This window comes from Accipiter gentilis, chromosome 4 (genome assembly GCF_929443795.1).
Source record: "Accipiter gentilis chromosome 4, bAccGen1.1, whole genome shotgun sequence".
NCBI lineage: Eukaryota > Metazoa > Chordata > Aves > Accipitriformes > Accipitridae > Astur > Astur gentilis.
In genome coordinates, this window is record NC_064883.1 from 42,688,763 (window position 1) to 42,832,941 (window position 144,179).

At 41.8% G+C, this 144,179-nt stretch overlaps 1 protein-coding gene across 6 annotated transcripts; it reads right to left on the reverse strand.

Annotated features, from left to right (window-relative positions):
* Positions 1 to 7,990: 7,990 nt before the first annotated feature.
* On the reverse strand, positions 7,991 to 93,881 carry CTDSPL (CTD small phosphatase like). 6 transcript variants are annotated; one of them, XR_007505766.1, is made up of 10 exons: positions 93,652 to 93,865; positions 44,765 to 44,919; positions 37,477 to 37,509; positions 33,931 to 33,984; positions 30,701 to 30,802; positions 25,651 to 25,707; positions 18,282 to 18,374; positions 16,454 to 16,639; positions 10,160 to 14,539; positions 7,991 to 9,113 (listed from the first exon to the last, which is right to left on the reverse strand). XR_007505766.1 is itself a non-coding variant. In XM_049797992.1 (9 exons), exons 1-9 carry the CDS (start codon positions 93,725 to 93,727, stop codon positions 14,414 to 14,416), a joined length of 882 nt encoding a protein of 293 aa, XP_049653949.1. In that variant the 5' UTR covers positions 93,728 to 93,865; the 3' UTR covers positions 7,991 to 14,413. The 6 variants fall into 6 exon arrangements, 5 of the variants coding, with proteins under 5 accessions (XP_049653949.1, XP_049653950.1, XP_049653951.1 ...); XM_049797992.1 differs by having other exon boundaries at positions 7,991 to 14,539; XM_049797996.1 differs by lacking the exons at positions 7,991 to 9,113; positions 10,160 to 14,539 and adding an exon at positions 18,119 to 18,144 and having other exon boundaries at positions 16,494 to 16,639; positions 93,652 to 93,881.
* Between the last annotated feature and the right edge of the window lie 50,298 nt (positions 93,882 to 144,179).

A 144,179-nucleotide genomic window follows, 5' to 3' on the forward strand; every position in this document is an offset into this window, starting at 1 on the left:
TCTATGGAGCTTTGAGCATGACTAAAGCAATTGTTGCTCAAATTTCCTGTAAGCAATACGCTTCGGATCAGGCTGGGGGAGCTGAAGGATGAGCAAAGCTACGTTACATACCCTGGACAGGCAACTGATGGAGGCAAACATCACCCGGAGCAGGTAACTGCAGGGAAAACACCGACCTCGAGAGAATATGACTTTTTGACTATTGCCACCCAGCGACTGGGGCTGACCTGCAATGAGGGAGACTTCTCCCACGACCATTTTTCCCAGCAAGAAGCATCTGACGTTATTTTTCCCTGATCTTGCACGTTTTCCAACTCAGACAGCGAGCATTTTGTTGAAGTGCTTTGAAGTTGCTTACAGAGCTGAAGGCAGCTCCGGTACCTGACAGCTTGTACTTCCCATCCTCCCACTTACCTTAGCCTGATAAAGCCATTCTCCCGTCCTACCTTGCCACTGTGCATTTTTAAATAGAGCATCAGGATGCGCTCTGAACAGACATTTTGGAAAACAGGACTGTGCCTTCATAAAATTTCCAGGCTTGGAGTGGGACCATTTAGAAATCAGCATCTCTCTCCACTTCTTTTCCTTGAATAGCGGTTTAGGCCAGCTGCAACTTCAAGTTGAATGTTCAGAGGCCAAACAGAGCTCACCTGTCCTGTAGCAGCCTTTGTTTTCCCATCTCTGTGTTTCTTTCATTACAGCAGCGCAGCTTATTTATAACAGACCTTAGGCCAGCTCTCGAGGCTGTTAGCAGATAAAATTAATTAGGCTGTAGTTGCTGTTCATTTAAGGAAAAAATGGGAAATAAGAATCACAGAACTGTTTTGAACTTCCAAAACGCTATTAAGAAATTTGACATTTTTTCATTGCTCTACAGCTGGCCGTAAAACAGGAGAGGTGAGCAGAAGGTCTGTAGGAATGGACAAGTTTGTGGTTTGTTTTGGTAAAAGACTAGCATTTAAAAAAGCAACTCAGAGCACTTTCACCCAGCTCTTATCACGGTCACGATGGAAGAACCAGCTGTCCAGAGCATGGAGTAGAGCGGTGGGAGGACACAGCACAGAAAATCCTGCTCCACGTCACACCTTTCCTGGCAGGGTTTTCTCAGCGGTGCCGTGGCAGGCAGGATCTCTTCTCCTACAGTGAAATCTCCGATGTCCCAGAATGAAGTTAGAAGTCTCTGGGAGCAAATATGAATCCCCCCTCCACCAAAATGACCTGCTACTGCTCACCACGCACTTACTAATCCTCTCCTTTTGCAGGAGAGATGCTTCCCTATAGCAAATTTCACCTTAACTATCATACTACGTCAAGACGATTTTATAAGCTATAGCTGATGCTCAACCATGACTTGAATTTACTCCAGACGTTACTCTGCGATTGCCAGCTTCTGCCGAAAATAATTTGTCAAGAACAAGCTCCTACCATGAGGCAAGGGACGGGAGGTTTGTAAAGCCTGGTGGACGGGCTACCTCGAGGTGATGTGCTGCGTCCGGAGTCGATACCTGTGGGGAACCAGAGACAGGAGATGGTTTGTGGTTTTATACCAGGATGCAAAGCATTTATTTTGATCAGTGAAACCAAGTTGTTCTAGCGCTCGGCTGTTACATCAGCACAGCCTGGGTGACTCAGATCCAAACCAAAGCTGATGCAACGGCAGGATATAGAGACACAAGCAAGCTTAAGCTTTTAAGAATGCTCTTCCCACTTCAGTCCTTCACCTTTACCAAGGCATAGGCCTCTGCATTGGATGTGGTTTCTTGTAGCCAATCTGGCCCCCCCACCACAGCAAACATCAGGGGGGGCTGGAGAGATGTGCCGCAGAGCCGAGAGGGTGATGGTCTCCCATGGAGATGGAGAAGGGTTGCCTACGGTTGGAGGTGTCCTTCCTTCCCCAGCCAGGGTTAGGTGGTTTGGGCTGCAAGTCTGTATGGACCAGTAAATCAAACATGCCTCAGTCCAGTAAAGACTGACAGCATTTCATCACCAACAGCCTGTGAGTACCCGGGTGGTGAGCTTGTGGGGAGGGGACAATGTTGTGAGCCACGGAGTGGGACAGAGAGGACCCAGATCCAACGTCCAAGCTCTGCCACAGGTCACTTACTTGGTCTGGGGTGGCCTCTCCTCTTCCCTCCTACACCTCCACTTCCCATCTGTAAAATGGGTACGTTGCCCCTCAATGGAGCGCTCCCCCTTCTACTACCATGTTTCTTACAAGGCTGCTGAGGAACATGAAACGGTGACTACTTTCTTCTACTCTGAAGGCAGAGACCCATAAACCACTCTGGTTTCTTGTTCTACCGTCTGTCTTGGCAGCTAACCTGTGTTTCACTTCCCTCTGGGTTAAGTTTCATCAGATCCTGAACCGCTTCATTTGCTGGAGCCCTTCTCTACATTTATCAAACCACTCGTCTCGCTGGAGGATGAGCTGCTATTCTCTTTGATTACGGAGGTTCATAATGATCCAATTCCTGCTTCGCTATTATCGTGCAATAGTTCTTGGGGTATATCTGCTCTAGAGCTGAAAAAGATATTAGGGAAGGGAGCCCGCTATTACGACTAAGTGGTCGCTGTGCTTCAACAATTTTGTATCCACGATGGAGCTCATACCCATTTTGGTTGCGAGATCCCTAAAAATGGGTGAGAACACACAAACCCAGTGCCTGTGCAATCCAGCCTTTCAGAGAGCACATCAAATTCATTATTTTAAAAACGTACCACGAAAGCATCAGAGCTGACAACCTGGTTACAAAGAAGATATTAAAAAAGAACTTGACTTTCTGTAAAGTTAAAATTTAGAAAATCTAAAGCAGCCAGAAAAACTGATTCCCTTTGCTGCCTGTAGCTAACTCGCTGCAGGCAGTTGAAAGGCGTTTCTCCCCCAGCTCCCAAAGTATGGATTTTCAGGAGAGTCAGGGTGATATACAATCAAATGAGATGAGGCTGCAGTCTTTACAGAAGATGTAAGAAAACATATTATTTGTAGTTTGTTTTTGTTTTTTACCCCTCAGATGATGGGAACTCAGATAATTTCCTTCCTTCCATTGGTGTGGAGCTGAGGAGTGCCTGTGCCCCAACAGCATCCAAGCAACAGAAACGATTCAAGGAGAAACAGGATCTCAGGGAGATCAGAGCCACTTTTAACATCAAGTCATTAACTGGAGCTGACCTTTTCCCTGGCACAGGTATATATCACTGTAAAGGTTGGGAGATGCCTCTCAAGGAATTTTTCTCCTTTTAATTTAAATTCTCCATATTGGCTGGGTTACATTAACCGAGTTGCACCTTTATTCTGCATCTCGTGGGGAACGCGTATTTGCAGATAATCTGATTTTTGCAGCACAGAGAACGTCTTTGTTTTGCTAACAGAGGCGCGGGCGTTCCTTGCAGTAGGGTCCCATTAGCTCCAGCACCCCCAGGGCCCTGCGCAGCTGGAGGCTGCCCACGATGGGCAAAGCTGTCACCTAGAAAAGTCAGGAATTTGGCCCAGGCATGGATCCCAGCCTGGGATTTAACTTTCAAGGCAGCCTCCCCCCCACCACAGGAAAGCAAGAAAACCTGTGGTGCTTATTTAAATCCACAAGAACGACCTTTTTCACTCTTTGCAAGGGCAGCTTATATTAATAAACACACTGATTTGAGGCTGGAGCTGTGCCTTGTCGAAATATTTGGATGGCTGGAAGAGGATGAATGAACCTTCAGGTTAAACACAAGCAATTCACCCCATGGTGCATCATGTTCCCGGTGAAGCCAGATGGGGTTTGCTTCTCCCATACGTGTCTGGAAACACCCATCAGCATCTCTTGGCCCCATGTTGTCTCATTGGTGAACGGTCATCTTTCCTTCTAGTAACGCTGTTTCTCTACTCAAATGGCAGTATGTGCAAAATAAAAATATTCTAACTGAATGAGAAGAGCGGTTTTGCTCCCCAGAATTAATGAGGAGCAGGATTACAAGGGGTTTAGTGACCTCCAGTCCAGATGTTTTGCAGTTGGAGAAGTAAAACAACTAACGCTCAGGGAAATCTGTTCATTCCTCTAAAAGCAGGGGCAAAAGAGGGGGGAACAACTGAGCCAGAAGTGTGTCCAAGATAAGCTGGAGGGTTCGTAGCAAAGCTGGGGGCGATACCCTGGTTGGATGAATCCTCAGCAGCTGCTGGAGCGGCTGAGCCCTCCTCCTCCACCAGGACAGGTGGCCACCCCATTCCTGGGGACAGCCTGCCAGGAGGTGGAAGAAGACACGTGGGAGTCGTAGAATCAAAGAACAGCCCAGGTTGGAAGGGATGTCGAAAGATCATCTGGTCCAAACTTTCACAGGAAGGGGAGCCTAGATGACGTTATCTAGCACCTCGTCCAAACTCATCTTGAAAACCTCCAGCGATGGGGACTCCACCGTGTCCCCGGGGGAGGTTGTTCCAGTGATTGTTCTCACTGTAAAAAATTTCTTTTGTCAAGATAAAACCTCTCCCCGTGCAACTTGTACCCATTGTCCCTAGTCTTCTCCATGACTTCTTGCAAAGAGAGAGCCTCCGTCCTCTTTGTAGACACCTTTTAAGTACTGGAATGCCGTGATGAGGTCCCCTTGAGCCTTCTCTTCTCCAGGGAGGAAAGACTTAACTCCTTCAGTCTTCCCTCAGAGGGCAGGTTCTCCAGGTGGGAAGCAGCACGCAACTGAATGCACGACGAGAGCAGAAAGCCAGGGAGATGGGCTGCAATGGAGGCTTATGGGTTGCAAACCCAACCTTCTTGCAGCAAACAAGAGCGTGTGCTGGGCACATGAAACCAGACAATGTGCTAACTGCTGGCAGAAAAAGACCTGGGGGTGCTGGTCGACAGCCGGCTGAACATGACCAGCAGTGTGCCCAGGTGGCCAAGAAGGCCAACGGCATCCTGGCCTGTATCAGAAACAGTGTGGCCAGCAGGAGCAGGGAGGTGGTTGTTCCCCTGTACTGGGCACTGGTGAGGCTGCACCTCGAGTCCCGTGTTCAGTTTTGGGCCCCTCACTACAGGAAAGACATTGAGGTGCTGGAGCGTGTCCAGAGAAGGGCAACCAAGTTGGTGAGGGGCCTGGAGCACAAGTCTTATGAGGAGCGGCTGAGGGAACTGGGGCTGTTTAGTCTGGAGACGAGGAGGCTGAGGGGAGACCTGATCGCTCTACAACTACCTGAAAGGAGGTTGTAGTGAGGTGGGGGTCAGTCTCCTCCCAAGTAACAAGCGATAGGACAAGAGGACATGGCCTCAAGTTGCACCAGGAGAGGTTTAGGTTAGATATTAGGAAAAAAATTCTTTACTGAAAGGGTTGTCAAGCACTGGAACAGGCTGCCCAGGGAAGCAGTGGTGTCACCATCCCTGGAGATACTCAAAAAGCGAGTAGACAAGGCACTTCAGGACATGGTTTAGTGGCTGTGGTGGCGTTGGGTTGATGGTCGGACTCGAAGATCTTAGAGACCTTTTCCAAACTTAACAATGTGATTTGATTTCAGGGGGAGACGCAGCCCTCCAAGCGTGTTTTCCACCCCCCAGCAGACGCTGCCTTTCTGGCCTGGGCGCCATCCCCCCTCGCCCCCGCGCTGGCTCCGGTCTCGGCCGCACCGCGGGCACCGCGCACGGCTCAGCGCGCTCGCGCCGGCGGGGAATCGGAACAGGCGCGGGAGCGATGCCTCGTTACACACCTGCCAGCTTGGCACCCGACTTATTTCTTTTTTTTCCCCCCTGCCTCCTGGAGACTTAACATTTGTCCACGGTTCTCATGATGTACATCAGCCAAATCCCAAACAATTTAAAATGTTGTTGCTTAAAAAAAAAAAAAAAAAAAAAAAAAAGAAAAAGAAGAAGAAAAAGGTTAGCAGCAAAGCTTTTGGAAGAAACAAGGTTTACCACACTAGGGCAAGGTGTAACAACTATTTCAGAGATACCAATTTCTCTATTTTTTTATGTGCTTATCATACGATTCTGCATTTTCATGGAAGAAAAAAAATAATCAGTAACTAAAATTATCGTGAGTACTTACCTGCCCTGCATTCAGCGGTGAAGACACCCGTTCCTTTTGCAAAGGAAACTCAGCATTCATTGGGCAAATGAAGAAATTTCCTCTGAAATACTAAGAGATATTTTTAACTGAAGGAAGACGTTATCCGTGGACCTGCGGAGCACAACCCTGGCAGGAGATTCAGATAGCAAAGTTCTGATGATGCTTTTACTCGAGATAATGTCTTTTAAATTTCCTTTACGGCGCCTTTAAAAGCCAATGCTGCACAGCTGCACCATCTCGTGGTGTGACCAAGCCCTGCATGGCCCGAGCCTTTAAAACCCTCTCCATTTTCATAAAACTTTGATCACAGATGTATAAAAGCCAAGTACACCCACTGCCAGACCATGCCACAGCTTGGCCCACCACAGTTCAGTGCCACAAAGTCACCCCAGACCTCCGCCAGCTCCCATCCTTTCTGCCTACTCATCCTCTTCTCCGGGATGCAGGAGTCCAACCGTTTTCCAACTGCAACCATCATCATTCCAAATATTTGCCTGTATCCCTCCAGTTATTATTTCAAGATCTGTTCAGCAGATTAAGGGATCAGGCCAGTGAACTACTATTCATCTGAACCTGCCTTAAATTAATTACTAAGGTGTGTTACAGAGGGTTCAGACGACATCAAGGCTCCACGCGCTATTTAGAGAAAACGTTGAAAGGAAAATTAAGGGTCAGAGAGCTACCTGGCCCCGTGATGCAGAGCCAAGGGCAGGAACCTGGACGCGCTCAGTCTTACCCCTACTCTTACACAGCACGTGGCCCCACTAAGCTAGAAATGGGCTCAGGTCTCAACAAAAATCTTCCTCTCTTCTCACAAACGCATTTGCTCATGAAGGAACAAAATGGCACAAGACACCAGACATTATGCCCCAAAACTTCAGGTGCATAAAAACGCGTATGAATTTTACACGTATCTATGGTTCTCAGCCTCTCATAGTATGGCACGTAGTAACCAGGTGATTAGTTAGAGAGTAGGAAAAAAAATCTGAAAAACATTTATAAGATGATTTTCCTATTAAAACACACACACAAAACTACGTCAGGCTTTCCTATTTCTGCGGGCTAACCTGCTAGCGCGTGCTTAACTTACACCAAACTTCTTTAGCGTGATACTTAGATGCTACTGCCTGAAGACCCAACTCCGAGACTTGTGCCAGTCAAACGGCAGCTTCACACGGTCACCTTGAACCAATTCAAGTAAAAGGCAGCTCCCCCAGTTGCCTCCAGTTTGCTTGGAGCATAAACGTTGTTTGAGCATAGCCTGGTCGTCACTGGTTAAACCCAAGACCAGCGTCAGGTCACCTGCTCAAAATCACCACTGATGGATGCACTCACGACAGGCACTGCCAAGTGCAACAGAGACAGACGCCGCTGCAGTCTGGAAGAAAATGCGGCGACGTGCCTCCTGATCCGCTCTCAGGTTCCCGTTTATCCGTGCAAACCAAGGGCAGCCGGGTGGGGAATCAACCGTCTGCTTCAGGGGGTGCCCTGAACGCAACGTAAGGGATGCTGCACGCAGGAACTAAACCAGGGTCGTATGGGAAACCCCACCAGTCCACACCATCTGTTTTCTCCCACCACCTTATTCCTCTCCCAGAATCCAGAATCTTGCTCCTTTCTCATCTCCAGCTTGTGTACAGGCTTCAGCGGCTTTGGAAGCAGCAAGATTGTTTAATTCAAATCTCAGCAGGTTAACAGAAAAAGAGTGGGAACTGAACCTACCTGCCAAATATGCTGCTAGAGGAAGAAGCCCTTGCTGCTTAGCAGTCATGGCTTTAATCTTTATTAAAGACCAGCAAGTCAAAGAGTTGGGACAGGAATGGAATGAGGAGAACCTTTTGGCCTGATTCTATAAAGTCTTTGCTTCCCCCCCCAGTATTTCCCCCAAGGAGAAAGGCATGCAAAGGGAGAGGGGGAGTTCTGGGGGCAGACCTCAACTATATGCATTATCAGACATGAAGAGGATGAAAAAAATAACACCGATAGTTTATTGTCAAACTGAATCAAAGCATGAAAAAGAAACCCCCCACAAAGTTACACTGTAAAGAAGTTTGGTTTTCATCACAAAAGCTCGTTAAAATCCAACAAAGAAAACAACCCATTGTCAAGCCAGTAACTTCGACAACCCTCAGACGCTTCCGAGTGCAACATTTACTGAAAAGCTGGGAATTCAGAGGTGGTGTACGCTGCATTGGTATGAACAAAACGATCAACCCTCATTATCTAGAAGAACGGTGGTTCTCAGAGGGGGTGACATGTTTCTGGCTTAACGGTGACTCCTCTGTTCGCCTTCAAGTAGCAACAGCCTTGTCCTAGCTGGAGTCCAGCCCGAGACGATGGCTGAGGCTGACGGGGGCCAGCTGCGTTTCATTTCTTTGTCCAGCATTTTCCTGCAATTTACATCCCAATCAAATGTGTCTACATCACTAAATTAAAAGGCGGTTGCAAAATTAAACGATGCCAGTTGCACAGAGAAGACCGGTGGGACGTACGACTGCAGCACAGGGTCCAGCAAAGTCCAGGGGATACAGCTCAGCTGACACAGCCATCACCTCAAAAATTCAGTTTGCTGCTGATTTAACCAATGACCAAATCTAACCTTTTAAAATTGCTCTTTGGGAAGGTGTCTAGTTGCAGATGCAGACTTACTTTACTGAATCAAATCGATCTCTATTAAGTCCAAGATGTTAGTGTATGTCCTGTGCTTCAGAAAAGCTGATTAACGAGGCATTAGGCAATTACAGGACAACCTGCTCCTCAGCACAGCTCCCTTTGAAACAGCACTTGAGAAGCCTTTAAATAAAACACGCCTGGAAGCTTTACAAGTTTGAGTTTGCCAACCTGTCCAAACCGATATATTACCCAAAGATCATTTATTTTCCAGTAGCTCCAGCAGAACCAACAGAGGAGTCCAGGAGAACTTTGCCTGGTCTCCTGCCAGCAGAGCTGGGTTGGTAGGAAGTCTGGGTGGCGAAGGTCGCTTGCCAGGAAAACTGCTGGAGACTGCAGGATCCCCTGGAGCTGCAGCCCACCTGGAAGAGCCCTTTCCCATCTTGCAGGGAATTCCAGAGCAGTTGGCTTTCCTTCTGAGTCAGAACACAATAAAAAGGGGGGGAAAAAAAAATAATATTGGAAGGCGTATACGTATAGAGACTATCGTATATTCAGTTTTGCAGACACTTGGTTTCAATCAGTCAGGATAGAACAACAGTATTGTTCTCAACACTGTAAGTAAGCTGTTTTATTAATTTGAAATACTTGTTTTACCGAGTGAAAGAAAGGCATCTTTATCCTAAGTAGCAGCTAAGAAGACTGGTAAAACTAAAAAAAAACCAACAAAACCAAACAGCAAACCCCAACAAAACGAACCACCACCAAAAAACAACCTTAAAAAAAAAAAATCAAAAAAACCAACCTACCAGTACAAATTAAAGGCAGTCTAGGTCATTCCAACTGATCACAGGAATAACTAAAAAATATTTTTAATTGCAACTAATGTGCTATCTTGAGCCAGGTGCTTATTCTAACAGGCCTGAGGTTTTCTGCTCACAAAGCACTAATAATATGTGCCTTTTCCTAGAAAGGAAGGCTCTGCCTAAGTCTTACTGTGTCAGATAAAAAGTCCCAAAATAGACTTTCCAACCAAATAAGTGTTTTATTCAGATATTCATTTGGATATGGCAGTGATGTTAAGAACAGCTATTCAAGCAGCTGAAGTAAGCCCTTCAAAAGAAGTCACACAGCTTTGAGACTTGAACAAATTATTGTATGATCTCATCCAAGAGATCTAAATAGCTGGAACATCTGCCAGAGTCACCACCAATTTACTTAGCAGAGTTCATCAGTAGTTCATCAGCTCTGTTTGCACAAGCAGGTGCCAGGGCAGTCAATAAGGAGTCCTATACATGACTTAAAAAGAGGAGACGGGGAGGAGGGTGGAAGAGAGAAGGGTGATTTTACTATCTAACACGGAAGTGCATTAGCAGGAGTAAAATCCCTGTCAAGTAAGGGCAGTGACTATTACTGAAGGAGAAGTGCAGAAATTCTTTTTCCCAGAGAAGTATTACATGCACAAGTAACTATATGGTTAAAATTTTTTATTTGTGACAGTAAAGAAACCATTCAATACCTGATTGACAACACTTCTCTCTCCTGAAAACACTCATATGGTTATCTGTAGTGTTTCTCAAGTATCGCTGGATTGTTCATTGCATTAAAGTGTAAACAGCTCCATTATTAGAAAAAAAAAAAGAAAAAAGAAAGAAACATTGCCATTGCTTACTCCTCTGTTACGAAGTTCCCAACAGATCTTTAACAAGAAAGTCAGCTGGATTTTTACAATATAAAGTGAAACAGAAAACCGACAGCTGGTTTTGCATAGTTAGCCCAGAGATTTTCAAGCAATTGCCCCACGCAAGTCTCACCTGCCCTGCTCGCCCCACAAAGGCAAAACATCACAGCACCTTGGAAATCAGAGGCACAAACTTGTTTCTGTTTTACAAATAGGGCTGTGCGGTACTGTGTTTTATTAGTTTAAAAAGAATCTGTAAAACATAGGATTATGTGTTTGTAAATTATATAGCTACAGATTTTTTTACACTGAAATTTCAAAAGCTGCAACATCAGTACACACCAGTGTCATTTAGATACTTTATTGTCCCCAACCAGTCTAATCAAAATCATGCTGTGATAAAGTGATTGCATACACTGATAACCAAATCTCTCCAGGTGTTGAGTTTCTTCCATGTATAACTTTGCTGTTTAAAAAAGATTAAAGGGCAAAACAAATAGACAAATTATTCTTCCAAAGCTACCTAAATGAACACAGCAATATTGTACATTTGCTACGATCTTCCATTCAAAACCTGCCACGCTTCCTGGTGGTTAACAAGTATTCTGCGCACAGCCCTAGTTTACAAATGGCAATTTAATCGGAACACTTCAGTTGAATTTCAAGAATCTAAGGCATTCTGCCTTACAGCTTAATTTAAAAATACCTATACAGGCAAAAAACCTTTTTTAACCCGACATAAAAAGGACAACAGAACTTCAGGCCAGGCAGCATTTCTTTAGCTGAACAGAATGACCAACGGGAGAAGACTTTTTAATACTTCTATAATATCCAGAAATAGAATTGAAAACCAGGGTTTATAACAGCCCTGGTGACCTGCATGCATTAACTGCACTTCAAAATATGCAAGAGATTTAGGAAACAAGTATTTTTTCCTATTTTAACTTTTAAAATCTTGTATTTAAAATACAATCTAATACCCGTATTGCAAATTTTACAAACATTCCACTCATTATCTGACTTTATGGACAGAACTATATTGCTTTGTTAAAATCTAGAAACTCTAAATATATAGCGTATGTATATTCACGCAAACTTAACACTTGAAATTTCAAGTACAATGATAGTGTCAAAATAAACAACTACGACAGTTTGATCCCTTTGGCCAAATCTGAATACCCAGGGAAGTCCAAACCTGACTGCAGAGTGCTCCAAGTTTTATTTCAATGGGAATGAATTAAAAACATTTTTTTTTTCATCAGAAGTTACAGAAAATACTTTTAAGATACTAGCAAAGATCAAAAATGTTGCTAAGTTTTTCACCTTTGTATTATCACCAAGTGTCACTTTAATGCTGTACTAAGTTAAAATATTTTTTTCTTTCTTTTTTTAAAATTTGTGGATTTCAGGAGCCAAAATAAACAACACAGAACATGTATGGTTGTACGGAACATCATCAGAACCATTCTTCCAGAAGCTGGTGCAGAAGTTCAGTTGTCCATTATATGCGGATTTTAAAACAATACAAGACACTTTAATAATCAACATTCATTCACAGACTTAAGGCAACTGGTTCATGAAATCGCTGCTTTCATAAATGCAAACTAATGACATGGTTTGTCTCACGTACAACAGGTCACAACCGTTAAATGGCAATGTCTCGGTGGGGTTATTTATTGTCTAATTGAGAGATTGTTTGGTCTAATGCTAGTGAGAAAGTCTTTGAATTTTTTCAGCCATTCCTATCATACCTGCACAACTAACTACAACCTGAATACTTCCCTGCAAACTGTATTTGAAGCCTAGAAGCTACAAACACAGTTGAAAATACTGCTCAGAGAACAACTTTTTGGCAGCTTACAGTTTCATTACTCTGAAGTCAAATACAAAATTAAACAATCTTAAACTGAAAGTAAACGTTAATGGACTAACCAGAATCCATACGTCCTTTTTTTTTCATTTTTTAAACAACATAGGTTGTTGTTTTGTTTTTTTTTTTTTTTTTTTTAAATTTGACAGTTTTGTCTTTTGTTGTGGCACAGAATTATACAGTACTAAGGTAATGCCAACCGGTAAGAAAACAAAACGGTGATGCCGTACAGACTCATGAGCGTCATGGGACTGCCTTCAACATCCCTCGCTACGAGACAGAGCAAGCAGCTGGAGCACAGCCGCACTGCAAGGGGGCAAGTCATCTTTCAGTTTTATACTGCACCTACGACAATCTACTCACTGCCTGTGTAGGCTGGCCTGCCCTTCTATGAATGAATTTGTTAAGCTGCTTCACCAATGCGTTAGACAAGGATGACAATCCAGGTCTATTGCAATTATTTTTTCGAAGTCGTCAAGACTTTTTGAGAAAAACAGAAAAGGCAAAGGGGATCTACTATTCAGGATTTAGCACTAGGCTAATTAGAAGCACCAACAACTCCATTTAGTTTTCTCTGATGACAGCCAAACATAGCTGTGATTTTTACGTTTGTAGACTTAACGGTGTGGGTAATAATGAAAAGGTGACACTGGAAAGGGGGAAAAAAACCCCAAACCCTGTGCCTTGTTCTTCAAAGGCTTAAAATATTTAAAAGTTATTTGTTTGAAAGGGCACCTATGACACTACAGAAGATGATAAGCAGGTTCTCAGATTCAGAGATGAGACTTACTCAACTCCAAACCTGGAGGACCAATTTTAGTCTAGGCTAGTACCTTCTGCCCTTCCAGCAAGACTTGATAAAGGTCCTAATCTGTACATTACACCCTGGGGAAGAAGTAATACAAATCAGACAGGTGGGAAAAATACCTTTTTCATTTTTATACACCAAAGAAAGGAGAGGGCTTCATCCCAATTGAAGAAAAATAATTAAAAAAAATAAAGTCCTTTACAGGTCACCTTTAACTGAGTTCTCTGGTGTATCAAGATACCATAGGATTAATACCTAGGGGTGGGCTATGAAGCCTCCATTTTATTTATTGCCCAAGTTTGCAGCTTACAGAACATGTTTCATAGCACAGGCACAGTGGCAAAAACAGTATAACAGCCGATGGTCAACTCCATTTGGTGAGTATACAGTAGCAGCAATGAAAAGAAAAAAAGTACTCCAAACAGCTCAATACAGATCCAGCTTACCCAGATGGGTTTTTTAAAGAAAAGAATCTTAAACTAATAAATAGATCTCCTCCCCCTTCTCCCAAGATAATGGTTTTCCAAAAAACAAGAGGCATGGCAGTTGTGCGTAAGCAGAGACAATAGAACTTCATCTGTCTAGAACAAAAGGTGCTTTAGATCTATTAGCCACCTTATTTTCTCAATTCCATCATTCCGTAATACTCAAACAACTGCAGATATGTTCAAAACTGTGCCCAAAATTGTATCAGTGAAACAACCATGTAATTAACCCAAATCACCCCTCCCACAAACGCTTAAACCTTCTGAGCATGACAAAATGTAATACAACTTAATGTCATTGTGGAGACAGGAACCCAGCATCTTTGTTTCAACTTTTTCCTTTGTTATATATTACAGTGCTCTATAAAATTTTTCCTTTTTCCTTTTAAAGCATTTAGACAATACAAGACTAAAAGATGTCTGGAAATACGTCTTATACAAAAATGAATTTTTATCTTAAAATAACATTCAAAAAGGCACTTCATTCTGTAAGAAAAAATTCAGAGTCAGGTCAACTGCTCTAAGCAGGGGGGTAAAATTGTCTGCATAGTGGGAGGGGAAGAAAGGGAGAGAAATTCAACTGCTGAAATACAAGCTTCTTTTTTGGCATGTTTTAAGAAAAGCTGATCCAGTAAAAGATGTCCATTTATGAAATTCATTAAAAGAGTCCCATTTAAAATAGCTTCTTTTTTTTTTTTTCTTTTTTCCTTTAAAAAAGTAGTCTGAACACATGACCTTAGGAGTCAGGCTTCTGAAGGCTTAATAGCATCACTCATGATTGTCCTTTGTGTCCAATGTAACAGGAAGATCAAGAGTAGCACTTCTGACAGGGGTGACCTCCCCAAAGCTTACATTTGAAAGAGCTGAAAAAGATGGAGACAGCCTCTAGCAACTGCAATCTAGTAGCAGAAGTCAGTCAAAGTTAAGGGCTACCTGTTGCAGAGTTTATGAAGCATACTGTAAACTTCTTCCTCTTTGCTTAGTCCTTCAAAGAAAGGAATAAGATCTAGCAGCTCTGTGTCTGTCATGTCATCAAACCAGGACTGCACAGGCACCTGAAACAAAGCAACCGACAAATACTAAGACGACTTCATGATGTTAAGAACAGTTTTGCTTATGTAAATGTCATGTAATACTCACTGCCATCACAGTAAGGCAAATTGCTAGTTGTTAGCATTCAAGCAGAGTACCACGTTCAAGTCCGCATTTTCTATTATGCAACATCCCAAATCCAACTATAAAACATTTGACATGCAGCTGACCTTCTCCTACAGGTAAACCTACATGACCAACACTGGGCAGCTCAATTTGCTCTGCCTCCTTGATATTCAGAATAGACTGGAAGAAACATACAGGTTATGAAGATGTACTGACACTTTATTTATGGGCAGGTCCTATTTTCCCCTCTAAGTATTATCAGTGTGAGTCACTAAACAAAGGCATGCAGCAACAACCCTTTCTGGCATGAGGTTGCGGAGCAAATATTTAAACAGTGAGTACAGAACAGTTCTCTGATTAAAATATAAGACCTTGAGATCAGGTTCAGAAAATAATGCATATAATAACATAATAACACTTCTTAAATATGTGGGCTGGGTTTAGGGAAGGAGTTTTGTGTATCTTCACTATGGAAGTATTCTGAGGTCTTTTAAAGACTATCTTGGATCTTGTTACAAGCTCTGGTTTCTGCAGAGACTCGAATATCAGTTAGCTAGCAGCACTTTTCTATACATGATTAAACCACTCTGACAAGGCCCTTAATTTCATCTCCCAAATTTCTACAGCTCATTATTTTCTTGGCACTGAATTCCGAGATACCAAATGATGATCTGGATCAGGTTTTTAATTTTAACCATGAACATAAATTAGAGCTACAGCTCCTGGTTATTATAAATAGCAACTTTAAACCATGTGTGGCACCAACCAGAAAAATGTTTTCACCCAATCAGTTAGAGCATTGCAGCATTGAGATGTGAATTTAAAAGCTGAATGCTGCAAGATAAATGGCTCATATAAAAAAAAACAACCCACAAACCTAAACATGCTATCCTGGAGAGGGGCAGGACCATGCAAAACAGCTTCCCTAATAAAAATTTCCTACGTTAATTTTAACAGCTCACAAAAAAGGGAGCCTAAAAACATCAAAGAAAACATTGCACAGCCTGATTGTTTAAAAGTCAGTAGATCTAAGGGGAGTTCCAGCTTGCTATCCTGGCAGCTACAAAACGGATGCGAGCACCTGTACTGATTGCAGCAACGGATGGAGCAATTCCATCATAGCTACTGGAGCCAACACAAAACACACAGTCAAAACGCGCATTGCTCCTAATTATTCTCCCTTGAAGTACTGTTGCCTGGCTTTTATCCTTATTCCTAAAACCTGGTGAACTTGTTGACCAACATTTCTAATTGTGAAGTGAGTTATCACAAAAATACTTAAAAGGAGAAGCATAACAACACAATAGGATCTTGATTTTTTTCTTCCCCTTAGCCACGAATACAGAACTCAGATAGTAACCAGTAAAGCATTAATTATCTTGTCTAATAAAATATTTTCATTCACACAATGAAAAAAGATGGAGTACCAAAAACAGTTCAAATAAACCACCCTTTCTGTAATCACCACTCCAAAGAACAGAAACTGTGCTGGAGGGCAGCTTTGGTTTTTAGAGCTAGGTTAGTTATGCAGGTTCTACACCACTTGGTATTTCTCAAAACTGATGGACTTCGTGCCAAAAGCTAAAACTGAAAGCAGATGAATGGTCATGACTACGACATGTTGTCGAGATCAGTTTGCCCTAGTCCTTCACCATTTGGCAGTGAATACCCAAACCTACCCGCAGTCTAAGAAAACGCAGAAACTAATGCTAGATAGCGTTCTGAAAGGCTGTTTTCTGAAAGAGAAAGTCTGGACAAGGACCAGAAAAATAAAGTTACACTTGAGTACTTTGAATACTAAGAATACTTACTGCATTTTCAGGATGGAAGATGTAAGATGCAGGAGAATTATCTACTATAATAACTTTACTCAGCTCACGTCCCAGTCGACTCAGATCCTTCACATAATTTCCTCGGTGGAAAACACAGGATTCTCTAAAGAGCCTTGCCCTGAACACACCCCAGCGATCCAGTAAGTCAGCTACTGGGTCTGCGTACTTAAAAATACAAGTCAGAAACATCAAGTTAGCAATGTGCAGATAAGGCTACTTCACAGAACTATAGAAAGAAGGGCCCAAAATAATTTCAGATAAAATGCCCTTTCTTCATTTTCTTCCCTGCTCCTTGTTAATTAACTTACACGCCTGCAAACCTGAAGTAATTAATAGATAACACAAAAGTAGGATGGTTATCTTTCTAAGGAAGGCTAACTTGCACTCTAATGTTTTCTGTGATTTATTGATTACGTTTTATTCTTAGGGCCAACCTACAGTTACCCTAGGAGTTACCTAGGAGTTGATGGATCCAGGAATCTCACCTAACATTACCATAAAACCAGCCACTGCTAACAGAAAATCTATATGAAGCCATTTCCACAGCTGATTCATTTCCATGTGCCTCTGAAGATAAACTGCAATAAACACATCTGAGCTCAATGTAGTTTTTTCAAATGATGCCCTTGGAGTGACTGGGTCAGTAAGAATCTTAAGATTACCAAACTGCATAATTGGGCCATAAAAGATCAGGCAAAGATGTTATTAGGAAAAATACCCATGTACAATACTGGGAAATTCTTATTTTATATATAAGATGATACTTGAAGTGAGGCACAGCTTAGAATCCAACAATTGATATAAACTGTCCAAGGAAAAGTATCCAAATAAACTAGAACATGAAATAACCATGTACCTGAAAATGGTAGCTGTAATTTATTTTTGCAGGATAGGAGTTGCCATTTTCCTATATTTTAAACTGAGAAATGAAACTGATGTTGAAATCAATCATCCTTTGACTATGAAAACTGCCAGACCTCTAAGCGCAGTATGAAATTGTTCCATTATTTAGGATTTTCACAATATGACTGAATAGAACTTGGTAAACAGAGCACGGGGAAGAATCCTCTGATAAGAGGACACTAGTGCAGACCAAACAGGGTCCTGTCCCCTTCCACCGTCTCTACCCTAGGTTGGAGTAAAAGCTTACTATGCTAGAGTATTATTTAGAAATAATCAGTGTAATTTTACAAACAAGACACCACAAATACAGTACATTGAAAGAAATGAAGAATTTAAGATGTCTACTACTGTAATGTCTACCACAAAACTACCTAGGAGGTACTACTACTACTGGAGACCAGAGGGCACAAAATATTCCTGTTGACGTTTCAAGCTTTACAAAATGTCTAATTTTCTAACTCCAGATTGCAACTGCACCTTGACAGAACAAAAACGTGTTCCCCATTTTCAGATGCAGTAAATTTCTGAATCGCTGGCTGATCATGTTGGTAGTGTTAAATACAGTGTATTTTATTTCATGCCCTGCTTTAATATACAGCTTTACTTGCACGCTATTTGTTCTAATTTCTCACTATAACCATGGTAACTTGTAAGCCTTTCATATTGGCATTATGAGCAATGCATGGAGGCTACATTATGAGACAAGCCCATATGTGATGGTGTTACCATGGAAACACTTACCCACACACTAGCAGACAAAGTACACACTGTCAGACAAAGAAGCAGAAAAGAAGGGGAAAAATTAAGATAGTACCAACTGTGGAAATAATTATCCATAGAAAACCCAACCAAAAGTCCACTAACCAGCACTGTAAGGGCTAACGAGATGAAGAGAGGAACAAACCTTGGCTAGACTGGCTGTGAAGAGTACACATTCAAAAAGCTCTCCCATCCTCTGAAGAAACTCATCCACATGTGGTCGTTTCAATACATATACCTGGAATGATAATGACTATTTAGGTTTAAATGGTATTTAAGGTAACAGGGAAGGAAAAAAAAAAAAACCAACCCCAAACGCTCCTGTAATCCTAATGCTTGAAGAAATAAAAGTTAACATGGAAACAGTTCAAACGAAATACTGAAGGGAGAAAAAAAGTATACAAGATAAAAGTAGACATCTAATAATGAGAAATTTGAATGCATGGGCTGCCAAGACCCATGCTGATTATGCAATTGCAAATACTGTGCATCATCTGGAGAGATGCTTCTTGAAAAATCTCATTAAAGGCAAAGAGAGACAGTAGGGTTTCTCAAGAAGTGAGGATTCAGATCTCTTGACCAAAATGATTTTGGTGCTGGTGTCTTCAGTCCTGAAGAGCTCCACAGAAGGAATAAATCTGATGAAACCTCTATGATGACAGGAATTGCACAACAGGAAACTGTTTTCTTCCTGTGGCTAATTCTTTCATTTTTTAAATTCCAGGCGCTAAGTACCAGATCTTACTACGGACAGTTATCAGTCATCTGGATCTGCAGACAGCTTTCACCAAAAATCTTCATAGCACCATGCAAAACGTCTAGCAAATGCTGCTTTCAAAATCTGGTGGCAAAGTCTACAGGAGCTTCTACCGTGACCTTGCATAAAGATGGCAAATACTCAGGATCTCTCTCCTCTTGAGCAGCTTGGTTTCAGCAATGCTATATTGCCTGCTTGCACTGACAACCATACAGGCAAGCTTGGCTGCCTACTGTCAACAACCTGATTAATAGGCATTAGAGCCTCCTTGCCTCTCTTTTCAGAGCGAGGAAGATGATTTGCATTCACAGAAAATACCGAGATAAGATAACTGCTGCTCAGAAAGCTTACAAGTAGTTCATAAGATACTGTGAAGCTGAAGAGGGGAGTCTGCTTGAAAAATATTTTTCTATCTTGTTTGCACTTAGATTAAAAGTTTGAGAGTAAACACTGGCAGCACTTTATCTTCTTCATTTGGCAAATAATCCTTAATTCTGGTAAAATTCAAGCGGAACAGTCTGGCACGTAACTGAATCCAGGAAGAAATGCAAGACTGATGCAATTTCAGGAATTTCTTTGGTATATAGAACTAGATTAATTGTATGTATTTTTCTAGATTCATATTAATAAGGAAGTAAAAAACATAAGGCACCCAGAGAAAAAGCCTGAAGGAGAAAAATACGGAAATGGCAGCTTGAACTGAAGTGTAACAATGAAAGCCTTTAGCAAAAGAAGAAAAAAAGTTGCATAATAGGGACTTGAAATTGAAAACCTAAATCTGAAAGCAAAGTTTTATTAAAAACATGTATGATGAAGCTGTACCTTAATGACCAAAGCAGAAATGTTAATTACTTTTCCACTTCAGCTCATAGCATGAATACATGATCTGCTTTAAGTTATTTCTATGAAGTTTAACTAAAATATCTCTGGCCCCTCAAATTCAAGCAATACATTCAAACTTTAATACAGATAACAATTTGTAACCCAGATTTATTTATTTATTTATTTTTAAACAACCACAGCAGCACTTAACCAATCAATTAAATAAATGTGACATTTTATGAATTAAAGAGAGTTCACAGATGTACTTCAACACCACTCTGTTTCCACAAAACTACAGCAAAACTTCCCGTATTACACTAGGCATAAACCAAGTAATTGCCTCTCCTACAAAAATGCAGTTAGTTTTTCACTTAAATCTTACTACGTGAAGTTGTTCCGTAGTATTTCCTTTCCAAATTATATCTTCAAATTTTTAAAGACGCAGGTCAAAAGACAGTTGCAGTCTCTCTGCGCCTGGGTATGCAGAAAGAGACTATCCCACTTGCCAGTTATAAGAGGAAAGACAGCAGGATGCAAGTGACTCCTTAACTCTACAGTTCATAAGAATTTTTTAATTCTTTAGCCTTAAATTATACTCCTACACTTATTTTTGAGGGCACAAAAGGGACACCCCAAAGTCTTAAATTCATTCTTGGATAATCAGTGATGGAATCTAGTATTAGTTTCCCTTTTAAAACCTAGTGTTTTCAGCCACAGCAAAGGAAGTCTCCTCTTCGCTCTCAATCCCTATCTACGCCTGTGTCGGTCAAGTATTTCCACTTGGAATGTAATTACAAACTCCAAGCCAAGGATATGAACTTTGCTGCTTGCAACATAACCCACCTCCTCCATAAAGAGAGCGTACAGTAAATCAACCCAGTAGCTACAGACAGAGAGCTGCTTAACCACAGGCTTGCGGACAGGAGTGGGCTTATAAAAGCAAGTATTTGCAATATGTGCTCTTTTGGCAATTCATAGGTGTCCTAATACTGCAACTAGTCAGTATTAGCTGTAAGTACACAGTGGTTTAAGTTGTATTGTCTCCCTTCTGCAGTTTAGATCTCCTGATCCACCACAGAGCACCCTCAACCTCCTCTACTTGAGTTGCTTTTGCTGTTTTACCTTCAATCTTACCTATTGGGCTCTGGCCAACAGATTTGCTTCTCACATTAAATGCCTTCTTAATAATAAATGTGATCTCTTAGGATGAGGTCTCACCATATTTTCCCCTTAATTCTCCCCCTCTCTAAAAAGCCCAAACTCCTTCACCTGTTTTTGTGGGTGTTGGTTTTTTTTTTCTTTTTTTTTCTTTTTTTTAAACAACACTTTTTTTTTTTTTTTTGCAGAACAACAGATCTTAATACACTGGATGGTTATTCTCCTTGAAGTTTTTTTGAGAAGTCCTACTTAGATCCTGGAAGCAACTGCAAGCGCACTGGTATCCTGGGCTACAAAATCTCTTTGGTTTACTTCACATAAAAAGCTTTCTTCAGCTGACAGTGCAGCTCTTTTCTCCTCTTCCTCCTCATTTGGAATTTTTTCCCCTTTACTTTGTTAGCGGCTGGACTTGAATCTCAATGCTGCATGGTTATTTGTGGCTTGGCTTTTTCCTCCGTTGCCTGATGTCTTCAGTTTAAGTCTCTAGACTGACTGGCTCCTGGCATTTTTCTGAGATTTATATACAGTCTTCAGGGCATTAGAAAAAAGCCCAAACCCTCCAGTTTTTCTTTATTGTATGCTTGCTAATTTCTTATCACAGTAAGATTTTAGAGCAATACAGTCTTTTTTTTAAAAAAATGAACCCTACTTTTAAAATGTTATGGCACAAATCAGGCACTAGACATGTTTTCACAGGATTCTGTACTTAAAGCTGCTAATGGCAGAACCCAAGTAATTATCTTTAATTGTTTTCAAGCATTTGGTATTTCCACACACATTTTCTATACCTCAAAGCAGTCTTAACCTAAAAAGACTCAGTATTTGTAAACCAAAAGAGAAACCCAGCTCAATTTTAATCAATTAAATATGACACAAAGAATTGCCTTTCAAAATCAGCTTTACAATAACGAAATCTTCAAGGAATGACAAATAAATCTGCCCATGACAACTCAAGCTCCTGTAATCTCCTGTTTTGTGGACTGGGTGCATCTTCTTAACAGCGAGCAGAAAATAACATATGTCCTCGAGCCTCCGTCTTTCTGGTTCACACAGTTGTGGTTGCCTCCCAGTGCAAGTAACCAAGAATAGGCCAGCTAGAATGGATACAGCCTATCCTGGATTACTTGAACCAGGCCACAGCCTTCTGTAAGAAAATCAATGAATTTTGTCCTTTATAAGCAAAGAACTTTATTACTCGAACAGTGTTCTCCCCCACCAATAACAATCATTTTGTACACTGCATTCAAATATACATGAAAAACATTTCTTTAGCTTTCAACAACTAAAAATAAGCAATTGTTCATTGAATTAAAAAGCCCCCACAAAACAAAACACTTAAAAACCCCTAGTTTTACTCCCTTAAGCAAATCACATTCGAGAATGAAATTCCAAGTAACACCAAATCAAACTTCCTAGCAGCCGCCTTACTCTTTGACACCGACAGCAATGCACAAAGGCACTGCGAGTCTATTTGGATAAAAGACAAAGGACTGCCACACTCCAAAAATCTTCACTTAGTGGGGATTAAAGCTACATTTAACACATGGTTTCTAATCTGGGGGTTGCGATCGCTCTGCGCTTGTTAAATGGGAAGCACACTCCAAAACAGTGGACATGTTCTTGCAGAAGTTACGTCAAGGGTACTGAACAGGTTGAACATCTTTCTCCAGCCACTATTTTCACCCTCAAAAAGCTTCCTCTAAAAAGCCCTCTCACTTGCAACACATTTCGCTGGACATCCCACAGTTTCTCACTTATAATTTGGTAGAGTAGGGGACCAGCTCTGATTTCCTTTTATTCAGAGAATGAGAGCGAAATGAGAGAACTGGCCAGAAGAGTGTCAGCTTGCATCAGAACTGCCCTTTTGTATCTGTGCCATCATTTCCAACACAAAGCGTGGGATTCATCTCCTGTAACTTTAGCTGCCCTGTAGACAGGCACAGTCTCTGCAGGCATTGAAAGACCCGTAACAGAAAGAAAGAGAGGTACCTGCACACATGAGTTATTTCCTTGTAAAATAAAATGACGAATCCTTTCTAAAGACAAGGTTAATTAAGCTAGAGAAAGAAAGATGGGAGAGGGTCAAGGGATGTTCAGAAAAAGCTATTTTTTAATCTAAGGAAGCTGGTTTATCCAAGCACCCTTTCAGATGATGATTTGAATTGTCCTCCCTATAGAAGAACAAGAGTCTTTCTGACCTTTGGATTATAAATGACATAAGGGAAAATGCACCTTCCCAAACTAAAGACAGCCTTTTTTGAATACCTCTGTTGCACAACAAAAAAATCACAACATTTACCATGACCAAAACTTGTTAGATAAGTCAGTTTTCAAGCGTACAGCAACTGAATTTGCCACAATTTGTATTTTTGGTATATAAGATCTGAAGTATCTTGTATAATTTCAAATTTCTTTCTGAATAGGCACTTCTGACATGGCGTTCTCCATTTGTTTTCCATGGGGCTCTGTCTAAGGCACAGTTCAAGTACAAAAAGAACTTGAACAGACAATCTCCCGCTTGATAAGATATCATGCTTACTGGTAAAGCAGGTAGGGATATGCACTACAGACAGTATGGTTCCACAACATTTCACATATCCTGTGATATTTTAAACAGGTGGAAGTATTTCCCAATGCCAATGATCAATCTTTGAGTATATAAACTGCTTAAGAAAATGGACAAACATTATACAGATGACAAATTTTGACAGATAACAAAAATTGTTGTTATTGGTTTGTTTATGCTCTAAGTGAATAAAAAATTACAGGTGTGAAGTGGGAACTGGTTGTCAAAGCTCTACAGTCTGTGTTAATGCACACTGGACCAAGCCAGAACATCCACTTTTATCCTTAAGATTATCGCAGTTTACAAATAAATAAATATATATTGCTGGATGACAGTACATTACTTTGCCTGCAGAGGTATTACAAACACAGGAATCCAAGACTTTGCCTATTCTGCATACCATATACATTACCTTTATTTCAAGGATCACAAATTCCTTACAATTAACTTCATTTCTACCATGCAGATGGGACTGAGATACAAAGGGATTAAGCAATTTCCTTGAAAATTATTGAGGAAGTCTCCAGCAAACCACAGAGACTAACTTCATTTGACCTCCTCTGTCAAAAGCATCCTTCCTCCTGTTCATGTTTAGGGTATGGACAAATCCACTCCCTTTGACGAGTTTTGGTTTTCTTTTTCCCATACGCAGTCACCTTGAGTGCCTAACTGCATTACGTTTGGTGAAGAATCTGAAAGTTTGCAGCAAGGAACGGAAAAGCAACAGGCTTTGAAGTGCTTCAGTGTAAACCCCAGTCTTTTATTGGGTTTTGTTTCAAAATGTAAATATATAATCTTGACAAGCTAAGTGATCACAATCCTAAGCCACTCAAAATTGTCAGGTAACCTATTTTATTCCTTTTCAAAAGCATTCTAGAAAGTTTTATGAGAGAAAATGTCTATGTTACAGCAACAAACAAAACTAAAGCTCACATCAAATGAGGACCAAAAATACCACAATACAAACCTCCCAAAGCATCACTTATGTGATGAGCATTCAGCTCTGGTGAACGTTACAGGTTTAAATACCGTAGTTATTGAATTTTTCTACATAAAACAGGCACAGTATAAAAACTGTCAAAGCTACTATCACTTTAAAACAGATTTAAGTCCACTGACTGATATTTAGTAATTATTTTAAGAGTAACAAGTACATGGATGGTTTTCATAACAGGAAATCTAACAGAACTATGAACTAACTTTATGATCTATCAATTGTTCCAAGATCAAAATATGGACGTGTTTGTCCAAGTAAAAATAATCCATATAAAAGACAACATTTCAAAAACTGAAGTGTTTAAAATCTCCATTAAATCTTATCCAGGAAATATTTGCTACTCAGTAACTGCATTGTCTTTAACTTACAACATGCAACAGAAGATGTTTCAAACAATTTGCAAGATTCATATATCAGAAAGGCTCAACTTCACATTAACCAGTATAACCTGTCTCCAGCAAGAACTTTAATGTCTGTCTGAAGAGGAAAATTTACGGCACTGTAATTTACTTCATTCGATGTTTTCAGAAATGACTACTGATTAAAGACACCAAGCTAAGATACATGAAGGGGACTGATTTTCAAATTATGGGTATTTTGCATTTACTGAAAACCATTTCTCAGAGTCTTAACTAAAGTTCTTAAAGAATAAGACATAAATTAGTCTCCCTGCAATTTTGTCCAGACCTTTTGAAGATGCTTAAGTGTATTAAAAGGTCCTATCAGAGGAACTTAAACTACTTGTAGGAAGAAAAGGAGACAGAACTTAAACACAGATTGTCGCAAAAGCTGAAGAAATGTTCTTCCTTAATACTTTTATAAAGCTTTGTCCATACAAACTACCAACAGACATTAAAGCCAACTTATGTCCTATTTGTCTGTGGAGGGAATAAGAAATGCAGTATTGAAGTAGTTTTTTCTGGGCCTAGGAATGTTTGAAAACATTTTAAAATTGACAGAGTCAAGTACTGAAGTCCTGAGAGAGATATTCTGGAGAACCTAAAAAGTTAAAATTGAGACTTAGTAGTTAGAAACTACATACCTGATCAAACAGGGATGCCTGTCTGGATGATATATTCCAGAGTACACAGCTTTTGTATTTTCCAAAAGGACAAGTTATTGAATGGAAAGCAGCAAATAGACAAAGATAACACTCTGGGACACTGAGGATATTTCCACTACTAGAACAACACTAAAGGAACAACAGTACTTACCTGATGTATGGTTCCATCAATTTCAACAGGAACGATGAAATCAGCATTGCTAATTGGCTAGAAAGAATGACAAGGATATAAATCAACATTAAAAATATGATTATTAGAGGAAATATTTCAGAGGCATAGAAGAGAAGAGTACTTACTTCTCAGGAACAAGTTAATAAGCATTATTGAATATACAGATCCACTCTGTGTATGCACCCTTTACACACGCAAGTCAGAAGCCTTACACAGCTCTGTTCACCAGATACTGCACCTCCCTTTTCTCTCATGTTTTTAAGCTTCATACAATGTAATAGGCTTTACTGCTTGAATAACCCTCACTACCACTGAGTGTTTACCAGGGAAAATATCTATTTGGGTAACGCTTTCATCAAGTCTGTGTGGATGATGACAAAGAAATTCAGCTATGTGTTTCACATGTTCTACTCTGGGTCATCAATTAGTAATTAATGAAAAATAAAGACAGTGGTAAAAGTAATACCTAAGATTTATATTTGAATCAGGAGCTGTAACAAGCTGCAACAAGACTTAAGTCGTATAGTTAAATGATCCACAAGAGGTGATACCTTAAGATCATGCTATGCCAATCGAATTAATCATGTAAAACTGCATTTAAATTCAAAAGGGAAGAACAGGCATACTCTGTCCAAGTCCTTGAATCCATTTTTGTAGTCTGTTGAATACAACTTATTTCTTAAGACTTACTGTAAAAAACTGTTGGTCAAGTAAAATTACTTTGGAAAGCAGGAAAGTGTCCCTGTAGACAGTTTAAGAGTATATAGTCTAATCTTGGCTAGGCAATAGTGGTAGTTGGGGAACACGCTGCTAACAGTGTTTACTAGTTCAAACAGACATCAAACTTGGCAGAATCCTTTGGCACAGCTCATGCACTATGTCCGTGATAAAAAAAAAAGTAAACATGCCTGGCTGAAGTTTGTAACTCATTCCATTATCTGCAGCCTGGAAATGGCTGAGACACAGAGCTGCCAAATACAGTTTTAACACAACTGATTAACAGACAGCATGCTTCATGGATAACAGCCTAAAACAAAGGCTGGGAGTAGTCTGGCTGGTAACTGGTATGGCATTACTAAGCTAAGGCTGGAAAACATCTTCACTCAGCTCAACCAGACTTGTACAGACTTTCCCATCTGGTTTTCTGGATCAGCCAATAGACTGATCTCAAGTACTACCAAGGAGGTGCCCCTGAAGAATCTGCAAGACTAGAAACAGTCTTCAAACCCATTTGGGGGGGCAAGGGGTTGCCAAGAAAGCAGAGAAGCAGCCTAGGTAAAGAGACTGAGAAGCTGATCCGAACTGGTGAGCCTAAACGGGTGATCTGTGAAAAACGGTAGGAGAAAAGAATCCTGCAGTATTAACTTGACAGCATCACTTCGATCCCATTCCCTGGAAAAACGAGAGTCTAATTCCACTGTCTCTGTAGCAAAGTTAATACGGAAGATGGTTTGATCCGACATTGGCAAGTGCTGTGTCAGAGGGCAAATGAGAAACTACACTGACTCTGACCAACCAGTACTGACAACCAAACCTCCAGAGCAGCTGATGCTGGAAACCATCCTATTGATGACCGCTGTGCTAGTATGAGCTAAAGAATTCCTCAAATATCCGCAGATACAATCTAGATTTTGGTTTTTTTAGCTGACATCAAGCAATTTACAAGATATATCCTCCTTCCTGCTCCTGAAAAAGACAGAGGGGAGGGTCCCATCTGTTATCTGCATGAAGCCCCTCAGACAGAGAAGATACTCTGCAGCATCTCTAATAGCCACAGAACAGGTACGCAAAAACGTTCTGAAGCTTCACCTTAAAAGAATCCCAAATGAACTGTCAGTAAGACTCAGCCACCAGTTTTCAAGTGGGTGCCAGCTCCCTGCATTCTTTGAAGAGACTTGCACGCACTTGAAGAATTTATATATGCATGACTCCCTTAAGCAAGATAAATAGTCTGTAGCAGCAGAAAAAGAATAGGTCATTTCAAGCTGCTAAGGTTTTGAAGCCCACTGATAAAACTACGGCTATTACTGAACTTTCTTAACAGGAGCAACACCAACCAGATGGCAGAGAAAACCACATTCTGTTTAGACAACTTCATTTTTGCTAACAAATAAAGCTCACCATTTGTGACTTTGTAACACTAACCAAACCACTCTAAACTACATATTTGCTTCCCCCACTTATGCTTTAGGTACTACGTAGCTTTCTTGTTGGCACAAGCGATAAGGAAGGGAGCATGGACTGGGGTTCTGTGCTTCATCATGATGGGAAGACAGGAGAGAAGTCTGCAACAATTTGCTGGATACAGGTTTCCAGGGTTGCACACGTCAAACACGTATGTGCCTCGAGTGGGAATCACAGAGACAGTGTGAAAGAAGACAATGTATTTCCACTGAAAATCTTTACTTCAGTTAGAACTGCTTCTATTTAGTAAAAAGCTGCAGAGTTTTAAATGTTCTAAAAGTGTTTCACAGCCAGTTTTGAATATGACTACATTCTAGACTTGCATGTGGTTTAATTCATTTTATACAAAACCATGTTTACATCTCCTTGATTTAATAATTTAAGATTTTTGCTTCTATTATTGTTTTATGATGGGAATGATAACTATAATGTCTATCTGTTCCTTTTTTACTCTTGCCAAAGCACCCCAAATTTTATTCCTTTAATATGCACTTAACATGAAAGACTAGTACCTCCTTAAAGCTTCACAAATATGCAGGGGCATAAAAAGACAAGAATTACCCTCCTTCAGATGTTGCTGCTTTCATAAAAGAGCACTTTAAATACTTTGCCTTTCTGGTTGTGTTAAAAAAATTATCTGCATTTGAAATATGAAGCCTATTTCATAACAGAATTATGAATTCTAAAGTATCATGTGTTTTAAATAAAGCCTTTTGTACTAAAATTCACAAATTTATGTATGCTTTTACAGCTTTTAAGTGGGGACCTGCCTGGGCAGAGCAGACATGTTTTAGTGAAAAAAAACCCCCAACCAACCAAACCCCCAAAAACCCCAACTAAAAGAAACTGCAGAAGTAACTTGATTATTCAGGCAGAGCAGCGCATAGAGGTGTTAAACCCCCTGCTCTTATGGAAAGCCATTGTTATTTTTGATGACCACAATGCGTTTACTTCAGCTGAAGTATTTCCCTTTGTGAAACAAAATCCAAACAGTATCCCTGGACAGTGCCAGCCACTGAACAACTAAAGCCATTTCCTCCTACACTTGGTTTTCTCTTACCACATCACAGGGCTTCACATTAAGATAATGCCATCATAGCCATAAGACTCTAATACTGCAGAAACTCCAACATTTTCCTAACACTATTTGATTCACACAAAAAAGGACCAGTTTTCTTTTCCTATCAGAAAACATTATTCAGTGTTCATATTAAGTAGAATAGTCTTTTGATTTTTCTTAAATATCTGTTTAACATCATTTAAATACCCATTAAATATCATTTGAATAAGTGGGATAATTAAAATGAGCCCACTAAGAAAGCACTCTGCAATAAAGGCAAACCTCAGTCCTACAAGAAAGGATTTATACTATGTCATACAATAAACTTGTATTTCTTTAAAAGAGTTTAAAAAAAACCCAAACCAAACACCTAAATTGAATCTCATTTTGTTTCAAAAACCAGACAAATCACAGTACAAAGTTACCCACAGCATTCAGAAAGCAAACTTTCGTTTTTACATTTCAGGTAACACTAAGCCTAATACTTCATTATTTTTATGTAAACGTAGACTTTTAAATTCAGCTTTCCCTTCCTATTTTTGACTCTCATTTAATTAGGAAGGCATGGTCCCTCCTGTCCCAATCCAGCTGTGTTTCTAATCTCCCTGAAAAATTCTCAAGCACAAGTTCAGTCTGGGTATAGAAGACAAGGATCTGGCACTGAGGTTAAGAGGTTCCTGTATGCCACCACAAATTGTTATATACCATTAGGCACAATAAAGACAGAGAAGAGTCTGAGTTTCAGTTTGAGGCACAGGAATATTTGTTCTAGTATCTCCATATAAGGTCTTCTTTAAGTCAACAAAGACGGGCTGTTGCCAAATTCTAACCACAACATGAATTACGGTTTGCATATTTAAATGCTGGCAGCTAAATATTGCAGGATTAAAATGTTGAGTTTATGCTAGCAGTGAAAAATGGAGTGCAACCAAAACTAGAAGACTATAAAGTTGATGGTAACTCTAGTTTGCTACTAGTAAGGAAACTTACTATTGATTCTTATAAATTCTCCAATGCAAGTATAAAACTAGCAGATGCTTTATCATGTCTTGACATTTGCTAATCAGAAATGCTACCAGTACTCGGAGCCAATTTAGGTTATTTGTATTTCTGAATTCTCCTATTCTAACTTTAGCTCTACTTAAACAATAGAAAAATACCACTACTTCCACCACATGCTGAAATCTGAAGGGTTATAAAAGTTGCTTCTAGAAGATGACCGACTCATCAGTGACAGCTAAATGCTATTTGCTTTCCTGTTGTGAAAGCTAAATACTTAAAAACACTTAACTGTGATTGGGACAGCAGTCTGACACAGAAAGCAATTTTCTCAGCCACAGAGCACAGGAATCACTGGTGCCCAAAATCTACTGGTTTAAGGTACGTCTACCTGGCATAAAGCTGTGCTGAGTTTTCTGTTCCCCTAGTCTAACTATGGCATCATTTAAACATCAAAAACTAAACCATATTTTCAGAGCAACAAGTTTTATACCTGTTAAAATACAGGTCCTTGTTGGAATAGTTACCATTTAAAGCCATGAAGTCAATACTATTCCAGGCCTTGCTATAGTCAGTATGACTTTCTCAGAATCAAAAAAAATAGCAACATCTATGTAACTCCCCTTACAGCTAAATTAGGACAAATAATCATAGGAGTAACAATGAGAACTACCAGGCATCCTGGGAGAGCCTGTAAGACTAGTTAATGCGTTAAAAGGCTTAACATTTCCCGTAACATTCACTGACAGATTCAAGTTGCAAGAGATTGCTTTTGAATTTACTTACCTTAAATGAACTGTGCACTAAAGTTTCATCTAAATCAATGACCACACACTTCTTCCCATAGTCTGATGCTGTCAGTTCTGGCAGGAGGTATTTAGCTGGTGGCTAAAAACAAAAAGAAGAGAGGAAGACAAGAAAAAAAAGTAAAACCTCTATTGAAGCGGCACTCTTCTGCCAACATTACTATTCTAGTAATTACTGGGAACTGAAATACATGACTTGAAGTTGAATGTTTTTCTGGGTTCATTGCAAGTACATGTATGGAAATAAATGGCTCATGCAATACCCATACAGACTTCTCTTTTTTTTTTTTTTTTTTCCCCTTTCTTATTTTTAAACAAGAGACTTGTTTGGAATGATCTCCAAAACATTGGAAATGGAAATGGTAAAACACCACCACTAGCTAAAAAACAATAGAGAAAAATAAGACATTTGACACAATGATTTCTTTTTCCAGTGGCCCTCCTCCCAATGCCTCGGTTTTAGTTGCTGCTGTTATCCTATTTATAGTCAATGCCACTTCCAGCTATATCACACCAATGGACCTTTACACCAATTGCTATTTCTGTTTGCCGTGAAAGATGCTAAAGTGGAGAAATCCATCCTGAAGGAAGACAGCATTACTAATTTTATCTTCCAGGACATGTCTCCACTCTCATTTTTACCACTTGTGAGGGTGCTGACCAAAAGCTTTCATGTGGATTACGTTCCCAATCAAGGTATTAAAATTGCAGTATAAAACCTAAACTAGGTTCTTGTATAGTACAGTGCCCTTACTAAAAAATGGTACCAATTACATGAATTGACAATTTTTCTGAAAGCAATGCAGACAGTCACATAGACTTCCGATGGCTCATGCCCCACTTTAATATCCCAATTTGCAATACAACTATGTTACTTCAGACTTCAATACTGGATACTTCTGAAATAACAGAAATGGGGAAGAACACTTCCATTTGGTGCTGAAACACTGGGTTTTTTTGATGAAGGAAAAGGACTACCTTTATAGAAAAATATCAACAGGGACAAGCTCAAGACTGAGAGGAAATTAAATTAATTAAGAATTGGATACAGAACTCTAACTTCATTCTTTTGCTATCTTTTTATCTGTTCAGACAATGTTGGTTTGGTAAGGATGCACCTATCGTGCTTTTTGTTCTTTTCAATAGCTTTTTGTAGAAGTGCTTGCAGAGATCTGAGGCCATCCCTTTGCAGACAGTGGGAGACAAACAGATGAGTCAGACACCCTCTGAACACCCTACAGCAGCAAGTACAGATTATTAACCACTGATGGATTTCAGACGTCATGTTAAGTTAATAGATACTGGCCAATGATGCCTAGTAAGTTCCTGTTTAAATGAACTACCTAACAAATGAGATTCTGGACTTAAATAAAAGTGTCTTTAGCTAAAGTATAAATTACTGGGGGATTTTTAGGAGTGCTCACTGAAATTGATTTGGTTCCTTACAATTAACATCAACAACAGTTTCTTCAGCTACCAAAATGGAAGCTGCCTTGCTTACAAGCCACTTGTCTCAATGCATTTTCTCTCAGCACACATCTAACAATGACCTTCAAGAAAAAACAACTTCTGCTTAATGCTTGTAAAGTACCCATCCATCACAGTAGCCTAGCGAGGCTGAAATTTATAGGATGCCCTTTCTAGGTGATAAGACAGTCCCATGTATACATTACTTCAACAACTGCTTGAGCTCTACCTCTGCTCGTTTGCAACTATGACCAGATCTAAAGAATTTCGGTTTTTCACTCCTATTTCAAAATCCAAAAGGTATGTGGGCACCCCACCTCAATTTTTCTTAGTAAGAAGGATCCAGACTTGCAACCTAAACATTTGCAACCTAAACAGACTAAAAGCTTATTGAAAGATAAATCAAACCCATTTGAAGACAATCATCTTCAGAACCCATGTTCTGATACTGATTTCTTGTCTTTGAAAACTACAAACAGGTAGGAATATCCTAAGAAACCCTAAGCATACTGTTTTTTTTTAAAGAATAGTTTTGTTCATTTTTGTACTCTTAAAGACTGTTAGTATTTAGTTCGAATATTTGACTAAGTTAATCTGCATAAAGAGTTCAAAGCCAGCAATTTCTTCTACCATGTGAATTCTTTTTCAAACTGAAAATGCCTATATAAATGGAAAATAGATGGAAATAGATACTCTTTCATATAAAAATATGCATATGAAAAATATGACCACTGCCTTATCACAGATATCTTTGGTTTTTATCTGGAAACTAGTATGCCTGTCATCTAGAAAGGGACGGACATACACCAAGAACTACAAAATGTGAGAACCTTGAACTCAGAGTTTCTCTCCCTTTTCAGTATTGCCTTAGGAGATAATGTGTAATTATTGATCTAACTTCATCTACCAAGACTACACCTCAAGGTTTTTCCTGGGGAAAGTCTCCCACTAGGGCACACCAACCTTCCTACAAGCTTTCAGCTTCTTGAATTCAATCTGATCCTGTTTTCAAAGACACCTGGTCAACAGTTTGCACATTTGAAGATCAGAAGAAATAAATTTTGTATTTCAAAACCTGTGTCTCTGTTGCCCTCAACTTTGAAAACACATTTGGCACCTGATAATCTAACAGGGATAAGGAAACTATTCTGAAGCTGAAGGCACTACAAGTTGCGAGACTGCTAAACATCTGGTGTAGGACTTTGGAGCAAGGATGAAATTTTTGAGGCTTTAGGAACTTAAAGGATTTGTATGTAGGGCATCAGTCCGTTTGTTTTGCTGTTCAAGCTTTCTGATCTAAAGCAACTTCCACGTGCCAAGAGCAGCAAAGCTTTTAGGCAGAAACAAGCATTACTCAATGTTGTATTTTAATTTCCTCACTAATGGAGACATATCCAAGAAGAGTTCCAGTTACCAGATTTCCATCATAATTAACAGTGAATAGTTATGGATCTTCGATAATTTTTTTAAAACATAGTAGCTTTAAAGTTATCTAAGATGATTAAGAGTACTTAATTGTAGCTAACAGCAACTCATATTTACTATGTAATACTCTCCAAAAGACTGCAGACTTCCACAGAACTCAGCAGAAAAATAACATGTGGTATCTCAGTACTGTAAGTCCTAGCTTGGTCTTCAATTCCAACAAGACATAAATTGTACACAAGTTAAAGCTTTTAAACTAGTCACTGTTTGGGATTTATACATTCCAGCTAGGTCTCATGGCTGATCAGCTTAACAGACCTTGTAGTGAAACGACTGCTGCACTGCTTCAGTCCCGTGGAAATAGTATATTCCCTAAGAAAAAAAAAAAAAAAAAGGGGGTGGTGGTGGCAAGAAAACAGGACTTTTGGTTGAAGCATAAACAGCTGGTCAACATAAACCTTTCAGAAATTTACTGTATAAAACAATCATAAATTTTCTTCCCTGTAGGCCCGTATTTCCCACAGAGACAAGTATCAGAATTAATAAGCCCTCTCTTTGTATACTGGAAATGTTGTCTAGCCTAAGTGCAGCACATTAATTTGGTGTTCATTTTCCCTTCAATTCACACTTTTGGTTGCACTCTACATAGCTAACAGCTTCTCCCAGCAGTTACGCACCAAAATACTCTAATAGAAGATAAATTATTCCCACTTAAAACACAGCTGCCAAAAAGTGCTAGCTCCTGTTACGAAACAGGCAGTTCACAAAATTTCTTCTAGAAAAAGTTGTAATAAGCAGTTGTCTAAATGTAGGTAAGGACAAGTGAAAAAACAGTATCCCAGTCCTAAGATTTAACTTGTGCAGGGATTCTGAGGACTAATTTTGGTATCATTCTTTAATACTGTGACTTTAAATTGAACAAAAGAAATGGACACTCCAACTCATTTAAGAAGGTGCATGAGTATGGCTTTGTTTTTTCCATCTACCTTTTTGTTCAAAAGAATGAAAATAGGTGCTGAAGTTGCTATGGGTCTACTTTGATTTCTCTACCATACTCCTTTCCAAACAAAGCTGAGAAAAACCCATGAAAGCAGAGGCATCCTGAGCTATACTTAATATATGTTTAAGTCAGGTCTATCACAATGTGTCAGCTGCTACTGTTTTGTCTGAATTTGTTTGTGTTTATTTCAGCCCTAAAAATAAATAATTTTGCAGTGTTAGGGAAAAAAAAATATCAATTACACTGCTGTTTTATCTATGCCTTATCTAGAAACAGTTTCAGAATACAAGATACAAACAGGATAAAGTTCATCTTTAAAAAAACCCCAAAGTCACACTGTTTCTATTTTCTGAAAAACCGAACTTGAAGATGGCATGTTTCTTGCTTAGCAATTATCTCTATCAATAACCAAGTGAAAATTCATATTAATTCAAGTCTTTAAATTAAGTGCAATTAATGCAGGAAAAATCTGATTGAGCAGAAGATATACTTCACTGATTTGCACATAAATATGTACATAAAGCGTCTGCACATATGTACATAAAGCAATGGAAGTTTTCAAACAGGTGACCTCAGCAGACTGCCAGATTTTATACATGCATAATAAAGCTCCCGCAAACCTAATATTTTGACTGGAGGCTTCAACTTGGAAGTTTAGTGAGCGGGGAGTGGGCTGTACTCTTTTCAGAGTCACTAAGGAATTCTCTAAACACTTGAAGTAGTTATATTTGCAATGAGCCCTATAAAAAAGTTAATGTGCAACTTAATTGTGACCAAGCTCACTCTGTGTCTGTTCAGAAGATTCTTCTCCTGGCATGTATAATACGTACAGTTGAAACAGCCTATTTCTCATCCATGACCCTTAGCGGGTCTTAATCACACCATTAAGGACAGGTGTCCTCCAGCGCTCAGGACAAAAAGCCCTTGTAAAACTGGCAAAGCAGGACCAGGAGCTTTAATTTTAGGCATTTTTCTAATATAATGTTGCATCTTCGTTCCTACCACTTTATCCATAGGCAGCTCACTTCTGTCTTTATTTAGACTATTACATACTAATGCTTGCTGGCTTCTGTTTGACAGCCAGAAGCACTCTGATACTCAGATAGTAAATGTCACACAACTGCCTGCGGGCAACGGTTGCTTGACAACACGTGCATGTCCTGCTGGAAGAAGGCATCGGATGGCACCGGAGAAGAGAAATGAGTGTGTTTAAAGTCACCTGCTCACTGAGAACTCTACGTCATGACTGCAAAGGTAAGTTAATTTTACTGCCTTATTAAAGTGCTGGGAACATAGATCAACAAAATTACAGTTAAGCTATGGAAAAAAACAACCCCAAAACAAGAAAAACACCCCTTCTTGAATCATTCATTTTCCTAACACTACCCAAACCTAACAGAGCACTGCTTTAACATTGCAAAGACAGTGTTCTAGCAAAGTATCCCGTTTCATGTTTGTACCTGACAAAGCTGTACTCATTTGTCATTTCAAAATTTTGTTCTGTTTGAATTCTTATTTCATTAATACCTAGACTAACTCTCAGGCAAAATTTTATTACAGGTCAGAGCACAGCCAGAACATGTTTTACATCAAAATAACTATTAGTAGAATAACTACAGTGACCAAACAGAATCTGGCAGGTATGTAAAAGGAAAGGAATTTAGAAATCAGTATTTTCATAAATCCAAAGTTTTCTATTCCCATACTTGCATATACAAATTACATGCATGTACATGTGTGTGTATACGTACATACACACATGCACGCAAACATATGCATGAGCCACATTAGAAGTAATTTCATATTAGAAATAATAGGTAAGCAATAAAAAGTAATTACTAACAGTTCTTAAATCCAAGAAAAAGTGGTGAAGAAGGGAAGCGATCCGCACGATTATAGCAATCTCCTGACACTACTGCACTGAAGCATGGACAGGGTTCTTATAGGACGGGTCTTGTAATGTTGGACTACATGAGAAGGAAGGGAAAGAGGAAAAAAAATGGTATCTTGGGGAATATTCAGGTCTTTAGGGACTACCAAATATCTCAGGAAAGAGGGCTGTGTCAGTAACTGTACATAACAGCACTGCTATTTCCTGGAAAACTTTGCAATAATATAGTATTAGAAACAGCAAAGGACCCAAAAAATGTATTTCCAGCTTTAAAAAGCCTAAGTCTTCATCCACATAAAAAACAAGTAGAAAAAGAACAGCTTTTTGTCCAAAAAAGGTTAAACTTAAGCTTCAGTTTGAAGAACTTCTCCCCCCCGCTTTCCTTTTATTTAGTTTTGGAAAATAATTCAGATGTCAAATGGCATTCCAAGTTTAATCCAGGGAAGATAAGCAGAAATATTAAGGCCCATAAAACACCGGCTGATACTGAGCACATCATCTCGAACAAGTGCAGTAATGCAGCTGTGGTCAGTGTACTCTTTGTTTTCCTAAAGTAGCCTGTTTCAAAGAAATTATGCAGTTTCTAACTCTTCTTTGCAACTGGAATATAGAGAAAAATTAGAGGAAAGGGTTTTTGTAACCGTGTTTCACATAGTGATGGTAAGTCACCTTTTGTCTCTATTTAAGTAACTTCAACTTTCAGACTACTTCACGCATTTTCAAACTGATAAAAATTCAAAAACTAATTTATCTGAGATGCAAGATGAAAACCATATAAAACCGAAACTCTACTTTTAGTCCCTGTACCACACGTGCAGTTCAATTCATCTCTTGAGTATACAACAGTACAGACAGAACGTAAAATCCTTTTGTTAACATGCAACACAAACCAGACCTGTTAGACTGCAACATAAGATGAATCAAAGCAAAAGTTATGAAAATTATTAAAAGAAAAAGGGATAAAAATACATACACTTGGTATAGGCATGACCTGCATCTGGTCACCCTGGGGAAAAAGAAAAAAAAATCACTGTAAGGGTAATGGCTTTTAAGGGTAGAACAAAGGTCTGAAGCAGTAAATGTAGCACTGAAACATTTTAAACCAAAAGTTCAAAGTATTCAAGAAACCAGGGTAAAAAAAATAAAAACAGGATCTTGCATTTTAGTCACTGAAATGACTGGTTAGTGTATTGGCATTTATGATTTTTAGGAGGCTGGACTGGTAAAACCCATGCTATGATTAATAAGAGATGATAGTAAGAAAGTACATGTATTTACTGTAACTTTTTCAGCTTTAAGACCTACTAATGGGTATATTTGTCTATTTTCACTGCAGCGACAAGAGGCTCAGCCAGACCTTGGTAGCAGGGCAGAAGCCCACTCCTTGAAGTTGACTTCACCTGAAACGAGTGTCTCAGAAAAACCAGCTTTTTCACTTAGGCAACAGTAAAATGTCTAAGAAGGACACGATGATGATAAACTAATCCAAGGTCCCACTTTCTTCACCCAGAAAGAGGCAACAGTATCAGTGCTCTTCCCATGGTCTCACTTTCGTATTGTACTTGGGAAAAGGCAAGACAGTCTTGGCCAACTTGACCTTTTCTTTTCATGCTGGGACCTGACATATGGAGACAAAGACACTTCCTTTTCCAGTTTCCAAATGGAGAAAGTGTGGTCACAGAGTCACCAACTCAAACATGTAGGAGTTTTTTGGGAAGTAGGAACTGTATTTTCTAATCTTTCTAATATATCAAAACCAAGTATTTGTTTTCTGGTGGGCACAGCACATAAAAAAAAAGGAAGCTCACCCTTTTAGGACAGATGTTGCTTAGGTAGATGATTTTATTCTTTAATTACTTAGACAACACAGGCTCTGACTACCAGCAGACTGATTATCTATTGAAAGAGCTATTGTCAACATTTTAAGCTGGAAGAGGATGTTCTGAAGTCTTGTGCTCACTTGTTTTGGAGTCTAACATAACATTGACACACTACTGACAAATAAAATTAATTCAGTATTATTTTTAAAATCCTCTTTTTTATTGCTATAACAGCAGAACTTTTTACTGAGGTTTGACCAAAATCCAGAGAAGCTGATGAAGCAGCTGGAGAGCAGCAACTACCATGAACTATCAAGAAGTTTGCTTTATTAAAAAGTACCTGATTTCTATAAAAACAAACACACACAAAACTGCTAAGATCCAAAATCCAAATTTTCGTCAAGGTAATGGCAAAAAGGAAAAGAAAAAAGTATAATTCAGCACATTAAGGTCCTGTTAGTGGAACATCATCTGAAGTTCACAGGCTTTTGAGAAAGGAGCGAATCTGAGTAGGTGCCAGCTGGGTTAGCTAACCTGTGATCAAACTGTTATCAAGGATATGGCTAGGCAAGCAGAGCACAGATTGCGAACCTGTGTTTTGCTTTGTTTTTAAAGGCTTTTTTTGCCTTCACTGGTAGAGAGAATAATATACAACTGCAGCTCCTCTTCTGTCAACAGACAAGAACAGTGTATGAGAGGTAGAGACATATACACAGTTACAGTATAAGATCTCGTGGACACAAATGTAGCTGTGTATCACATCAGGTTTTCCCACAGACTTCAAGAGGCACTCACCCTGGTGTAATTTCCTTTTTATTTTAGCAATCTCTTGAAGAAAGAGCTGCACGCCACAGTATTACTGTTAAGCCTGACTTTCATGGGAATCCAGAATCTAAGTTGCTGAAGGACTTGCATTACTGTTTGCTTTGTTTTTCTTGCAAAATTTCTTAAATCAAAAAAAAAACCACCAAGAAAAACAAGCAAATTTCCTAAGAGGAACCCCAAAAGTACCTATGCAAAAATCAAAATGGTAATGATAATAACTGGAAAAACAAGCAGAAAGATAAATACAAGTCTGGTGGTAAAGCATAAGTGTTCATGAACAGGCAAATGCTTTTTAAAAACAAGCCTGCCATGGGAAACTTTTTGAAAGTGTCCTGTCTCATTTCCTGAAGCCTTGGAACAGGAAGGGAAATAGGTCATAATGGTATCGTTTGAAACAGATGACAGATGACTGCATTTGTTGAAGTCTTTCCATGAGCTCCTGATGCTGGTAACAGGACAAAGCTATTCCTAGAATGCCAAAATTTCCCCATTGTATCACTTAGATAAACCAGGAACTGATTTGTGCAACCACTGAAATCAGGTTTTTTTCATGGGACAATCTATACAGCTGAAATCATAAATCCTACCTTTTCCCTTAGCTATGTAATTTTAGTTTGAGAGACACAACATTTTCAGTACTGCATCCGTTCATCAATGCTGTCTGTCTGCAGTCACGTACAGGATCAATGAGCACCAAGTTACAGGCCACACTATTTAGCTGTTTTGAGAACAGTCTGTATTCAAAGATAAGGAGCTGTTTCATTTTAAAGAATAACCCCTTTAGAAAAGAAGCTGATCAAAAGAACAGATTTATCACATTTGTTTCTTTAACACAAACCTTATACTAGACCATGATAGGTTCTCTACAATATTTTACAAAAACAATAATATAGTTACTATTTGACTCTTCATTGACTTGGAATATTGAGCTTTGTCTCTTAATATAGAACACTTTTGGGGTCAGAATGATAGGCAGAGAGAGCGGAATCAAACATAGCTATGCAGAGGGGGTTCTTGTTTTCTAAACAGACCTGCCATACCACATGCTGATGGTGACCAACAGAACCAAACACTAAGAATTTTCTTGCTCTGATCAGCAAAGGTGAAGCAGGAGAAAGAGTACTATAATTTAATTTACATTAATTAATGTACATTAATCTCAATTATCTTCCTCCACACTGAAGAGTGAGACTGGTTTCCACGTCTGTTTGGAAAGCATGCCGTTAATAGTCTCCCCATCAAAGACTCCATGCTCATTCTGCTCCTCTAGGTCTCCTGTATGAAGAAGATACTACTTTTGACCTCAAGAACATGGTCCCTACAAGCTGTTTTTCTCACTCTGGTGAACCATATTCACAGGGCATAGAGAAGATCCTTCTTCCTGCACTGTTATAAACAAAGATCCCTGAAGCAGACAAGAGTGTTGGAGACATGACAATAGGTCATCCAAACAGCTTTCCAGCATCACCTTAGAGATGACATCATCCAGCAAAAAGCAGTGGGGAGAAGGAGACCTGTTCTAGTGATTAGGATGGGCGAGGTGGAAATTCAAGGACTTGGCCTTTCTGGCTTCATTCCTGTTACAGGGAAGGCAGTGGGGGCAGCTGCTGCCACCAGAATAAACCCTCTTCTAACTCTGTCTTCTTCCCTATCAAATGTGGATCAAGACCTTCTCCTCTAATCCAAGAAGTATAAAAAAAACTTTTCCTCATTCATGCTTCATCTCGTTGAACACAAGCCATCTGCCCGATTTGGATCTAACTGTGAAACAAAAGCAAAGATGACTCTAGTGGAAGTGGGTTGTATGTGAAATGGCCAAGCGCCAGTAGTGTCAGAGCCCTCTCACCCACCATGACTGAAAGCAAAGGGAAGAAAGAGCTAGTTTGCATCTAAGCTTTTCTCACCTTCCTCTATCTGGATCCTTCCTTGAAGCCTGCAGATGAAACCTGTATCTGCAAACACTTCAAAACTCTGGCAACAAACTTACCCAGAAAAAAGCCCCCAAAACAAACTTACACCCAGAAGCACACCCAGAAAATACACAAAATAAGTCAAGTCACTAATTGAAGAACAGAAACTGAGATTTTAATTTATTCAGAAGAAAACAAAAAACACTTCCTTCTCCCAATAATCCGGCCCCTAAAAAAAGAACTAGCTGGAAGGTGTTGGTGAGCTGCCTGCTGCTGAGGAGGCAGGAAAAAATGAGCAAGGATTTCTTGAGGCTGAACATTGTGTGCTCCCAATGACACATCTGGCTTGGCATCCAAGCTGCAGACAGGCTGATATACCCACTGTAATAGATATTACATCTTAGAATACATCATTGTGCTGCACTAAAAAGCTGTCGCATTTTAAGAAAACCAAATATAAAATAGTTTCAGTAAATACAAGTTATTATTGAAAAATGTTGTGTTGAAACTACAGACACAGGATGGACCATTCATTACCAGTATTAGAGTCACACTTGGACAAGCAGCTGCCCTGTGAGTAGAAGGTTTAAAAATGAACTCAACACTTTAAGGAAGTTTTTGGGCTTTTTTGCCCCCTAATGGAACAGAAGTCAGTGCTGACAGACCCTGTTTATTCAAAACCATGCTTGGTTTGGTGTTTCTTCCAATCCTATGAAGAAGTGACATGATACTTGACTTGCCAAGCATAATGCAGTCACATCGTTTGGTAAAATACTAAATGAAGTACTGATTCATTTGAAGCACCAAATTGTTTTTTTCTAATACAGCAAAATAATAATAATAAAACCGTACAATGCAATTACTCTGAACAGAATTTCAGAACTGTGTTTTCAATTGCTTTATAAAATACTCGTCCCTGCTTTCCCTTCTTTACAACAGATTAGCATTTAAAGAATCGAGACTCCTCGTTAGAAGGAAGTTAGCTTGTCACATCAACTTCACCTTCAAGAATACTCCAGAAGCAACACAGAACAAACACTGAATTCCTGTAAGACCAGCAGAAGCTTTCTCCATTACTTTCCTTCCTCTGAAGTCTTTTGTCACCAGTTTTCATGTAACAACTCTACTGAACAGTAAAATCAGAAGGAAAGTACATCCAAGTCATTTTATACTAGTTTCTAATGGGAACTATTTAACACCATTGTGCATTTTTCTTTTTCTATTTTTGAAGGAAAGGTTCACAACACATGAACCGACTCGGCCACAGTCAGAGGTCACCTGTGATGTGATAAATAATTAATAAAACATACAAAAGAGATAGCAGATATAAGTAAGTGGCCATCTGAAGAGCAGCTCAACATAATTTAAACTATTTTAACCTGGCAGGCAGAATAATGCCAAAAGAGCTTTAAACAAACAGAAGAGGAGTTTAAGCAGTGTGTTGTCAGGCCTTCTTTTCTTTCCTAAAACAGGTAATTTTGTCATTCCTGGACATTTGATTTCACCAATTTACAAACTGAGGCCCACTGTTGAATGTACTTTCCCCCAACTTACTTATCACTTCTGAATCTAGACAAGATGCTCAGTGTAACTCCATCAAATTCAACCAGCCTGCACAGTTCTAAAACACAGCTCTCCTGGTAAAAAGCACTAGCCTGACAGCCTAACGATATACAAATATATCCAAGTCTTCAATGTTGTTTTTCTTTTTTAAAGTAATTTCCTACTTAAACTAACAATATTAGCCCTCAAAATAAGAACAGCATATAAAAACACACACAAAACTTATTAGTCTTTAATACTGCATTTAAAATAGAAACGTCACAGACTTACTTGCACTCACTGAAGAACTACCCAAAAGCTTAACTATACTTGATTTCTTCTACAAAGTTCTGTATGCATCTGAGTGCCTTTCATTCTATTTGAAGAAAATGCACTCTTTAATAATTCTTTTTAACATATTCCTTGAACTTTTTTACTCTTTTAAACTGTAGTCTGGTAATTCTATGGATTCTGTGATTTGTGTCTTGGGTTCTTGTACAAGTATTGCACACCTTCAAAACTGCTCACTAAGATAGCACAGAGTGAGGATGGAAAATTGTGTGTATATACATCCCATCACTCTCTCAAGGAGTAAGATACATTTGTTTCACAAAATGCAATCTGAAAACTACTGACTCCAGACCATTTTAACTCATGTTTTCTATAGAAAAAACAAACTCTTCTTTTCTTTATGTTTTTCTTTCTAATGAACTCCCATTTTCTCTCAGTTAGCAGCCTCACTTTTGCCTCCTTTCCATTCCCTACCGTTGTGGAAAGGGAAATTAGTATTTACTAGTTTCCCTTTCCTTTTGTTTCTCAGGGGAACCCGCGCATACATGCTACACACTACTTAGCTTTCCCTTCAGCACATCCAGGCTAGATTTCCCTCATTTCAGTCAAAACGTACAATGGCTAGCAAAAAGAAGTCTAAAAATACACATACAATTCCTCCTCTTGGCAGAGGAATTTTCACTGCACTTTACCTCTGCATGAGCAGTTTCAGCATGAACTGCTGCAGTTCAGATTTTACCTCCACATGTATTCTTAAGTCTCCATCACTTTAATTTGCTTTCCTTTCCTCTCTCCCACCAAACAGCTCTTCTAATCTTTCTCCTGAGCTTTTCAGAATTCAAACATAACCAGCAAAATTCAAAACAAAATAAAATGGACTGGATAAGGTAGGTAAGAAATCAGCTGCATCAAATATGAAAAATTAGCGTGAAGCGCAAAAGGGTGAAAAGATAGAGACATTTCCATTTCTGCTATTATTCCTCATTGTGGATACACCTATGTTTGTGATCTCTTAACATCCTGGAAAAGTGCAAGGGGAATGGTGTTTCAATTAAGAGTATAGCACTAGCACTAGTGGAGTTTTGAGAGTGCTGAAAAGCAACATGGTACAGAAAAGATGGTATTCTTGTGTTTGCTATATTGAACTGAAATTCTTCAGTTCATAATGCAAATGCTCTTAAGTGTTATCAGATTTAAAAAGAACACATAAAATCATTTGTGTTGTGATTTTATGAATTTGACAAGAGGAATATAATTACTAGAACTCAATGCAAGTAACATGCTGCTCTTACATACAATGCTTTGAAGTGCTGAAAGTTTGTATCAATTATTTGACTTAAGTAAACAAAACTTAATAACCTGGAAAAATGGCTAAAAGCTGATACCTCTGGACTCAGTGTGCATCAAATATAGGGTGAATGGGTTAGAAAAAAGGTCCAAAGAATTACAGTTTTCCCCCTCTTTGAACTGTTTTTATGTCACTGAAAACCCTTTCAACTGACATTCAAAGAGGTTCCACTATGCTCCAGTGGACAGATTTTAATCTTCCTGCAGCTGGGAAAGAGAACCAGATGCTAGAGACAACTCAGCATCTGAAGTTTTATGAGAAGTCCACATTATTTTGGTGTCTTACTCAGGTTTTAAATGTTATTTGCTTACAAAATGTATAGTGCCAATACCCTTCATGGAAAGGTTAGTTTTAAATTGCATCTGAATAAATAGTATTAGCAATTCACCATCAAAACATTAATTTCTTCTGTAACTCAATGTGTTCCCCATGTGGGAAACCTATTAAGACAAATCTTCAGAAGCGCAGAGTTAAACCTTAGTTACAAAAGATCCATATGAGAGCAAAATAAGATAAAAGCCTGACCTTCTGAAGTCCTCCATTCTCCTCCACCAAAGGAGGAAGAGCACTGGTGCTATTGGTAGATGGTGGTTCGACATTGTAGTCACGAAAGCAGCAGAATAAGGTGCTAAAGATACTTCGACTCCTCTGCTTCTTCAAGCTGATATTACATTGGGACACTAGGAAAAAAAACAAACCAGCAGAAAAATAAATTCATGTAGCACAGTCCTAGTTTTCCAGACTACAATGACTGAATTTAAGATGCATGGTTATTACCTCAGAAGTCCTTTTCAAGTCTTAAGATAACCTCACAGAAATTTTCCACCATATTGAGCCACGCTTCCTTCCATTTCAACACATTTTTTTCCTTGTCAAACTCACACGGTGACGTTAGCGTACTACTAACCAACCTAGATCTCCGCACAATCAAAGGTCTTGCCATACTGAGACACTACACTGAGAGTTTTCCTAGAAATATCCAAAGTAGTTACTGTAGATGACATGAAATACCTTGCTGCTAAAATACATCTCTGGACGGAGGAAGCAAACAGGACTGATCTAAAACAGAAGAGACGCAGTAAATGCCTAGTGATGCCCAGGCATATTTTCTAGCCAAATACACAACCATATGTGGAACATTTAAACTGCTGCAAGGGTCAGAAAAAGATCTGAGATGTTTCTGAGTTTCCTGTTACTGCTTGACAGCGTTGCTGGAGGACAAAAGACACCACACAGAGGCAGCACGGTGAGCTGCAACACTGAATGCAGGAACAAGTCTGGAGAGGGTGTTACTAAATAAAACAGGAATCCTGGCCTTTTTTGTCAACTTGTTTATTTGTCTACCAGGATGAAAAAAAAAAACCCAACAAACTGGTAAAAAGTTACATACAGCTCAATGAAAACAAGTGTAGCATTTTTAAAGATTAAAAATTGTAGATAAAAGCAACAGTTTGGAGAAAAGAAATGCACATAAGACATCTAGTGATTTCCCCAAGATTCAAACCCCTGAAAATTAGATCTTGAACACAGACATAAAAAAAAAAAAGTTGGAAAAAAGTTTAGAATATTTTAAGTAACCCTCGATTTGATCACCAAATATTTTAATGTTCTGTTGTTAAGCTAGAAGTATTTGTTTCCTACGTCGGAGTGCAATACCTGACAGATTTAGCACTCTTCCAGGGCAGGGACAGACAGGTGCACCCCTTTTCATCTTGGGCCTTTCGCGCAGCCCTTTTTCTTTGATGTTTATCTATCCCACTGCAACATATGGCACTAAACGCTATTGATACTCAACTTGTTAACATCACACGGCAACACAATGAGAGACAACCATGTCATCTGCATCTTGTAAATAACTGCTTTACCACAACTATTATCGTGAATACTGCAAGAAACCAACCACCACGCGCCCCCTGCCAGAGACAGGCACTCCCCTCTGCTGTATTGCCTTACCTTAGCCAGGACCAACTTATCCTCTCCATTAAGCAGAGGAGTATCTTAGACTATAGAGATTAATGGCTTCCTTTTCAGAGTCAACAAATGATGCAATTTAAAATACATGCAAACAAGCCCGAACAAGTTATTTTTTATTCTTTTTTTCACAGCTCTGCAGCAGCGCATATTAAGGTAGCAAACTTTAAAAGTTGGATTACACTGAGAAAAAAGGATGCTATGAAAGTTGTAGCACCAAGCAGATTAATAGCTATCCACGCACTACATAGTTTATTTACATTCTGCATTAGAAGGAACAAAACACTCCTGCCATCCCAAAGTTAGAGGGTAAGTGAAAATCTTCCTAAGTCTCACTGCAAACATCAATATGTAATTCCCCATCTTTCCTCCTCTCTCAGATTATTAGGGAACTGCCACATACATCTACCTTCCTCCTGATATTACAAATACATCAAGTGCATCAAGGCAATTGGCAACAGAAATACAAATAATACAATTATTAACATATAAAGAAAATTTCAGTGAAAGAAGAGTTGTATATGAAATGGAACACATCTCTCCTGGAAGACTTAATGGATACCATCACGTTCTGAAGTCAGAGGGTGTGCAGGTACACGCATGTGCTTTGACAAGAAAGCCTCATGGTGCAGATTTGGAGTGAACTTTCAACCACTCTCTGAAAATACAAACAAAATCCTCCAATTCTGTAGAGTCAGCATAAGCTAGACATCAATACTTTCTCCTCTCAAAGCACTTGCGAAGTGTCCAACAGTAATTTTCTGTTCTCCATATCATATGTAATTCCACATTTACCAAAATATTTTTCCACCTTAAGGGAGTAAGCAATGCTCAGGTTCAGTTATTAGTTGCTACGAAGAGGAAAGTATACCCGTATCAAAAACTAAATGGGTTTTATAAACATTCACCATTTACAAAGTGCTCAGATAACAGAATAAAGTCAGAATTGTGCACAGTTTTGTGCATGTCTGTGTGTTTAAGGAAGTGTTTCATTACTTTAAGGACTGAAACCAATCTAAACACTGCTTTTCAATACTCCAGTTAAACAGAAAACATATGCAAAACTCTGGCCTTTGGTGGTATAAGTTACAGCAAAAGACTCATTCTCAAAATGTCACATTCTGTTTGCAACAAATTTGAAGAAACATGCCTTTAGAAATCCCCAAAGGATACTGGTGCAGCTATGAAGGACTTTTTCAAAACAGCACTCAAGAAAGCAAGCACAAACAAGTTTGTTGCAATATCATCCAGGCAAGGAGAACTCCTTTCTGACCTTAAACACTGAAATATGATGAAATTAGAATGGGAAGCACAATGCTGTGTGCCCTGTTCCCTACAGCTAGTGCCACCAAAACCTTCCTAAGAATCTGTATTTTGTTTTCAGCCTCGACTTAAGAATATGACAGCAAATAATCACATTTGAATGCTTAAAATAGAAATGCTCTTACACAGCGTTTATCATAAGCTTTTGTTTTCCTGGACTTTGTAAGGTACAAGAATGTAACATTAAACTTCATTCTGCAAACAATTTTTATGCATAAAATAGTCCTCCCAAAGCCAAGACTACAATTTATAATAAAGTCCAGTTTATATTCTAGGCTAGGTCTGAGGTAGGTCTTCAACACTGAATCCATTTCTATAAAGTTAATAAAAAGTTCGTGTTAAGCAAGAAAAACTAATTACCAAATGTTTGCATAAGAAATGTTGCACAGTACTTCTGAGCTTAGTCTTGGGGAGGTTAATGAATACAAACAGCATGCAAAGCAAAAATTTACCTAAACCACATCATGTTTGTCCCCAAACCTCGTAACGCTGAAGATCAGACAATGGATGGTCTGGACTTGCGAAGAGCCATATTAACAGATTGCAGGATAAAGTCCCAAATTTTCAAGAGAAATTCTGCCCAGTAACAACTACAGCATTTAATGGAGAGGAGTGGAAGCAGGGATGCTGCATGGGCTCCGATGGCTATGGCTTTAAAAAGATGCATGTGGCCAAGAGATGCTTGAACTCCTCATCTCTAGTGATTCCTCAAACCTGTTTGCATCTTGCTGTTCTGAGCTGCTGCGTGGAGCAAGCCTTTCCATCAGGTGTGAATTACAGCAGTGTTTTTAAAGTCATAACTTACAGCCTCAGCTACACAGCAGATCAACAGGAACAACACAACCATTTAAGAACTAACATTTGTATCTTTTCTACCTAGAGGATAGAAAGAGGCAGTAAACAGAGTAAGTAGTCTAAATAAACATTCAAAAATCTCAGATAAAAGCTACTGATTTGTTCAAATCTTTTAAGAATACTTGTTTTGCTTGATAAAACTCTACATTTGAAATCTGTCCACTCACTTGTGAAATATTTGTTCTAGGAAAAATAATCCTTTATGTTGTTTTTCATCTTGGCAATTTTGCCATTCACAATGCAGTGGTGTTTCAAATAGGTCTTTCCACTAATTTAGATGTTATTTTAAAGAGATCCTTTTTTTAAATGATATATTCTAGAGGCTTTACTGTGACTCAATAAATTATAATTTCGGATGCAGTAAGGAAGTTCTCAAGTGGCTTCATGTGCCATGCTGTATTAACAAACACAGGTATTGCATACATAGAAAAGATATGCACCGTATCTCATTGTTAGCAACTATGACAGTGTAGTGCATCACAGAAAATAGTTTCTCCTTCCTTAGTGACACAGGACTACATGGAATACGTGTGCTGTTTGCTAGATTTGCTTTTCTTGAAGCAGTGACAGTACAAATGTAACAACTGTAACTCTAAAGGTGTAAAGAAGCATTAATACTGAATCACTACTATAAATTTGGGTACTCTGGATGCCAGCAAATTTTAAAGAGAAAAAAACAACACTGCAGAGGACAAAACTTGGCGCTCCTTAAAAGCCTATAGGTAAGCCCAGGCAGTAATGAAACTGGAATGGTAAGCTGAATTACCTAAACTCCAAGTCTGAGCAGCATCCAGCATAAGGAATTGAGAGGACTCCCCCCCCCCCCCCCTATCTTTTGAGAGTTACAACCTTGATTTCCTATGACATCCACAGAAGTACTATACTCATTACCCCTATCACCACTGAATGCCAAAGACAACTTCAAGTGACCTTTTACATCTTGAACACTGCATACCAAACATTTAAACACTGCGTACCAAAAAAGCCCAGGCAAAACAACTTCACTATAGAAAAGCACGTTATCCATGAAAGCAGAGAAGACTGTAACCAGCAGGTATCTGCAGAAGAGTTGAAGAAAGGAACCACACAAGACTGGAGTGATGCTTTACCTTACACCACCCCCCCAGGTACACTCTAACTGCACTTCAAGGACCTCCTTACCTGAAGGCATCAACTGCATATCTAACAGTCTGCAACAAATTCCTCTTTCATGACTTTGTCCCATCACATTTTGAACCTACACCAACTTTTAGTGGCAAAAGCATCCTGTGGCAAGAAGGTCCACAGCTCGGTCAACAGTTTAGCTGTTTCATAACTCTGACCCTCCTTGTGTCTTATCTTTGTACCATCTCTAATTCACATTTTTGAGCAGGAGAGAGACTAGAACCACACACAATATCCAGTATGAAAGAGCAGCACCATAAATTTATACAGCCACGTAATGCTTTGTTCCCTTACTTTTCTAATAATTCCTAATATCTTATTTGAGTTTTACAACAACTGAACATTGGGCTAATGTAATTTTTCAGAAGATCTTATCAATAACACCAAGATCTCTTCATTAGTAAGTATTTCAGGCATCACAGCAAATATAAGCCATGAATTCTTATCTCTTCCCATGAAGGACACTTCACACCTATCTACACTTAATTTCATCTGCTATTTTAGAGGCCAGTCATTCAAAAGCACGTTGCCTTCCTACAACTCTTCACAGTTAAGTTTTAAATCTATATACAGATGCACATATATATGCACACACATTCATACACATGCACAAATACACACCCCTTTCCCTTACAAATCTTGTCGCCTTATTTCCTTATTCCCTTTTCCATATGGTTTAATGCTACACTGAAGAGCAGACTGCACAGATCCCCGTGTAACTTCTTCCCCAGGGATCTCATGGAGGTCTGCAAGAGCCTTCAGCAAAGCAGTTTGTCAAATTATCTGAATTTCTAAAAGATTATCTGCAGACAGGGTCAGAAATGGGAACACAGCTCTTCCCACCTAGGAGGGAAGGCCCTCTGGTGCAGATTTCCCCCAATTTGAAAACACAGAGTCTCACCTATAATTTCCAGATGCTATTTCTAATGACAAGCCTCATTGCCCGTAACCTGTGTGCTACCTGCTGCTTGCAGGTAAGTTAATTCTTGAATTGCCTGCAAGTTTCCGGAATCCAACGATGGTCCACAGAACTGTGCTTATTGAGGTCTTCTGGTAAGTCCTAATGAACCCACAGCGTTACTAAGCTGGGGCGGGGGGGGGGGGGGGCACACGATTAAAGATAAAGGCAAGTTTTAAAATAAATTACTGCAATCATGTAAGCTTAAATGGAAGATAAGCAACCATACTGGGTGGTTATATGCATAGAACAGGAAGAAAAAAAACCCCAAACAACAAACCCCAAATATTATAGACAAATGTTATAATAGAAATTTATACAAGAGCATGTTAATAGAAGTAATCTACAGCATCTTTTCAAACCTTTCACTCAAACCATCCTTTGGAGGCAGAAGGGTTGCGCTGCTGTTCTCCCACCAGGACAGTTTCAACAGGAGCACAAGTCACGTAGTAAAGAAAAAGCTTTTCCCTCATGCCCTGTATTCTAAATAAAATTTAGTTCAGGGCTTCTCTCATCAAATTTTGCTGTAGTTGTGTGAAATTACAAAACCAGATTGTTGCGCAGCCTTTGTACAATAAACCCCTTGCTGCTGCAGGAAGCCACTGTGGGACGACTGGAGGGCTCCTAATCCAGCCCATCCCTCTGCAGTGCATGAGCAAGCTAATTACCGCTGATTTTTTTCCTAATTAAATGAATGCAATAGCCAGTTCTCCCAAATAACATAAACTGGGTAATGAAGAGACTTTCTGTGCACTTACAGATGAACTTGCTAAATGCAATAAAATGAACATCTGTGTATCGTGAGCTCTCTGCTAACAAGTTTGTTTATAATACAAAATGGAAAGACGCAAGTCAGAATAAAGCAGTATTAAACAAAGCCTTTCCTTAAGAGGAAGCAGTTTTGAAATTTATACATGATTAGAGATGCACAATTTCTCAATCTTCTTAAGAGGCTGTATCTGATGTTATCAGAAAAATAAAATTTTATATTCTACACAACTCAAGCTAGAAATGGTTTATAACTTTACTTATACAGCTCCTATTTTTGTGATGTATTGACCAGGATAGAAATTATTTTACTATACTTGGTGCCAAATCTGCATGTGATGCCCATATAACTTTGGTTTTAAATGCCATTTGCAGTTTATCATCGAAAGGTTTAATCTTCCACATGCACTTTGCAGAAAAGACAGGAATAACAGCACTGTCACATACCTGAAACAACCACCCACAACTGGTTTAAGCTTCAAACATGTACAACCCAAGCAAATTGTTCTGTTTATATTCAGCATGACATACCCCAGATTATCTTCATTTCAGCTGAAGCTGGCAACTTCTCTCCCCCAGAAAACATAATTAAATAAACTTAAGGTTTTGCTTTTTCCACTGCATTATTTCTTTTAAGGGAGGGATCCCAGACTAGTTTAGTGAAAGAAAAATATTTCCAAAACATTTAACTCCCCCTCCCCACAAAACCCTTTCCCATACACTGCATTAGTAGTCTGCTCCGAATGGAGCTCATTGCATGGCTAGGGGCCAAGAAATAAAAGCTTAAATACGTAACACAGGTGCGGACATGGAGGAAAAATAACCAAGTAACTTATTTTTACTTTTGAGATAATATCTTCTTTATTTCACTTTAATCTATTTATAGTAGGTCACTGCACTTGGATCTGGAAAAATGTCAATATGATTTATGAACTTTTAGGAATTTTAGGAAAAAATTGAACATTACTCTTATTAACCCATTCCATGATGTTTTGGAAAACAAGCTCAGAGGTTGCACCTGTACGCCAACATCAAATGGTTGCACAAGAACAGCTTGTCTCATTCAAAGAGAAGTTATCTAGTGCATATCAGAACACTACAGTTTGCTTTCCATACCTGTGAAAGTCCTATAAAACTATACTTTCATGTAGTACCTAGGACAACAGGACAAAAATCATCGGGATGAATGTTAATTCAAGACAGCTAAAGCTCTACAAAGGAAAAACAGACCTCTACCTAAACAAAGCAAGCTTTGGAAACGTTTTTGTTGCTGCAGCTTAAAGCAAAAAAAACTTCTTTTGCCCTACATAAATTATTTATTACAGTCCTCAAATCTGGGTGGATTAAATACCTGCTCTTGGTTACTGGATGCTCATTTTCTAAGGATCAAAAGTAGCGAAATTCTGAAGTCACTTTTTTAATACACGACTGAGAACTCAGCACTGCTCTCTGTACAAGGCTGTGATGCATCATAAGATACAGCTAGTAAATGTTAAAAACAGCAACTGTACACAGAAGCCTCTTAACTGACAAAAGCAAGGATAGGAAACCATGAAAAAGCTCAAAACAGCACAAAAACCCGACGGATCGCAAGGCAAATTCCAAAACCATAAAGCAGTTGGTACACTTCAGTCTGCATGCTGAGGTTTGGTTGGACATACATATAAATGGAGGTTATACCTTCATATGTGTCAGCTTCTCTCATAAGCCATGACTTAAACACCTGTGCTATCTTGCAGTGCTGCAGTATTCAAAAAGCTAGGAGGGTTGCTACTAGGAAATACTACTTTAAAAGAAATGCATCTGTCAGAGCCCAACTCCTTGCATTTATTCAGCTCAAAGACTGAAGGCAGATCCACTGCTTCAGGGGCATCCACATTTCCTAATGAAGCTGAAAAGTTAAAAACTTGTTTTAACAACCTAATTAACCTACTGAACTACGTTCCGAGTGAAATACCTTCAAGTTCAAATTAAACAGCTCAGATTTTGGCCATCTCCTTTCCTGCTCTAGTGCTTGACAAGCTAACAGGGCTACACCGAGACCACTTCCAATTTCGAAAAGCAGCACATGTAGATCTGTATCTCCAAAGGACTGAAAAGTAGGTCTCCTTGTGATCCAGGAAGGAACTAATTAACACTTAGCACTTTCATTTTTGTGCCTGTATCGCTTGCCACTCGAACAGCCAGGGACAGAAGATGGATGAGAATACAAAGGAGAAGTTAGGAGATGTCCACCTCCAGCGGCACTCCAGTAACTCCTCCAGCAAAACGAGCCAGGGAGCTGCTGTACCTTTGCCTGCTATGTAAAGAGCTGGACATCGTTAAAACAGGAGGCAAAATGTGCCCATCCAGCCTCACCTGGGTTCTCCTCTGAGCTAGAGGAGAGCCCGAGCTGTGCTCAGTACCTGTCCTGCGCTGGCATCCATCCACCTGGTCAGCACGTGGCGTCACGGCAGAGAACATCAAGGACCAAGGACCAAAGGCCCGTAATGGGGTGCCCTGGTCTTCAAGGCTGACCTGTGCACACTCGCTTCCTTTTCACATAGGACTAACTAGCTGCTGAACACACTAAAGAAGGTGCTACAAGGATATACGACCTTTTTTTTTTTTAATGTGTATATGCACACATATATGCATACGCACGCAGTTCACAGTTGGACCTTTTTCTAGTATTGGCTTTTTTTGAGAAGAGCCACAGCACTTCATACATTCCAGAGGTGCCTATGGATATAAAATCTCAAAACATACATCTGCTTAAAAAAATAACTAAAATCAGTAAATAAAATAAATAACTAGCCACACCCCACAGCCACTCTTCCATCAGCTGGTGGTCTGAAATGGTAACAGAGCTGCCCCATGCACAAAGGAGCAGAACCACTTGAAAAAAAAAAAAAAAAAAGATAAGAAAATTAGAAGAAATAAACCCCCCCATCTCACTTTCACACCTCACACAAGGCAAGGTTGCGGCACTGGAGTTTAGTGTTTGTTGGCAGAAATGATCAAAGTTTTTTTCCTTTTGCTAAAACAAAGTATTTCACTTCTGAAGTAAAACTCATGCAATGCAAAAGCGATGCTTCAAAACAGCTTAAGGGCAAAATAAGATACAGCAAATAACACAAAAGTAGCTCCAGTACCAAAAGATTACTACCGTTTTTAACTGGATGGAAAACGAAGCTAACTGAACCCTGCAGGCAACATTATGGAGATACATTATGCTACAAAATAAACGTAACTATTTGCAGTGACATTGTGGAGCCATCTCTCCATACCTATAGTGCTTCAGCAAGTTTAATGTTTAGTCCCAGCCACAGTAATCTATAAATAGTGTAGAAGCAATATCCACAGAATCTGATATATTTAAAGCAGTAGCGCACCATGAAGATTCACTTTAAAAAATACATTTTCTGTAAAAAAACAAACGCAAAAAAAAAAAAAATCAAAGCATTTCAGAAGCAGCAGCATTTCTTCATTGTTTGAGCAAGGACTGAGCTGCTCGATCTGGAGATTTTCCCAGCGCCGAGGTTTGGAGCGGCAGTTGAACAGGAAATACTGCGCAGTCTGTGCATGCATTACATTCCTGTCCCACCCCGAGCGGGCGGCCAACAAACAAACCTTTCTTCTAGTAAAAGGGGGGGGGGGGGGGGGGGCGGGGGGAGAGAAAAAAAAAAAGAAAAAAGAGAGAGGAAAAAAAAGGCAGACTGCACAAAGTTCACCAGCAGATGTGACCCATGAATCCAAACTGGCCTTTTCTGCTGATAAAAAGAATTCAATGCATTTGCAATGTCGGTGTAACGTCACGGTTTTTTGAAGCTGCATCAGCAAAGACCTGGAAGTTTAAAAGATGCAAAATCTGCAATGCTGAGCTGCTGCAGGGTGCTGTAAGTGAGCAGTAATTGCACATATGTCAGAAGGTTTATTTTAAGAAGGTTTTGCCAAATATTAGTAGCAGCTTACAATCAAGCTGCAACAGTCAGTCAGAACTGAATTTGGTACAGCAAAAAGACCTATTCACAAAAAGGGGGATTGACTTATTTCATTTTATGTGCAGCACTAATGAACAAGGACTCGGCACTTAAGTTTGTCTTCAGCCGTGAAGTAACAAACAGAATTAATAACCAGAACATATGTTCGTGTATCTTGACTCTTTTGAATTGCTCCCAGGTTGGCCTCTTAAATCCTGGAAGACATTTAATAATAATTTGTTAAATACTTGGGAGGGAAGGCAAAGGAGAAACAAACAAATGGAAACATGAGCAGCACATGGGGTCAAAATGGCAGTATCTCAGAGTTTGTTAGTCATGGCTGATACCCTCTGGCATTGGAAGAGGATTAGAGTCAAAACGGCAATGAAGCAAATGTAAACAAGCATGTGTTTATAGAGCAAAAATATGTACAGTATCCGATCTGCTCTGCCTTGGATTGTGCTTACATGTAACATGGTGGGAAAGGCAGAAAAGAACAACTCACCAAATGCCAAGTAGCTAAAATACAGGAAAAGCAGATACAAGCAAGCAACGCACAGGCATCTGAAGCCATCACGCAACCAAAGCAGTTAACAGTTTTCCCCAAACGTTAATTCAATTAAAAGCTGGTATAACAAAAAACCCCAGTCTTTGAACCAATGCTGATTACACAAAAAAAAAAAAGAGTGAAAAACAAACTAAAGAAAAGCACTTTTGCAGAGTGTTTTCTTATTATGCATGGCATGAATGTACAGACAGACACTCACACATGGTGCAGACACACAGACACGGTCTCTGCAACCCCTGCCTGCAGTTTCCTTAAGGAGTTATACCACGAAATCAGTATGAAGTTACTGAAGAGCTGTAAAAGCCCCTTCTTCTGTGCTCTACAGGCACCGTGCAGCATATAAAACACCAAGCCACCCGTCTGCCACACGTATTTTCTCCAATCCATTAATTTTTCAAGTCAAAGCGTGATCCAAACTGAAAAAATATTGTCGAGCACCTTATCTATGATCGGCTCATTTCCTTTTCAAGTTTGTTCCGTTTAATAAAGAGATGTCTGGGTTTTTTTCCCCCCATGACCAAATTCACAACCTGAGGTTGTGAAATTAATCTGAGTTTCTTTCTGCCTCCTGCCACAAACAGGTTGACTCAAACATAGGTGACAGTTTTGGTATTCTTTTTTGACTTGTAAAAGGTATGAGACAAGTGGTTCACCAACCCCAAATGTAGAAGAAATTCTGCTCTCTTTCCTCTCAAAAATACTACCATACGTGCAAACCAAAGCCTTACCAAAACGTTGCTCATCTGAGGAGAATAAGCTTAATTTACTTTTCCTGAATATAGCTGGAAGACATTCCCATAGAGACAGCAACATTCCCAACTGTACTTTTTTGAGCAAATACTTCAGTAAGACATCAAATCTAAAGTATTAGTCTATTTTTGCAGGCTTTCTCATCTCTTTCCTAGGTACAGCTCTTCTCTAACAGACTCATCTCACAAAAATACTGTTAAGGGGAGCTCCCTTGCAAGGAAAAGTTTTGTTTCTCCATTTTGTCTTATGAATTTTTCATTCACTCCCTAGGGATATTTTGGGACAGGCTACAATTCTCAAACTTGCCAGGGAAACTGCTCATCCAAAGTTTGCTCCCCAAAAGATACATCCCTAATAGTAAAAATCAAGCTAGGACACCTTTTTTTTTGTAGCTCCTTTAATGCCTATTTGCAATTACCACTTATTTCTCCAAACCCATTGCTATTTCGTGGATATTGAGTGCAGTTCTCATAAAACATCCATTCTGCGAGAAAGTACACATTTAAAACAATGGTGTTTCTGGTAACATGTTTTATAGAACCAAAGCCAATTGAATCATGTAATTTCTGGAAAAGACTCTGTCTTAATGGAGTAAGGAACATGCATGGCTGCTTATGAAATATTTACCTTCTTTCTTTGGAAGAAAAACAGAAGTTGCGTAACTTCAAAAAGACATTGACTTTAATAACAGATGTAGTTATTTGGACCAATTACTGTTTTTCCTCAGTCCTCCCTACCCCTCCCCAAATTTCTCTGTATTATGAAACCCATGTACAAGAGAAGAAAGAGGAACCCCACTCATTTGGAAGAGGAAACTTTCTCTAAATCACTGTATCATCTGTGCTTCGGTCACTAACATAATCCAAAACTAATAGCTGTTTCTAAGAACTAAAATTGCTCTTGAAATCAAATTACAGCCAGCATACCGCTAATCTCACTTTAGCAGGTTATTTGAATCCAGTGGTTCTGGGAACAAAATTAAAACATCAGATTTTGATTATAAATTTAACTGTTGCATCTTTAGTTGCAGGGATTTCTCAAGGAGTAATCCAGAAGACACTTGAGTGTATCTGCTGGGACAGAATCTGACTTAGAAGAATCGTTGCCAAAGTAATTTCTCTTCCAGCTTTAGCTTCCATGGAGTAGATTTTACCCAACCTTAGAATACCCTTCATAAATTCTTTTTTTTAAAAATACTTGCAATATTTATGGACATGTAATACAAATCTGTCTTACTGAGAAAAAAATGTTTACAATTTTATTTGCTGCTTTTTTTCTTCAAGCTGTTGCACGTACCCTCACCAGTTAAGCCAGAAAGAATTTTGATGAATTTAAGTTTTCAGTAAGATCTACACATACTCAGTAACTATATTAAATCTAAAGTAATTACAACATCAAGCACTGCGGGTTTCCAATTAATGGAAGTGTCACCTGCAGAACAGCAGCACTGCTAGGTATCTCTGACAAAAATGTTAAGCTGTAGTTCATCTTTCTGTAACAGAGCATCTATTGTTATACTCCTAAGAGGCAATTAAAAAAACCCCAAAACATAAAAGCATATTGCAAATTCTCATTAATAATTTGCTAAAATACCTAGCATTGCTCTGGTGGAGTATGAGCCCTCTCTCCTTGGCTTTTAAACTCCTCTTCCCTGGGGTGTATTTAAAAAGGCCAGTAGGATACAAGCTGTCGTTTTTGAAAGACAAGTGTAATGTACTCATATTAAGTTTAAAACATCTAAATGTCTATCCGAATCCTGATCAACTACAAAAAAACCCCTGGCTACAGAGGAAGGAACAGCCAAAACCAATATACATCTGACATTATTTTAAAATGTTTAGTAGTCTGACACAAAGATTTTTATTGCCCCAGTGGCTGGGTATGCATGTTGTACGTAAACACAAAGCTGAACTAAGTAACAAAACCACCTTTAAGAAAACGTTCAGCTTCCCTCATTCAGCAAGTCCATAATTTACATAAAAAGTAGTATTTCACATTAAGAATTAAAAGGCCTGAAATGGTAACTCAACAGTCCTTAAGGTAATTCAACCAATATCAGCAACGAGTGTAACAGCATGGACTGCAGGTACTGCTTGATATTAAGTGTCTTTTCAACTGATCCCAAGAAATAAATAGGAAAATACTCATTCCTAGCTTCTTCTGTACTTTGGACTCAAAAGTATTTTACCCATTCAGCATTCCCAGACCATTAAAAGCAGCACACTCCCACCTGGAAATATGATTTTCAGAAAGGTAAAACTAGACTAAGAATGAAACAAAAGATATAGGAAACTGCAAGTTTTGTATGATAAAGTTACTACAGTTTTGACAAAAAAAGCAGTGAAACTTGCTCAACTTCCAGCAATTCCTTTCTAGAACAAAACCACAGTTTATTGCCTGTTCAGAAATTCAGATGATAAAAAATGAAAATGAATTAATTTTTCTTATTCTATTAAGCTTAACAGGAGGGGAATTTTTAAAAAGCATTTCAGGGCCTTAGACAAGTACTTAGATGCCTCTACCAAGCTGACAGTTCAGCTGCAGGTTGGAACAGCTGCAGACATGTTTAATTGCTTCTCCAAACACCCAGAACATCAAGTACTTTTGACCTATTTGAAATATCCTAAACTTTGTACTAAAAGGAATGCACACAATTTAATAACCATGCTTTAACTTCTAACAATCCTGTAAAGCAGAAAGCTACCCACTTGCTATTATTTTACATATAAGCCATGAGAAAGCATGAATAACTGACCACTGTGTAATAACTGAAGATGTTAAATAACCAGTGTCTTCAGGACTGCAAGTTTGGAGAAGTTAAAAATAAACTGTTTCCTTAATTCTACCAGGAAAAAAAAAAAAAAAAAACAAACCAAAACCAAACAAACAGTATAGTAACTTTTTGTTTTTTACCGGAGCAAAAATGATGACATTTGTAACTACACGGATACATTCTTGTCCTGGTTTTGGCTGGAATAATTTTCCTCCTAGTAGCTGGTACAGCATTGTGTTTTGGATTCAGTATGAGAAGAATGTTGATAACACACTGATGTTTTGAGTTGTTGCTAAGTAGTGTTTACTCTAAAGTCAAGGATTGTTCAGCTTCTGATGCCCAGCCAGCAAGAAGGCTGGAGGGGCACAAGAAGTTGGGAGGGGACACAACCAGGGCAGCTGACCCAAACTGGCCAAAGGGGTGTTCCATACCATGGGACGTCATGTCCAGTATATAAACTGGGGGGAGTTGGCCAGAGTGGGGCAGATCGCTGCTCGGGAGCTAACTGGGCATCTGTCAGTGAGTGGTGAGCAATTACATTGTGCACCGCTTGTTCTGTAATTTCCAATTCTTTTATTATCATTATTGTCATTTTATTATTGTTATTATCACCATTATTAGTTTCTTCCTTTCTGTTCTATTAAACTGGTCTTATCTCAACCCACGAGTGTTACCCTTTTTTCAATTCTCTTCCCCATCCCATTTGGGGGGGGGGGAAGTGAGTGAGCGGCTGCACAGTGCTTAGTTGCTGGCTGGGATTAAACCACAACAATTGTACAAAAACCACTCCTTCTATCCCCAAACAAAGGCCATATATTGGTCTTATCAAAGGTAGAATGAAAGAAGGTAAAAATAGCACCTGCACCCATTAACAAAATTAAAACTCTTTCCTAGCTTGCTGCTTCAGGATGTGCCCTTGTGCTAATTGTAAGAGATAACCAAGGCATGATGCAACAGAAATTACTCTAATTTTACAGCTCACCCAGGTCCCAGCCTCTCTCCACCTACATTCTTGCCCAAGCTGTTTATGCAGAACACTTCCAGATCAGCCGGTCTCTGCCCAATCTGGCAAAAAAAAAAAAAAGCTGTTTTCCCTCATCACTGATGCAGTGGCAAGGGCGAGCAGTTTATTTAGTACATAATGACACAATACTATCCCCACTCCTTTGCATCCTTTTCTTTCTTCGGATAAAAGAGCCAGACTTTTACCATTTATATTAAACAGATCTTACTGTCCTGTTGTTCTTGGCACTAAAGAAAGCCAGGTCTTGCAGAGTACTTACTCTTCATCTCTTAGGGAGGTAGTATCCTTGTCTAATTACCAGCACTTCTAATAGCAGAGGTCCCAATTAGGCTCAGGGGAGAAAAGCAGCTGATGATCTCATGCAGGAGCCCAAACCAGATGACCAATCCAGTACATTTACTGCACTTAGCTTAGATGGAAAATCCCAGGCATATGGACCCATAAATGTTAAATCATATTAAGTCTAAGTCTACGTATCTACTCAAGCACTTAGAAGGCCATCTTTAGGATTTGCCCTTTCTCTACTCCCCAAAATAACAAGCTCTAACCTTACAGAGCCCCAGCCAGGACCGACACTCAGCATCGCTCCTCTTCAGTTATTTCCACGCTCTCTGCGCAGCTCTGAGTCGGACTTTGCCAGTTTGCAGTTAAGATGCCTGCACCGGCTCTGCAAGCAGGTGTTCACACAACAAACCCCCCTTCTATGTGGGCTGTAACTCAAACTGAGACGGAAGAGGGGACAGCAACAACAATTTCTAACCGAAAACTGTACGGGTGCCTCCGGGATACCCGGCTGCGTGCAGCAAAACTTGCATTGAGAAAAGCATTGCCTAAGACAGTCACACCTGCCACAGCTGTGTGAGCTGTTTATCGTAATAGCTTTAAAAGTCCCTTTTGGCCAGAATAATAACTATTATGTCCTGTACTGTAACACAGCATAAGCAATTTTAAAAGCATTCTTCTGGCCACTGGATGAGCGCTATCAGTTCGGGCAGAGCCCCTCCCTGCCCATTTAGCTCCCTCTGCCCAGCCCCAGCATATTCAATGAATTACTAAAATCCAAACAGACTTCTGCATTTGAATTAATCTCCCGAAGCTATACAGAGCTAAAGCAGAAAAGCATTGTATGCGATTGCATGCCTGCTGCAAAACAAGATAAATATCTGGCACCTCTCCCACTCCTACATAACCAAAAGGAGGAGAACAAATAGCTGCATATTGGCTTCATTACTGCCTTTCTTATGTATGGATTCATACTTTTCTTGGGGACAGAGGAAAACATGACAGGAGAAATGCGTGACCAAACACAATTTTCCCAGACCAAAATTTAACAAAGATCAACAGTACAAATCTGGAGCTAACTCTTGCAGTACTACGCAGACGTTCTCCTTTATGCTGAAGAACTCTACTCCAGTAATATGTGTGCAAGAACAAAGGCACGAGTCCCCTCCCACGGTCCCAACACAAGCAAGCAACTCCAGCACTACAAAATAAACAGAGTAAGGTCCGGTGTGTTTAAGACACGCACTGCCAAAAAACTCCTGCCAAGACCCAGAGAGCTGGTAGTGGGAAACTTCTGGGTGGTAATGGGTCTCCACACAGAACAGAACTATTACTTTTTTTTGTTTTAATTACATCATTATAGCTCTGAAGTAATTTCTGTGGATATTCCCCTTAACCTCCTGGTAGCTCAGTCATCAGCCCAGCTGACCACAGGCAGTATTCACATAGCCAAGCTGATAAGCACTTGCAGGGCATAATTCATCTGATTTGTCTACACTAGAACCCACCCTAAAAATGCCAATTTTTTTTCTGTCCTCCTCTGAGAGCTGCTGATGAATAGCTCAGCTGTTTATATTGCAAATATTTACAGTTAGGGGAAAGATCACCATCCCTCACTCACATCACGACTTTAGTCTTTCCTGTAAGTCAGTGGAGTTGGCCAAGACCAGAAACAATCCATCAAGCTTGCTTATCCTAAAAATGCTGCAAAATAGCTCCCTCATTTAATCCTTCTGCTCTTCCACCCGTATCAATGCAACTATTTCTTAATCACCCCAAACCATTAATCTGCACATCCAAAATACAAATGGAAAATGTTGTTCTTATGAAAACCAAACCAAAACACAGGACTAGGGCTTAACATGGGGTTCCTCAACAAGGCTGAATCAGGAACACTGGACACCAAATACAGCCTCCTGCCCCCCCAGTCTGCTGCTGAATGTACCCCAGCTTTCAGGATTCCTGGGGACTCCACCAAGTTTCCCGTGATATGCTGCAACAAAAATGCCATGGTACAGAAAAGTCTGATGACACAACATTTCATGGAAGATTATCTGCTCAAAATATTACATGGACCAGCTCAAAGACCACAACACAATTCGCGAGGGAAAGAGCTTACACAAACAGGGCAAAGCTTCTGGTTGGACTTTCACAGCCGTTTTTTTTCTCCACTCTTCTTCCCTCTTTTTGCCAAGAAGTGAAAATGTAAAGTTTTTTCATACAGAGAATGCCTTGGACACTGAGTTACACAGTACCTAAGCAAGCACATTATCCACAAAACCTGGGTGGGTTTTTTTCCTCCTTTGAGAAAATTCAATTTTTCAAAGATCTTATCTAATCAGCTAGTGCACATTTATAGGTGAGCCCAAGCACTGAAGAGGCCGTTTCATCCCTTCCTTTAATGAAGGATGAGCACAATTTCCAAATACCTTCTTCGACAAGCCACATGTTAAAACACGTTTCACCACCATCCGATAACAATGCAAGGTAATTACAACACTCATGTAATGTTTGTACCTGCTTTCTGGCCACAGGTTTTAAGTCTCCCACTACCTTCTTAAGTCTTCTGTTCAATCCCAAAGATAGGTGTATCTTCATGAAGAATGTTAAAAAATTGCAAGTTCTACAAATCTGCGACATTCCTCCTACTCTTCTGCTTATGGTACAAACATCTGTATCAGCCTGTGCTTTATTTCACTGGAAATTTCGTAGCAAACATTAAGGAATGTGGCTGGAAGTGAATGTGTAAAAAAAAAAAAAAAAAGAGCTAGAAATATGTAATTTCTCTTGCAACTGCAAGTTTTGGATACCCCCATTAAAAGGAAAGACAATACAAAAATCCAAGTAATAGCAGAAGGTACTAACTGCTGCAAGTGACAACTGGGGACACGGAGTTGAGGTTTCCTTAAAACTTTGGATGAAGTGACAAAAGACAACACTGTATCGTACTTCTTAATAGGATATATGTACTGAAAAGCAAAGAGAAAAAGGTCAACCCCACCAGTTAAGAAAACCAGTTAAAGCCTAAAGATAACTAGATTCACTTTTCTGCTCTACTCTGCATTCCCCCCCTCCTTTTTTTTTTTTGATAAGTGGCACCATACGTTTCATGCCATAGTTCCTTGTCTATAGAACAGCTTTTTAAACCCAAGAGTAAAAAACACCTACAAAACATTTCCTGCTTCATTTTTATTCTTAGGTAAGGCACACACACAGCCTTTCACTAGGAGCTTGGGGCTGAATATATATTAAAAATTGAGAGGTGCTCATATAATTTAATAGTAAGGTCTAGAGGAATACTTAGCTTGTAACATCCTGACTTTATTCCCTTATCACAGGTAGCATAAATTCCTGTAGTGCTATCACACACTCTTTTATCCAACATCTAGAAACGACTTTAACTGTATCTAGGAAATACTCCGCATTTAAGTAACAATTTAAGGTATGCCTTCCACAAAATGGAATTGTGGTGTTTGGATATTACTAATTACAGATATTTTTCATATTAATAAACTAATTGTTGCACAAGATTCTAGTAAGGCAATAGAAAAATGTATCTTGAGAGTTCTTTTCTAAACATGCAACTTGGTGTTTTGGTTTTTTTTTGTCCTTGAGTCATTTCAGGCGACTTAACAAAGCATGATCTAGGAATGAGAAAGTACGCTGAAAAGTACAAATGAAAAAGATCACTAAAAATGATGTCACTTGGCTTATACTTCTTGTTTATAGTGATAATACAGAAGAAAATAAAGTTACAAACATAAGTTTGCACCAGGTTTAAAATATTCCATATTGAAAGAATTTAGTGCATTACATAATGCTAAATAGCTTTAAATGTTTCTCCAAATTCCATTTACATGCCATAGATAGAAAAGCTCACACACATCTTGCCTGCCTTAATAAACCAACAGTACATACATATATGCATGAATACATTGCATGCATATGCACACATCTGGAAAAGCTAGCTTGAAAGTCATACAAGCAACAAAAATATGTAGCCCAGCGCCGTATCCAAACTAGAGAGGTAATAATTCTTAGACATGGAGTTTAAAGCAACCTCAATAAACAGTCACTCTGTCACTCTAAAAAGCACATTCGAACTAGACATTTTTTAGGAGCTGAGTTCCAGTAATATTGTACAAATTATTCAATGATCCTATCAGCTTTTTTTCAACAAAATTCTGGTTTCTTTTCCCTGAGGAAATTCCAACAGTATTTGCACGCACAACTCCAGTATTAGCAAGAGTTAGAGTCCTTTACATTTTTTTTCCCCATACAGATAATGTATTCTTCAAGTTCATTTCCACTGAGGGGAGGGAAAAAAGCTTTCAGCTTTGCTTTTCCTCATGAATAATACATTAAAAATTTAATATCAGAGAACAAATCTTCTTTTTAAGCCTCCAGAAACAGTAGTACATTTGCCCTATTACTCTGAAAAGATTCATGTCACATTTAAATAAGGGTAAGCCATAAGCTCCTGTTTTCCATAATTAAGCTGTAACAAAATATTTCACCATTTATCAGACCAATTCTAAAACAATACTGTACAGCTTTACAACTGCCATCAAAGAAGATAATCACTTACCATATCCACAATAAGGAGTACAATACATTTTTGTCCATAACTCAGTGTTATAATCTGAAGTGGAACAGATTTTCAGCCATTCACGAAAACTGATTTGTTTACATGAAGGAGACAAGAGAATCCTGATTTCAAGTAGGCATCTGTAGTCCACATCACTAATAGTATATATAAATAAAACCAAATCCCACAAGCAAAACCATTTACAGCAGCAAAAATTATGTAAGAGAGCAGAGGGAGCAAAATAACTGCCTGTTAAAGGGATGAGAACTTCTAGGAAGAGAAGAGTCCTTCTAAGAATGGCAGCCACATCGATCTCATGCTACTTGTTTAAGCCTTGACTCTGCAGGCTGATGGCTCTGCTACGGCCTCAGGCTTCTTATTCCTTCTTAGGCTTGTATAAAAATAAACAACCTGTGGAGTATGAACGCAGATGTTTCAGAAATCAGAAAGCAAGAGTCCAATTATACTGCTACCATAGAAGTATTTTTAAGTATTTGCGTCTGGCAAGACTGCGTTAGAAGGCAGTATCGCCAAGCTCAATTCCCTGGAGTCTTCAGGTATCTTTTCCAGGAAGCCACCAGCAAGTTAACGACACCGAAGGAACTGGACAAGGTGTCCTTTGAGAAAGGAGCACACGCACTACAATCTGCAGAATGAAGGACAAATACAACAAACACAAACTTTGTCTTCATTTCTATGCATTATCTCTGCTGGAAGGATGAGTAGAATGTGGGAGGATATCAAGGGCAAGAGAGTCACTTTTTTTAAGGTGATAGGAAGAAATGTTATGGACTCGACTGTAGGGATGCAACTACAGGTTTAAGCCAAGCGTCAGCCCAATTACCCTTTAAAGATAGCTTTTGATTTCTCTTCTTCAAGCTACTGCGCTCCACACGAGCTGGGATACTCTGCTCATTATCACAGCAAGAGAGTAGGAAATGCAAAGTTTTATTCTTTACCTAATTTACTACAAATCCTTGTAAAATTGTCATTAAGTTACTGGCATTCAAAGATTTCACTCTGGGTTGGATTTTCAGCTGGCTCTTCACTTTCCCTACAAGTCAAATTCTAAGGTACAAGATGTGGGAAAAAGAGACTCTCTAGTGCCTGGCTTGCAGAGAAATAGCTAGCAAACGTTTGATGATCAGTTCCCAGATCAGAGATCGTAGAAGTGAGCTGTAAACCATGTCAGAGACACATTTCTAACTGAGCTTTCAAAGGGAAGCGAGGTCCCAGCAAGCTTTTGGAATCAGCACTCCCAAGTCGCTTGGTTTTGCAGTGTTCAAGAGACAGCCTCTTACAAACCTGTGGCTCTTCAACCTAGAGATCAGTGAATTCCTCACGTTATTTTCCCCAAGAACTATTTTCCTACTTCTCAACATATGCTTTGGTCTTAAATAATAAAATTCGTATGAGGAGCTCTTTTACCTAAAGCCTCTCAGCAATAAAACCCTATTGCTTTCCGAACAGTTAAAACCACGAGAAACTGCCGATCTGCCCAGCTGCCCTCATCTAGCTCCTGCGTTCAGCACAGCGAACGAGCAGCTTTGCACAGACAGCGACTGCCCCAAATGTCACTCGTGTCCCACAGCAGGAAGTCCACCCAGCAGCAGCTGGCACACAGCGCAGCAAACCGCACAGTCTATGTTTGTCCATTCCCCTTTTTCCTTTTGGCTGGCGTTTCGGGTTCGTGAGCTCCTCTCCCCTTACACAGGAAGCTGGGGCCTCAAGCTTAATCCTGCACATTCAGTTCTCTTCTCTTCCAGCTACCACTACAAATGTATTCTCCCAGCAAAAAAAAAAAAAAAAAAAAAAAAAAAAAAAAAAAAAGCACTGAAAGCTCTCGCAATCAAATCTTTGCTAAACTTCTCCATGGTGAGATTATTTCTCCCTATTTCTGGAAGAAAACTGAAGGAAAGAAAGATTAACAAATTCCTGCAGCTGAACAAACACACTGAACATTACTAATCAAGACAGAGAACAGATAATCCAAATCCAAAGGTACAAACAAGCCTTGCAACGCCACTACAACCAGATAACCACAAATGTCCTACTATCTTTATTCATGTTTCAGCATTACTCTTCGGTCACGTTACGTGAGCCAGATGCAGCTGCGCTCGAGCACTTTCACTGGCTTTTCTGCGGGGTTGGGGAAGTGGCAGCAATAGCAGAGTTGTGGGAGACGGGTAGGAAGATGGGGAAGATGTGGTTGCAAGCAGAAGAGTTTGGCTACAGCAGCCTGGGAAGCCGGTGCAACAGATCGATGCGGTAAAGGGAGGAAGGAGCAGGCTACAACTCTAATTTCTTTTAGTCTGAAAGCAGTTTCTCTGTGTTAAGGCATCTACCCGCTCTACTGCTCTGCCTGCTTGTTCCATGCCAGCCTCTGGACTCTACCATCAGCCCCTTCCATCCTTGGAACAGCTTGTTTCCTTCTCAACCTAAGAGGGTCAATCTCCTTTTGCTCTCTCTTGGCCATTACAACATTACCAGGACCACCCCAGTATGTTCCAGGGTGGTGGTGGGGGAAACCAACCGAACAAACAAGCATCAAATTTCTGTATCTTGAAATGTAGCAATTTTTAGTGTTATTTGTGTGCCCTGCCACCACCACCCCTCCCAGCAGCTTCCTCAAATCCTTCTTCCTGAACCTCATGGCCTAAAATAGAGTAAAAAAATCCTTCCTGTCATCCTTTCCAATTATTTTGGCACTTCCTCAATTATTGACTCTAGGTAGAACTACTATACTATACATAAAGACATCTGCAATTTGCTTAATTGTATACATGGTACTCAAGAAGGGTAGTTTTGCCCAGTTCCCAGACTCACCATTCCTTCAGTTGCTGACCAAGATCAGCAGCCAACTCCACTACAGTTTTTACTGGATTTACTCTCAATAGTTTTATAGCATTTAAGATGTAGACAGCACAGCAGCTTAAGTTGACTTAAGCACTGATTGTTGTATTGACAACCTCGTCAAAAGGAGCTGATGTATCTTCCAATGCCTGTGGTCTGCTGAATAACTCCAGCTACTCACCAAAAGTACCGCAGGATGTGCAAAGGGGACTGCAAAACGAGGATGTATTAGAGCACCGTCCCTACCACCAGTCCCACAAGGTATTCTGCAAAAACCATTTGATACGGCTAAGAGAAAAGGTACTTTCTCAAAAGGCAGGGAAGAAGAGCTACTGCTTGAAGTGCCAGATGAACTGATTTCTTTTAGGCCGTTTGACCAGCTGATTCAAGGTGCTTCCAGTGGTATGAATAAACGTAATGCTTTTAAATGCTCATCCTTTATTTCACGTTCAACTACAGAGATCCCATAGCCATTTATATGTAATGTTTAATAATGTAATAGCAAGAAGAGGTGGGAAGAAAGGAAAAGAAGTGACTATACGTGGATTAACTACACGCAGAATTAACCACACCAACACACCTTTTCTGTATTAAAAAAATCTATGCTGATACGAGCACTACTGTGATTTCTGTTGGCAAACTTAACTATTGAAATGTTGCAGTCACATCAGTCACAGAAACTATTGACAGATATATAAATAATTAAATAAAAATCAGGATCCCTTCCATGCCTCCCCCCCCCCCCCCCCCCCCCCAAAAAAAAAGTTCTCAATTTGTTCAGCTTTTCACTGCAAGTCAGCTTTTCTAATCTGATTTCTTTCTCCCTGCTCCTTGGAATGCTCTCAAATCCAAATCCAGTGCTTAAAGCTTAACACAGCAGTTCAGAAGAAGTCTTTCCAAAACAGGGTACAGCAGGACGACTTCACCGTTCTTACAAATCAGCTGTCACGTTGGAATGCGTAAACAGGCATATATTTTTTTTTTACTGCTGCTTGTAAAATCTGACTACTACTCAGGATTTTCTATGGAGTAGCAACACAACTAGCAGTCCTTTCTTTTCAGTTTTTGCAGTGGATTATTCCACAAAATCTTGAAATAGTCTGATGAAGTAACATGAAAAACACAGGATATACATTTAGCTCATCCAGTCCCTTTCTATTTTAGTGGGAACACCTAGTATGTCTTTTATTTCAGTACCTGCAGATTCAGTACATTCTCCATTGCATCATCCAGGTCACTTATGACGTACCAGTGCGAGACCTAGAACAGACTGCTGCACAGTCCGACCTGACACATCCCTTCGAAGGCCCTGAACTACTGATAACACTATGCAAAGATTTCTGCACCCATTTTATACCAGCTTATATGCAGACCACATTTTTTTGGTTTAGAGTCTTAAAAGCTTCACTTCAACTCATGGTAATCTACTGGTTTTTCCTTTCCTTGCTACCAAGTTACAGACTTAAGTTCAGTTTCTTTGACGTGGTTTATTTTTTAAAAGAAAAATCTGCTGGATATTATCAGTTTCCTTGGGTTCTTGCAATATTTCTTATGTTTCCATGTTCCTCTCTGAAAACTGAAATTAGAAATTATGAATAAGGCAGCCTAAGTATCATGTTCATTCTTCTGGGTTTTTTTTTAGATGCTTATTTACTCTTCCCAAGGTGTCAAAGGTAACAGCTCACGGCTCTGAAGTTGCATAGTTTCACACCAGCCACTAAGCATCCAGTGATTTAATTTGCCATCTGCTCTCAATTAAAGTCTTAGCCAAAGACTGATACAAGCTTCCCTTCCCCCATTTTAATAAAATATTTTAGTGTCAGAAGTTGGTAACTTCCTCTTCCTGCTGAGCAGCAGACCAAATCCTTTGTCTTCCTTTCATTACCACAATACTTGCTGATTCTTTGTATTCCCCACAGCCACTGCTAGGTGCATGTTCTGGCAAGCACAAGTCACAGAACATAAAAAATTAATTAAAAAAAAATAAAAACAACAGCAAAAATATCAGAGAAGCAAAAATATTCTTTTATACTTATCCCTGCTCAAATCACCCCTATTGGAAACTAGGTCAGACTTTCTGCAGGCTTCCTTCCTTCTTATGCTGGAGAAATGCGTCCAGTTAGTGAGATACCATATTTTCTATCCTTCATTTGAACTGTGACAGTCTGTGCTTGTCTCCATAATAAAAAATTCTGTTAAACTGCCACTGTACCTTAGGTCCTCTTTTTTTTCAGGTTTGCATCACGTGTCTCCCACCTCTCAGAGTTTATTGAGGTTTGCCATCTTGTAGTGCACTGATTTTAATGTTTTTTTTCTCTCTTTCTCCCTCTTCCCCCCTTGAAGCCCCCAAAGAATGCCACCATTTCACAGTCACCCCTCCCAAACCACCCTCCACTTTTGTGATCCCGGTGCCTCCTCACCTATGATTTCAGAGTCACGCCTTTACGGATCTCTCTCAGGTGCCCTTCCTACATCAAAGCCTGTTCGAACACTAGGAAGATGTGCTGGACAATGAGTCCTGCTGTACTCCTTCCTCAAGTGTCTAGTTACAAAAATCACTTCACCACCACCTTTTGTGGTTTCAATCACTCCAGACTCTTAGACAGCATATAAGGCACGTGCTAATTGCAAGATGCTATCAGGTCCTTGAGTGAAAGCACAGTAAGGATACAAAGACGTCCAAGAAAAACTATCTACTACAACGTGACTGTACTGACATCATCATCAGCGCTCACTTTCACAACCTATTATGCTAACAAGAGACGTGTTTTCACGAAACTTGGCCACTAGAGAAGCTGTCTGGTGCTACCGTTTTACAGTAAGTTTTATTATATTTCTAACATTTCACCTCAGTCTTTCTTGATAACTCCATAAATGAAGTTCAAATGTGTAATTACTATGTCATAAAGACCCATCACAAGGACGTTGGGTGCTTTACCGCTTAACAGAGAGCACTCCTGAAGCTGACACTGTCCTGCCACACAACGGTTGAGCAAGGACAGCACTGGAGGTATGTTGTTATGATGAACCATAGTAGAGTGCAGCAGTCTTCAAATAGCAAGTGCAAACATTATTTATGTGCTCTACATCACTGTCACTGCTCCTGTTCATACAAAGCGCATCTTAGTCCATCCTACAAAACGCGGAGTGTGAATGCAGACTGTAGGCTGGCTCTTCCTTGCATAAAAGACAACTCCAGCATCTCCAGAGTTTGGCTTAAAGAGGTGTCCTCTGTCACAGGTGAAGGACTTGGCCAAAACTGAAATTCCTTCCTGTAACAGACCCTGCTTTTTCCTGCCCTTTGCAGATCCCCTCCTTTCACAACTGCAGCTTTTACCATGTCTGCTGCAAATAGGCACATCGCACTGATCCTTTTCCACAAATGCACAACTCATCTTGGATATTTCTAAAAAATAATCGCTCTAACAAATCTTCACGTCTAGATGAAATATGAAAGTTATTTTGAGAGAAGTGCATATCAATCCTTAAGGGATGAATCTTACTTTCTAACCAAGAAAATTTTAGGTTGTATTTTCAGAGTCTAAGAAGTGCCAGAGAGGCACTAACACACAGAAGTGATCTGTAATTCTGCTCAAATCCTCATATAAATACCTCTCAACAGGACATATTTCCCCTTTTGATCAAATGAGGACCTGACTATAGCCTTTTCTGCCCAAGTGAGAAAGCTGCCCAGCTCCCTTTAAGAAAGCTGTCACCAAGACCAGTATTTCCACTGTGACTAACCACACTAAAATAGAAGTGGTTTTGTTTGGTGGGGGTTTTTTTTAGTGCTTTGTTTGTTTGTTTGTTTTAAGCTTTTTTTCTAAATTGATTCTGAACTCAAATGCCTGGGAGAGAGGATTTAAAAGAAACCAAGCAACAAACAAACTTTGTGCAATTTTGTACTGTTTCTTAATTCATCTTTGAAGACAGTATGTAGTATTGGTGTAAAAAAAAAAAAGTCCACAAGCTCAGCAGTCAGTGAAACACCCTATGCATTTCCCTAGTTTTTCTTATAGGTAGAATATAAACTGACCACCAACACTTTAATCAGTATTAAGCATCCTTACAAGAACAGATAAAAATTATACTCTGGCTGTCCAAGTTGATTTTTTTTTGGTTTTGTTTAAGCACACTACTTCTGATCAGCATTGTATAAATCCAAATGTTCAATGTAATAGGAAGCTTAAACATCAAAAAAAAAAACAACCAAAGAACAACTGCAGAATTCAAGGACTCCCAATAAAAGAGGAAATAATGTTCAAGACCAATTATGCTTACAGCTCAAATGGACACCAATAGGTTCCCATCACATTTCAAGCAATAACCACTGTCTCCGCACAGCACAACCATCTCTTGTAACAATGAATGTTTCTACCACTACGCTCAATCTAGGCTATCATTTGACACACCGGCATGCTTAAATCTGTTCAGCTGTTCTGCACATATATATATATGCATGCCAAGCAGATGAAGAGAATTGCATTTGTAGTGATGAATGAAATAACTACAGGCACATTTGTAATGTTTCACGTCAACAGTGACATGTTCATCTATCAGGTTTTCAACATGTACAACCACCTTTCCATCATGAGATGTAAGCAACCGCAACAATTAACAATCTGTTTGGTACATTTGTCTCTACAGGTACCTCATGAAATCAGAGTGGGAAGAAAAGGATGAATCGTAAGAAAAACCAGTGTCATTTATGAAGACAACAATAAGAGGTCAGACCCTATATACTTCCAGAAGTGACCTAATGAGCCTTTTCTAAGGAACAGGGCTGCGATATTGTTTATCTAAGAAGTGGGTGCATGTTAAGAACACAATTTTTCATGGACAGCAATGGAAGAAATAAACATTAATGACACTGCAAACATACCACTTCTTTTAGGAAATGAGAAGCCCATCAATTATCAGTGGCAGACCAGGATGTACAACTACCGGGACCGGATCCCAAGTCTCCGTGCCAAGGGAGACCCCGTATGTTTCAAGAACTTTTGAAGCAACTTTTCTGAAATACTTCAGTGTACAGGATTTCCGAATGCATTTATGCTAAACTTTATGTGGACCACTGCTAGCAGATAAACTAGTGTCCTACATTTTTCAGGTACTAGTCAAGATAGTAATTGAAAAGAATATGCCATTGATGAAAGGCCAGAAGAGAAACAACCATGATCTGCTCCATGTAGAATCACAGTTTAAAGGCAAAGCCCTTTGAAGCATAAAGAAAAAAAAAAAAAGACAAAAAAAAAAAGACAAACCCAAAATACACATCCTTTCTTCCACCAAACACAACCCCTGTTTAAACTTATGTTCAGAAAGGGAGCCAAATGCACACAAGGAAACAGAGAAGATGAGGCTGCAGCAGCTTATCACATCGCGTTGGAAAAATTTATTAATTTTTTTTATAAATCTCTTTTCCTTTTAAGTTAAGCGCTTAATTCCATGGATAAAACACACATTGATTAGCTGCTATTTTTGCTTCCACAGGGCTATCATTGACAGCAGTTTTGCTGAAAAGAGCCCCACAACAAACACTGAAAATAGCAGCAGAGCTAGTGTACAAAATGATTTTCAGTAACATGTCAAAAATATGCTATCAAAGATTAACTTCTTGCCTCCAAAGGCAAAGACACTTTTTTAACCATTAATCTACCAAACTGCAGTTATTAGAGACCTCTAGTTACCCATACCAGAGACATACAGCACAATATATTATGAAAATATACCAAATACGGCTGGTAAATCAGAGAAGACTTGCCCTCAAATTATGCAAAAACTAGCTACATGAATTATTTCAGTACTAACACTCAGTGTTTTGCAACATTTAGACAATATGGAAAAATAATCCAACTCCATGAACATGAGTTTTACTGTAAAATGCTTCACTTTTGGCCTTGCTATCCTGTAACAGAGAGCACCAATTGGCTAATCCACTTTCAGAGATTTTTTTTTATTTGGAATTTTTTTACTTCTCTTGAATAAACTGCAAAACTATGACCTGCCTTGTCCTGCCGTGTCACTACATGAGAATAAAGCCTGTATCTTATTATGCAGCTTGACGCTATGTTAATCTTAAAGCAAAACAATGGAGTGAAATGCTAACACTGTCACCAAAACAAACTAAAAAACAAACAATCAGAAAATGTGCTATTGAGTGTAACAGAGTTGTATGCCCAAATGTGAGAAACCAAAGCAGTAATTAACACAAATTGTTTTATGTGACAGAACAAACAGAATATAAACAACCTACTATCATGACACTGTTTAAAGAAAGAGTTGGCTTGTTATGGCCTAGTAGGTATTACAGCAATAAAACAAAGGACACTGCAAAAGGTAAAGGTGAAGATAAGAAAAGGATATATCAGAATTTTACATTTTTTTTTCTCTGAAGACAGGATTCAGAGGAATTTTTAAAATGAGGTACAGATTTTTCTAAAGGAATATCTACCCTGTAATTTTTTTTAATCTTCTGTACTGAAAATTAATGTTCACGGCATTCTGATGAAATGCTAAGATGATGATGATGATAATAATAATAATAAAGTATGTACATTCTTCCTGAGGCTGTGTGAACAGCAGGTTGTATGCAGCATTAAACTATTTTACCTCTGCAAGTTCAGTGCTAAAATTAGAAGTTAGAGCAAAAAGTAGTACCTAAAATACTGTCGTCCTACATGTCCTGGGAAAGTTAAACTCAAGCAGCAGAGAAAGAGTATCCTATCCGCAACAGTTAAAAAAAATTTAAACTAGAAATATAAAGAAACCCCAGCACTAGTACCACCAAAAATTCCTTAGTGTTAACAGTTGTTTTTTTGTAACCTCAGAAGAGCATTTTGCAAGAGGCAAGTTGTGCCTTGTTGCAATTTTTAACCCTTGCTCTTCCTGTACCTTTGTGGAGATAGGACTATCAGCAGTCCTTTTTTACAGTTGAGGAAAATCAGGGAAGCACAGTCCTGACAAGAGAGGACTTATGTCAGCTGCAAATGCTGGTAACAGTTTATTAAAGATGAATATTTTGAAGGATACAAACTCCAGCCTGACATTCACGTCTCTTATGTGACCTGCAGAACTTCCTGGTGACATAAGATATAATTGGCACAGAAAATAAGGACAGGCAGAATGAAAGAAGGGTTGAAAAAGCACCCCAAACCACCAAGGTCGTCTATGCTGCTGTTCTCTCAAAACCCAACCTGCTCTACATGAAGTCCACACATGTTACAGTACAATCTGAAAAACTATTTTAAATCATTACACATTTGGGGAAAAAATAACTAACACAAGAAAAATGGAAAAAGTTGTCAGATGGCAGTTTATTTAAAAGCAACCCATTATTTAAGCTTCTTGTTCAGGAACACTGAGCTATTTATGGATCATTATATCATTTCTGGAGGGAGACCATAACTATCTGATACCATTAAAGTCCTCAGTCTAATTTTCAGTAGAGCAGTGACACTAGTGCCCCAAGCTTCCTCACATTCATACTACACTGTAAAAGAGCCATTATCAAAACTACTACTCACTAAGATTATATAGGCTCAGATTCTGTGTGTTTTACAGAAAATACAATAAACCACCATGCCAAATTGCTGCAGGATATTATGAACTGCCAAGTTTTAAAACAGAGAAAGTTGAATTTTAGAGGCAAAGGATCTCATCTAAATTTTAAATCCAGCCAAACTTAAGTTGATTTCAAGACTGAGTATGAATATACACTGCATAAAAACAGCAAACTACTCAGGAGCAAGACCTCTTCGTAGTTAGGAATATGTTTGTCAAAGAGTGAAAAACACATGTAATTTAGCAACAACAACATCATCATCATCATCAACAACATCTCATTATTTCCCTTTCCGTCTTTGAAAAGGTGAGCTGATACCAGTATTACCTTCACATAAATACATAACCAGAAAAAATAGTTTGTCTACAACCATAGCTAAGCATCTCTAGGTATTCTGTAGGATGGCGTCAACAAAGCAGATAAAAAAAAGCCAGGAAGGGTTGGTTGGGTTTTTTTGGTTTGGTGTGTCGTCGTCGTCGGTCCCCCCCCCTCCCCGTTTTCCCTTCTTCATTTTTGGAGAGTTTTGTTTGGTTTTGAAGAAAGCACATGCTGTTGCACTAACCACTGCAACATTTTTATTAACAGCATTTCTTGAGCTTACCTGTTTCTTGTTTTCCAGAGAGACTATGCTTTCTGTTTTGGCTTTTACTGTAATGAACAGATATAGGCACTACAACACCGTAAAAGTGTGCTTCCTACTTACTCAGTTTTATGCTGCAGCTATAACCCCAACACACAACAGTCCCTATCCAACATGTTCAAGATGTAAACCCACTATTACTCAACCTGCTAAAACTGGCAGAACTCTTTGCCACTGACCTTATGTTCCCATCTTTTCTCTTGTGAGAAAATTAACCCAATCAAAAGGCGGTGGGGTTGGAGCAGAGGGGTGTTAACTATAGCTCAGACATACAACACTGGACAATGCATAGGCATACAAGCACTGGTGTTTGTCAGCCCAATTCTGCCTTTGTCTTCATCCTTATCCAAATATTTTTCTGGACAACTAAAAAAAGTTCATGGATTAATAGTAGGTATTTACTGAAACACTCAGTAACTTGGGTAGAGTGTCTCAAGAACCAGCAGGTCAAATCCTTAACAAGAGAGTGATGGAAAAGAGGAGTATCCCTTTCAGATGAACTCAGCTTCCATTTTCCTAAGTGACTTAACGATGTTGATATTTTTTTGACACATAGTATGACTTTTGTTGAAAATGGGATTTTGTTTATTCTAGAAAATTTTAAAAGCTGTGCATGCACAGTAGGAGAAATACTTTCAACAGGTGATCATGCTAAACCAAAAAATGGCTTGGATGAGTAATTAAGAGCATGACAAAATTGTATTATTTCACAAAGTGGGGAACCTATAGCTATAGTATCTTCCTGTCTTCAGGAAAAAATACAGCCAAAGCAAGTAAGAGAACAGAGTGAAGCACCAGCTTTAAACTGAAAATCACTACTAACATAATGGAAGAGAAAGCTCTTTGCAGACAAATGATATTTAAGTGAACAGTGAACTGCTTGAGGAAGAGGGCAACATCTGACAAACAAGCGTTTTATTATTCTTCTGTATATCTAGATTAACATTTTAAGCCGATACAGCTACCTAGGGGGAAGTTACAGAGAAGATGGAGTGAGACTCTTGGAGGTACACAAAAACAGTATAAGAGGCAACGGATCCAAGTTGCAGCAGGATAAATTCCTCCTAAATATTAGGAATTACAGTGGTTGAACAGTAGAAGAGGGCCGCAGACAGGCTGTGAAATCTCCATCCTCAGAGATACTCAAAACTTGGCTGGACAACGCTCAGAGCATCCTCAGACCTGCTTTGAGCAAGGACCTGCAGGTATCCCTTCCAACCTGAATTACTGTATGGTGCTAGAAGCCTGGACACCACCTACCACAATAACAAACCCTGTTACCTAAAGGTCGATAACAGGTATTTACGTATAGTTTGTGCTCCTGCATACATAACAACTAACTCTCAGTTATTTAAAGAACTATACACAAGTATTTACAATGACTGAAATACCACTAATGGGTTAAAAAAAGACTTAAAAAAATAAATAATCCCTTTCTAACATCAGTCTGCCAGTCTTATATGAACAATAAGCCTTTTATTTTAAATTTTTTTATGTAGCAGAAAATTAAAGCTTAGTATTTTTATCTTGAAAAACTGTATTGCCAAATAAGAAAACCTAAAAAGGGCTTGTGTGACATCTGAAAGGCGATTTTTTTTTAAACTGACATTTACATCACACTGAATTCTTTAAAAGCTTTCATCCATCTTTCTTCCAGTTTTATGTTAGCTACCTTATTCTCCTTTTTCTCAGTTTTCTGTTTACCCCAGAAATATCAGCCTATCTTCTTTTTCCAGTTCCTTACTACTTAGTCATCCTCATTCCCTTAAGTTACTTCCTAGGACATTAACAGTAGAGGTAGAGCGAGCAATATCATAGCCTGCCAGTGGAAATAAAACATCATTTTGCTAATCATTGATCATAGAAAAAGGGTGAAAAGCGTTAGCATCTTACTAATTGCTATATGCTTTGTAAATATTTACCAAATTGCAAACTTTCATCATGAATCTTACTGTGTCAAGCTCCAGCAGTGAGCTAAATTTTATCCTTAGTATCACAGAGCATACAGCTGAGCTTACAGAATGATTTAATCTGGTCCTAAAGTAGAACTTCAGAACAGAAGTCTAAAGTTGGCTGTAAATTCAACCGCCCCAACCCAAAACGCATAGCAAGTACCTGTGTTAAAATGCCTCCCCTTGAAGTAGAGCTTAAGCTCACACAAACAACGTCCTGTACAGGTGCCAAGCCACACATACCTGCGGGATGAGACAAGATTCCAAAATATTACAGCTTTAAGTTCACAAAAGGAGGAAGACGGGTACTAGATGGAAGCCCTGCGAGCACAGCACTGGTCAGATCCCCCATTCCAGGCTTGGCCATGCAGTTCTCTATCGCTATTGTCTTTCCCTCCACGGATAAGAGCAACCTGAAGCTAAGACCCAAACCACTGAAAGTGTAAGTCAAATGAAATTCATAAAAAAAATATGAAGAGTCTTAGTTCTAAAGAGCTATGAAAATTTAATTTTGCTATGAGGGCAGTAAATTTATGCTTCCTGAATATAAATGTTAAAAGAGAAGTATATCCGTTCTTTTAATGGAATGCACACTTTGGACTTTTTTTTTTTCCGTAGCAGTACCATGGACTACCAACAAGTATGAGATGAATCCAGTCAGAATCCCACTTAAAATACTCATGTATGTGTGATCTCTCCCCTTCCTTCCACAACAGGATCCCGTTTCCTTCACCATAGCCAGCCTCGGTGATCTCCCAGATGAATCCTCTTTCCCTTCCATAACTGAGTATTGATTTGCCTCTGATGCTACAGACTTCATAATAGCAGGGAACTAAAAGTTTCCTACAAAGACTTTTCATAAATAACTGCAAAGGATCACGATCTTGCAAGTATACTTATTTAATTCAGAAACAGATAATTATAACAGATTTTGTGGAAATGCTGAAGGGTAAGCATATAAAAGTGTTGGTGGTACTCACTCAGGAAGCCAGCTGACAAAATCCATCGGAGAAGGCATTAGCAGAGGTGATTTTTTATCAAATTCAGTTGCAGCTTTTTGCAATGGGAGATTTGTTAACATCCTATAGAAACTGTGAAAACCATCAGAAAGGCCCCTGGAATAATGCAGCCTTTCCATAACCCTCTATATTGTTCTCCGGGCTGCGCAACAGACACAAGGAGAAGTTTCTCTACAGTGGCAAAACAACAAGCCCCTGCTGATGCTGAGATCAGGTTTGCCTCTATGGAGTAAAGCAATATGACTTCAGTGTGACATGAAACTTCCACAAATCACAATTTAAATATGCTGCTGAAATTTCTCAATGAGCAAACTACACAATTCTTGTCTGCAACAGGGAAAGTTTTTAAATCTCTTCCATTTTTACTGCACTACTGATTAAATTCAGCCAGGTATTTTGGCTTTGGAAGCTGCAGCATAGACGGACTTCTAGAACGCTGAAGCACCACATTACCTAACGCTGTTCAGAACAGCGGGTTTCAAAATCTGAAAAGCCCATTTTAACAACCACCCCCAATGCTGCTAAACTTAGAGAAGCAGAACACCACCAACAACCGCTGAAATTTTTTTGCCAAGTTTTCCCTCTTCTTCTCCTCCTCCTCTGAAGAGAGGCTAAAGATAAACGGTAGGACTCTGCAAATCCGTATCCCTGGTTACATTTCAGTGCAGCCAAACACCAGTGCGGCATGTACAGCGTGCGGAGCTCATGACAAAATTGTCAAATTAGGGTTTTGAACTCCATTCCACCTATCTTTGCACACAGCCAAGCACGGAGGTCAGTGAAAAAACTGTGTACGCTTCCTTTACTGTTAATGGAGTCTCCAGTACGTGATTCGTGTCATCCTAAAGCAGACAACTACAACGGTGCAATCAACTGCATCCTACAAGGGCCTGCGTTTCCTCCACCAATTAGAACAAACCCACCTTATTTACATGCACACATGACAAAGCCACAGGTTAATTTTGATTGAGTACTGAAGATTATTTTATTAAAAAAAAAAACCCAAACACCAAAACCCCAAATCGAAAAATATTCAAACACATTGAACAAAATGGGAGACGCCCTGACTTCTAACTTTATCAACCAAAGGAAGGAAAATTCTTCTGTTCCTGACTGCCTGGTAAGCTACAGCAACATTTCGACTTTTCAGACATGAAAATGCTTCTAAGCATTGCTAGCAACAGCTCAAGTACTTGACTGAAAAAGTTCTACCAGATATTTAAGTACTGCATTATTTAGGACTCCTCCAAGCAAGGCAAATGACTGTACTTAAAACACTAGTGACAGCAGAAAGCCTTGTTCCTAAGAAAATACTGCCAAAGTAACAGCATCAAAGATGAGCAGCACACCATCACTTTCAGTCACGCATCCTCAGCTGAGGGACAACAGAACATCTGGCTCAGCTTTTTCTCAAAAAGGACCGAAATGCTGAAATCAATACACAGGTAGTGTATTGTGTATTGATTCACACAGCAAAAAAAACCCCAAAAAACAGCCAGCGGGGAGGGAGGTAGGGATGGGCAGTGAGTGCAGGGCCCTGGACATCTCCTGGCACCTCCTGGCTCCACACAGAGTGAGAATAATTATATGTGGTCCTCCCAGTAAAAGTGGGTCATGGTTTAGAAGCACATTGGTATTATTTCCTGTGACTGTTCCAAGGGCTGCATTTAACCTCTGGGAAGTGATATGAATAGACATGATGTTTTCCAGAGGGAAAGGTGTTAGTGGTCAGTTTTACCCAAACATTGCCAAAGAAGTATCTTCAGGTTAAGCATCTGAGTCCTCCATTCAGTTGATGTGCTTTAATTTTTTCTAGAAGAATTAAAAAGTGACTTCTCTGGTAAATACTTGATGCCACCTTTCACCAGAACACAAATCAAGAATTTAACATGTTTATACTCAACTCTCTTGCTCAATACATTTCTACTATTATTTAATATGCAAGACAACTGTTCACAGAGAAGTTAACCCATGCAGACTTGCAAAGAAAACATAAGAATTTATAGGTGTTTTGCCACTTGGTAAACTTGAAATTTATTATAAAAAAAAAATTGTTTCTGAATACTGGGTCCAAACAATAACCTTATCATATTTGGAAAATACGCAGAATTTATTTTGTTACAGCACAAGACCATCAAACAAGAAACGTTTGATTGCTTTGTATGATGAAAGAGAAAGCAAAACCAAAACTGCTTTCAGAGACATCTGCCTACTGGACTTGGTAGTCATTTCCACAACTGCAACATTTTATCAGTTATTTAACTGAAAATACAGGATACAGATTCCCAGACAATCACAGTCGCTGCACACATATCGTCTTAATTAAAGCAAGAAAGCCTGTTTAATCCTGTAAAATATTTCGTAACAGCTAGCTGACTATCACCTAATCAGCTATTAAAAATGTGGAAACTGTGAACCTGCTTTCCAGTCAGAATCATCCATTCAAAACCATATCATTATTATCCAAAACAGAAATCTTTACTGACCTTATCAGTGGAAGAGAAGATAAAGCCATTTGTTACTTGATGGTTTATCATACAAAGCCCACCTACAGTGGGACTTAAGAAATCAACTTCACAATAAAAAATTGTAGAATTATTTTTAAAAGAGCAGCTAGTATTGGGCTGACAATTACTTGAAAACAGTTTAAAAATACCACCATAAATTTTCAGTTTTGTTTTCCCACCTTGACTCCAACCAGTAATTTAAAGTGGTCAGTAGAAACATTTTACTTCAACCTTGCACCATTAGCAAAGGAAAAAAAAATATTCAAGCATTCTGGTAAGTAGTAGGTGCATTACTGTTTGCTGAAAAAATAATGAATTTTTACCTATCAACTTCTGAAATTACTTAGTGAATTCCAACATCCCCTCAGTCCACAGCACTAAGGATAACAAAGCCTAAACTAAACAGATATTAACTGTAACATGTTGAATTTAGGTCTATCTGAGCATATTATGCAATGAGTCAGCCCAGCTGTATTTTACTCCTATCTTTCTTTAGTACCCATTGAAGACATTTCCAAAGCAAAACCAGTGTTACTTCTATGTTTTAGTACAAACACTACTCAAACAAATGCATATCCTTGCACACTAACATCCCACCTTCTCAAGGGGTTGGAGTGTGTTTTGTACAGACTGAGTGCCAGGTTACCTTGCTAAAAATCATACTACTATGCCCTTCTGGTCATCATCACAAGGTTGCCTTCTGAGATTTTCATGATTAGTTTCCTTTTCACAGCTTATACCCCTGGTAATATTACTGGAATTTTTTTGTTTGCTTGGGTTTGGTTTGTTTGATTGGGGGGGGGGGGGGGGGGGGGGGTAGGGGTATGTGTGTCATGTTTTAGTTTTCTTGGTTTTAGGAGCACAGGGGAATTATTTTTTCTGTTGCAAAGCTCCAATAAATATTTTTTAGATACACAATTTAGGAAGATTGCAGGTGTTATTTAAACAGAGATTGGTGAAAGAAATACTTTTGGGTCATGGGGTGAAAAAAATAAGAACCATGTGGTGCAACAGAAATTCGCAACTGCTGTGGAAGTTGTACTGGATCAGAACCACAATAGCGCAAGGTCAACATTAAGTTTTGCACTTCAGGCCTTAATCTAGCATATTACACAGTGCAAAATGAAGTAGCATAGTTTCATTCTTTCTATTTCGGACATTTCCTGAAAGGACACTTTGAACAGAAATTATAAAGTGAAACCTCCCTTTGACCTCACCTTTTCTTGAGATGTGGTACTGCAGTTACCGAGTGCTACTCTGCATCTAATGGAAACAGTACCTTACTGATGGATCTAGGGGCACCTGGTTCTTAGGAATCTACTGAAGTTGTTTCTTGCACCTGGGGCAGCTTTTGTCTGAAAGCTCATTATTCTCCTTTTAATAACATTACAGTTTTATAACAGGATATAGTATTTAGTTATTATGTTTAAGACAAACAACTGTTTGATTTAAAGGTATTGAAAAGAATCCATCACTACCAAAACAACTGAGGTAGTGACATTTATAAAAACACTGTGCTCTGAGAGCTCACTTGCCTGCCAGAACAATGCTAAACAGGTAATTTATTATAAAGTGCAGCAGTAGTAGTACAAGTAAATAAAGGAATGAGACCTGAACAGATTTCTGTTTCAAAACTGCCAAGTTTGACTTCCAGTTTTGTTCAAATTTTTATCCTTTCTCCTGTCATGACATATTTACAAAAGAAAAAGTGGTGGCAACTGCAGGCTAACATGCTGGGCACCAACAATCTGAAAGAATTACAGAAAAAACCACCCCAAACTATCATCATACTAACAGTAAATGCTCTTTGTAGTAATACTAATTAGTGTGTCTAAGTTGTTAGCATCCTTTCCAAATATAGACAGCAAGAATGTGCTGGAGTGCTTCAAATTTCTTCTGGGGAAGGAAAGAAAGGAATTTGAATTTCAGGGCACAGTTTGCATTAAACTGTCAGTTTTATCATGATAATCTGGAGCCAGAAACATTCAAGTATTCAATCCACTCTAAAATTAAGATGGACATTTCTTGGGTTTTTCTAGGTTTCACTTTCATTCTCCACTAAACTTCACCATACTCGCTTCCTTGACATCTTTAATCTCAACACAAGAGGGAATCTTCCAGAAAGACAGGACATTTTGAAATATGAGGATAAAGGAGTCCCACAACTATGTACTCACGATAAACCCGATTAAACAAATCCACTTAAAATCTCATTCCTTTGTGGATAAGCACAGACCTCTACACAGATGCAAATTGTTTTACAGTTATGTTGTAAACCCCCTCCTTCTGGGACTTTTCAATTTATGTCAATGTGTAATTAGCAAATGAATTGCACTGTAGATTGCATTCAGTACTCTTTTCCTTTTCTTTTTCTAATTCCCCAACTAACATAACCTCCCCCCCCCGCTTCCAAAACTCTGAAATTTTCAACTGATTCTCAGGAAAATCAGCTTCATATCATAAAAAGTCAAGAGAATTGGCAACTGGCCAACAAATGACTTGGCGGAGGGAATCATCTTCCAGCACACATAACCCATCACAGGAAAACTGTTGGTGAGAGTTCACAATAAATATAAGTACAGACACTTGACACGTTCAGTTGGTCACTATGTAAAGACATTTTTCCCCTTCCTTCCCCTACTGACTGCTGACACACAATTCATATGCTGAAATACTATCAGTACCTTCGTAATATTATTTTTCAGTACCTTCAAAAGATTACTTTTATTATAATAAATGCAAATTGGTGTCAGTTAATCCTGTTTAGGAACTTCCAGATAAACTATTTTGGCAACCTTATCTTCAAGGATTATGCAGGTCACCCATACGATGCATGAGCAAACACTTCCTTTTACCCAAATGGGATATTCTGCCTTTAATTCTGAAGCCGTGCTGTACTGTGGAAAAAGCCCTAGCATACTTTATTTTATTTGTTATTTTTCATGCACCTCCTCCCTTTAACTGCAGCACAACATTCACTCAAGTTTTTTAACCAACTGTTATGAAGAAGAAATAAATGTCTTGGCCTTAAGAACCAAAGCTGTTACGCAGCCGTGGTGATCCTGCATCAGGCACAAGATGATAGACCTTTATCTTCCCAGATTTTTATAGGGAGTTAAGAAACATAGAGAACGTATCTCCTTATAAGATAGCTCCTGCCATTCCGGCCAACTTGCCAGGGGCCAATCTGTCCATGCAGTATGGTCCAGGGTTCCTCATCACCGCACCATCTCACTCCCCAAACATCTACTATAGCTTCTCATACCAGAACTATCCCTGGATGCAGCCACCAGTACCAAACACATCTGAGCCCCTTAAACTTCAACACAAAGCATAAAGAGGCAGCTGCTACAATCCAGAAACAAGAGAAAAAGGCGAGAAAGCAAAATACAGCAAGGGAGAAAATTGAAAAAAACAAAGGTCAAAGCTTCACTCAAAAAAATCCTATAAAATACATGCCTAAACCGTTTTTCCTGAAATGCTTTGCTTTACGCTGCATTCATCAAATTGTTAATGTGTATCTTTAACCAATTTTAGTTTTCATTTACAAGAAGTCCCATAAGCCTATTTTTTTAAATTTGCAAGGCCTTTGTGAAGGTTTATTGAGATCTTTTATAATCTTAAAAGTTCCTTTCTCTCCAGGTGGTAAATACTGCATCATTCAATGCGCTTGGCTGAACCAAGTATAAATTATTAAGTATCTTCTAGGAATGTGTCACTTTTGACCACTCCTTTGCAGAATACTTCTATCTGAAATATCACTAGGAATAATTGCCAACTTCACAGTTCAAGCAAACCTTAGACTGCAAAACAACTTCAAAACCTATGCCCACCATTTTGAACTTTACCAAAGCTTTCTGATAATTAGATCCTCAGTAACCACATGTACGTGCATGGGTAACCAATGCAAGTATGTAAATATTAAGGCATGTATATACAAAGCAGCTTTTGTGGACAAAAATAAAGAAGCCCTGCATGCAAATTGTTAAATGCATGCTCCAGACAACTTTGTACAAAATTCGTACCTTTAAAAAAATTCTTTTACTAACATTACTTCAAAGAAACATGCCTAGATTCTTCTACATGTGTCCACTGTAATACCATCTGTTGTGGCAGAATTTTCTTTGACAGCTATTAAGATGGAAACTAATCCATCTACCCCAAAATGTTCTCTGAGGCTAGGACTTCGCCCCCAAGTACTGCAGACGCATCTCTCCCTCTTCCTCCCTCTGACTCCCAGAGGCCAGGAGAGGGGGAAGCGCTACACACCAAGGATGACCAAGCTTTGCAAATCATCAAATAAACAAGAAAGATTAAAATTTTACTGCTGATTACAGCAGACAAGGAAACAGCAAGATTAGTTTTACTGCAAATTCTGCTGGGAATCCTGGAGGACAACTCAGGAAGCAAGAGAGCTGTGGGGGTGGGGAAGAGCATGGCAGTGACTAAAAATCAATACTTTACTTTCTACCAAGAAAACAAGGAGGTCCTACAACAGTAGCAGAAAACAGCTGACAGAAGTGGCTGACCAGTTACTCATGAGAGATGACTTGACTTTAAACAAAACCATCAATATACAAACAGTAACTTCAAGTTGGCATTCATGAAATAAATTTGTTTCCTACAAAACTTTCCTGAATTTTTATAAACATTTTAAGAAGTAACATACACAGTAGTTTTTGACAGATCAGGCATCCTCCATTTGGGGTTGCTCTTCTGTACAAAATATGTCTTTCAGTATCTTATTTGTCCCCGTCTGTCAAGCTTTAAATATACTAATAAACTTTCAGAAGAGAGTAATAGTTCTTCCTTGCAAAAAGAAAGAAGAAAAAATATCTCATTTAAAAAAGCCCAACATCCTCAGAATCCAAGTCTACCATATATTTATTCAGATGTAACTCACAATAAATTTTTTAGGTAATGGAATTCCAATTTCTAGTACAGCCTATCACTTCTAATAATGGGGTTTTCTTTTTTTACAAATCATACATCATTATCTTGTACAAAGAAAACAAGATGTGGCATTTTTATGCAAGTGATAATTTTGATGACACACTGAATAAAGTCTACAAACTTTATGTAGGCCCAATGCCATGCACAGAACTTTCTCTGCTCATTTGTCTAAAGCTGGTATTTTTACTGCTAATATCTATGTTATGCAGTAGTAGCTGGTACTGAAAGGACTGGACTGTCTAGGATTCACTTTGATTTTTCTTGTCTTATAGCAAACGTTCTAGAAATACAAAAAAGGCCAAAATAATACCACCGTAGAACATATTTTTACTCTCATCTCTTTAGATGCTACTCGCACCTTCTGTATCCGTCACATCTATGTCCATCTTACACCTTAACCTCTCCAAGTAAAAATAAAGCAAAGCTCCCATCAAACTCTGGCAAAAGTAGAAGTTGTAGAGGATTAACATTTCCAACATGAAACTCTTAAAAACGTCTCTGACTACATTACAGCACAAAAGGCATCTTTCCCCTGTGCCTGCCCACAGCCCCTTACAAAAAGCTCTGGAAGTTCAGCAAAGCATTTAAACCCACTGATACGATGTTATCCTATTTGAGCCTCCCAGTTAGGAAGATGAGCACTGAAAATACAGCTTTTATCAATATCATTCAATAGAATAGACACATAAGAACTTCAGAGATGCCGCTGAGCATTTTTGTGAGATTTTCCAGGCAGGTGTCCACCACTGAAAGAAATTAAACGGTATAAAACCCTTTCTAGTAATCCAGATGTGGTCTTTAAACATCTAAATGTGCTTGCTCATTAGCTCTATCAGCTGTTCTCTTATTTCAGCTTTAAGGATTCCTGCCCCTTTCTGGATATACTTATGACCTGGGATACGGGAACACACCCAACCACCCAAGCGGGTGGACACAGACCCACCAACTTCATTGTGAGAGTACCCACTGCCTGGAGTCGTACGAGGACAGACGGGGCCGGAGAAGGTCAGGAGCCCGTAGTAGACACTAAACCTATTCCCTGTCCCACTATCTGTGCCTATTTGGGTTCAGCAGCCCTCAAGAGCCAGGACTTCATACCCTCCGCTCTGTCCTTCAAACAGGCTGGAGCACTTCGGCAGCTCTCTTCTCCTTCCTGGTCCTACATACATCCACCTGCCCAGCTTCTCTCCCAGCAAGATACATACCCCAGCCAGGGAAGAGAAGGAGGGATGAGCCACATCTTCCCCTACTGATCCACACAATGGGTAAAAACCCAAGGAAGAACACAGGGAGTTAGACCTATCTTTGCTTTTCCTACTTTTTTTAAAAAAGGGAAACATTAAATCTTGTGGACAGAAACACTTCCAATATAATTCAAAGTAATCCATGCAAATTCTCCATCGGGTAGGCTTGAGTAATGGACAGAGTCACTCCCCAAGTTAACATTTCCATATCCAGGATTGCCTGAAACTGGATTTTTAATGGAAAACGTAATACTGAGCACCAGCCACAGTGGTCATTGCCAACAACTCTTCCAATGCAAAATTTAGCAGAAAACAAAGGCACACTTGCTTATAGAGCAAGTATTTAAAATTCAACATACATAAAAATTGTGAGCTAGAACTAATTTGTAACCATTTTCATGTTTGAAAGATGACTTTTACAAGATAGTAAAACTCATAAATTAAGTGTTCCATGATGGAAAAATAAGCTTTCCACAGTTAAACTTGTCTACCAGGCAAACAGGAACAACATCTTTCACCAACACTGACCAAATAAGTGAGTCCGTTTCTCTTAGTTTTCACTTTCTCAGCATTTTAGTTTGGTATCTCTCTAAAGAAACAAACATGGACCCATTATCCCAAGGCTTATTTGTGATGTTCAGATTAAATTCTGAAAGATGGAAGTGTAGCATCGATCATACTGCATTTTACTGATTATGTCAGAAAACGCTATTTGCATTTCTGAATACTGAATTGACAAAATGTAGGTCAACTTTGGTTTTTTAAAGGCATGTTAAACTTCTGAACACTTTAGCTAAATCGCTGCATTGAAACAAATATGAATCTGACATGACATGCACTATGAAGAAATGATAATGCTGCAGCTTACAGACATGGACTGAATATTAGATATTCATGCAAATTATAATTCCTGTTACTGCCAGTACACTTCAGCTTGTTAACTGCTACCCTAAATCAAACCTTGGGTTACTACAGGTTACTACAGTCTCCCTGGAACATAAAACCTACTGTATGGTTACTCTGGTTTCATATAACAACTATGTCATTAGTTAATGATTTAAAATTCTACCCTCTGCGAGCAATTCACATTCCAATGTAGTGCTGGAGTGGTTTCCACATCTGGGATTTTGGGGTTGGTTTTTTTTGGTTTTTGGGTTTTTTTAAATACTAATTTAAAGTTAAAATTCTGAAGTTAGTATTATAAAATTTTGTTGAGACAATGTCTCAGGAACATTAACATATGTTCAAATGTTTGAGTACTCTGAACCCTGGTGATGTAATGGCAAAAAAGAATATCCAAAATATGTTCATATATTTTTAAAATGCTTTTTATTGAAGACACAATTAAAGATAGTTATTTTGGCTTTTAACTTGAGATCTTAAGAACTTTTATTTTAAATGATAATGAATACTGGTCTGGTCGTCTTTTTTTTTTTTTTTTTTTTCCTCTTCCAATATTATTTGAAAGAAAGGAAGGCAAAAAAGTTTGCCCGTTTGCAAAAACATCCGCAGAGAATTATACTGTTCATTAAAAAAATTAATTTATGGTTTAGGTTCCACTGTGAACCTTTTTCAAATAACTTATTGCAGAAAAAAATACACTTCTGTAGGGGCACTAAAACATTTAGTTACCCTAAATAACTGAAAATAGATGCTCAGCTGACAGACAAATTTTATAGAAGTCGGGAAAGATGCATCTGAAGAGAGAAAACACAACACCACAGCCTGAAGGTAGTTCCTGAAGGAGGACTGGACTATTATTATGCTACTACTTAACTTGGCACATAGAAACAGCCAAGAATTTGCATAATTTATGAAGATCAAATTAACGCATGTAGGTAAAAAAAGGGAATTCTCTTCTTGGGACAGAATGCCTATTACCCATCCATGATCATACTCTGCGTTACACTCAATGCAAAGACTTGTCAGCATTGCACTTTTTTCTCTAGATTTAACTGTATAGATTTTACATTAGAGATCACTGTTAAACTAATTAATAAGTAATACTTTCCTTATAAAACAAACAGTTGATTTTATCTGTAGAACTCAGAGATTTAGATTTTCAGTTTTTCTTTGTAGTTTTTATTTCTATTTTTTCTTAGTTGGTCACATTTATCACTGATGTAACAAATTCCCTTTCACATACTTGCATCTCCATTTTAATTTCAAGTTAAAAGTCTTAATGCTTCCAATTTCCAGAACTGCCAAATGACCACAACATAAAATATTTCTGCAAAGAACTACTATTTTTGTTACTTAAAAAACTAACAGGGAATTAAATCCTCCATGAATTCAGTGCTCAAAATATTTTTAATCGCCTACGTAGCACTTCCAACTGGCAGAACGTAAGTTTCTATTTCCCAGAACTAATTTAACGACATAGATAGGGACCAAAATCCTCCAGGAGCGTGACCACCACAGGCATTTCAGAACAAACATTACAATAATAATAAAATATGATTATAGCAACTTTCCATGCTCAGCCTTCATTTTGACAGACAACTAAATACAGTGCACCACCATGTGGCAACATATTAGGGAATGCTTCATGTACCAAGATCTGTTTTTCCCCACCTTTGAAATTTTTTACTATTTGTTAAAAATAAATGTTAACAATTCCATCTTAGTATTAATCAATTCCTCTTTAACGAGTTGTCACAGCTTCACTTATCTCAAAAGCAAATTTTTAATAGATCTGGACTAGCATAAAAATATTTGCGCATTTTTATTTCTAAAGCACAGTATTTGCCTAAAAACATAACTGCCCCACAACCAGAGAACAGCTCTGTTTCTTGCCAGTCGCGCCCCCTTGCACAAGAGAAATAGGGCATAAGCATATACTGCACATCAAGCTCCTTTTAAAACATGAATACATTAAAAAAAAAATAAATCAACCGAAATGCTGGACTCACAGCTGATTAAAAGCTTCAAAAAATCTTGGAAAAAAATCAGAGACTTGAAGGTATACACATGCATTATTTAGCAGTTGCTCAGCTACTGTAAAACTGCTTCTCTCCAGCTTAACAACAGGAAAAAAAAATTGGTTTTTTCCATGAGAAACACCAACAGAAGGTCCCAGAAACCCTAAGAAAACCCTGACTCCCGAAGCCACTACATGCCACTTAGTATCCTGGAACATATTTCTGCAACCATACACTAAACTTGGAGGAAAAAGCAGGTTTTCATTAAACTGGACAGCCTTTGCTCACACAGTATAGTGCTGTTGTAATTCACTGTATTACAAAATTTCAGAAGATAGGCTCAGGTGATTCTTGTATTTGTTAAATACAGAGTTAATTCATTATGCCTTAACATATTTGTTAGCCATTTTGTACCAATACATTCAGTTCAATCTGAATTACCAGTGAAGACTCACTTTAATCATCAGTCTCCCACTAAGAACCTATCTGTATTCACCATCTCAGCTTCGGGCTCTCTCGTAGCTCACCGGACCTAAAGGTTTTGCTAAAACTGTTAAGAAATCTAACAGAAAACTGGGTGACGCGATACGCAACCACTCAAGAAAGGTAGGTAGCGCAACGGGTTTTCACAAGCTCCATACCTCCAGCAGTGGGAAAACCTGTAGTGGAAGAGGTAGGAGCAAGCAGCACTCTCCTTCCAGAGCCCAGGACGGACAGACCTGCAATTCTCTTTCTGCAAAAGTTGCTCTGGCGTGATTTGAGAGTCTCACCACAGAGCACATAGTCAATCCGAAGCATGCACTTTAACCACATTAAAAAAAATACAGAAAAAAACCATTAATCCACCTCCTATATTAAGATCATGCTGAAGTTGCCTCATCTCAAACTCCAACTACCCTCCTTCCACCCTCCCCCAGCCCACCCTTGCTAACACGCAGCCTGAAAAGCCCCTGCTATGCAATTAAGACCATCATGATTTTCTGCCAAAGACAAACCAATAGCAAGAACACAATGCATATTATGCAAGTTACTGCATAGTTATGCAAGTTATATGCATATTTTCGCTACGCAGAGTAGCTCACTGTACCGAGGACTCTGAAGACACTTGTTTGATGTGGATGCTTACTCTTATTCTGAGCTGTCAAATTTTCCTCTACTTGTCTCAACTGGCTTTTTTACACTAAAATTTCAACCAGCTGCTAACAACATTAATGAAGCTCTTCCAGTATGTACAATAATATAGGCTAAGACCACAACAACATCTGAGCACAGTACCACGTAAGTCTGCTCCAAACCAGGTCTTAGGAGACAACACAGGCAGAGCACCAGCACCTTATTTACTGTAGACACCCCATGCTCAACATTGACAAACCGGAGGAAAACATCATAAATCTCTTGAGACAAACAAGGCCTCATGGTGGAAGTTATCACTTCACAAGCGATGCGATACGAATTCAAGAGAGTTACATGAGCACTCCTATACCAAACAGAAAAATAATTTTTCGTTCTAACACCCCCCACCCTGATGGCATTTCTTTTTTTCAAAATCTACCTCCATACTTCTTCTGCAGTCAACAGTGGTGAGAGAAGACGACGGAGATTTCACATACAGCCTTTCATTCGAAAGTAACAGGGACCAACTTCTCCAACAACACAGCACCCCTCACTATTTAGAAGATGAGCCACACAAAAATGGAAGCTTTCTGGATACTAAAAGCATTCATTTCAGAGGGAGATATATCAATCTACGATTTTTAGAAGACCACTCTATTTGGAGGTCTATTACCATACCTACTAGGGAGCATCGCCACACACTCTATTTCCAATTTCTGTTCTTTCTCCCCTTTTTACCAGCACTGCCCGTAACAAAGCATAAACTCGACATCCAAGGAACTTCCAAAATCTGTGAGCAATCACACAGAACTCCCCAGAACTTGAACCCTGCCACTCACCCGTACCTTTTTCATCGCCAACTGTAAAGACACAACCACTTACAGCCCAAGACCCCTCCGAGCTTCCAAAAGGAAAGGAGATTAAGGGCAATGGTCAACGTCCAGACTTTTGAGGAGAAGGAGCTCCTTTGGCCAGGCTGGATTCAATTTATTTTGGAGTAAAATGCAACATAAGTGTGATGCCTTATGCAAGCAACAGCTATTCATCTAGAGAGTAAACGGAGCCCTCTTTTAAAAGTAACCCATGTTTCTTTCGGAGACACACGAGTATCCTTCAACAACAAACCCGAAAGCTAAGCAAATTCTTAAATGTGAGGCAAGGAGAAATACAGGGAAGCAGAGAGAAATCGGGAAACCCTTTTTCCCCAAAAACGGGGCGAAAAAATTGAAATCCTCAGAGCTGAGATTTCAAAACGTTGCAACACATCCAGCACAGGTATCCTTTCCCCTGAAGCAGGGCACTAACTGCAAAGTGACAACCTTACAAAGTTACCTCGGAGACCCTCAAGGAACAAAAGTATTTTATTTAAATAACTGCTGATTAAATTCAGTATTTAAACACTGTAACAAGTTCTCAGCTGTATCCAGCAAGCAGTTTCAGAGACCTTCACGCAAATACCTTCATCCCACAAAATAAAAACCCCAAACCCAACAAGCCCTCCTCTATTCCCAGCAGCCTCGAGAGAGGATTATACGGCCACTGAAGAATGCAAGTTGTTACTACGTGCGTTTTTAAGCAGCGATTTCCAGAAAAAAAATACACCAACCCTCAAACAAAAAACTAAATAAAAAACCATGGAGAAAGACCGAAGGCAGCTCACCTTTATCCTGAGTGCAGGACAGGATCTCCTCCTCTTTGGGGTTAGTCACCTGGGTGATAATGGACGGGTTGTCCATGGAAACAGAGTGAGATTCCACCTGGCTATTTCCCTCCCAGAGGCAGGCTTGTGTGCGGGGAGGGTGGGGGGGTTGTGGGGGGGGGTGGGATTTGTTTGTTTGTTTAAAATTCAGTATGTGGATTTGTATTTAAAAAAGAAGAAAAGAAAAAAAAAAACCAACAAAAAAAAATAACTTCTCCAGGAGCGAAGCCAAGCTGAGGGGGGGGGGGGGGGGGAAGGGGGAAAGGGGGGGGGGGGAGAGCACCGCGCACAGGGGCCCCTCCGGTAGCGCTGCCACCGCCACCTCCTCCAGGCGCCAATTCTCCACAGAGGAGGAGCGGGGGGGGGGGGGGGGGGGGGGGGGGGGGGTGAGGCAAACCAACCCCCCCCCTTCAAAAAAAAATAAAAATAAACCAAAATAAATACAATTAATCCAATTCACCCTTCCGGGAAGCCCTCCGCAGCGCTCCCCCCGAGACCCCGCCGGAGCTGCTGCTGCCGCCTCCTCCTCCTCCCGAGGCGGGGGAACTGCCGCCGGCCCTCCGCGCCTCAGCCTCGCCTCGCCGCGCCTCCCCCCGCCTCACACCGCCGCCCCCCGCATCCACCTGAGCCGCCCCGCGGGGCCTCCCCCGAGGCAGAGCGTTCCCCCCCCCCTCCCCCGCTCCCTACATACCCACCCCCCCCCCCCGCCACCGCCCTCCTCCGCCCTTATCTCATCCCCGCGCCCCCCCCCCACCCACCCACCCCCCCTTCCCGCGGGGAGCGCTGCGGGCTCGGCGGACCGACGCCGGGCGGCCGCCTCCTCCTCCTCCTCCTCCTCCTCCTCCTCCTCCCCCCTTTCCCGGGTCACGGGCCGCCGCCGTGCGCGGGCGAGGAGGGAAGCGCGGTGTGAGGGGAGGAAGGGAGGGGAAAGGGGCCGAGCCGAGCCGCGCTACGCGCCCCGGCCGCGCTGCCCGCGCTGCGCCACAGCCCGCCGCCGCCGCCGTCGTCGTCTTCGTCGTCGTCGTCGCTGCCGCCGCCGCCGCCGCCGCTCTCGCCGCCTGTCAGCCCGCCCGGCGCGGCCCGCGCCCCGCCCCGCTCCACCCCCGCGCCGCGGGACGCTCCAACATGGAGGCGGGGAGCGGGCAGCGCCCGGGCCCCGCTGCGCGGTAAACAAGGGGGCGGGGCTACGGCGGGGGCGGGGCTAGGGCGGGGCGAGGCGCCTGGGGAGTCGGCGCGCTGGCTGGCCGGGGGGGGGGGGGGCGGCTATTGTTATTGCGTACAAAAGGCTTTTCTTTTCGCCGCGCGGAGGGGGCGGGGCCACGGGGAGGGGGCGGGGCCAGCGCTGATTTGAGGGGGCCCTCGGAGCCGCGGGGCCTCGGGGAGGCGGGAAGGGGGGTTGTGCGCCATTTCCCCTCCTCAGGGCTGTCCCGCGTCAGCGCTGGGCCGAGCGGGGGCTGGTTTCCTTCGGGAACGGGTGTAAGTTGTCTGAGGAGGAGGAGATGAGGCTAGCGGGGAGTGAAATATTTTTGCAGGTGGCCGTGTTTTTCCGAGGTGAGTGTGTGACTAGAAGGTACCGAGGGCAGTCTTGGCAGCTTCTCTCAGAGAAAATACTCTCTTTTTCTTTTTTTTTCTTTTTTTTTCTCCCCTTAGAGCGTCTTGAAAAGGCATGTCTGACTCTCCAGGAATTCCCAATGCTGCTATTTGCTGGTGCATCAGGAGACTGACTCCAGAGTGTGTGCCCTGCTCCTCCTGCCTTCAAGTACCTGCCGTTAGCCAGGGTGGGGAAGGGAGGTGGGTGAGGCCACCCGCAATAATGGCTCTTTTTACGGTGCTGCTGGAGTGTAGAATCAAGAGAAAACCTTTAAGAAAGCGTGGTGGTGTAATTAACGTAAATAACGAATGGCAACCCCCTTTCTTTCCTAGGAAAAAAAAAAATATTTCTAATGTATATGCAAGCCTCTACTGCAACCTTGCTACAAACAGCACAGATACCATTTTAAATTCCATCAACTAATTGGGGAGAATCCGTCTGTAGCTGGCATAGACCCAGGCAACATGAACTTAAGTAATACTGGTTGCAACTATCTTTTTTTTTTTTTGCCCTAAAACAGAAAGCCACTGCCTGTGTCCATTTTTAAAATGTGTATATGTAAAAATACATATGTACCTCTGAACAGTTTTACTTAACAGTAGCAAAAACATGGTATTTCAGCTGCCAAGCCTGATTGCAGAAATGACCATTGTGTTTAATTCCAGGACCAGCAAGCACCTGTTCTTGTTGCAGTGCTTTACTGCAAAGGGAGACTACGGGCCCAGCCTCGAGGAATTTCTAATCTGCGGTAGTGCCACATCTAGTTTCTGGGGAAAATTACTTAAATCTCTGGGTCCTTATTTCACTCTCAGTGAGTGTATTCCTACAGTCAACACATTTAAACATTTTGCTGCGAGTCTTCAAATTGCTGCATTTGCTCAATGTAAAAAAAGTTGTTCAAAATCTAGCTGTGTCTTCTCTCACAAACTAACACTCCCTAAAGAGCAATACATGTAGAGATACCAGTATTGCAGGTTTCTGGGACTTGTATTTTAGGTTTGCCCGTCTTATGACAAACACTTGCACAGGGAATGAGTGCAGTGCTACTGCTTGCATTGCATCCAATTGTGCAAGTTTCAACCTGCTATTTAGCTTTGGCTTCTCAAGAGAAGAGTCTTGCAGTTGCAAACAGTCCCTTACAGGTTAGATCGGGCACAGATGAATAGGAGTTAGTACATGTTGGCTGATGGAATTAGTCCTGTTACCTGCAAAGGTTGAGCACTCCTGCTCCTAAGCTATTATGAAGCTTTATCGCAGCACTAGCTATGTTGTAATCCAGTAAGTGCTTGATCTTTTACCCGCCCAGGCACTGGAGGCATTTTTAATTATCTGAGGGTTAATTTGCGTAGAAGCTTTTGCTGAAACAATAAATTCATACCTCTGTTATTATTGGATATGAGTTTCTGTATCAACATTTGTATTTGGATAAAACCAAAGTAGCTTCCTACTAGCATTAAGACAAAGGGGTTGCTTCAGAGCAAGTTCAGGAGTCATCCAGCACTAAAAACATCTTCCACTTCTTTGCAGGGAAAGGGCAGTTATAGTGTGTGGTATGAGAACATGTGCTCTAATGCCTCTTCTGTATGCAGGGATGAGGTGATAAAAACGTCTTGTCTGAGGAAAAGCACGTTTTGCAAGGCCTGACAAATACAATATTCACCTTGAACCAACGTATGTTTTAAATGTTGGTAAGACTGTTTTTGCAACTTATGTTGTAAAACTCCATTTGAACAGCTAGCTGTTTATTCATCTTACTAAGGAATTTGGTACTTGCTTCAGTTTAGAGGGGGAACTGCTATTTATGGTGATATATAAAGCGTAAGTAGGGTGAGGGCGTGCCAGAAGGGGATATCTGTCCCTGTGCTTGTCCCTTTGCTACTGTCATACAGGCTCCCTTACCCCTCCAGTCTAAAGCGGAGAGCAGAAAAATGGGATACTGATGGCGCACGAGGAGCTGTAGACAGTCCATGCTCTTGCAGGGCAGTGGGAAGCAGAATGGAAGTTTAGGAAGCTCAGCTGTACTTGTACTGGCAGCACTGCCGTAACATAGGAAACGGGTCCCTTCCTCTAAGCAGCGTTGTTCAGCCTCTCCCACCCCCCTCGCTCCCATTCCTGTACTGGTTATGAGACAGGTGTAACAGAATCAAGAGTAATCCACGTTGTTTCCTTTCTGCTTTTACTTTAGAGACACTCTGAAGTGTGTACAGTATCTTCTATCTCTGTTTCCTTATATGCTGCGTAAACTAAAGCCTAAGTAATCCCGTGGAACAAGTGAATGGTTTCATCTCCATGTTACAGAGAGGAGGTGGAGGCACAGGCAAAACAATACTTTGCAGGAAATTGCAGTACAAGCTAGTAGGAGATCCACATTTTTGTCATGACTCCTGACATTTGTCCTTGCTGCTAAAATGTGTCCCTGTTTCAATGCCATAGCATGTTTTATAATGGGGGGGAAAAAATGTTAGCAAAACTGTTCTACATTAAAAGGAAGCGTTTATTTTCATTGATATCAGCTCAGTGAAGGCTTGACCCTGGGCCCACAATGGGAGTTTTATCCTTGACTTTAGTGGAAGAACAATCAAGGTCTCATGATATTACATCCTAAAGAAAGGAAAATGCTGCAGTTTCTATGTATCGATAAGATAAATGTCTCATAGTGTAAGCTGCTATATTCTTGCAATAAATGGTTTATTAGATTGATTAAATGTCTTAACTTCACTTTAGCTATTAATCAGTTTTGGCAGCTGTTTATTGCTTTGTATACTTCGAAGTAATGGAGATTATTCCTTAATTATCTCATTGCAGTTCATTCATTGTTTCCTAAATAGTGCCATTACAGTGGTAAATTGCAACAGTAAACCAGTGTCAATACAAAGTTATGGAGTTCCTATTTTATGATGCATTCATAAAGTTAACGCAATCTACTTAAAATGTAGCTGTGATTTCAGCGCAGTGACCTATTTGATATAGCATAAGGGATTCTGATGAGAAAACAGTAGAGCATTAAGTGTGCTGGGACTCTGCTTTCACCAAAGTAAAACATAGCATATTCCCTGTTGGAATATATGTGCATATCAGAATGTATTAAACTAGTACTTATTTGATCACTTTTGGTTTCACCAAATGCTGTGAGTTCCAAAGGTTTTGTGCCTTTGAATGCAATGTATTTATTTCTTTTTGTCTGTGAAAAACGAAATGAGAACTCCAAGCAATACTATCATTTAGAGGTTACTATTGTCATTCCACGGAAGGATAAGAGAGTACCAAATCAATCAGAAGAAAATGGCTGCTTTTAGTATTATTTTCAGATCTGGCAGCAATACATAAAGTAGCAGTTGCATAACAATTTCCATTCTAGGTCCCTTTTTCAGTCAACTGTAACTATACCTAACTTTAACATTATGAGTTGTCTGTTTCAGGCTGAGTTGTTTGGGAGGAATCGGTATTACTGTCAAGCTGAGAAAGATTCATGAAACCCACTTCCAAAAACTGTAACATAAATTGTCTCCCTTTTTGCTCCCCAATAAGATTATTTTTTTTAAAAATAACACTGCAAATTTTGAGTTCTCATTTTTTTTTATTCTCCTCGACTTTTCACTGTGCATATGATAGTGGAGAATGTGGGTCCTTAGCTTGGATTAAATTAGTGCCGAAGATAAGGTGAACGGGTTTTTACTAACACTAAGAATTTATGTTCAACCCCAGATTTGTATAGACTCCTGATCCAGAAACTTTGATTAAGGAACCCAACTGAGATGAGGTTTGATTGTGCCAGATGCCAGACACCCACATGAGAAACGATGCCTGAAAAGCGCTCAACCCACTGTGAAGTGAACATGTAATTAAAATGCTGAGTTGAATTCAACTGGTGACCAACAGGTGGAAGGCTCATCACCTGGTGACCTACAAGTGACATATCCAGTCCTCCCTAATTGCAAATGATAGCGGCAAACATTTGCAAGAGAGCCTGGGGTTTTTTTGAGCAAGCAACCAAATCACTTTCCAGCCTTTTCAAAGGCTGGCAAAGTCTCCCATTCACTGGGTGTGCTCGTTGCAGCTTCTGCTTCATATGGTCAAGTTTAAACAGTCTCCTGCTTCCCTAAGGTGCTCATCAGCATCTTGGAGCTGGAGGTGAGCTGCCACCAGAATTCAGCTAGCAGAGGCATTCGTAAGAAAGCTCCCGCTTAGTCAAAACCAGCTGACTCAAGGCAACTATTTAAATTCTTTAGCCTAAATAATTCAGCCTAACCCAGATTAGGGCTTACTTTGAGTCTTTCAAACTACAGAGGCAATACCACAGGGCCAGAAACAACCATGTAGGAGGCAACAGCAACTTCAAGTAGCGTAATTGCTTGTCTAGCTGAAGCCTTAGACTGTATCCATGCTATGACTTTTTGCTGTTGGTGAGAGATGAGGTGAGAATTCTGTGTCATCGAGGGACCACAGTGGAGACACGACAACAGTAGCAGAACTTTACTTTTGATTGCACTTCTGTTTCACTTGAGCAGCAGTGGAATAGGCTAAAACTTGTCTTTACCCTTATCTGGTTAGCCATTGTGAGCACTCTCTTCTCTAGTATCCTGCTCTAGCATTCCTACCGATACAGCTGTAGAGGCTTGGTTTCCATTTCAGTTTTACTGGTTGTCAGATAGTTTATCTGTGAAACAGATATAATAACAGCTAATCTTGTGTTATGGTTCCATGGCTGTTTATAACTCCTATTAATAGCAACTATGGAAAGCCTGGGAGCAGATTTTATAGGGCACTGGGGTAACAAGTTAACTGCACATTCCCCTGAGGCTACGTAGCTTCAAGTGTATCAGCTTGTCCTTTCCAGACTAGGTCATGATCATCTTAACTCTGGCATTCCTTATCTTTTGGAGATTTGACTTTGTGCTCTTGGTGTTCTTTCTGAGACGTGATTGGTAAGCAATTGATTTTGCTGCATGATTTATACTTGCAAATGTCCCGGCTGATTTCCAAGAAGAGGCTCCATAACTAAGCTCTACCTTGTGCACCAGCTTAGGTGGGTATCTTCATGGCACTTAAAAGCGATCTGCTGAATTGGCTGGACTTTCACTAGAGGGAAATAGGATAGGTACACGATGTTTCAGTAACTCGTAGAGGTTCCATACTTTTAAGTGCTTCTGAACGAATTCTCGTTTCAATTGCTGGTACCCACTCTTAAAGCTGTGTATTTTATTGCCCAAATGTGGGAAATACTAATGTAATACCCGATTCAGTGAGGCATTGACCAACACAACCTTTGTCACATATAAAACTTGCGTCCTTGAAACAGGACAACAAATGCCATTCATACTGATAGATACATGATGGGTTTGCTAAATTAATAAGAACAATGGTAGATTTATGCCATGTTAGTGGTGCGGTTATGCTTTCCCATTAAGCACAGTAAACATGGGAAGGTGTTTGTCTACCAATTCTGGGGGAACCAGCTGATGAGCTGTGAGAAAGTCCTGGGTTTGTGGATGATGAAACGGGATAAGAAAGGCATGACAAAGGCCTGAAACAGCCCTCAGCAAGGACTTCAGGTCATCTTGGCACACTGAAGTGGTAATTTATTCTAGGAGTCACTACTGAAATCATCAGTGTGAGCTATGAAATAAAGCAATATTATGAATAAAGGCAGTAGAATTTGGCCTAATTGAGAAACAGAAAAGGAGGACTGAGGAACACGAAAGTTCTTGTAAGTGCAATGTCCTGTCATGTGAGTCAACTGATAGTCATGGTAAGTAGCCGTCTAATTTTTTTTTTAAAAGGACTTCTCAGAAGAAAAACCTGCTGACTGTTGGAAAAATAAAGTCAAAACGATTAAGAATTGCAATGAGAAATTCTAGTCTGTGCCTAATTTTATGCCATTCATTTCAAACTGCATAAATGGTAACTTGGCTTCATGCCTAGAAGAGAACCTGAGAACACATCATTGCATCATCACTGAGAGTCTATTGGCCTTTTTTAATTATGGGCTGGCTTTGGAAAGTGAAGTGGCTTGATTGGTTAAGGCTGATACTAGACCTAACTAGTAGTGAATGACTACCGCAAAAAATGCTAGCATGAAAACCACAAACTCTTTGAAGTCTTTGGAGCTATGCTTACTTGCCACTCTGACCATTTATTTGACTGAAATTTTGTTCACACGGCCACTAGTGGAAGATGAGAGTGTCGCAAATGTGAAAGAGCATTTCTCATGTGGTGGGGTGGTCCGTGCGGCTGGAAGTAGAGAAACTGGAGTCAAAGTGGGTAGGCTTGAGTGAGGAAAAGAGGAGAGAGTATCTGCAGATGTAACGAAAGGGAGCCTTAGGCATGTATGTCTTCTGTACACAAGCTACGAGGGGGAAGGGTAGATGGAGGAAGTGGTAAGGCAGAGGAAAAGAAAACGAACCACAGAAAGGGTAGGAAATCCTTAAAGCAAAGCTCCTAACAACTCTCATCATTTCAATCCTAGTGGCTTTCCCCTAGGGAATTTCCTAGCAGGGCATTTCAAGTGTGGGGTGACCTTCAGCACCTGGCTGCTGGAGAGCTGCAGAGAAAGTTGGCGGCATTTGTTGGAGAAAGGAGCTTTAGATATTGGAAAAGCAGAGGCAGTTTAAAGGACTTCTGTGGCTGTGCTTGGGAATAGTGTTGTTCTCTTCTCCAGTTGTTCCTTCTGCTGCCTGTGTAATGAAAAGGAGTCCAGTGGACACCAGGAGCTCCGCATAGCTTTGCTTTCCTGAATATGCAAAGCTATGGAAGTGCTGCTGCTTGACTGGTTCCTGGTGACTCCCAGAGCAGGAGACACTGGCCATCCCCAAACAGTTTGGAGTAATATCCTACACTTTTCACTGTAGAATTTGCATTCCAGTAAAAGGGCCACGAAACAGGTTCTCTGATAAATATCTACAAGTAACAGAAGGGTCTAAGCATCAGGAAGATGCGCTTACATAGGACGACTAGGATGAAACTGAGGTTAATACAAATATTTGATGGTGAGATCACGATAACTCAATAATCTTGTCAAAATTACTCTCACTGTGCTGGAGTCTGTACAAAAAGTAGTAGGGAGTGACCCATAGCCTAAAGATCTGCAGTTAAAGTATAAAAGGAGATATAATTTCACGTGGGAAACCAAAGCGTAGAAAGAGTAATTCAACTGAGATTACATCGGCAATTTCTGGCAGGGTTGGGACTACCCAATCTGCTACCTCTCCAGTCTGAGACTGAAGTCGTCCTTGAAGATCTTGAAAATCAACCTGGTAAAGACACGGGAAGGAATATAGTGTGATAAAGTTGCGTACTACTCCCGGAAGATTGGCAAGGTCCATAATTCCTGGTCCTATCACCCACCCATCGGAAAGAGAAGCACCGAGCGGCCCCCGGGATGCGGGAGCTCAGCCCTGTGAGCAAACACAAAGGACTCGCAGAGCGTGTACTATTGCCTCATGCAACCGCGGTGCAATCGTTTGTTAGAAAGGTGCCAAGTGTAAAAATGTAACTGATGCTCTGTCAGTGGGTCAGTGGGAAGCCTCTGCTTGTTTATTTTTGGAGCCGCCGCCCCAGCAGGGTACCGCTGAACTGAGATTCTCACATAAGCCTTTCCCAACTTGAAGCCTGTCCCAAGCCACCAACTTAATGAGTGCCGTTGCTGTCATTTACAGCTAGCAAAAGCATGGAAGCAACTAGATTGTAGCTCTATTAGCTGAAGGCGTGTGGGCAGGCCTGCCACAGCAACAGACTTCACACGGTTGCAAAGTGTTGAGTGCTCTGGAGACTGATATGCCATGTTAATTCAATTAATTGGTTCTTCAGCTTGGTTGAAAGAACGACTGGGGAAGTATGAATATCTTAAGCCAAACAATTTTTTTCTTGTCTGTTGTGGGTAAAGTGTTCTGCACGTGATTGTCTATCAAATGTTCAGCTGCAACACGTGCATCTTGATGTTCTTGGGTGATTTTCTCCAAGCTTCACTTGACAGCTATTCTACATTTCACTTTCCCTTGGGTCAGTAAATGAAACATTTTGCTTGCATACTTGCATTACATTCCGTTGGGGAGATATATATGACTGGGTACAAGCCAAACTGGTGTTTAGAGACGATGATAAAACTGGAAAACAGTATCGCAATGTGTTGGTCCAAGCATCATTTGCAATTCTTTGCCCCTGGCTAGTCATCCTGCGGCTCTGTGTAGCAGTAGTGTACACTGTTCCATTTGCATGCAGAGAAGACTTTGAGCTGCCTGGCATTTTATGTGAAATTTCCCCTTGGCTGAAGGCCCTGTGCAGCATCCGTGCACCATTTAAGTTCTTCATGCATTAGCTTTTACCAGAATAGTTAAATAATTAAGGCAGTCTGTTGGCCAATATATTGATAAATGAATTACTTGGCTTCCATTGGCTGCTATTTGTGTGACCGTGTGGGTTATTATTTGCCCGTATTCATGCAGCTCCAACTACAAGTGGAAGTGCCTGGGTCACAGAGCGGTAGTACTTTTTGGAAGAGTTGGGGTTTGACCTCACGGAGAACCCTCCAGCTCTCTCCCAAAGGAGGAATTTGTGGCTGAGGGGTTGGGTTGTATTTGCAGACTGCCTGTGCCCGAGACAAAACCAACAAGCAGCGCTAGGACACCTGCTTGACCTGTACTGCTTTGATTTAGGGAAATTAAACTACCCCATAGAGAAAGAGCTGAAATCCTGCTGCCTTTGAGAATGTTATTTCAATGTACTTGTTCAGTGAGTTGGCCTGGTAGTTTACAATTCAGAAACCCTAGAGCATTTGTGAATTGTGAGGGAAGTACACTATTCATTATCTGCTGTCAGGCATTCATCATTCCAGTGTAAGCTTCAATCCTCTCATCAGGATGCAGAACATTACTTATGACCAGTCACAGGCCATGAATAATGGCTTAACGAAATGAACAGTTCTCTAACAATTCAGACTCAGGTTTGTTAATCGAAACTATTCAGAGCCAGATTCCGGCACCCCCTCACACACATTGAATAACACCTATCCCCAGTGCAGTCTCTTTGGTTTTAATTGCATTTTTGGTTTAACAAACTATTTTTTGTTAATCTGGCTGCCCTCAGCTAACTAGCTCATGGGAAAAGCTGGAGTTTGCCTCCACCAAGGTCGTTCTTGTCTCGTTCTGCATTAGCACTTGCTGTACAAAACCACTTTGGCAGTGATGACAAATCCGCATGTCTTTTCCTTAGCTCCATCAGATGGGATATCCACACTGGTCAGCAGCTAACCACTGCTTAAAGCTGAGCAATGATTTAAACATATCTTTTATTCTTCATGTGGGAGAAGTAAGTCAAGTGACACATTCTTTATGGGACCTTACGCACAGCAATAAATTGCATGACCGTATTCATCCATGTGTAGGATTATGCACTGTTCTAGTCAACCTCCCAGTTGAGGTTTCACACCAACAGCAGGTCTCTCCTGTATATTGCCAAACATACTTCAGGCTCCTGGAAAGTGGAATATATTGGTGTATTTGCAACCCAGTCCCCAAGTATTCCTCTACAAATGTTCAAAGCAGCTGGTAGCTCTAGCTCTCTTCCCCAGTCGTAGGAGGCTTCTTACATTTTTTTTGCTATTCTGAAGTGTGCCAAGGGAGCTGGTACTGCATTTTTGAGAAGCAGGGATTGATTAAGTTGGAACATTTCATTTATGGAGAGCTTTCTGGGTAGTGGTGGTAAGGTAAAGCCCTGGAAATACTCAGCTGAATCTGTTATCTTCAATACTGTCTTTGCATTGTAAAGCACAGCCTTGGGTGTCATTACACATATTGGGTAAGACCTCTAAGTGTGGTTCCCCAGCACTATTTTGGGGCATGGGGACTACTAGCAGATGTGGAGGTGATAGGATATGTCCAGGATCCTGGATGCATTCCTACTCACTCTAGTATTCTTGGGATGAGACTTCCAATGGAGACTCTCAGGAATGTAGTTAACCAACTTGCACTGTGGTCAGACTCCTCTATGTGTTTGAACAGAACTCTGCATTTTATTTTACATATGCATTTGTAAAATAATTTTCAGTGCATAATCTTCCATAACCAGTTCTTCTTCCTTGGGATCACATTTGGGAAACAGCCACAGCAGCTTCACCCCTGGAATGTATTTCCCAATATGATTAAATGTCAGTCCATTTGTATGGGTAAATCACTGCTCAAAATGAGAAAAAAAAAAAAAAAATCCCTCTAGATTCATGTCAGAGGATCTCTCGATCAGCAACGGCTGGTGCAGGGGAGTCACAGCTTGCTCTGGGTTTTTTTCCAGCAGATTACGGTCTGAGGCACTAGCTGCAATGAGTGGGAAGGGAGGAGCAGGGAAAAGAGAGAGAAAAAAGAAAAGGCCCTGATCGAGAGAGGAGCCGGGAGCGCTTATCTCTCCCTCTACCTCCTCTGCCTTGCATTCACTGCCACCAGCTCTTCATCATCTCTTTCTGCCCTCAGGGCTATAAATGTGGGCATCTGTGGGGGAATAACCTGACATATGGTTTTGTCTCCTCTTGGAAGTTTTCGGCAAATTTTCATTTTGGTCATTTCTTTTCTTCAGGCATTGTATGTTCTTTATTAGAGAAAAGAGAGGAAAAATGCAACCCAAACAACATTGCAGCTTCTCCAGCAAAGTTTCTATTTTGATTTATTGAAAACTTGTCCAACCAGTTATTTATATTTTATCTGTGAAAGACTCAAAAAATTTCATCTGAAAGAGATATTTCCATGGAAACGTCCATCTTTGATGAGATGTCGTTCCTCAGATGTTTCAGCTGAAGAATTTTGTCAGTTCTGGCAGAAAAAAAGAGTGGGGGGCAGAACAAACAAAGACCAAGCTCAAAGGAAAACATGCAATGCTTCAAGTTAATGGGCTAAAATGTCAGCTGGTAAACTGCCATAAAGCCAGAGAAGTCAAGCAGTCAACCCGAGTCAATGGAGCTATGCTAATTTACACAAAGGATCTGGCCTTAGATTTTAATAGAACCAGCCTAGCAAGCTGTTTCTCCTCTTACCCATCCTCCTCCCTTTTTAATAAGCTCTCAGTCATACTTGGCCTATCCTTTAATAATTCACCCTTCTTTCTTCACGATCCTTCTTCCTTCTCTGGAGATAATGGGATGGGATTTTCTGCTTGCAGCCCTCACAGAAATATCACAGACAGGTTAAATTCTGCACAGCTGGCTACTGGCTTCTAACATATCCCTTGTGCCTCTTTCTGGACTCTAACATCCATCTTCTGTCTGGTCTTTACTTAGCCGGTGCCAACTGACTTCAATGCTATTTGCTATATATTATGATACAGCGTATTGTATCGTAATCTATAGATCCTGGGATATTGAAGTATTAAGCTCACAGAGCAATCAATTACTTTAATGGGAGTTGTGTGTGTCTGGCCGCAATTCTGGAAAGCAGATCTATGCGATAGCTCTAGGACACAATCCAACTTCTGGACCAAGAGACCGCTCTACCGCAGAAGTTACTATTTCTTTCTTGCTCAGGGCCAAATAGGTATTTAAAACACAATTGGCCAGGTGCACATTATTGTATGCTTTTTTTTTTTGTTATGTGTAACTACAGTATGAATAACCATGTGTAACTGCTCAGTCCTATGCCACCTGTAGCTGTATGAAATAAACACTTGGTGATACCCAGTGTCCAGACCTGAACGTTTCTTACCCCGTTCCCTTGAAGCCAAGATCCAAAGTATTGAATTCTGCAAGACCCACCAGACCACTTTTCTTAATCTAGTTCTAGCTTCTTGTTGAGCATGTGCTTCCCTCTCAGCTACTGTGATTAAACAGAATAGGGAAGTGTTGATGCAGAAAAACTCCCTTGCAGACCTTAAAAGGCTCATGCATCTTTTTTTTTTTTTTGGTAGATCATCATTGAAAAAGGAACGACACCTGATTGTCTCCTGTAGAAGTAAATAGTTTTGAGTCCCCAGAGACTGTGAGCCCCTATTTTCAGGGATGTATTTCAAATGCTTCGGTTCATTGTACCTGATCTTGTCCATGTGGAGGAGTGAAGACACCATGCAAAGTCTGAGATGTCTTCTCTGTTGATTTCTTGGAAGCATATTGCGTGGAGCACACCTTTTGCACACCTTTTTCCTGAGTAGCTGAGATGCTGTTGGATTGCCCAGGTACAGAGCTGGTAACTGCATCTTCCAGAGAAATAAAAAGTAATGTGTATGAATGGTTCCCTTACTGAAACCCTGTGGACTCAGTATTGATTAAATCAACCTTTTGGAACAACAGAAGTAGGATTGATGTCATCTGAATTTCAGCTCAGCATCTTGATTGGCATTCTTGTTTAATGACTTTTCCTTATTTGTTAAACTCAATTGATGGTTATGCCATTTGTTTCTAAAGAACATTGCTTTAATTAAAAAAACCCCTCTGCTCTACAGAAATTAATATTCACCATCTATATGGCACAAAAAAGAGTATGTGGTGAACATAGAGAATAATTAGTAGCTGTAGGAGGAGAACTTATGAGAAGATGATTATGAATATGTAATAGAGGAAATAGACTACAAGGAAATTAAACCAAGACATTTATGAGTGAATAATTGACCTCTGAGTAAATACAAGCATTCTCTCAACAGCCACTTGACATGTTGTTAACCACTCAGTATTTCAGAACGCTAACCACCCTTTTAACTAACCAATTCTTTGCTATTGGCAACAACTCCCTCTCTGGAGTTGCCTTCCTATTTTACAGGGTGATTGCTTACTGTATGCATAATGCTATAAATACACGTGGTGCCAAAGCTTTGGAGCAGGTGGGAGAAAGGTCATAATTTGTTACATATGTGTAAATCTACGCTTAGCCAAAGGAAATAGTTGCAGGGACTAACCAAATCTGCTTCCAGAATTACGCTGTTTTACAAGAGAGCAAGACTTTATCACTGCTTCCAAATGAATACAGATCTCTTTCCACCTTGAGGGCATCTGTCCAAAGTTGAGATTTTCAGAATTGACGGTGAAGTTTCTAAAGTCCATTTTCAAAGTTTTCCTCTAAATTTAGTGACTAATTAGGAATTGTGACTTTAAAGACTTCAGGCTAGAGATGTCAGCCTGTTCTCAAGAAAGTCCCAATATCTTCCGAATAAGAGGCCCGAAGATATGAGCAGATATGTTAGCCAGAAAAGCAAAGCTGATAGCGGTTGTATTTGAGAGGTAGTTCCCAAGAAACATAAAGCATCCGTGAGTAAGGACTAGGCCTTTAACCTGAATTGTATGGAGTAAGTGGAGTCAAAGCTCCCTGAAGGAAGACTGGGTTCATATTTTGAGGATTCAGAAATCATGATAAAAAATAAGATGAAGTTTGTTCATTGGGAAACTTTTGTATTACAATGGTCCATGGAGAATGAGGTATAATGGCTGTATATTGAGGATAAAGATTATGTTTTCACTCTAGAGAGACGAGTTATTCCTGCTGATTATGGACCAAACACATTGCTAAATTATTGCCAGTTTTACACCAATGAAACTGATAACAAAGATACGGTATCCGTGGAGCTTTGTCTTTTCTCCTCCTTCCCATCAAATGCTGGTTAGCTCACCAAACATTTTTTACATCATAGAATAGAGGGCAAGTAGTTATCTAGAAAATGTAATGATCAACTACAATACGTGACTGATTGAATCAGGTGAGTAGTGTGAAAGATGAGGTTCACTTGCTGGCCTTGGCCTCTTTGTTTGGCAAAGAGAGATAAGAAGACAAAGCTCAGTTTTATCAGAAGTTAACAAATGACTAAGTAGATGAGAATCTCAATTCAGCTCTTTATTTCATTGTGATCCGAGTAATTAATGGAGCATGCTTGGAGGTGGTAAAACACCGAACAGAATACCTTAGCTATCCTCCCCTTCATCTCTGCTGGAACATAGAATGGTGCTGTTGGGAGGTACTGTCTGTATCAGTGAAGACCAGGTAGAGCCTTTGGCTTTGAAGGGAGCTGGGCATTTAGTTTTTTAGCCTCCTTAGAAAGTCCTAATCTACATAGCTGTAGTCTACATGAGTCCATACTTACAGTCCCAAGTCGCGCTTTTAGCTATCTTGCTGAAAGACAGCAAGTTTGGGGAGCTAAGGTTATGAGCCATAGGAATGAAATCATATGCTTATCCCAAAGCAAAGATGTGGATGTGCTCCACTTCAGCACAGCTTTTATCAGCTGTGAACATTTTTCTTTCTGGGAAAAGGAGAACAACCCATAAGCTAAAAGCAAGTAGTCCAGAAAAAAATTGATCCAGTCTTTTTTTTTTGGTGATGATGGCAAAGTTTTAATGGACACATCTACAATAGTGAAACAAACGGTGTTGACCCCTTACAATTTGCCTTCTCATCTTTTCTGTTTTTTAGAATGATCTGTGGCACAATTTTTGGCCCAGGCCACCTAGCGCTGTCCTGAACAGTCTCCGGTCACTGTTTGGAAGTTCACATGGATGAGGGACATTTCCCCATAGGCAGTTTGGATGAAGTCAGCCTTTTCTGGAGACTGAAGGACTCTGATAGTATGGACTCAGCCAGACTGTGGTAGTCGGTCTCTGGACCATAAAGTGCTCCCAGGCACAATTTACTCCACAAGAAGAGGTGTAGCTGAAACTTGTTAGGCTATGTTCAGACATTCAGGGGAGATCCTTCCTCAGTTACCTTTTCAGCTAAGAACAGCTGAGATAAGTTGTAAGAGAAAGAGGGAATATATGACATCTTTTACGCAAATCATCCACATTAAAAATGGCAAGACTGTTTGGAGGATCCAACACCACTTGAATAGCAGTTTAGTACTTTCTGGGGCATTCTGCTTTTTTGGAGGTTTTCCATGTTTGTGGAAAATAGAGGGCATGATGGAGAATTTGGCTACAAGAACTGAGGGTATATTTTGAGCCTCTGTGGCTGTGCCCTGTTTCAGAACAAAAAAAAAAACCTGCAGCAAAGACATAAAGACCAAATTCAAACCAGGGGCTAGGACTAAGATGCAAGAGGGTGGAGCAACAGTGCACGCTCCAAGAAAGCATCCTTATGCACTTCTTCTTACAGATAAATGCCTACGGATTGGTCTGAACAGGTGAACGTGGGCTTACGTGCTTTCTAGAAATGAGGACAGGGTTGCACAGAAGTAGAAATCCGATGCTGGATGAGTTTGATTCTGAAGTTCCTGCAAAGGGACTTCTGGGAAGGTGGATTTAGCTGTATGGGCAGGGAGGTTAGAAACTAGGTGGTTACAGAACTCAGAAGATGCAAAGAGATCATCTGTAGAAAGAGATCTGAAGAAGTAAAGGTTAGCCTTTTTTAATCAGGGTTAACATTTTCTAAGTGTTTAGGTACTGTCTTAAATGTTATGCATTCTAAAGCAATGTTAAACATAGTGGGTCCATTTCATTTTTACTGGCACAAATGAGAAATAAACCTCTCCACTCACTTGAGCTCCTACTGCATGCGAGATCAAAATCAGAGCCAGAGGCATTTGGAGTTTGAAAGAAATGTTTTTGTTTTTGATGTCTATTTTTGCTGCCTCTATTTAGAGCAAACATAGCCAGGGCTGGAAGTGAATACAGTGTCTCTGAAGAGGTGAATTATTCCCAGCCAATCTGTAGTGGCAGAAGTGTGGTACCTTATGGGCTTGAAATAGACCATCCTCATTAACCACATGTTGGGCCAAACTCCATTAATTTCTACAGCCCCTCAGGGCTGAATTTAGCCCATTATAACAAAGTGATAATATCGTTGGAAGCTATTTTTGTGCCCTGTGCTGTAAGTTGGATACTACGATACAGTATAAACTAGGTAAAGCCAAGATATTTTAGGCTTTTTGGCATTAGGTAGTTTCTCAGTATTTGTCCGTGCATTTCTCAAGAGCTCCCAACAGTACTAATTAGTGTACATCAACGATGCTTGAAATTCAGGGAGAACTAATGCAGCGAGTGCGTTGGGGGTACCTGTGGTGTCTTCAGAGCCATGTCCTTCTAAAGGTGTTTGAAGAGAGCTGTGTGATGTGGTGGTAGGTTGGCCAGTTTACTAGCAGTAGTGATTGTAGGAGTGCCAGTGATATGGAGTGAAGGAAAACTAGGCAAGACTCTAGGCAAGTTTTCTACTAAAGTCCCTAGCGTGGCCCACTTAGGGCTGTTGAGTTGCATATTGACTCACGCGTATCTCCCCTTCTGGTCTAGGTTATGTGGAGACCTCAGGCTTTGCTGTTGTTGAGGCAGCTGTGTGATTTAGACTTTTCGTTGGGGAAAGAGTGGAGGTGGCAAGGTTGCTCAGGCTGATGTCATGAGTCCATCCCAGGACTAAAACAGATGGCCAGACCCCTTCCCACAAGGGACGGTGGGAAGCTAAGAAGCAGTTGACATACCTGGTCTATGTGCTATTTCCTAAGACATCCCTGCAATTTGTCTTTCCTTTGGTCACTTGCCTTGTGGCTTTTGGCCATCTTAAGATGCCAGTACATGTCTCATGAGCTCAGGAGTATCAGTCTCTGCTCTGGTTTCGCAGCACAAAGAGGACTCATCGAGTTCATTTGAAAACTTCTCCCAAACGTACGCAGTGTCTCCAAATCACGGTCCCCTTCTCCAGCTGAGGTGAAGCAGGTGAAGGTGGGTGCCCTGCTGACATGTGACAGTTTGCCGTGATGTTACGCCGTGCTGTTCTCCTGTGTTGTTATTCCCGTGGCAACACCAACAATCATTTGACACATCATCCTGCCTGACGCATGCCTGAGCTGTGCTGTACTGGCATTAGCCGGCTTTACACCTGCTGAATAATTGTGCTCTCGCTAGATTCAAGATCGGGCATGTGAGCTTCAGCCATTCTGAGAACAGCTTCACTGGAGCAAAAAATCCAGTTAAAGAGAGAAACATAGCAGGCAGCGAGCTGCTGAGTCATTACACAGCCCTCCTCGGATAGCCTTACACCAACGCAGAGGATCAAAGGTGAGGTGACCTTGTGCATCGGCGGCGAGGCAAAGTCCTCTGCATGGGCTGGAATGTGCATTAGCTCTGGAATGCAGACAGGCAAACACTGCCTCTATTAGCAGCTGTAGGCACGGGTCTAAGATCATCTGCGTCTAAGGGGAAAAAGCTCCGCATGTGTCCGAAACCCAGAGAAGTCAGTGGAAAGACTCCCATCAGTTGTGACTCGCGTGCTCAGAGAGAGTATTCTTAGATCTGTTCTTCTGACCAGGACTGTGATTAGTGTGGGTGATGTTTAGTTTTGGTCCACTCTCTTTTGAAGCTGGCTGAAGCTCCTGGAAAGCCTAGAAACCTCTCTTTAATTTGCTAAATAGGAAACTTGCATCTTATCCTGTAATTTCACAATTCTCATTATAATCTGCAAAGAAACATTAAAATGGGTCGTGTTTTAAAGATTACGATTTCTCATCCCATCTCCAGCCTACTCTTTTTATTTCAGTGGTCTAAATATCAAGATTGTTATTTCTGGGTATGTGTGAATCAGTGGTTCTGTACTTGCTGATTCCTATACCACCTTCTGGCCTGGGTAATTAAACTAAGCAACCTTTTGAACTACTTTTAGAGGGATTGTCTGGCAAGGCTTGTTTCACTGGCTTGTCTTATGAATCGAAAGCAACAAAGAGCCCAGTGCTGTTTGCCAGATGTCCTGCATTGCTCTGAACCGTGTCGGAGAGAGAACACAAAGGTGTCGGTCAAGGTGAAAGCAGGACTCTTGTTTTCTGTTTAGATCCCTTGCTCTGTTTTGGGCTCACAGGTGCTGCTACAAGGTACAGACTGGCAAGATTCATCTCTCTTTAGACATCTGCAATGTGGACATTTACTTCTGAGTAGTCATCCTGGACCCCCTTCACAGTCCAGCAGTTTACCTCATCCTAAAGTAGATGTTTGCAAGACATGCCCAATTGGGTTATGCCCTAAAAGACCCTGGTTGTCTTCATGCACTCTAACGGGGTTTAGCAAATAAACTCAGAGATAGACATCTGCAGCTGAGCTATCCAGATTTGGTTAGAGAGCCTCAGATTTACAGTCTAGTTTTCACTGGATCTCAGGGGTTTAAAATCAAACCTCTGTTCAGTCTATTTTCACTTCAGTCAGTCATCTCCGGAGACGGATTTGCCCTCTTTCCAAGATAGGATGTGAATTTGATCCCTAAAACATCTGCACATATGGCCCTTTGCTGAAATCACGCTTTCATGAGTTTCTTGCCCCGGGGCATACCTTTTTTTTCCCAAACCATCCTCTAGGAAGTATTTTGTAACAGGGGAATCTGAACGGGATGGTTGTGCTTCTTTCCATTACTACTTGGGAAACCACCACTGACCAGAACACCCACGAGCAAAAAAGCCACCAGGGCAGAAAGCCCAGACGGGCTCACCCTGGACAAAGCCCATCATGATGTCCTCGTGAGCCAACCTACTTGCAGAACAGGAGAGCTGCATCTGGATCGTGCCTTAGAACACACCATGGGATCCTTAGCGTGAAGGAAGCTATATAAACATAAAATATCTCTGTTGATTATAAATGACAGCGAAAGGGAAATGCGTGATTTAAAGCAGTGCCGGCTCTGGTCTAATAGCAGATAAACAGCACTGGGGCTGTTGGTCAAATGGTGCTATCCAGTCTACACCACTCACGTTCAGACAAACTGCAGGGGAAGGATTTTTTTTTTCTATCGACGCCATAAAAATCTGCGTGTTCCTCTATGTCTTTCCTACAGAGATAAAGACGTGGACACTGCTGACATGTTACATTCCTCTTATCTGGGGTGATTGTGCAATCCCACGGGTGTAAATCTCCAGCTTCCTAGCGTCATGCAAGCAAGCTCTGCCGTCGCAAAGAGGGAGGGCAGTTTGGCATGGCGCTGCCCCCCCAAAGTAAGAGGTGTGACTTGTCAGCAGGAAAATCATGGAAGCGATTATGTGGAAGGTGGCAAAAGGTTGGAAGTTAACGCAGGGCTCTTCCAAGAAAGCACCATACAGTCTCCACAGCAGTTCCTCCTCTCGCTATGTGTTTATGTAAGGTAGCAAGAGACTGACTTATTCAGCTGGGTCACCTCCCGAAAATCTGGGCAGGACTGTCACGCTGCAGGCTGCCGTTACATGATCCATCTTTGGAAATACGGTCCCATCAGGAGCACTGCCAAATCGTGCATGTCCAAGTCCTGATGTCCTGAGGGCTTTGGGAATGATTTTCATCTCCTGCAACTTCAGGGGAATGAATCAGGCATCAAGTGCCACTTTAGGTGTCCCATGTTATCAGAGACCTCTGCATGAGGCTGGCAGATAGGAGATGGGACCTGCGTGAGACCTGTGCTCTTCTCGAGTGGCGACTAGAAGCCAGGTGAGATACACCAGGACATCCCAAATGGCATGAATTGCCTGTATTTAGGCACCTGCATATCTATACTCTCAGTGTCTCCATCAGAGAGGATGTTATTGCAGTCGGCGTAGAGACGTATTTTCAAGGTGTGGTTTAGCCAGACTTTTAGGCACATGTTTCGGGTGGAGGTGATTTTTTCCCTCGACACCATGGACTGTCATAACTAGATTTCTGTGACTGCAAAGGGAACTCAAATATAGACATTTACATGCAAGCAGATGAACCTCATCCCGGATCTGGTCTGCCTCACGTTGACATTAGCTTGATACCAAGAAAACAGCAATCCATGGACCTGATTTTACTCATAACTACAGCAGTGTTGATGAGATAAGATTCAGAACCACCATTTGGCAGTTGTCCCCCAAAGTAAGCTCTGACAGATATTCATTACGGTAATGTTTTCATGGCTCCTTGTGTAAAAACGAAAGTTTCAGTTAAGAGTTATTTGTTTGGATTCAAGCCAATTACAAACGGCTTCAATTTTAACGGGGTGTCCCACGACGCTTTCAATTACAATGAGGTGAGTAAGAGATGTTTTGGTTTGCTGGCAATGCTGAAAGATAATTACACACATCTATATTGTTCTTGATCTAATAAAAAAGTTTCACTCAATCCCAGAGAAAACATTTCAGTTCGTTTTTAAGCATTTTTCACATTAAGAAGAAAAACAGAGCAAAAGGAAATCTTTGAACAAAGAGACATTTCATAGCGAAATCCATCTCAAGCAACTTACGTTTTTCAATTCTAAATGAATTCATTTGGCAAAACTGACAGAAATTCACAGTGTTGCTGCTTTTTTTCAGCAGAAAGAGCATTTAGCCCCCCCAAAATACACCCACGCTGTTGCAGCTGCAGCGTTCAAAAAGCTACAGGGCTTTGGACCCTTGCTGGCAAGGTGGAAGGGACCTGGGACGGTCCCTGCAGGTTGGTGACAGCAGGTTAACAAAGGGCTTTTGGAAACCTTCCCTCCACAATACTTCCAGAAGGTAAATGTTCCCGGTATTATTTGCAACACGGTAATATGTCACAGTAAATGCCAGGTACAATAAGCCCCAGACAGCAAAACTGAGTATAAATAGATGAGGGAATTCCTGGCATTAGTTCTGGAGCAGTTTGGGACTGGAACAAGTGAAAAATACAATTTCTCTAAAAGGGAAGTTTCCTGTAAGTAAAAGAAAATTTCCCCCATTTCTCCCCCCTCTTCTTTTGCCAGATTCCATTTTTTCACCAGGGAGAATCTGACTTTTTAAAGCAAGTTCAACCAGAATTTCATTTTGCTGAACTGGCCTGATTTGAGATGCAAACTGACCTCTGAAAGGCTGAAATTTCCCATGGGAGCAGAAATTTTCTCAGTTTTGCTCATCTCTAGTTACTCCTTGCACAGAAATGGCCTAAAGCAAACAAACAGCCGCTCTCCTAGTGCAGATAGGAGAGCTGCTTGGTAAGTAGGTTAATTTGGAAGGAGTTCCCTGGTGGCAGCTCCTCTTCCTCTCTTCTGCCCAGGGAAACCTGTGCAGTGATCAGCTCTGCAGACAGGGCAGTGACAAGCTTCCCTTCAAGGCAAAAATAAACTTACACGTATATAAACTCAGAGTTCCTTTCCTACGGGAACCATTTACACCCCAGGACAGGCTGCCATGGCCTGATGCAGCTCCGCTGACCTCAACAGAGCATCCCAGCAAAAGGATCACCTCGTTCTATATCTGAAAAAAATCAGTTTTCCAGCAAAGCTAAGGATCCTAAAGGATTTTTTTGGTAGGCTCCACAAAGCAGATGATAGCCCAGATGGGACTTCATAGCTGTGGCTGGATGCTGAGAGGCTGCCAGCTGGTGACGCGTCCCTGTTGGTGAGGTATCGGCACGTTACTGGTGAGGATCGGCACTTTACTGGTGAGGATCAGCAAAATTGCCAAAGCTGGGAGGCTGGGGGGATGCGAGATGGACGCGTACAAGTGGCGTCAGCTCGTTCCTTCTCATTGCCTCTGGCTCCATAACACGACTGCAAGGAGACATCAGCCTCCAGAGCTGATGAAAGCCTGGGGCAGATGGGGAGAGCTGGACCCCCAGGTGCAGAGCACTGCTGGTTTTCTCTGCTGGAAAGTTGCTATCTGTATGTATGGGGCATGGGATGTAGGGTCAAGCGGTTCTGCCTCCTTGCCTTAAAGACAGATGTGCCCTCTGAGCACTGCAGTCTCGGTCCTGAAGTATTCATGGCTTTCCATGCCAAGCTTCAGCCTTCCTCCAGCTATGGTATAGTGACAGTCCTTTACCTCTCATCTGAGGATAGCAAAGTGCCCTGCAAACAATTAAGTCTCACAATCCCCCAGCGAGGTGGGGAAGAATTATCTCCTCATTTTTACCTGTCTGGAAAATGACACAGAAATTAATTGACTTCTTCAAGGTCACTCAAAGAGTCAGTGGGAGATTTGAAAATGGGACCCAGGAGTCCTGACTGCTGGTCCTTTCTAACCACTAGATACCTAACATCAATTTCTAGAGAACCTGCTCTTAGGCTTTACAATTTTGATTAAAGATTCAAAAAATATTGGAGCTTTAAAGGAAAAAATAATTCACCACAACTTTAACGAGCGCTTCATGACTGGGCACAACCCCTCTGGGAATACAAGCCCTATTTAAGAAGAGCTGATCTGCTGTATGCTCTGCATACGCATGAGGTCTTAGGCTCGACGCCAACCGATACAGGCAGCTCAGGTGGCTGGCAGGGCTTTGCGTGTCCGTGGCCAGAAGATGAGGTCCTGAACTGAAGGAGCTGTGGGTTTATGCCCTACACTGGGCTTGTGGTGCGTTACGTGTTCAAAAACGTGTAATTTAGCTGCTAAATACAAGCAATACCGGGCTTTGAGAAGAACGCCTGGAGTTTAGCGGATGCACCTCCCGCTCTGCGTGCAGAAGCAGAGCAGTAAGCTGGCTCTTTGCCCAAAATCGTCCCATGTACCTTCCGCCAGGCTCCTCATCCCCTTCCCCGTGCTTCCACCTCATGGTCCTGCGCTCCCGCAAAGCTCAGCGACCCATTTCGGATGCCACCTCATTTCTTCTCCCACCAGCGCGCAGGGACACCCTCCCAGCACACCCGCTGCTCTCTCCTTGGTGCAACCCAGCCCCATAGCAAGGGTGGCGAGGGGAACGCAACCTGCCCCTCCTTTTGCTCTTGCCTGCTCTTACCTTTCTGGGATCACCACTTCCAACCCTTCCATCTCCATCGGCAAGACCTGTCCCAGCCAAGCGGTTCCAGCAGCCTGACTCACTGTTACCCTCTAGTGCTGGACCGGCCGGGTGACAGACACATCCCTGGAGAACGCAGGAGCTGCAGGCAGCGCTAGGTTGTCCTCTTCACTCCCAGCCATCCCAAATTCAAGTCCTGGCCCCAGCGATTCGTTGTAGTGTGCTGAATTTCAGCCCCTGGATGGTTTGCTGAGCCACTTGCTCTGCCTCTTGCACCACGGACGAGCAGATCTGTCACCCAGCCGTTGGTAGCGTGGACGAGCATCTTGGTTCACTTGATTATGCGCTGCTGTGTTTTGTTTTTTTTTTTTCCTTCCTTTCTTCCTTTTTAGTTAAGGCTCTCCCTGTCATCTCACGTTTTGTTCTCCAAACCTTGTTTGCTGTGGTTTTAGTGGAGGAACTGGTAGCCGGTTTTCCCATGGAGAAGCTGACGGTGAAACGCCTGCCAGGAACAATTAGGGAAAACTTGTTCTATCGGAAACTCCTATTTTTATGGGGAAAGCACTGATGGTGAGAGGGGCCAGAGTTTGCTCCCAGTCTGCACCAGTAAGGGCTTGAACACAGGAAGATGGGGAGAATGGTGAAGCCCTCTTCTGCTTTCCCTGCAGTCTCTGAGAATATTGCCATTGGTTTCCAAACAGCCAGGATTTTCCCTCTCTGCTGGGAAAGGAGGGATTGAACATCTTAAGAGCAGCCTTTATAGATAAGGCTCCCCGTGGGGCTGGGAGCAGAGTGCTGGGATCTGGCCGGGGTGGAGTGGGGAGCTTGAAATGGAGATGGCTTTCCTGGGGAGGACGGAGAAAGGGAATCCCTCATGGCAGCTGAGCTCTAACCCTCCTTCCCCCCCCTGCTTCCAGGGGAAGAGGGTTAGCATTTTTCCCTAGCAGGATTTGTCAGTGTTGGGCACCCAAATTATATGCCTTCTCACCCTAGCCTGGCCACAGCCCTGAATACCAATGATTCAACACTGGAAACACTAGTAAAGCTACTTTGTTTTTCGTGTTTTTCCATTTCTTTTCTTTCTTAATGAGTGCCGCCAATTCCTTGTTTCACACATGCCAACATGGATTATAACTTGCTCATCTGAAAAGAGTCTGTCACATTGGCTATAGCCTTGAAGCTATGTAATCAAGAGCTTGCTTTGGCCCCCTTACACACTTGGACCTGTTTTTCTGATAAGCTGGGCTTGTTTATGGACATTCATGAAAAGCAGCTTGTGGTTTTCTGTCCTAGTGCATCTTGTTTGACTGTACTTTAACTTCACTAAGTGTTCCCATTGATAGAATAAACATTGGTATTTATATAAATCATTTACACTTTGAGATCCTGTGATAAAGCATGGTAAAAGTGTCTTGTCTACACCAATGAACTGAGCAAAGCAAACATCCTGTAAGTCAGGTAAGGAGCATTTAGAAACTTTATGGCCAGAAACACCATTTGATCTTTGAGTCTGAGCACTTGTATACACACACCATAAAAATTCACCCACGTATTTCTGCATTGTGTCCAGCAATGCATTCTTGAGTAATGTGTCTGTTCCTGGAAAACATACAGGGCACTGTTCAGCTGCCTAAATAGAAGTGTAGGGGTTGGTTTTTTTGAGATGCTGTGGGAATTTGAGGCATCCACACAGGTCTGATAGGAAATGATGCAGGCATACAGGCTCCCTCCCTCTTGGAGCAGCTGCTGGAAGTTGGGCAAGATACCCTCAAGACCCTCAAAAGGTGTGAGATATCTATGTGTTGTCAACAGAGTTGAGCTCCCTGCATGATGTGAAGGGTAGCATTCAGCTCACAGACGGAGACAGCTAAATTCCAGTGTCTGCAGAATGGTGTCCACGTGAGCATTGAGTGTCTGAGTTAGTCAGCGGAGGTCTTGTCCATCCAGTCGATGGACCGCAGAGAGTGATTCATTTGGTCAGATGACCAACTCTTTTGACCGCATTAGGAGGGACTCAGTTTTCTAAGCATTGGCACCTTTTGTTATGTGAGATGCTTTAGACTATCCCACATGTTGATACCTAGGATACCTATGGCATCTGCAGTGGCAGACATGACAAAGGACTTAAAGGAGACTGAAATGAAATTCCAAAGAGGTGCAGGTCTCCATAGATCTTTTATCATATCTGCTAGTCGATATGTGTGCAGATATCTAACATACAAAGGGCGCTAGACATGTCTGTTTGGAAACTGAGCTGAGCACCAAAATTGGAGTTCTTCCTTCCTAACTAAACATTCATAATATACATAGCTATATCTGATGTGGCCAATCCTGGCTCTCTTTACCATAGGTGGTAGGAAACGTGCACTCCAAGTGCATGATTCATCTGCCCAATTTTAGATGTCTTCTCTAGGAAGACAAGAATAACCTTTTGGTTCTCCTGACCACATAGACTAGATCTTTACAGGGTCTGAAAGGTGCATAGCAAGTCCCTGTAGATACAGTCATTTAATTAGAAGAACTGCATCTTCAGGAGATAGGCAGTCCGCCAATTCCTTTGGTAGTTTTTCCCTGTGACTGGTAATTGTCTCATCTGAATTTGCCTGGTTTGAACTTCTGGCTTGAGTTTATGTCCCGCTTCTCTTCAGTAGATTGAAGGGCCCTTTAGCACTGCAGTGAGTCACATATTCTGATCATCCCATTGATAAAATAAAGAGCTGGAGCTGCTCAAGGCCTTGCAAGATTGCTTAAAATTCTTAAGAACTGAGTTAACACATGGTTGAACACCTTGTTTCTGTCAATGAGGACAAATTATTAAGCAATTCTGTGTTACAAGATAACTGACTTGACAGCATCATCGTGATACAGCCATCTACAACAAATCAAAGCAAAGCTTTGTGCAAGCCACATATGAATGGGAAATTTTAGCTGTATATCAAAGTGTGTATGTCCAAAGAGAGTCAGAAAGACCAGAAAACTGGAGAGAGAATATCCAGTGGATGTAGTCACAGGAATGCTGTTAGCATTTGCTAAGAAAATGGAGAGAAGGAAAACAATAATAGATTTGACTTTCATGTCTTGAGTTATCTGGAACATGGATTGGAGCTGTGAACTCAGAAACAGCTTTCAGTTCTTTTCCACCATTTCTAGAGAAAAAAAGACTTTCTCAATGAACAGGATTACACTGAGGAGATCTTGATCCTACAATAATTTCTCCTGGTGGAAGCAACTCTGAATTTTGACAACTGCTTCAGCATAGCCCAGAACAGAGGCCTTTGTTGAAGTGTTCTGAGCACTTTCTTCAGAATACCTTCTCTTACCTCAGATTTTGGAGCAGGATGTTGGGTCTTCTCTTCCTCCCCCTTTGAAACCACACAACAGCTTAGAAGAGGCAATGGGAAAAGTTCAGAGGAGGGAAGGTTGAATGTAATTGTGCGGCTAGCAGGTGGTCTCATCTCCTTCAGAATGGGTCTTGACACCATGATTAACTTCACTGGTCATGATCGTGGCCTCATATCCTGTGGGAGAGATGCTAAGATGACAGGCATATAAGATACCTGAAGTCAGTAGGATTTGAAGCTGAGTGAGAGGGAAGTCCCTTGATGCTGGGTATTGCACATCAAGCAAGAGAAAAACTTGAATGACAACCCAGAAAAGAGTGCTAAGGTACCCCCTACTCACTGTCACCCCGTGCCTCTGATCCAAGGTGGAGCCTCTGTGCATAGCTACCATTTCTTTCATCATTCTCACTGCAGGTAGCGTAAAAGAGGAGGCGGATGCTGTTCCAGATGATGTGAACAAGGTGAGCTGATATATCTTATGACCTCTTGTTACGACTGCGTGCATTGGAAAGGCACATGGAGTCACTGTGCCTCAGTTTCTCCATCTGCATAGTGGAGCGGGTAGGACAAATCTACTGAGTATCTCCTGAGCTGTGTAACTCTAGCTGGTCTAACTCAGATCCTCTGATGATATAAGTCAATTCCCATGATGCTTACTGACAGGAATTCTGGCCTGGAGCTTGCAAAGCAGCCAGAGACTCACATGCAATGTGAATCCCATCCCTGGGGCAAAACCCACTGCCAAATCTGGGAGCAGGAGAGGGATTTCCTTGCTAGAAACATCACAGTGTTACCCTGGGGGGTGAAAAAGAAAAGAAGCCCACACGCCGCCACCGTCCCCTTTCCAGGCAGAGTTTAGTTGAATTTTAAACAGCCTCGCTCAAACCTCCCCCCATGACAGCAAATGTCACTTGTAAAGTATGTAATTTGTGCCTGCAGGCTTGTGTCACCCAGGTCACAAGCAGACGTGTACTCCCTGCTGTTTCCTTCTCTACTTTGAAAGGATGCGGTTTCAGCGTCGCCTGGCATCCCAATGAGGCCCCCGCAGAGTTGGGGCCTCGCCGTAACACGCGTGGGCTGGTGGGTCTTGGGGAGGTACGGACGTCCCCGCTGCCGCGGTGGCCACCTCTGTGCGTGGCTCCCTGCGTACGGCTCAGGGCGCTGCCAGCACCGGGTCTCCGCATCCTCCGAATCACCGGCTGTTAGAGGCTGTGAGCCCGCAGGGTCTGCTGGGGGAGAGATTTCTTGCTTTTTCTTGGGCAGATATCCCTGCTTTTGGCCTTGGGCTCGTATTCTTCCTGGCTGATAGACCGCTTCTCGCTCCCTCGGCATCGCTGCGTTTGCAACACAGATGGTGCTTGCAGCACCCTGCTTTCCCAGCCTGACCTTGCAGCAGTCTCTTTTCCTCTAACTAGAAAGCTGACTCTGCCGGTCACTCCTGCAAACCCAACCCACGCTGGAAGGGAGCTGCAAGACCCTATCCGTGCTGTGACCTATTACGGGAGACCCTTTGCAGGTCTTCGAGGCTGTGTTGGCCACACGATGATGGCGTGAGGGTGGGCGGCTGCGATGCTCCCTGTGCTGCCCAGTCCTGTGCGTGCCTTGATTCATCTCGGCGTTAGGCAAGTGCTTCTTCTGTTGGAATTATTTAAGTTTAATTACCCAAAAAAGCCCCGATCGTACTAGACCTCAACAATTTTGTCTTTTCTCACAGTGAGACCTTGGCAGGGTTAAATAACTTCGCAGCACCTTCCAACCAATTGAGCGCTAAACAAGTGCTTCATCGTTTTGGGAAGTGAAACTTGAGCTTCTCCAGCGTGCTGGACGCCTTCTGAAGCTTGTTTGTAAACGAAGCGGGCGCATGGCTCTCCTGGAGGTCAGGGAGACATGGCTGTGAAAGTGCTCCGATGAATGAGAGTCGTGAACCACCTGTGGCCCTCAGCCCTGGATGATCCTATGAGGCAATTCAGTTGCTTACTATATTTCAAAGACAGCAGTGGATGAAAGGCACTGTGGTAGTCTCTAGACACTCCTCCCAGGGTTAAGGCCCCATTTACCAATCAAGAGTAATGAAATTTTACACCTTTTAGAAGGCCCTTCAAGACCTGCTTGTGATAAGTGGCTTAGAGAAGCCAAATATTGCTATTATTATTTATTCCAATGTCAGAAATGTGTCCACACCTAGCAGTAGATGAATGCCACCATAGACACCTTACAATCCCATCAGCCAAACAATAGCAGAAGAGGAGTATCCATGCCTCCTTAGCTGTACAATGTGTATCTGAGGGAGGTTAAGTGACTCACTCAAGGCTACGCAGCAATATGTGGAAGAGGTGGGACTGATTTCAGTGCCCCATCGCTTACGGCTGCGCCTTCAGTAAGGCTCGGGTTAGCAGAGCAAAGCAGTCCTTGCAGAGAAGGGTCCTGGTCCCTCCTGGTCTCTATGCAGAGCTATGGTCATGCTGGGCAGTGAGCCTGTGGTGAGTGAGCTTCCCTCTGTATTACTCATAAAAATATTTTGTTGCTTCTTCAGCCCACTCACAAGCACAGCTATTGAATCCCTGCTGTGACCCAGGACATTTGTGTAAATAACTGGGACAGAGAGAAAATTTCCCCGAAAATATTTGGGGGGGGTCTGAAAACTGGGTTCTTCTATACCCTCATCTTTTAGGTGAAATGTACGCTTTGAACTTCTGCTGGAAAAGGAAGAAAACATTTCAGTTTGAAAGCCTGAAGCTAGGTGAGGGACACTGGACTTGCCCAGCCAGCTAGTGTGTGAACAGAACAAGAATCGGGTCCCCATCAGATCTAACGCCTGTCCTTAATTAGACACGCTTTAATCTGTGGGGATTAAGTAAATTAGAGTTCAGTGGGAACAGTGAGTGTGCTCAGCACCTGGGTGAGTCATCTCCTTGGTGGCTCCACTGTCCGTGCCAGCCTGAGGACGGGAGGAGCGGATTCTCCCATGTGCTGTCCTCGGATGCAGCACCGAGGTGAGCTGACGGACCAGTCTAGAAAAGCTTGTCTTGTTGAGGGTTTGGTCAGAGATCAAGAGAGGACCTCAATTTTCAGACACGTCAACCTCATGCTTTCTATGAAGGGCAATGAAAATGAGTTTCACGTCCCAGGGCTGTGCTCTGCGGTCCCATCACCGAACTCGGGTTCACTGAACCTTACGAATTCCCTGATGGGTCTGCTCCTGCTCCCACTGAAGACCTTTGACAGCAGCTCAACTAAGAACAGACCTAGATTTGTAAAGAGAAACCAAGGTCTTTTTTGGGGGGGGGAGAAAGTATTTTTCCTAGAGATTTTTTTTCAAGTAATTTGCATTTTGTTATTGCATTGCTGAGGCCCTTCTTTAAAATCAGACCTATGAGCGAAGCCGGGATCCTCTTTGCAATGCTTTTTTCTATTCCTCTTTTACCCCACTTTGTGCCACGGAACTGCTCCTCAATGGGCGCCATTAATAAAGAAATGCTTCCTTCGTCCCCTCCTCCTTCAAGCCAACCCAAGGGAATGAGATAGCACTTTAACAAGTCGTTATTGAAGCGATGGTAAATATAAACCCTTGATGGAGAGCTGTCGTGTAGGAACAGATTGCCCAATTTTCTTAGAGCGATGGAGACGTGCATGTCATTAATAAAACATCTTGTTATATGTTTTTTTAATTATTTTTCTCAGTTAAGATCATTACCTCTGCTTACATGAAAAAGCAGATAACTTGATGAAGGTTCTTGTAATAAGCATTGTTGGAGCCATCATCTGCCAGAGTATCTTGGTAATTAATGGTTTGTTTAAATTCCAGTGCATAATTGTCTTTGCATTCTTGATTCTGACTGTTGCTTAGATCCTAATGGGACATTTGTAGAGACAACAGGAGGGCAGTGGGAGTTTAATTCATCACAAATGCTCATCATCCAGGTGTGCTTCAGTGGTGTCACCTCCCAGTGGTGCCACTCTGAGAACGGCTGTCATCATGCAAAAAACCAGCATCTCTTTGCTGGGCATCTGGGCTAGCATTTTCTAGCAATTTACAGTGTCTAACGATGACACGTGGGTTTGTGAATAGGACTTAACACCTTATGAGCTAAAACCAGTGGGATTTTCTTCTGTTGGCTCCTCTGAGCTCTGACCACCGTCTTGTGTGATGGCACAAGGTGTCTGTACAGGGGATCCGATACTACTAAATCTTTACCGGACCAACAGGCGTTTTACCCGTTCGGCTCTTATTCCAGCTAGGTCTGGGCCCCAAACCTCTGCACTCATGGGGCTCTTTCCCCTCTACAGAGTGGCACGAGTAGTCCTTTCTCCCTGTCCTTGCTGCAGTCCTGCGGCTTATTTGTGCTGCTCTGTCACCTGATTTTATTGTGAGACCTGAAATACCTGGTCCTTGTGTTCCTCACCCCCAAACAGAGTGCTGCTTCAGTGAAGTAAATAATTGCAGACATAAAAAAAGGCTTCCGAGCCTTGTAAATATGGAAGAAAGTTTGGAAACAAGATCCAGGCGCAGCTCTGAAATTCTCAGAAAACATAAAAAGGAAGTATGCTGTTAAAAAAACAAAATAAAAAATTATTGTGACATATATTTCAATAGATGCAAATCCTGAGGAGATGAAAGGACCAAGGGGTCTGCTCACACTGCTATGAAGCCAGTGGGTCATGGCATTAGCTTCGTCGGGACTGTCATTTTTGCAACCGGTAAAGCATTTAGCAAAATTGTAATTTGACAAATCCTGAAGTGCAAAGCTAATTTCGGTCAATGACATCTCTCTAAGATTGGTAGATGAGTGCACATTCTCACTGAAGAGGTTAACACTGTCAGAGCCCGGCAGTGGAACGAGGAATAAAAACATTGCTGTAAACATCACCCCCCTCCATGCCTTGAGAATAAACAGTGAGAAATTCTTCCTTGGAGGGTGTCTGTCTGTGCCACAGGAGGCAATGACTGGAGCTGGGATCTCAAACAGTAAATAGCGGTTTTTATACCTCAGTGACTTTACGACCCATAATAGCTTTCATGGTTCTCTGCTCTAATCAGATCTCATGCTTCAGGACAGAAAGCATCCTGGCATCGGGAAGGAATCTGTCCTCCACGCACCACAGATGCCCACGGGTGACCAATGACAAGGTGCACCGTGTAAAACTCCCCTCTGAAACATCCACTACCAATGCCTGCTGGTACCATTTTTCAGCCAAAATGTTGAGTAGCTGCTAATTACAAGATGACAAGCGAGCGGCTCATAATCGTATTGTTGATTATTTTTGGGAAGCCCCCTGTTACTGTGGTGACAGCCTAGAAGGAACGAGCGTGAAATGTTAGGTGCCTTTGGGCACTTTAATTTGTGGAAATGTGCTGTGTTCCCAGCTCCCCTGGCATCAGCTGGAAGGGCTGCTGCCTTCCAGCTGCGGCACTGAGCCAGTGGAGCAGCACAAAATGATTATGAGCGACAATAGGGAGAAGGGAGAGCAGTTCCCCGAGCCTGGCTGACCGATGGCGACCGTGGGTGAACGTCTCACCTGTCAGGATTGAAGTTTGCAAAATATCCAACCTAGCTGACTTGCTTTGACCAACTTCTTGTGGATGGTGCAGGGAGATTGGAGCTCCAGATGTGTTGGGATGGTGGGAACCCAGAGAGGTTCTCTCTTCCTTTGACACAGCATCAAGCAAGAATCCCCATGCAAGTTACCATGGGTGGGAGTCAGCTTGCAGAATAAGGCCTAAATTTAGCTGCTTTTGTGTCGATGTCTTCACGTGAGCCAGGTGCCTAAGCCTCCATCTACAGGAGGAACTCGGTTACCTGAACCTGGTGCCAATAACAGCATCATGGGTCTTGGACATTTAGCTTGGGCTAAAGGGTCTGGGGAGCGGTGAAAGACACTTGGTGCAAGGCAAACCTGAGCAGCATGGCTGGAACCGTGCTGGTTTCTGCCAAAATGGTGAGGAACAGCAGCATCTCTCTCCCTTTCTCTCCCTTTCAAGCACCCATGGCTTTTCTCTTGTGTTAACTGTCATCCTCCTCCTGTTTCTGCAAACGCTGTAATTCGAAAATAGAAAAAGGAGAAGAATGAAACAAAACAACTGCTTAAAAAGCCTGGTAAAAAAAGGGGAACCTAAGATATAATTATGCCTCTTGGATGATATTTTCCCCTGATAATACTGGAAAAACACTAAACATGTTCATGTGATCTCCTAGTGTGCAAGTATCTGTAGCATGTCTCCCTCCTGCTCGCTCTCTCCCTCCCTCTCCCTCTCGCTCTCTGTTTCAGGAACTGCCAGCATTTAATGTAGATATACTAGAGACAGCTCAGATGTGAACCTGCAGCACTGCCATGCTCCGCTTTAAGGATCAGTCCATAAACCCCACAGAACACACAGTCACAGCATTCGACCCCAGAAAAAAATTTACATTTTCAACCCTCTTTCCACTGTAGTTTGGGTCTCTGGCTCATTTCTGGGTACCTTTGGAGGAACAGAGGAATTGAAGGGATCGGTGGTGTCGGGCCATCCCTGCTCCCATCCCAGCCCCGTTTCCCCATGAAATCAGGCAAGTGCTAAGAGCTCGCTGAGCACGACAGGAGCGGTTCCCCCGTGGGCTGGTGGACGGATGCAAACGGTAGCAGCGATGCACCAACCCGGGGGTTAAATTCGGGGGACAGGGCATCACGGTTTAAGTGAGGTCTAAGCGAATAGGTGCGCTAGAGGCTTTTGCAGCTCAGCGGTACGTGAGCCAGCAAATAATCCCCCCTTGGCTACTTTCGCTCCTGTTCTCGTTTCCCTGCCCGATCAAGTCCCGCTGCTAATTGCACTGTCAAAGCTCTGCAGGAAATTCCTGCTGCCTTCCTATGGAGGCTTCTCCTGACACGCTCCTGGGGTTAGAGGATCCTGGGCTTAATTTATTCACTGTTTTCAGACTCAGGTCCAAATAAGGACTGCACTTTCCCTTTCACTTCTCCCCTGAGGTCTGCAGTAGCTGAAATCCAAACCCTGCAGCAGATCACCATGTTTTGCACTAATTTAACATGAAGCTTCAGGTACTTAAACATTTCTGCAGTCTTTGAGCACAAAAGTGGCCTTTTTTTCCCTTTGCCTCCATCCCCTCTGTTATTCAAACGCTGTTCCACAAAATTTGAGGAGCGAGCCATGTTGCTTATTTCTTTCTGGCACATTTCATGGTTTTAAGTGCAGCATTTTTCCACCATGTTGCAGGAAGGCTCACTGCTGGGCATGGTCCGTAGCAGGCTCTTGAAAAGCCAAGCTGGATTTAGTGCTGGTAAGAAAACCTGAAAGCAGATCTGTGTCCCAAAGCCCAGAGTTTGAGTGTGGGATGTTTGAACATCTCGGCATTGGGGACCTGGTCACGGTTCTGATGATGCCCTGTGGTGTGGGACCTCGGCAAAGCAGGCTCAAGCCTTCCACATAAGGTGGATGACCCCATAAGCATGTAGCATGTGTATATAGCTTTATTCTGTTAAAAACTGAAGGCTTGCATCTATCACGACACGTCTTAGCGTTTTCTTTTAGATAATTCTTAACTCATGAGAAAGAGATAAAGAAAGAGCAGATCTTTTACCAAATCGGGTGGAATTCGGCGAAAAGTTAGAGCTGAAAAAAAAGACATGACAATAAAAAAATAGGAAGATGAATGTTTTCATCTTTTTAAAAGTATTTTTTGACCTGTGGTTTTGAAAAGGCTCTTAGAATCAACCAAAGATTCTTCTTTCCAGCTGCAAAGGTGTCGTCCTAAATTCAACCTCCCATGAAAATTCAAGCTGCCTTGTCCTCATCGAGGTTTTAAATTGAATTAGTTAACTGAATTAGGAATGCTTTTTGCTTTTCTGTGTTTGGTAGTGACTGATAAGCCTGCAGCTGCAGAGAAGCATGGGTTTGATTCAAGCTGCCGCCTGGACCTGCACGTGGAATTGGTTAACCATGTGCAGGAGAGCTTTCCTGAGCCAGACCCATATTTCCTGCATAAATGATACTTGTGACAAATACCTGGTGTCATTGATATTCCATTAGTTTCCTTCACTGAAAGATCAGACAGCTTTAAAAAGCCAATAAATTCCCACAGATTGTCTCTGAAAGGGAGAAAAAAGATTCCTTGGCAGGCCACACACCATTAAGCCCAAGAAGTGAGCAGTGTTTTATGGTTAGCAGAGCTGAGGTCACTACTTTTGGACGGGTGCAATTAAGATTCACTGAAGCTACCAAAACCCACTACTTCTTCAGGTGCTGGGGTGAAGACACCTTGTTCAGACAGCAGTCGGAGGATTGACTTTCTGCACCGCTGCAATTCCGGGCTATGCTGGTCCTGGGAGCATACCCCAGTGTTTAAAGATACAAACTAGAATGGATTCCACTTTAAAAAAAAGCTTTATGAAGAACCAGGGAAGCGTCTTGGAAGCCAGAGCATCTGCTTGCCTTGTAGACTAGAGGCCATGTGTATTAACCCGTTTTTAAAAGGGATTTCGGAGTGTTGTTAAACTTCTGCAGCTGACAACATGCCCACCTTGTGGTCAGGACATCTCTGTCACTCGAGAAAATGTCTCAAGCCACGTGGCTTTCTTTTTTTGTTCGCAGGCGATCAGTATTTGTGGTATGAAAATGCAGCAGCTTCCTCATTGCCCAGCATGCTCAGGAAATCTGGATACTGTCAGTTTTCGGGTGCTATTTCCTGACGTTTGGGTGTCCTTACATCCGTCTATCTGTTGAAATGATTTCCCCAGAGCTTGCTCTAGCTGTAATCCTTTGGCAAGTCCTTTGTTCCCACTGTTCTGCTTATGGCTGAAAAATTACGTTATTCATGCCCAGATATATCTTTCAGCCATTTGCACCCAGATTTTGAATTTCGAGAAGCCACAGCTTTCTTCTTGTTGTTGTTGTTGTTTTTTTGGGGGGAGGTGTGGTTTGGGTTTTTTTGGTTGTTTTTTTTTTTCTTCTTTTTTTTTAAAAATATCGTTTGGTACAGGTAAAACAGATCTTTTTAGCCAAATACAAGAATAAATGAATATGCAGATTTTTTTTTCTGAAGGTTGCGAGCATGAATGCTTGCTTTGATGAATGACTCATTCCCTTTGTTATAGTAGCATTGTTGAAGCTCTGGTGTTTTCAGGCTATGAGCAAGGCAAGGTTGGGAGGAGGAGTTACTGTCTTTTATTAGACTAGATGATACAGTTGGAAAAAATCAGGCAAGATTTCAGGCATGCGATCCTTTCCTTCAGGTTTGGAGCTGCTTTTGCTGCCTCTGAGCTGCCTACAAGTTAAGAACAGCCATTGAAATATTTGACTGAGTTTAGCCAAAGTCAGAACAGTTGTCCTCAGCTTTTCATTCTGACCTGGAAAAAGAGCCCTGGAGCTCTCTGCCAGCATCACCCAAAATTCAACCTCATGCTAAAACTCCTTATCATTTAATCCGTTAAATGATAGCAGCCCCTTTGAACATAGTTGCCCAAGTGTCCGTTTAGTTTTCAGTTGCTCTTTTATACCTGATAAATAAAAGCAATTGGAGATAATTAATGGCATTTTTGCCTTCTTCCTCCTGATACTGGGATGAAATCTCAACATTCAGGTAATTCCAGTCCCATACAACAATTGCACAGGAGGAAAAGGAGGGAGCGGGGAGACACTTGGTGTAATTTAAAACTTCTGTCCAAAATAACTGGTGAAAAAGAAGAAACCCCAACATTGACAAACCTCTGAATAAACTTATCGGGGAGGCTCTGTTTCAGGGCAGACCCTGGGGCCAGAAAACTTTTCCATCTGCTCCAGCCCCGACACAGGCAGGAGCTGGGGAAGGGACGGCATGACAAGGGGGGGACCCCCAGCTCGGGGGCAGGCTCTGCCTGGGCTAGTGGGAAGCCGACTGGTTTGCACATCCCTTGGCTGTGAGGAGGAAAACTTCCAGCCCCCGTTGAGATACCCCCGCTAACGCGAGGCTGTGGGTGATGCTGCCTGCAGGCAAGGTGATGCCCGTGATGGATTTGGGGGGAAAAATCCAAGTGGACCCCCAAGTCCCTAAGGGTTTGCACGGGCACTTGTGTTTATGAGGCAAGATTTCTGCTCTTGGCCAAGGCAAGTACGGCACATTCTCCAGCCTGTTTATTTCAGCCTGGCTGGGTGCGGGAAATCTTTCCTCCTCCTCTCCCACTGCATCTGACTCAGAAAATGTTTGAAAATCCCAGGTTTCTGCCATCTCCTGCCTCTCCCCCTCTGGGTAACGGGAGGCTAAAGGAGAAGCAAACAAAGGCATCCTTATGCTCGGGAGAGCTGACGGGTCGTGGAGCATCGACTCCTCCTCTCCTCCCGCTGCTGCCCTCCCGGGGATCCAGCCTCCCCATTGTCTACAGCAGCTCCAGGCATGTTAAAGGTTTCCTTGGCGTGGTTTTCTCATCCAAGCAAGGGCTGGGGCTGATAGAGAGGCTGTTGATATTAATTATGTGAATTGTGGTACGCGCTTGGGTCCTTTGCTGCGCCTGCGGTCTGTTGTGTTCGCTGCTGTGTGTTGATGGGCGAGGAGGTTACAAAGCCGGGGGAAAAGGCACAGCAGGTATCTTTTTATCCTGTTAATCTGCACTGGTGTGCTCTCTCCTGTCTTAAAATTATCTTTGCAAGTTTGTTGGAGCCAGAGTTTCCCTTTCTTATGTTTGTGTAGCAGCGAGCACCGCAGGACCCTGCTCCATGCCCAGGGAGCATCATTTTAACCGAAACGGTGCCATTTGACAGCTGTGAACCCGAGGCACTGATTTGTTTCCAAAGTCCATTGGAAAAAGCAGGGACTAGACCGGGATAGCTCAAATCTGGATCTACCACCCTGGCTGTGGCGTCCAGCCTCGTGCAATCACCCGTCAGGGGCGGGGGTAAGAAGGGGAGGGAGGTGGGCTGGTGTGGCAGAGCTGGGCTGTCTGCTAAACACCAGCCTGCAAACAGCAGCCAAAAACATTCTCCAGGCAGAGCTGGTCACGGCAGCGTACAAGGAGCGGTGACATCAAATAGTAAGGAAATAAACACCCCACCTCGACGAGGTGAGATTTAATTTAAATAGAGAGAAGGACAACTGAGGCTCTGCACAAGGCAGAGCAAATGTGGGACTCCTTTTATCTGCCTCTCAGGGCTCCTATATGCACACAGGGATCGATCCCTTGCTATTTTGTATTTTTTTTTTTAAATGATAGCTCGGATGCATGCAGAACCACATTGGTGCTCCTACCGCAGCACTGGGGTGTCATAAGGACACAGGAAAAAAAATCAGAGAGTCTCTAGGTAGAGTCACTGTGCATGCTCAGGTTGGCACCTGGGTGAGATGAGGAGAAGCATTTCCAGGAGACCTGCTGGGAAGGTTTCTGAAAACATTTTCAAACCCGTGACCTTGTCAGTTGAGCTTCCGAACCCTGGGATGGCCAACAAACCTTCATCCCTGTGTAGTGTCCTCACCTTCCTTATATAAACTCAAGCCTCAGGCAAGGGCAGTCGGCCAAGCAAATACACACAAATGCCTTCCTTCCCTCCTTCCACTCTCCGCTTTGCTCAATGCACGGGCCCGACATGGGGCCTTGGAGAGAAAGGTCAGGACCATTTGGTGTCCTCTTACTTTGGCTAGCGAAAGGGTGTCTCTGGCTGTGCAGCCTTCTAAAAATAGCTGGTGCTCGCAGAGCGGTTTAGCTCTCCACCACGTACGGGAATAAAAGGATGGAAAAGGTCTCCAGCGAGGGAGGTGGGCGAGAGGACCGTGGGCTGCTCGGAGCGATAACATCTCCCGTGGAGATGCTGGGTCGGGAGCACTGCTTGGGGCAGGGGGTGAGGACGTGGGAGATATAATCCTTTGGGAGCAGGTCTACCTGCTAGAGGCAGCCCCTAGGAGAAGGCACCGAGGGAGATTTTAGGGCTTCCTTCAGGACACTGAGGGGTCCAGCAGCACAGAGGTAGCCTTAGCGCTGACATTTTGGGCTTTGGCAGGGATCTTCCATCACCAGAGCCAGCCGGTTAAGTGTTCATCCTCGTCTCTTTTTTTTTTCTTTGGCTTACCAAGCAAATATGTCCTGTGACAGCACTTCTCCTGTGATTTCAAATAATGAATCCAGCTTGATTTTCTATGAAAGGCATTTCTCACTTGTCTTTTCCCAGGCAATCCTGTATTGACCAATTAATTCCTCATCTAATCATGCCCACAAAGTGTGACAAAGTCAGCAAGAGACAGCAGAAAAATATGCCAGGAAAACTGGGAGTTACCCTGGCTTTCAAAATCAGGGCAGTGTTTCTATCATGCTTACGGAGAGCTTGGAAGATTTCATCCAGAATGCTGCATGCAAGTCCCCTGGGTACAAGGAGGGGGACTTCAACCCGACGGAGCATGCAGAAGAGACCAGGGAGGAAGGTCAGAGGAGTGGAGAGTCATCCCTAGGAGAAGGAACTAAATCCTCCTGGTGTTTTAGATGGATTTCAGCCATTAGATGAGCAGTATTATATTTTATGGCTGCCTAAAACGGCTGATTGTAGGATTTGAGAAATCACTGGCCATATATTCTGCGCTGTAATCAGGAATTAATCTGGCCGATTGCCTATAGCTCTGTGATTGCATCTTCGAAAGAGACGGCGGGGCCTTATAGTATTTCTTGACTGAGGTCTGGGCGGGCAAATACTGGGAACAGTCATCAATCTCTGACAAGGCAGAGCAAGTGACGGTGACGATAAATAAAGTGGAGGCCAATCTGATTTCCTTTAACGGGGCGTTTGTGAGAAAGAGGGAGTACGTGTGTGTGCGTGGACCACCTGACAATGTCCAGGCAACCGTCGTATTAACCATCCCCTCCTCTTTCAACAGGTAGGAGTCTAAAACATGCCCAGGGTCCTTCCACACCCAAGAGGGATTTTACATCCCCGATGCAAGTCGAGAAGAGCACAGGAGCTGTGGAAGTGGGTGTCACGAACACAGGGCAGAGCTTATGTGTGTGTGTCCTGCATGGTGATGGCTCTCTGGACATGTGTACACCAAAGCCTGGGGAAGACTTCTTTTTGGGAGACGAAACTAAGAGCGCTGTGCTCAGTTACTCCAACAAAAAGCCCTGGGCAACTGCAATGCTGTAGATCAAAGCTATCCGAAAGAGCAGCATCAGGGGCAGCTCTGGTGCTTACACTGCAGGACAATTCATCCAGCCTGGCTGAGCTGAAAAATAATAAAAAATGAAAGTCTTGGTGGTAACCTGGGAAGGCTGTTGTTTCCCCAGAAAAAAGATTCACCTAAAAACCTTCTTGTACTCCTGATTCCTACATGAATCACAGGGAAAGGCACCGTGCTGGGAGTCGTGATTTCAGTGTTAGTCTCAGTTCTGCGCTTGTTCCACTTGTGGTCTGCCTTTCACTGTCTCCTCTCTGTAAGATGGGGATAATCATACTTAAAAACATTGAAAAGTTCTTCAGCAAGCATTCGACAAACACTGAATGCTCTTATTAATCATGAGTCTTGGATTTACTTGGATGACATCCTAACCAACGTCCATCTCCCTAACCAACCTTGATGTGAGCAAACCATTCTTCGGGCTATGAAACGATAGCCACGGTGGGCAGGAAATAATGCGTGTAACACTTCCAAGTAACTGATGGGCCGTCACTTAGAAAACACCTTTGGTCACAAGCAAAGAAGGATCCCAAAGGCTGATCTGGTCCCTCTTTCATTAGCCTCTATGTGCTGTTGGAAACCCATTTGCATTTTGCTCTGCAGAGAGAGGAAAGCCAGCCAAGGGAAGCAATACAAAATCTGCATCTGGAGGTTCGTTTTGCAGGGAGCTAGGGGGATTTTCACACATGTATAGAAACTTATTAATAATAAACAGAGTTGTCCAGAACATTCATACATCCTGTGTAGGGGTTAGTGCTTCCAAGTCAGGGAAATTTAGCAGGTGAGCAAAGAGGGACTGCAGGGGTACACGGGAATGTCGGTGTAGGGCTGTACCCAGAGCTGTGAATCCCAGGAGGAGGGGATGGGGAATTGCCTGCCCCTGATTCGGGAGAGCCAGCCCAGAATTCAGAGCCAACAAAGGCTGTTATTGCTGGCAACTGAAATGAAATTAAAGAGATGCTTTGCTATCCATCATCAGCTGTGTCAGTTTTCAACACTTAATAGCTGGAAGTTAAAGCCTTTCTCAGCTGCGTTTCCAGTCATTGGCTTTCAGTTTTGGGCACAAGGAAGGGAATTACGTTAGAGGCGTTGCAGGTGAGATTTCCTCCCTCCTGCCACACATTTCTATGGCAATGCATCAGTAATGAGACTTTATGCGTAGCACCTTCCCTGCCAAAACGGAATAATTAATTCATTTCTTTACCTAGTTAACTGATCCAAAATTGCTCTGGGATAATGGGACAGAGGCTAGGCCAGTCCTTTTCTTTGGTATGTGACAGCCGCATGTTACACACCACATCACATCACCGCCCCTCCTTGCAGAGATGGGGTATCCGAGGAGCAAAACATCGTGCCGAGATCTCACCAGGAGTCTGGGGGTTGTGCTCAGCCTCTCCAGGTGTGGTCCCAGGGCTGTCCAGACTTTCCTTTAGCAGCCCAGGGTGAGGAACAAATACACGGGGCACATTTCAACTCAATTCAATTCAAGCGGTGTTGGATAAATCCTACCGCACCCTTTGCCGTAGGTTCAGTCCTGGAGTGAAGGATTGAACAGAACGACACAGTGTGTGAGAGCAACAGCGTATGAAGCATGGGAGGACTGAAGAAAAGGGCCCCTTCACTTTCACAGCCACATAAATGTGTGTTAGAGATACAGACTCCTTTTTGGCATTTGCCAGACAACAGCAGTTTTTCAAGGCTGTTTCTGACGGCGTCATATGGATTTTCCTTTTATAACAATATCTCTTGTGGAATTCCCCATCGGTCCCTGCTATTCCAGCGAAGGAGACTGTCTAATTCAGCTCATTTTCCCCCGGGAAGATCCAGCTGATTATGCAATAGCAATGTGTACCAGCACGTTAATGGCGCTTGGCACCTTCCTGGGCTGCACGGGAGGCAGGGGATATTGCTGTCATTATGGAATTAGTCACGCTGGAAACACCGCAGGGTTTGTTTAATCCAAGAAGAAAAGAAAAAATTTGTTGGGGTGGGGTGGAGACCGGCAACAACTGCAGCTTTCTGAGCCAGATGGCGAGGGAGCCATGACAAGTCCCCGGCACCTTCGCTGGTGGGTGTCCCACGGCCTCCCCACGCGCCGGGTGCCTGTGGATATTAATGGGTTTTAACTAGCGGCGGGCTGGAGTTTGGGGATTTTTCACCATGCAGGACCCCGGCAGCTGTTTGGCTGGATTTTAGCTGGTATAAAGGGTCAGGTCCCTGCAGACCCCCACGGGAGGAGAGGTCTGGAGGGAAAGAGCCTGCCTCCCCTTGGCTGTAGGTGCTCACCGTGGGGATGTGTTTCTGGAGAACGAGTCACGAGTTGGGGATGCTGTCCTCTTGCTGCCGAGGAGAGGACAGGTCCAGACCAACGCTGCTCTTTGGCTGTCATTGCAACACTGCACCCAAGCCGGCCACTCTGCAGGTCATCTCTACCTCCCTCAGGCCTCTAGTGCCTTTACGGGGTTAGGTACTACTGCCGCACGCTTCTTCCAGCATCCTCTCTGGAACTGAAGACCCAGCCTGAGGGACCACCAGCCAAGTGATCTGGGTCTGAGCCCTAGTGTCCCACCGTCTCCTGGCTGAAAGAAGAAGTGGGTTGGTTGCAGGTGCCCCACGAGGTGTGTCCAATTCCTTTTGACCAATCCTAGAGACACCTCTACAGGTGAGCTTGCAGCAGCTGAGACCCTCACTCACTCCTCTGGCTCTTCAGCCCACCAGGGCCCCAGGCACCTCTGTTTCACACCTGCAGTTGAATGCCAGCCCTCCTCATGCCCCATGCCACCGGCTGTGTGCTCAGTGCCAAGGAACCGCTGGGATTGTGCCAGCTGGAGATCATCTGCCTCCAGTCTCCTCCTCCCGAGCCAAGACGTAATGGTTTTGCAGCAAACCCTGTGGCTGCCTGTCCCCCACCTGTGCCTGCATCAGTGCTGCTGAGATTTCACGTGCCATCAAGGGGCTTCGGATGCTGCCAGCTGAGCCGGCCCTCGCAGGACCAGGAGAATATTGATCTAGACTAAATTAGTGCACAGACATTAACACTGCAGTGTGGTAATGCCATAGGGAACATGGCCAGAAGAGTTGGCCCAAGCAGAAGGGGTACCTGTTTCTTCTTTAACTGGCTGCTCACACCATAACCCATCTTGTGAGTTTTCCTGCTGTATGCAAGGTCTTGACAAGGGACATTTTCTACACCACTGACCTAGTTGCTTCTGGTACCACAAAAAAAAAATATGAATGCAGCAAATCTGGCTGTGTGGTGGAGCATGTCCCCCTCTCCCATCAACATGGGACATGGAGGAGAGCTCCCATCAGCCATCTTCTTCTCTCGTTTGTGATGAGGGGAAAGAAAGCAAGACACGGTGGGGATGCGTGCTCCCCTGCTGGGTACTGCTAATTAACGTAAGAAATGGTACCAGAGGCTACGAGGCATTGAACTGGAGTGTAATTAGCTACATGGGATTTGCTAAGTGTCTTGGTCCAGACAGCAAGCAGGAGACCTCAGGGGCTGCTGTATGAAAGCAGAACCCCCCCGAGGGATGCTTGCTGCTGCTGTCCAAGCCCACGCAAGGCTGTACTGGGATGTGCTGTACTGGGATGTACGCTACGGCCCGGTTCCTGCTCCCTGCCCCAGGGTGCCAACAGCGCAGACATCCATTTCCTCCTCGCTGCAGTTTATTTAATATTTATGCACCCAAATGCTAGGGAATATCCTAATACTTTATGAGCTCAGAGGTCCAGAGCTCCGCTGAGATATTTTGCTGCCTGGGTCTCCTTTCCCCTTGCGCTGGGCTGTCTGTAGGTGCTGTCACTGGGTTGGTCTGGTGTCCAGCATGGAGATGGGAACAAGCTTCCCAGCTGGTGTCTGGGTGTCTCCATGTCACCTCCATTTGCTTTTCCCAGGCACAGAGAGAGAGATGCCCTGGGGTAGGCACCGGCACTGGATTTCATCATGTCATCTCCCTTTGCAGGCCACGGAGATCTAGTGAATGCCAAGAGGCAGGTGTCCAAAATACTCCAGAAGCGCCTGGTTTTGTCCGCTGAGTGCCCAGCGGATCCATAGTAGGTGGCCATCGTCAGACCCAGGCAGCTTGTTACACCCCACGGGACCTGTGAGCTTTAGGGACTGTGACCCCGAGGTAGTAAATATCTTACGCCGCTTCTGGTCTCCTAACTCTTCTGCCGTGGCCGGCTGCCCGCAAGGTTTGCACAGGACCGTGCGCAGCCGCGAGCGGAGCTGCCGGGTTCCTGGCTCCGGCCGTTCCTGCTCACAGGAAGGATGGAAGGATGGACCCTTTCTGCAACACGCCAAGACTTGGAAAGGAGTCTCACGTCACGCCTGGCAGGAGGAACCCGCTCCAAACATAATGTGGCTTCTGTTCAAGGCTCCCTTGGCTATTTTTGTATGTGCGGATGGTGTAAAATGTGCTTTTTTGTTTTGCTTTTTAAAAGAACCCCCCCGCACAATGAAACACAAAACAAAGGGCACGGGAGGCACGCTAGCAAAAGGGTGATAGGGAAAGGGAAAACAAGGCAGCAAATGAAAATCTATCACCTGCTGTTAATGTTAGAGGAGTTTTTTGGTCCTGTTACTGCTGTGTGTGCTCTCCTGCTTCCAGCCTGGCAGTCCTCGCCTTTGCTCTGTAAAAAAGGAGTCAAGATGACTCATAGGAGTGATGAGGTAAAGGCTCTGGTGACCTGTTGAGCAACACCGGCGGCTTCACGGTCAGGATTTGGGGCTGTGATCAGCAGCAGACAGCTCGGGGAGGAGCAGGGACGAGTGTGACAGCCCATGTGGCAGCTTTGGCACTGAAATAATCCTCCTTCCCAGGACTTCTCAGCTGGAAGGAGCCTTTTCTGCACTGATTTCAGGCATCTTCTTCCCCACCTTGATGAAAGAGGAACAGACCTGTATGGCCAGAGATCAGGAAAGCTCCAAATGAGAAAAAAAGAGAATAATCTTCTCTCAATATTTGAGGAAAGCCTGTTCTGTCTCAGCCCAGAGTGATTCAGTTTAGCTGCAGTGTGCAGGGGAGTTTTCTCACATGCATTTGCAGACAGAGGCCGAGCCTCTTGGATTATGCTGTTATCTCATAAGCAATCACTCTCGTCCATGCTAGGGTAAATGAGAAAAAATTTGGTATGAGAGAAGGGGCTCTGGGTGCAAGGGAAAATGCAGGGTTGGTTTTGAATGGCAACTGCGATCACCTGCATTAAGATTTGCCCAGAGGGTGGGACATAAATGCTCACGTCCTCTGCAAACAGGGTGGGAAATTCTTTAATCGTCCATCTTGCATCTCCAAAAAAAAAATAATCCTTGGATGGGAAAGCTTCATCTTTCCCCATTCCCTGTGCTTGCAGTAAATAAAAGCTGCTCCCTGCTGCTTCACTCGCCTCTCTGATCTTTGGTGTTTCTCAGCCCTGGTCTCACACTAGAGGTTTGAGCTGTGTCCTGCAGCTAAAAGCAAAGAAGATGGGATGGGGCTTTCTGCAGGGCAGCTGTGTGGCTGGGGTGGGATGGCAGGGGCTGGACCCCCCGGGTGGAGGCACGTCCTTGAGGCCCTTGTGAGGGCTCCCATCCCTCTCTGCTTTTTCTTTTTTTTGGTGAGAGGAACTTGCACCTCCCTCTGGAGTGTGAGATCTTCTTACTTGGGCTCCCTCAGGTGACTGTCACCCAGATGTGGGTAGGACTGTGCCTTCGTATTTTGATAATTAATGGCTATTATTTCCTGAGAGAGAGCAGGAGGTGTTGGGGGTGGGGGTGTAATATGGCTCCTCTGGGCCTCAAAGCTTTGGCCAAGCTCTCCCTTGGCAAATCGGGTCTCCCAAATGTTAGCTGGGGAGGTGTTCTGACTCTTCTGGAAATCCCACCCACATGGCATCACACGGGGTGCTGCTACCCATGGGCTGATATGCTGCTGCATCGCTCCGATCTTCATCCTTTGGGACCTCTGTGGTGATGCAAATGGCCTTACTCAAGCAGTGTCATTAAAGCTGATTGATAGTTTCACATGTCAAATTAGGCAGGGGGTAGAGAAGCTTAAAATGTGTCCACCTGTGACTAGGAGTGGCTTCTACTCATGGTTACTCCATGTCTGGAGGACTTTGCTGCTGTTTTGGTTGGATTCACCATGGGGGGTAGGTCCCACCTGGGACCCTGCTTTAGAGGTTGGGTTTAGAGACACCCGTAAGATGCTGATGGGACGTATTCATCATCATGCTGGATCCAGCACTGGGTGGCCATTCGCGAAGAGAAACTCCGGGGTGGCTGCGGCAGGCACCCTAGCTCCTTTCCACCCGCAAGGCATCTACAGCAACGGGATGACACATAAATAACGGCACTGGCCAGTTTCTCCCAACAGCATGGGGCGAAATGGCACTGCAGCTGCACCGTCAGCTGAATTCCTCAGCTGCAAGCCTCATTTTTCGTGACGTACTGCTCTGGACACAATGTGAAGTCCCACTAATGCTGTTTCCCCAGAACTAAAGGTTACTTATATCTGACACCACTGGAATCGCTTTTCTGAAGTTGGTGCCACGGGGCGAGTGGTCCAAAGAATGAAGCAGATGTTTCAGCTTTCCAAAGGGAGAACCTATCACATAGATTAAAAACAGTTAACTAAAAGATCCAGTTTCCCACGCTTGAAAACTAAAATACTGCGTTTATCTACCTTCACATGCAGTTTCAAATGTGTCTTCCTCAACATGGGTCATTGGCAACCTACAGATTTAACCTCACTGTACATTTGAGGAAAGAAGGCAAAAATTAGCTTTTTCTGGTTTTTGATCAAGCTAGGTTATCCTTCTGAAAGGGGTTGTTGTAGCTCAAACAAGCCATGAGCACCAGATGGAAGTTCCTGCATGGTGGCCACTTGGAAGTTAGACTGAGTGAGTGCAAATCCGCTTCTAGCCTCGTGTCCTGGTTTCGGCTGGGATAGAGTTAATTTTCTTTCTAGTAGCTGGTATAGTGTTATGTCTTGGATCCAGTATGAGAAGAATGTTGATAACACACTGATGTTTTCAGTTGTTGCTACGTAGAGTTTAGACTAAGTCAAGGATTGTTCAGCTTCTCATGCCCACCCAGCAAGAAGGCTGGAGGGGCACAAGAAGTTGGGAGGGGACACAGCCAGAATCCCAAACTGCCCAGAGGCGTATTCCATACTGTGTGATGTCATGCCCAGTATATAAACTGGGGGGAGTTGGTCTGGGGGGTGATCACTGCTCGGGAACTAACTGGGCATCAGTTGGCGGGTTGTGCATCACTTGTTTTATATATTCCAATTCTTTTATTATTATTGTTGTAATTTTATTATTGTTATTATTATCATTATTCGTTTCTTCCTTTCTGTCCTATTAAACTGTTCTTATCTCAACCCCTGAGTTTTACCTTTTTCCTTCCAATTCTCTCCCCCATCCCACTGGGTGGGGGGCAGTGAGTGAGCAGCTCCGTGGTGTTAGCTGCTGGCTGATGTTAAACCACGACAACTCGACAAGGTCCATTGGTCTCTCTGCTCTGTCCCATGGCACTGGGAAGTGTGAAGCAGGGACTGGTCAGCAGCTACTGCTTAATTTTGCTGAGGTTGATGCTGTAGCACACCGTGTTGGCCTAAGTTTAAATGACAATATGGAGAAGAGTCCTGGAAGACCCTTTTGATGTTGGCTTTTAAAGGCTTTTGTCTCTGTCTCAAAAGCACATCAGCTATGTCTGGACTGTTAACCTAAACAAGACCAGGGCCAGACCGTGGGCTCCTGTGCTCATCCACAGCATGATCCACGGCATGTGTGTTGTCCCAGACCAATTAATTCTCCCGCAGACGGTACCCGGCGTCACTCCCAACACGCAGGCAGGACACTGCAGCCCTGTTTGGGGTGAGGATGTGAGCTGTGGGGTGCAGAAAGTCAGCCCTGACCCATTTTATTTTTGAGTATAGACGTAGGATGCAGATTCAGCTCTATGTGGGAAAATAACACCCTCCCCAAAATGAGCCAAGGGCATCGTTCCCCTGCAGACCTGCCTGGGCTTTAAGGGTAGATGGATGTTTTGGGAACTATGAGCCAAGGCAAAAATAAACTAGAAAAACAGCCTGGGAGCCAAGCCCAGTGGAGTTCCTCAATGCCTCATTAGACTCCCTAACGCCTTGTCCGATCTGCCCAGAAACATGCAGAAAATTTCTCCCCTGGACGAAGGGCCACCCATGAAACTCCTGGCAGGGACCTGGCCACTGACCCTGGGTTTGCATTGGGACCGGCCTCCACCACCCATGCCCTAAGTCACGGGTGCTGAGCTCCACTCGCACGTCTCGTGAGTGACCTTTTTTTTTTCTTTGGCAGCCGTAAAAACCCAAACGAGAACTGGAATAAGGTGATTAGGTCCAGGTTGGGTTGATGCAATGAGGTGGCAGTGATGGGCAGAGTGTGGCCATCTCTCTGCTGGGGCATTGCGGGTGAGGGGTGCATCTCACCGTCCCCTCCCATGGCTGAGGACTGGTCTCTCAGGCTGGGTGAGACCCTCCACCTCACGTGCTGCTGGCCCCCCAAATCTTCTGTAATAGAGAATTTTTGAAGGGGATGGGGGAGGAGAGTCCCCTTGTTTGTTTGTTCCTTCCGTCTGTGTTTGGAGAGTGAGGATTTATGGAAGTCAATTCAAGTCCCTCTCTTGCCTCGCCTGATGTATTTCTCCCCATCCTCACTTCAGCGCCATCAAGGAAGAGTTCAGACAAGTGCTTGGGCCTGATGCTAAACCCTGGGACGTGGAGGGAAGGACACTGGGAACAGGAAAGCAGCACTGGGAGCGTGCAACGCTACGTTAACATCCCCGTCTCCTGCGGCTCTTCTGTCACTGGGAGACATCAGCACGCTGAAGTCCACCTCCACCTTACAGAGAGGGGAGGTGGAGGTCCAGGCACAACGGTGGGAGAGGCTGGGATGGGAAGCAGGTCCAGCGCAGGGTGCAGGCACCAGCCCCGGAGATGTGCAGCCCCGGCGCGCTTGCACGCTCGCCAACTCCAGGCAGCTGCTCCCCTCATCTGCGCGCATTCAGAGCCGCTCCATTCAGCAGCACGGCTTCCTGGAGCTTGAAAGGGCTGCTGATTATTTTTAATGAGCCTTCGCCTTGCTGGAGGTTTGTTTGGCACCGATTGCGTGGGCTGTGCCGTAGCATCCTCTCGCCAGGCAGGTTTGCTCACCCTCCGCTCCCTGGCGTTGCTCAGCACCTACGGGGGAGATGGGGGGGAATGGGACCCAACAGGTTTGGGGAGCAAAAGTGCAGGTTTTGGCTCGATCACTGCCATGCCTGGCTTGAGAATGGAGGACCCCCTATGGGAGTGCAGGGTCCTGAAATGGAGGGAGGCAGCATATCCTCCTGCCTTGCTCTTGGAGAAGGTTTGACCTCCGCAATGTTTGCATAGCCTCCGGGGCACTGCATGATGCCCACTGGCGGTAACCCCCTCCCTCCCACCTAGCAGCAAGGTTAGGATATTTGGGAGGCTCCTCCCTTGCCCTGTAGCCTTCCCGCACACCTGCTCCAGCAGCTCATCCCAAAGCTCATCCTCATTCAGCTCATCCCAAAGCAGGGCAGATGATTCATATAAGTGCCTATATCTCTCCATCAGTTCCGATGGGATCCTGGGGTGGAGAGATGAGCTGACTGTCTTTGGATGCTGGATCAGGCCCTTTATACTGTGGAAGACTGAGTAGCATCCTGGTCTCGCAGGAATCAAAATTAATGTGATAGAGGGTGATCTCACAGCGATAGCACTGCAAGGTGCAGCGCTTGGGACTGTCGCTGGAAAACCGTCAGTTCTGCTGAACATGGGGCTGCTCCATGCAATAACTGCCTCATTCATTAGCCCATGTAATCTGCTGGGACATACCCTGTTGAAACCTGCTACCCAGCTTTATTTTTTCATGTT

Bases quoted from the DNA above. Each gene is read 5' to 3' on its own strand.
- CTDSPL (XM_049797992.1), bottom strand. From the start codon at position 93,727: ATGGACAACCCGTCCATTATCACCCAGGTGACTAACCCCAAAGAGGAG. The intron at 16,640-18,281 runs GTTTGTTCCTCT...TGTATTTTTAAG, and splicing joins TCACAGCCAGTCTAGCCAAG to TACGCAGACCCAGTAGCTGA. The intron at 14,540-16,453 runs GTAAGTATTCTT...GCTTTGTTTCAG, and splicing joins TCTTCCATCCTGAAAATGCA to GTGCCTGTGCAGTCCTGGTT.